At 49.6% G+C, this 143,450-nt stretch overlaps 1 protein-coding gene and 1 long non-coding RNA gene across 3 annotated transcripts; one reads left to right on the top strand and one right to left on the bottom strand.

Annotated features, from left to right (window-relative positions):
- The first annotated feature begins 57,054 nt into the window (after positions 1-57,054).
- Positions 57,055-134,279, top strand: CPLX2 (complexin 2). 2 transcript variants are annotated; one of them, XM_010946224.3, is made up of 5 exons: positions 57,055-57,182; positions 68,096-68,176; positions 132,730-132,851; positions 132,982-133,157; positions 133,893-134,279. In XM_010946224.3, the coding sequence occupies exons 3-5, from the start codon at positions 132,821-132,823 to the stop codon at positions 134,088-134,090; spliced, it is 405 nt and encodes a 134-aa protein (XP_010944526.1). In that variant the 5' UTR covers positions 57,055-57,182; positions 68,096-68,176; positions 132,730-132,820; the 3' UTR covers positions 134,091-134,279. The 2 variants fall into 2 exon arrangements, with proteins under 2 accessions (XP_010944526.1, XP_074206364.1); XM_074350263.1 differs by lacking the exons at positions 57,055-57,182; positions 68,096-68,176 and adding an exon at positions 125,512-125,704.
- Positions 111,522-115,589, bottom strand: LOC141574609 (uncharacterized). Its single transcript, XR_012501495.1, has 3 exons — positions 115,452-115,589; positions 112,809-112,896; positions 111,522-112,031 (listed from the first exon to the last, which is right to left on the bottom strand). It is a non-coding gene; the product is annotated as an uncharacterized LOC141574609 (long non-coding RNA).
- Positions 134,280-143,450: the final 9,171 nt, after the last annotated feature.

Below are 143,450 nucleotides of genomic sequence, written 5' to 3'. Positions count from 1 at the left end.
GGGCAGGAAGTCCTGAGCTGAGGTCATGAGCAGCAGCAGCTACCAAAGGAGGGCTCACAAGGTTGTTTAAATATTTGCCCAACATTTAAATAGAATGTGACTGGCAAAGAATTGGAAAGGATTGAAATCCTTTATTTGGCAAGATCAGATCCATCCTTCTTCTTCTAACCAGTGGTCTGCAAAAGCAGAAGTGACACACCGATTAGAAGGGAATGCAGATGCTGCTCTGTGGGGCATTGCTGAGCGACGCTGCGGGGGTTACGCCTGCTCAGTTTCTTCTTCCGTCTATTTAGTCTGTTTCTCGCCTGGGCGGGCAGCTGTCAGTCACGACGGCGGGCACCCTCTCACTTCTTCGTAGTTTCCTCTATTGCGAATCCCTCCTGCCCAACGTAGAAGGCAAGCATCTGCCTTTGCCAGCCTCCTCCCCTCGGGTGCAGACATGTGACTCCGAATTTCCTGATCAAAGGCAGTAAGCACCTCTGATTTAAAAAGAAGCTCTGTGCACAAAGCGGTGAGCTCTGTCAGGCTGGCGGGTGGGAGGCAGTAACTGCTCCTGCCAGCCAGTCAGCCACGAATCTGTGAGCTTTCTAATAACCCCTGTGCTGATCAATCCCTTCCTGCTTAATACCCGGTTCCTGGCATGTAATAGGTACTCAGTGACTTCTAATTGAATGAGGGACTGTTGAACCAAAACCGCTGCTGGGCACGGCTTTTCAAGAACCCATATGCATGCTTGGGGAGAAGGTCTAGGTTTGCTTCAAGGTATGTCTTCCCTGGTTAACTGGAAAAGCAGAGGCTGTGTCCTTCAAATCCAGGTTGCCAGGGCTTGGCAAGAGCTTGGCACAGAGTGGGCTCCAGTAAATATTGAATCAGGGAGGAGGGGACAGATATGGGGAACCAGCGCTGACCCTGGACTGGGATTTTTTCCACGCCCTCACTCTTTTCCTGCCTCTCGGGGGTGGCTTCTGCTCAGGCATATCACTGGGGACCTCTCACCCACCTGAGAAGTTTGGAACAAGGGGCTCTCCCAGGACCACCCTCAGACCCCAAGCAAGAGCGCCCCCGCCATGATTCCTGTGCTCTGGAAAACCCTTCCTGGGCCCTCCAGCTGCACCTCTTGGGGTCAGGAGTCTGTGAGGCCAAGAGGAGGTGCCCACAGGAGCCCCCTCCTCCCTTGTACAGCACACTTGGAGGAATCAGATCCCTGGATTTCCTCAGCCAGACGGTGCTAAAGCCCAGTTCTGGGGCCTCTTCAGGCCTCTGCCCAGGTCCAGCCTCGGGAGGGCAGACCACGCACCTTGTGCGGAGGGTATGCGCACGGCTGGGCCCCGGGGGGGGCTGTTTGCAGGGGCAGTTGTATGGAGGTGTAGCCCCTGAGCATGAACAAGCTGTGGGGCCCGCAGACATCTGGCAGATTCCTGCTCCAAGGCCTCTCAAGCGGCCAGTTGCTGCCTTTTAAAGATAACAAAGAACATTCCTTTCTTAATATCTACCTGCCTCAGCTGAACTAGCCGCTCTAGACAAAGATCAGCCTCACCGTGCCCAGAAGCCCGGCCACCAGGACTGGTCACAGTCCCCTACCAGAGTCCCTCGCCCTACCCTTTCACCATCCCCTCCCTTCCCTGTCACCTCAGCATCAGCCAATCGGAGAACTGTGCACTAGCGGACCACGCACCTTGTGACCCCTCGGCGCCTGAAGTCACGTCAGCACAAGGAGTTAAAGGTCACCCTCCCTCATTAAAAGACCTCAACAGCAGCTCTTGGGGCACTCGGTCACCTCTAGTCTGCATGGCCCGATGTGGCTATGACACCATACCTCATCAACGCCTTTCCTATTTTCATCCTTTGTCTTTGGTAAATTCTTTCATCACCATGCGCCGCCGGCTCACCGAATCCCACAACACAAGACCTGGGGCATAAGGGAGGGAGCCTGGGTGGGAAGAGAAGGCGGGTGGCCTCCAGCTAAGGTCCAGCTCTCCCCCTCCCACTGTGTTCTGGTTCAAGGAGTCCAAAGATTCCAGGTCTGAACCTGACCTTCCAGGTAGTTGCTAACGCAGACTTCGTCAAGGTCAAAGGAGAGAAGGTATTTGATTGTAATAGTTCCCCTGTGTCCTGGTTACCTACTGCTGTATAATGAATTGCACTCAAACGCAGCAGCTGAAAACAGCACACGTGCATTACCTCCTAGCATCCAGGGGCAGGAATCTGGGACCTGCAAGGTCGTTTCCTGTTTCACAGTCTCAGGAGGCTTCAATCAAGGTGGGTCAGCCCAGGGTCTACGGTCTCATCTGAAGGCCCGACTGGGCTCACTCGGTGGCTGTGGACAGCTTTCTGCTCCTTGCCACCCCCCAACATGGCAGCTGACTTCATCAAACATGCAAACCAGAGGCAAGAGAGTCTGCCAGCAAGCCAGAAGTCACAATCTTTTATATTACAGAAGTGGCAGCCACCACCTTTGTCAAATTCTACTGGTTAGAAAAAGTCACTAGGCCAGCCCACACTCAAGGGGGGAACACAAAGCCCCAAATGTCCACCCGGAGGCTCCAGCAGGACCCAAATGCTTCCCTTTGAGCCAAGCCCTGGGCTGAGCATGCAGGGCTCCCACCACCGAGCCCAGCGCTCCCAGAGCACCACCCTGCACCCTGGACAGATGAGCAGAGTCCAATTCAGAGGGAGCTTCCGTGAAGGACGGAAATTACCACCTCCAGCTCCAATTACCAGCTGAGCTAATTGCAAAAGTAATTGCAATTGAAGGATCTAATTATCAGGCTGGGCCAGAGAAGCGCCTCCTGCCCGCCTTTGGGGAGACTCCTGCTGCCTCCTGGGGGCTCCAGACATGGTGGGAATCCCATTCTTGAGGAAACAGCAGGTCTGGCCTGTGTCCCCGAGACCAGATCTCCAGAGATAAGCTGTCCCCCGGATAAGGCTCCCCAGCCCTGAGAGGAGCCTCTCCCCATGGGTTTCTGCCCCAGCCCTGGATACTTCAGCCTCTTGACCTACTCCTGTGCTGCACACAAGCACCAGCTCTGAGCAGAGGGCGCTTTGTGCTGGCGTCTGGGTCTTGGCCGTCCCTCCCCCATGGGTGTCTACACCAGGCACCCTCAGCCCTGCAGCTCCATCTTCCCTGATGACTTGAAGCTGGTCCTCCCACTGGTGTGCAGCCCCCAGCCTCTGGCTTCCACGGTCCACCTGCAGGACCTATTCTTGGCACCTCCCACCAGCACTTCCCTGGGTTCCTCGGACCCAGGAAGCCCAGCCTGGGCTGGCCCTGGGTGACCCCAGCACAGAGCACAGTGTAGACGCTCATAAATCACTGTGGAGAGGATGAAGATCAACAGAGGTGGTGTCCTCCCCTACCTGACAGCAGCTCTAGCCGCCTGCCACCCTCCATTTGGCCCCTACTGGCTCCCTCTCCACACCCCAAAATAGCCATCCTTGAACCCAGCCATGCACACACTGTCAGCATGGCCCACCTTTTGGAGGCTGGACCTGGGGCAAGGCCTGCACAGATCCCAGACTCGGGACCAGCTCCCCAGGGTTTGTGATCTGGAAGAAGGGTTGGCTGTGAGCCCCCAGGTGGCCACATCCTCCTGAGCCCAGGGACTCCTCACCTGCGGGGAGCGGTCCAGCTGGAGGACCAGGACAGGGTCTTCTAAAGCATAAGTACCATGGCCACCGCCCCCTTGCCTGGGTCTGGGGGTTGCACAGGGAGAGCTTCTGCTTCTGCAGAAAATTTCCCAACTCAGAAACCTTTCCAACTCAGGAGTGGCCTGGCCGTTCTCCTGTTCAAATCTTTTAATGGGGCCCCTTCACTCTCAGGACAGAGTCTGCACTTGTCAGCTAAGCCAACCTGCAGCTCTCGGCCTCTATCACTTTATCCCCTGCCGCTCCCTCCCCACCTTGACTCCTCCAGGTATGGGGGAGCCCCTGATCTCACTCAATTTGGAGCAGGAGAAGGAAGAGAACACAAAATGATGAATGTAGCATGAATTCCAGAGCCCTGGAAAGCAAGATGCCCCGCCCCCACCCCCTCCCGAAGTTTTGGGCCATTGCTTCGCAGTTGACTTGCCTCTTCCTTCTGGACCCCTCTGACCCCAGCTCTCCTACGATGCTCACCCCTCCTGCTACCTTCCTTAACCAGCCTTCCTCTGGCCCCTCCCTCCACTCCCCATTCCTGCCCAGTTTGCAGCTCCCAGGATGCTCTGGGTGTGGCTTCATGGTGCCCACCTCTCCCTGCATCGTGGGTGTCTCTCTGGGGGACCTCCCTTCCCAGGAGGATGGAGGCTCCCTGAGGGCAAGGACTATGCCGAGTCATCACCATTTCAGCCTGAGGCATCCAAGTGTCTCTGGAGACCGATTAAAGAACCTAATGAATGAACACTTCTCCCACAAATAAATACCTGAACATCTGTGATCTGTTCTAGAAGGAATAAGCATTCAGCTGTCCAAAAGCAGGGGCTGCTCCACCAGGAAGATCTGGAACCCACCCACAGCTACAACCAGGCTGAAATTTCCAAGCTCAGGGCTCCCAGATCCCGGAGGCCAGGCATGGGGCGGCCACCAGGGGGCAGTGCGGGAACACAGAAGCCCATCCAGCAGCCCCTGTGAGTAGCTGTCCTTCCCTCAGCCTTCTCCCTGCAGAAACCATCTCTGTGCCGCGCCACCCCATCCTGCAGCTCTGAGTTCCTGCTACTGGTCTGCACTGTTTAACAAGAAAGCCAGGGCTGCAGAGTCAGGGGATGGATCCAGGCTGTGTGAATTTAGGCAAGTTCCTTCCCTCCTCTGAGCTTCTAACATGCAGATCGGTTGCTCTGCCCTAGGGAGTCTCTGGAAGTGGTAAACTGCCAAATGCAGATTGATTCTTGGTGAATTGATCATCAACCAATAGTCTCAGTCCACTGTCTGATTCTCAAATGATGCCACATTAACCCAACTTTAGCTTTACAGGAAAAATGTTGAAAATGCCAACCCCATAACAAGGTTATAAAAAGCTCTGATTTAGTCTCTATTAAAGACACTGTGAACAGTTTATTGATTCTTTTTTAAGGGAAACAAACGGAAACAGAAGCAAACCCTTCTGGGTGCCAATTGAATAAGCAGTTGAGAGTGGATTACACAAGAGACAGCAGGGACAGCAGAGCAACGACCCTGGTCCCTGTCCCTCCTCCATCTCCCTCCCCTGCCCACGAACTGTGGGCTCTCCAGGCTTCAAAGGGGACTGACATCTCTCTGGAGCCCCAGGACCCAGCACGGGAGCTAGCACATAGTCGGTGCTCAATAAATGTGCCCTGTATTGCCTGCTCTGAGGGAGGCTTTGGGAAGTAGCTCCTCTCCCATGACCCGCTAGGGTTGCAGTCTGCAGCAGCAAGAGTGCTTGGCTGCAAGCCCCAAACCCTGACTTGAGGGAACTGAGTCTATTGGAAGGGTGTCAGGTAGCTCACAAAAATGAAGGGAACGCTGGGGGATCGAACTCAGCAAACGCTGGAGTGGCTCTGGGGGACCCAGAAGGAAGGAACTCTTCTCTCTGCCAGGCTGCCCCCACTGTGGTGAATGACCCCTGGGAGTTTCTCCTTATGATTCAAAACCCCTGGAGTAGGGCCACCCCACCCCCCGTCTGGAGAACACACACATCTTGATAGGCAGCCCCAGGACCACCCCACACAGAGCCCGGGAGAGGCCAGCCCTCCAGTGAAGGGGGCAGGGGTGCTACAGACCAGCCAAAGTCCGCAACCAACCTGATACAGCAAGTCTGGGTCCCCGGAGCTCCCCCTCCTGTCCCTGGGCCCAGTCCTGCAGTGCGGAGCCTGGGAAGTTGGGGTGTCGAGGGGAGCAGGCAAGATTCCTCCTTTAGAAAGTCTGAGAGCCGGCTGAGGAGGCAAGGCTCAGAGATGACAGGGCAGAGAGAGAGAGAAGACCTTGGTGCAGACAATCTGAGGTGTTCATTGCAGCTTTCCTGCCATTTGTGGTGCAAAGTCAGGCAAGCCTCTGGCTTCTCTGGGCCTCAGTTGTATCATCAGTAAAAATCTTTCTGGGCAACACTCCTGGGCATATATCTAGAGGAAACTCTAATTTGAAAAGTTACATGCACCCCAGTGTTCACAGCAGCACTGTTTACAATAGCCACAACATGGAAACAACCTAAATGTCCATCAACAGATGACTGGATAAAGAAGCTGTGGTTTATTTATACAACAGAATACTACTCAGCCACAGAAAAGAATGAAATACTGCCATTTGCAGCAACATGGATGGACCTGGAGATTGTCATACCAAGTGAAGTAAGCCAGGAAGAGAAAGACATATATCATATGGTATCATTCATATGTGTAATCTAAAAAAAAAAGACATAAATGAACTTATTTACAAAACAGAAATAGATTCACAGACATAGAAAACAAACTTCTAGTTACCAGGGGGAAAGGGGCTGGGGAGGGACAAATTGGGAGTTTGGGATTTGCAGATATTAACCACTATATATAAAATAAACAGTAAGTTCCTACTGTAGAGCACAGGGAACTATATTCAATATCTTATAATAGCCTATAATGAAAAAGATTATGAAAAGGAATACATATATGTATGTATGTCTAAATGAATCTCTGTGCGGTACACCAGAAATTAACACAACATTGTAAATTGACTATACTTCAATTTAAGAAAAAGATCTTTCCAGGCAAGCATACTGCTCGCCATGGTCCCTCTGTCCAGCAGTGACATGGGGTCACTGAGGTCTACAGAGGTGCAAGGACTCGGTTGTCATCTACCAGCATCGCTCACACACACACACACACACACACACACACACACACAGGCACACTCACCAGGCCCCAGTGAAAAAGAGGTCCCTCCACATCTCAGTCATTAAGCAGCAAATTTCTAGAGACGGGAAACTGGCCTGGAATTAGCCCCCTTGCTCACTAGCTGTCACTAATCTTTAAGCTTCAGTTTCTTCATCTGAAAAATGTGACCAACACCTTACTCAGAGGTTTGGTGGAAGCATCCAATGAGAAACAGATGTGGGAGAATTTCGTAAATCATAGAACTAAGCAAATACAAGACATTCTCCAAGGTGTTCATTTCCATGTTGTTGTTTTTTATGCCTCTGCCTTTGGTGACACGGGAAGCGGTTTTTGTTTTCAGTGGGAAAAGCCCAGGGCCTCTTATTTGGGGGTAAACAGAGCCTTTTTGGTCTCTCTCTGGCTTTTGCGACTGGCTCATTGGTATTCGTGCAGTCATGAGTCCGGCCTCGTGCTTGCAGACCCATGCTGCAGATTCCTGGGCGAGCCACCCAGGGAGAAGGCTGGCTCGGCGTGTCCCGTCCTTACCACCGGAGACTCAGCCGGTGTATGTAGGCCAGGAGTCCCGTTTAGACCCAAAGGGGGTACTCCCCAACGCCACGTGTGTAGTCAGGGTCATGCTAGCAGCAAAAATAGAACCAGAGGCACAGGAAGACTCAGACACAGCAGAAGTTTATTTCTCATTCTCAACGTCCAAGTCAGAAAAATCCAACCATCTCAGAGAAGCCTTGTATTTCTGAACACTACATCCTTTCATTTTGGTTTACAGGCTGGACAATTCTTGCCTGAGCTCACGTCTCCCTTGTGATACCTTGTGATGCGCAGCAGGAAGAAACGAATTCTCGCTAGCTGTCAGGCTCTTTGCCCCGTCCCCTCGAACACCCCATCCACGGCCCGTTTTAGGCAATGGTTCTTCAGTTGTCTTCAACTACAGGACACGAGTCCCCAGCCTTCCTGCCCGTGACCTCTGTGTCCTCCCCACCCACAGTCACCACAAGTGCCACAGATTTTCGCTTTGTTGTTATGGCAACACCCTCACTTCAGGGTACCAATTTGTGTATTAATTAGAGCAATTCAAGCTGCTGAAACATAGATCCAAATAAAAAAGGGCTCAGCACATCAGAATGCGGTTTCCCCTTCTGCAGGGCAGTCCTGCGCCTGTATTCCTGGCCAGTAGGAGTTTCCTCTGATCAGGGAGCAGGTTTCACTTGCAGCCACATCCCCTTAAAAACAAGGACCTTGTCCCCATGTCTTTCCAGCTTGAGGAAGGAGAGAAAAGGAGGCTGTTCCTTAAAAGCTTTGGCCCCCAAAGGGAGCCCATCATTTCTGCCTGCATTTCATGGGCCAGAACTCAGAACTCAGCCCACGGTCACATCTAACCACAAGGGAGGCAAGAACCAGGAATGAGAGAGAGTGGATTTGGGGGACGGCAGGCAGCGGTCAAGTCCAACCCCATCTCTGGGGGAATTCCACTCCGACCCACCCCACGTGCCTAGTGGTGCTGCATTCATTCATTCATTCATTCATTCAACAAATATTTTCTTAGCACCTACTATGTGCAGGCCCTGTGAAGGGAATCAGCAATGCCTTGATGAATCGGATAACATCCGTGTCCTCAGTGAGCTCGCAGCTCAATGGAGAGGCTGCGAGAACATGCAGTCACACCCCAGTGTGATCGAGCTGATGGAGCGTGTGCCAGGGAAGGGCTGATAACGTATTGAAGCAGCACCTGGACGACCTCTCGGGGGAGATGACATTTCAGCTGGGACCTGCGAGTTGTGTGGCAGATGTCCCGATGGAGGATGACAGATCAGAGCACGGTCCAGCCTGCCGGGTGGGGTGGGGCTGGTTGAGAAGAACCGACCTGAATCTTAACTTTTCCTTCCGTGCTGAGCCTCTGGGAGATGGTTCTACCTTTGGGTGATGGCAGGAAACCAGTGCGGAGTATGAGATCCAAAACGTGAGATGCCAGGTACCAAGGGGCATATTGATTCTCTGTGAGTGCTGTAACAAGGAACCACAAGCTCAATGGCTTGTTTTGTGTTGTGTTAACACAAATGTATTATCTGACCGTTCTGGGGAGGTCAGAAGTCCAAAATGGGTCTCAAGGAGGCTCCAGAGCAGGGTCTGTTCCCCTGCTTTTCCAGCTTCTAGAGACAGCCTACATTTCATGGCCCACAGCCCTCAGCCTGCAATCATACCCCTCCCATCTCCGCTTCCACCCTCAGAGCCTCCACTCCTCCCGCCCTCTCCTGCTTCCTTTTTCCACGTATAAGCACACTGACGTGATCGTGTGATTACGTGGAGCCCACCCAGATAATCCAGGATCACCTCCTCGTCTCAAGATCCTTGACTCCATCACATCTGCCAAGTCCCTTTCACCACATACGGTCCCAGGGATTAGGATGCAGGCATCTTTGCGGGGCGTGATGATCACCAAGAGGATGCTCAGACAGGAAAAAAGGAGCGTCCGTGCAGGGGGCCAAAGCTCAGGAGCACTCAGAAGTCAGGAGGGAAGGTGGCAGGTGCTGGCAGCAGGAAGCCCACGGGCAGGATCACATTCCCCCCTTCCCCACCCCCGAAGGTCATCTGTTTTTGCCTTGCCTACATCCACTCTCCCCCTTCTGGTAACTGCATCCTAGCTGTCCTGACGGAAATGCCTCTGCACATTCTTAACGCAGGGGTTGGGCCATGAGCCAGCCGAAGCCAGCCAGAGCCTTCCATGCCTGCTTCAGGGGCAGGGATGGCCAAGGTGGGACAATGAGACCTTTCTTGTAAGTTATTCCAGAGTGACTGGGGGGTAAATTGCTGCTGACGACCACCTTTGGCCAACTCTCTGAGACAATATATGGAGAAAGAAGACTTGAGTAATGGAAAGAGACCACAGCATTGTTTGAGAATCTGGAACTAGCTATGCCTGAAGCCAGCTCTGAAATTCTCAATTGTGTGAACAATAACAACCACCGAAAAACCTCATCTGGGTTTAATTCCATGTCTAGCAATGGCAGCCAAATTGATGTCTCTGGTCAAGTCCAGCCTCTGGCACCGGTCCCATGGAAGGTCTTGTTCCAGGGGCTGCATGCAGTGTCTCTCCCCTTCTCTCCAGTCTTCCCCGTCCTCCAAGATTGTGTTTCATGCCACCTTTCCAAGGAAGCCGTCCCTGATTCTCTACACTCCCTGCTTGCCTGGTCCTGCCTAGAATGCTTCCCATAAGATCTCGACCTCTCCAGGTGGCGCCCTTACCCAAGGGCCTTCCCAGAGCCCCCTTGACCTTCCTTGTCCTTTCGCCCTTAGGTAATGAGCTGCCCGTCTGCTCTCTGGCCACTTGCAGTTCTGGGAACATGAACTTCCATGAATCTGTCAGAACCAGATGCCAAGCCGCAGGAGAGTCAGCAGCTGCCATCCTTGGGATCAGGGAAAGGGAAGCACTCTGGCCCCTCGCCAAGGGTGGCTGAGCCTCTTCCTTGACGGGGCCCCAAAAGCCAGCGCAGGGCTTCTCGCCCTGGGATCTTCTCTGCAAGGCCAAGGTCACCCAGCAGAGGAGCAGTCAGGTTATCTGGCATCCCCTAGACAGAGACTCAGGAAGGGTCCTTGAGGTTCCTGGAGCCCTGGCCCTTCCGTGGCTCTGCCCGATGGTCATGGGTACTACTTCAATGCCTCCAGAGACAGGGAGCTTACCACTTCTCTGCAAATCATCCTCTTGCTGGACAATGGGTCCAAGTCTGCCATTAAGCTTACTTTCCCTCCAGTCCTCTGGGAAGGTCTGACTGGGTACCTCCCTCCGCTGCCCCTCCACTCCCTAGTGCTGGCCCTAGCCCCAGTCCTCGCTGGCTGTGCGCTGGGACTGTCTCTCAAGTTCCCCACCATTGCTGCCTCCCCGTATTTCCATTGCCCCTCCCTCTTACTCTCAGTATCACCAGCTCTTCCCCGATGGGTCCCTGACATGTCACACAGCTCTGAACGCAGGAAATAGCTTCCAGAACCTCCAGAGTTCCCAAGCTCACCCGTCTAAGTGCATGGCCAAGCCAGGAGAGAGATTGACGGTCCCCACCCTCAGACCTCCTTCTTTCCTTGAGTCCTAAGAGATTCCCATCCAGGGGACAAAGGAGGCAGACGGTCCCTCGTCTGGGGCCTCCAGGCTGAGGGAGACCAGGACAGTGCATTTCCTGGCAAGAGACATATTTTATATCCAGAGAAGGACACTGAGTCTGGGAGAGGTGAGCTCATATTAGAATCAGCATTGATCCTCGCATCCAGCTCCAAACACCGCGGCTCTCCCAGGCTTCTGAAGAACTTACGGTCCCTCTGCTGCACGTGGTTCCTGGCAGGCGCTCAGTAAACGTCTCAGGAAGGAAAGGGGGTGGGAGGAAGAAAGAAAACACATCTCTGAGCATCTACTGTGTGCTGGGGCTTTTTACTGATACCTCATTGACCTCACCCATCCAAACAGGGTGGTCCTTCTCCCACCCTCAGAGAGGAACTGTGACAAGGCCAAGGTCTCACAGCCAGTGAATGTCAGATCTGAGCCCCGCCGCTCAGTGCCGAGCCACCCCACGCTGCCCCCCCCCCCCGCGCCCTTCCTTCCTTGACGGGAGCGCGCACTATAAACAGTCCAGCAATGTCAGAGTCTGCTCCCCGAAGAACACATGCGGCCGCTCAGCTCTTCCTGCCACGAAGAGGAAGATGTCAGGAAAATCTGGGATGGAGGAGGGGCCGCAGCGATTTCTCCAGATCAGAACGTCAGATTTTGTGAGCCCAGTAGCTTGTCAGGGCTGGCTGGGCAGGGCCTCCGCTCTGCCCCAAACCACCCTCCTTCCAGAAGCTGCCCCCAGCCTGGTGTGCAGAGCCGTGCCACAGCCCAGCCACAGCCCAGGGTCCTGCCCCAGGTGAGCCTGGTATTTAACAAGGGCCAAGGGGCCGCCGGTGGCAGGGGAGGCGGTGTGGAGCGCCTCCGCTCAGTCACTCCATGAACATTTATCATCATTATAGAGCGCGCTCACCGAGTTCCCTGCGTGCGTGTTGCAGGTTCCAGCAGTGCGACTCCGGGCAAATCAGTTCTCCTCTCTCGGGCTCTCTCTTGTCTACAAAATATGCATGAATCTAGCATCTGCCTGAAAAGATTGTTGGATGAAACAGAATGAGCAATCCCTCAAATAATGCTGGTTCCTACTATTATGCTACTTCTATCCGGGCAGCAGCACAACTAAGAAGGTCCTGTCGTTCCCATTTCACAGAAGAGAAAAGTGAGGCTCAGTGAGGTTCAGGACCCTGCACAAGGTCCAACAGGGAGAGCTGGTGTGGTGCCAGAAGCTCTCTTTTTACCAGCTCCATCTTCACTCCCAGCAGCACACCAAGGGCCAGGGGCTCCCAGGCACATCAGGCCTGACTCCTGGTCCAGTGGCAGAAGACAGACACCTAAGTAGACAGTTACAGCACCAGGGAGTAAGAGCTGTGATGAATCCAGGGGAAGAGGGTGAGGGGGAACAGAGGAGAGCTCTTAGCCCAGCTGGGAGCCCCAGGGGGACCCCGTGAGAGGTGATCTCTCAGCCAGGCCCTGAGGGGTGAGCACTATATTCAGGAAGCAACTGGAACAGCAGGAAGGACATGGGCTCAAAGCCTGGCTCTGCCCCACTGTGTGATCCTAGAGAAGTAAGTTTACCTCTCTGAGCCTCGGCTTCCTCACCTAAATAGCTTAGTGACGGAGAAATGGTGTTGATAAAAACACCTGGTACCTGGTAAACCTTATCATTTACAAAGTTCTCTCTCCCCCCAGTCTCCTGTTGTTTACTGAGTGCCTCCCACACGCCTCGTCCTGGATGCAGGGTTATTGTGATCTCATTCTATGGGCAAGGATGCTCAGCAACCTGAAGTGACTTGCCTGAGGTCACGTAGATTCAAGGTCAACCCTGCATTCACAGAGCACTTACTAAGAGCTCATCACCTCAGTGAAGCCTCCAAACATCTATGGGAGGATAAAGTGCTTTGCTTCCGTTTCACAAACAAGGGAATGAAGACGCAGGACGGGGGTTCTGCACAAGATTGTTAAAAAGGCTGTATAATGGAATACTACTTAGCCATAAAAAAGAATGAAATCATGCTATTTGCAGCAACACGAATGTTCCTGGAGAATGTCATTCTAAGTGAAGTAAGCCAAAAAGAGAAAGAAAAATACCATATGATATCACTCATATGTGGAATCTAAAAAGAAAAAGAAAAAGAAAAAGAAAGGACACTAGACGCTCATCTACAAAACAGAAATAGACTCGCAGACATAGAAAACAATCTTATGGTTACCGGGGAAAGAGGGTGGAAAGGGATAGATTTGGGAGTTTGAGATTTGCAAATGTTAGCCACTATATATAAAAATAGGTTTTAAAAAAGTGTTTCTTCTGTCAGCACAGGGAACTATATTCAATATCTTGTAATAACCTTTAATGAAAAAGAATATGAAAATGGATATATGCATGCACATGCATGACTGGGACATTATGCTGTGCACCAGAAATTGACACACTGCAACTGACTGTACTTCAATTTTAAAAAGTTGGGGGTCATATCAGTTGACTCTTTGATACTCAGCACCCATTTTTTGGAAGACATAAGCTTATCAGATGGGGTTGAGTTAGCTGCTAATGGACACAGGTTATTTCTTCACTTGGAAAATAGAAATTAAAATAATCCTACTTCTGTCCCCACTGCCCCAGAGCACAGAGCCCTGCCCTGATTTCCCTCTGGGACCCACCACATGCCTCTCACAGCCCATGAGGTTTGGAGAAGGCTGAGTCCCCACCCGCAGCTGCAGGCACGGGACCCAGCAGGGCTGGCCAGCATGTCACGGTCCCCCAGCTGCAGGGTTTGGACCCAAGACCCAAGACTCTTGGTGCCTCTAATGGGAAAGGAAAACTCCTTCAATGGAGTTGCTGAGAAAAGAGGATGGAAGCAAATGCTGCTCCACCCAAGAGTGAGGGCAACACAGGAGAGTGGAGCCAAGAACCAGAGCCTGCTTCCTGGGCTGCTGTCTGGTTGGACGCAGCCTTGTCTTTGGCTAAAGCGACCCTCTAGGAGGCGGGGCTTCAAGATGGAGGAATAGAAGGACGCGGAGCTCACCCCCTCCCACAAATACATCAGAAATACATGTACGTGCGGAGTAATTCTCACAGAATACCCACCAAACTCTGACGGAAGATCTTGTGCAACTGGAACTACAAGGAAAATCTTCATGAAACCAGATAAACCACAAGGTCCTACTGTCTAGCCCAGGGAACTACATTCAATACTTTGTATAGCCTGTAATGAAAAGAAACATGAAAAGGAATATATATATATATATATATATATATATATATATATACAACTGAATCACTATGTTGTACACCAGAAACTAACAAAACACAACATTGTAGACCGACTATACTTCAATAAAAAATAAAATAAAGCAATAATTTAATAAATATTAAATGGAATATTTAATTACAGAGACCAATAATGTCTCCTTTTCCTTAAGCCACATTGAATCAAGTTTCTGATACGAGCAACAGCAGAAACTTGACAAATAAAGCAACCCAAAGAGCTAAAATATCACATTTGCCATGAAAAAAAAATACAAGAAAGCACTAACGTCTTAATGTTAGTAATTAAACAAAGAGGGAAACAATCAAATTAAATAAGAGAGTTTTCTTTATCTAGAAGGCAGTACTTAAGGAGAAAATTATTTAGGGAAAAAAAATGGAGACTTCTGAAATTCTGAAGAAGACAACAGGGCACTGAGAGGGAGGAACCATCACGGACTGAGTGCTAACTACGTATCTGGTGCTTCTCCAACTGTGATCGCATTCCATCCTCACGCACCCAGCACAGATGGTAGTTCTACACCCATGTTCACAAATGAAGAAAGAAATTGATGTTCAGAGGGAATAGACACTTAGCCAAGCACACATCAGATTTGCACCAAGCTCCATCTTGCCCCAAGACCAAGGCTGTTTCCTCATCCAATAAAGCTTTCAGCAATACTTTGGTAAGGACCTGTGGAATGGCTCAGCGACCACAGTCTCTGTGGGTCATCATATGAGCATCACAAAAAGTACCCCAAAGTGGACGTTCGTGGTGGAAATCAGGGCCAGCACCCACGGGGACAGGGCCCCAGAGGCTGCCTCCATTCCCAACCATTCCTGGCGTCTCCAAAGGACAAGGTGAAGGCTCAAGACTGTCTCACTACAGAGCCTAATCACGCCCTACGGGCCAGCATGCCCCCAGCCCAAGGACCAGCACGACGCCTGTCTTTGAAACTGACCTTCTCTCTGCTCTTGAGAAAAGCACTGACGGACGCTCTTGCCTGAAAACCCCTGGACTCTTCCTTCCACAAACAAGAAGGAACCCCTTGCAGATAATGATACAACCTCTACCCACTGGTTCAAATGAAAAGTTAATCTTTCCAAAACCACGATCCAGAAACCCTGCACTGATGGGATGCTCAGAGAACTCAGAGCCCTGCAGAGTCAAGCCGGACCAGCTGAGCCAGGACAGAGCATGAGTCTCCCGTCGAATGCACGTCTGTCTGCTCTTGCGAGCCCACAGAGGTTACTGCTTTCCTGAACGCCCCAGTCCTCTGACAGTCCATTGCACAGATGAGAAAATGGTAACCCAAAAAGAAGCAAGCACGCCAGTGACCCAGGGCAGAGCAAGACTTGAACTCAGACCCCTTTTCCTCCAGAGACCATCCTACCCTCACCTCACCACCTTTGCCAGCACAGTGAGAAACAGTAGCCCGGTGCAAGCAGAACTGAGCTCCAAGAAAGACAGTTCTTCATTGCTTCAAAAAGAAGCTAAGTTGCTCCTCTTTCCTGGCATCTGCAAAGTAGGATGGCAGGGACGCTAAGGAACAAAGTCACTTACATTCTGCCCTGAAACCCTCAGAATATACTGCAGCTCTCTGGGAACGCGTCTCCTTAGCCACATAAATAATTGAGAGCCCGTGCGTCCCGTGGCATTTCTGCTGAGATCATCACTCACCCACACTGTCTGTGCTTCCTGCAGAGCCTAAGAAATTCTTTCTGATTTTTTTTTTTTTTTTTTTGTAATGCAGCCTTTTGTTGAAAGCAACGTTTGAATTCAGCATCCACGGAGCACCTGCTCAGTGCCATGCCCTGTCGTAAGCGGTGGAGACGCAGAGATGGGTTTGGACACAGCCCTGCCCTCCGGGAGCTCAGATCCTGCGGAGAAGAGAGAATTCAACAGACTGTTAGAATGTCCACCCTGTAAATTATTTACCAGATTGAGGAGGAGGGGCCAGCAGGGAAGGAGGGAGCAGTGGTAGGTAAGTGCAGACTGGACTGGCAGGTCTGCACCTCTCAGGAGGGCAGGAGTAGTCAAGGCTAGGCCCAGGGGTGAGCCACACTGGGGAGAAAGGTGTTCTCAGAAGGGGGCAGGAGGAGCGGGGAGCCAGCCCAACAGCAGAAGGCTCTGCTAGGAGCCATGGGATTCCTCTGTAACATTTAGTTCTTCTGTCATTAAACTCACACAATCACAGGTGTGATGGGTTTTTTGTGGAGAGGAAGTGTGTACCAACGTGTGTACACCAGCAGTTGATCTGAGGGGATGTGCACAGATGCAGGAGTGGAGGACCACGTGGGAGGAAAGCCAGGGGCATGCAGAAATCAGGGAAGATGTGAACTCTGAAGCTGACCAGTTAGTGCACTCCAGCTCCCATAGCCATTGGCTTAATTAATAATGGACACGTGACCCCAATCAGCCAATGAGAGCCAGCCCTGGGACTTTTGCTGGAATGTCTAGAAAAGAGACTTTTGTCTTCCCCTGGAGCTGCTGCTGATCACTGTGAGGGGAGTACCTGCCTGAGAATGAAACCACACAGGTGAAAACATATTCCAAAAGGCGTTATTTAAGCACCTCTGCACGACTGAATCTCCCTCCACCATGGGCTATCCAATGACCCAAGCCAAGAATTTCTCCTTTTTTGTTTAAAAGTATTTGAGATGGTCTATCACACTGGTGACCTCCAGGGTTGTGACAGTGGGTGCAAAGACGTAGAGGTGGAAGATGGCCAGTGTGTCCAGATGCTCACAGTCAGCAGGTTGTGGAAGGGAAGGTGGGTGGTGGCCAGGTCCCAGGGGGCCATGCTGTAAAGCCAAACGTGAGCTGTGGGAACCAGGAAAGGGCTTTAAGCAGGAGAGTGATATACGCACATATATATTTATGGACTCTCTCTGTTTATTCAAATCTGTTTAAAACCTAGAAAGAATTCCCCAAGTAGAATGCAAGCCAGACATTTTTCTTCTCCAGTTTTTCAGCACGAAGGTGCTATTCAAGGTACTAAGATCCCCAAGAGGACTCTTCCAGGAAAGGGAGCTTGCTGAGTCTTGTGGGAGGAGAGTGGCATGCCAGCTCATACAGTCGAAATGCCGGCGAGTTCTAGTCCCTTGTTTCTGCACAAATGGAGTCAGCCCTGTGCTCTCTGTCTTCCTGCTCCCACAGACGGGGAAGACAGTCTCCTTGCATATGACTGCTCGCTGAAATCGACCTCAGGATACACACAGATCTTTTGTCCTTGCCTCCGCCTGGGCTGATGGAGCAGGAGACTAATAAAACTCACAGCCAAGGGGCCCAGGTAATGAGGTCTTTGATACTGGGGGTATGCAAACAGCCAGAATGATCAACACACTCGTCTAGGGTTGGTGGTAGGTGGCATTATTGGCCCCAGTTCTTCAATTCTCCCTGCATGCAAGCCCTTTGTCATGTGATGAGTCCCTCTCATTAAAAGAACACGGTGTATTTTCCCCTTCTTTGACTTTGGGCTTCACCGTATGACTTGCTTTGGCCAAAAATAGGTGAACAGAAGTGATAATGAGCTTGTTCCAGGCTTAGACATGAACAGAACCAGACATTTCCGCTTAGCTTCTTGTAATGCTGCCATCACCATGAAAAGAGTGTGCACCAGTGAGGCCATGGTTGGGGAATAATTCTTCATGTCTCTACACATCTTGCGAGCAGAGTCATGACTGCCTACATAATTTGCAGGTCTCACTGCAAAATGGAAATGCAGGGTCTTTTATTCAAAAAGTATTGATAATTTCAAGATCTGTGATTTTATGTGCATGGCCCTGTGCAATTTCACAGGTCACACACCCAGGAAGCCAGCCCTGGCAGATGCAGTGATAGTTTTTGTTTTAGACCAGGGGCGAACAAACTCCGGTCTCCAGGTCAAATTCAGTCCATCATTTGTTTTGATTTTCCCCTGGAGCTCAGTGGTAGAGCAGGTGCTTAGCCCGCACAAGGTCCATGGTTCAATCCCCAGTACCTTATTCATTAAAAAAAAAAAAAAAGTTTTAAATAACTGATTAAAAAAAGAATGTTTTTACATTTTTAAACAGTTGAAAAAATCAAAAGAATACTGTTTTGTGACATGTGAAAATTTTATGAAATTCAAATGTCAGTGTTCATAAACAAAGTTTTATTGAAACATACCCCCAGACATTCATTTACGTTGAGTCTGTTGCTTTCATGCCATGATGGCAGTGCTGAGTCATGGCAACAGAGATTGTGTGGTCCACAAAATCTAGAATGTTTACTTTTTAAAATAAGTAATTAACTTTTTATTGTCATACAGTCAGTTACAATGTGTCAATTTCTGGTGTACAACATAATGTCCCAGTCATGCATATACATACATACAATCATTTTCATATTCTTTTCCATTAAATGTTATTACAAGACATTGAATATAGTTCCCTGGGCTATACAGAAGAAATTTGTTTTTTATCTTTTTCTTTATATAGTGGTTAACATTTGCAAATCTCAAACTCCCATATGTATCCCTTCCCACCCGCTTTCCCCCAGTGGCCAAGGCTGTTTACTATGTCTGTGAGTTTGTTTCTGTTTTGTAGATGAGTTCATATGTCCTCTTTTTTCTTTCCTTTTTTCTTTTTATTTCTTTCTTTTCTTTTTTTTTTTTTTTAAGATTCCACATATGAGTGACATCATATGATATTTTTCTTTCTCTTTCTGGTTTACTTCTCTTAGAATGATGATCTCCAGTTCCATCCATGTTGCTGCAAATGGCATTATTTTATTCTTTTCTTTTTTACTACTGAATAGTATTCCATTGTATAAATATACCACAATTTCTTTATTCAGTCATCTGTCAATGGACACTTAGGTTGCTTCCATGTCTTGGCTATTGTAAATAGTGCTGTTATGAACACTGGGGTGCATGTATCTTTTTGAATTAAGAGTTACCTCTAGAGATTCCTCAAAAGACTAGGACTAGACTTACCATATGACCCAGTCATCCCACTCCTGGGCATATATCCAGAAGGAACCCTACTTCAAAAAGACACCTGCACCCCAATGTTCATAGCAGCACTATTTACAATAGCCAAGACATGGAAATAGCCTAAATGTCCATCAACAGATGACTGGATAAAGAAGATGTGGTATATTTATATGATGGAATCCTATTCAGCCATAAAAACCGACAACATAACGCCATTTGCAGCAACATGGATGTTCCTGGAGAATGTCATTCTAAGTGAATTAAGCCAGAAAGAGAAAGAAAAATACCATATGAGATCGCTCATATGTGGAATCTGAAAAAAAAAAAAAAAGAACTTAAACACAAAACAGAAACAGACTCACAGACATAGAATACAAACTTGTGGTTGCCAAGGGAGTGGGCACTGGGAAGCAACAGACTGGGATTTCAAAATGTAGAATAGATAAACAAGATTATGCTGTATAGCACAGGGAAACACATACAAGATCTTGTGGTAGCTCACAGAGAAAAAAATGTGACAATGAATATATGTATGTTCATGTGTGACTGAAAAATTTTGCTCTACACTGGAATTTGACACAACATTGTAAAATGACTATAACTCAATAAAAAAAAGTTAAAAAAAAAAAAAAAAGAAAAGAGTTCCCTCCAGATATATACCCAGGAGTGGGATCTGACTTGTTATAAAAATTAAAAAAAGTTTGCCTACCCTGCTCCCAACTAGACAGAAGAGTCACCTTCTCACTGCCTGCTTGGATCGGCTGAGTGCCAGCTGGACCACAGATCTCTGAGAATGGAAACTATTGCTGTATGCCCCCTGAGAGCTTGTCGTCCTGTGTAATGCAGCCGTCGCTAACCCATCAGGCTTCAATCTAAGGTTTCTAAAAGGATGGTATGTGGGATGATTTCACAAGTACGTGGAGGAGCCTTACATAGCATTGAGTTGCTTCATAAGAAAGCACTGCTGTTTCCCATTCTCTTTACATCCTTATTTCCTCAAGGAGGGAGCCTCAGCTTGGTGATGCTAAGTCTTTAATTCTGTTCTCACTCCTGATCATTCTTCAGAGCAGGGATCCAGCAGACCTTGAGCTCAGTCCCTCTATCAGGTAAGGCATCTCTAGAACAGACAAGACTGCTGTTTTCACTGTATTTCTTTCTAGGATTTACCTTCTATTTCTGGCAAGCAGTACTCGCCTTCTATTTATGTCGGTATGTTAGCTTCCTTTTTAAATGCAATTGTTGGTGTAAAAATTGTGAGTTTACTTGAACAAGAATTATAAAGGTGATACTATTTAAATAAAACTACTAAGTAAATCATGGTGCAGATATAAAATAGCAGAAAAACATCGCAGAGTGATGGTGATGGACACATGGTTGAAGCTTGGGAAGCATGGATAGAGATGGCTTCTGAGGTCCCCTTTCTTCTCTGGTTGCAGAGCATGACGCTAAGCATGTTAAATCTGGGACCACTCTCCCTGGTTCAGGCTCTATCTCTGCTGCTCATTGGCTGTTTAACCTCAAACAAGTTACTTCACCTCTCTGAGCCTCTATCCCACTACTGCCGCAAGGAGATGAAGCTCTTGCCTCCGAGCTGTAGTGAACACTGGTGGCTGCCTCCCAGCATGCTTCTTCTTTTGGACTCTGCGAGCAGAACCCCAGTTTTGTTCAGGTACCCCTCCAGCAACCACACACTTCAGGGAAGCTGAGCCCAGCTCTACGTGGGGCCTGATTGCCCTTCTCCTTTGCCAGTGGTTTGCCCAGAGGTAGGTTATGCTCCAATGCTGGCACTGAGGCACGGGAGACTTTTGAGAGCGTCTCACAGCTCCTAAGAGAGAGTCACCGGAAATAATGTTCTCTTATCTTTGCCTGGATATTATTGGGTCTGGATGTGATTCCTGGAGCCAGTGTAGCCAGTGTAGCCAGTTGCCTCTGATGAAGCCAACACCAGCACAAGAGAACAAATGGGTGGACAGACCCCAGGCTTGGTGATACCATTAGGTTGCTGCACCAGCCAACCCTGAAGCTAATCCTACCTCTGGAAGTATAAGATGTGGGCTTATAAATGTCCTTATTGTTTAAGTTGGATTGGGGTTTCTCTTACAACCAAAGGAATCCTAACTGACACAAACATTGGTGTTTTATATTCCAGGTTCAAATTGCTACATTCACACATCCTCCAAATGGTCTACTTGGTCTGTAATTATACAGATAGTCCTTTCACGAAGGCATTTGTAGCAGAAACTCCAGTTTTCCAGCCAGTGTTCCTTACGAACAGAATCCACATTTTACTCAGGGTAGCAACGTGCCCAGTTAAAAGACTACATTTCCCATCCTCCCCATGCAGGTAGTTATGACCACATGACTGAGTTCTGGCCAATGGCATGCAAATAGAAGTGAATTATGTGCATTCCAGGAAGACTGCCTAAAAGGAGCTGATTCAGCTGGAAGTATACCTTTCTGCCCACCGTCTCCTGCTCTTCCTTCTGCCTCCGGTGAAGCTGTGATGGTTGGAGCTCCAGAGCCTTCTTGGAGCACGTGGTGACCTTGAGGATGGAAGTTTTGTGCATCAGAGTGCAAAGATGGAAGGAACCTGGGTCCTTGATGAATTTCTGGAGCTTCCATAACAACGCTACACTGTAACTTTCTATTTTATGTAATAAAGTAAACCCTTGCCTGTTTAAGCCCCTGTTACTTTGGGATTTCTGTTACACACAGCAGCACCCAATCCTAACTGATACATATCTAATTGGAAATTCCTTGTTCTTTTTTAAGATGCTGATGTCTGCAAATATGTAGTAGTGTGGCTGGAATAATTTTCAGATACACAAAAGATCAAAGATTTAATATGATCTTTATTGACACTCAGAGTCTCCAAATCAACTTAAGAGTTGTTGGGAGAGTGAAAACGAATCATTTATGTAATACACTTAACTCAGAGTTCAGTGCACACAAACCACCCAAGCAAAGACGACTTCTAGATTATTATTGTTGTCAGCTAGTCCAACCATCTGATTTGATATGTGAGGCAATGGATGTCCAGAAAGAGGAAGCATCTTGTCCAAATCATGTAACCACTCAGCAGTGCAGGCAAGACTAGGACTCGTATTCCTTCACTCTTGCTTCAGAGGTCTTTCCCTTCTGCTGAGCACTTTTGCAAAGCAATGAGCTCCACCACCAAAGAAGGATGCAAGGGGACCTGTAGGCCCACATCCCTCCAGGGACCCTTCTTGTAGTGATCTCAGTCCATTAAACCTGCTATAACAAAATGCCACAGACTGAGTGGCTTATGAACAGCAGAAATGTATTTCCCACAGTACCTGAGGCTGGAAGTCTGAGATCAGGGTGCCTGCATGGTCAGGTGAGGGGCCTCTTCCAGGTCATAGACTTCTCATTGTGTCCTCACATGGCAGAAGGGAAGGGAGCTCTCTGGGGCTTCTTTTATAAGGGCACTAGTCTCAATCATCAGGGCTCCACCCTCACGACCTAATCACCTCCCAAAGACCCCATCTCCAATACTATCATCTTAGGGATTAGGATTTAAACAGAAGAAGTTAAGGGGGAAGCACACTCAAACCAGAGCACCCCCCTCTTAGGGAGCCAGCTCAGTTGCATGGTCTCTTAGTTTCTTCCAAGTACAGGATTCCACAACTTGTTCAGGACCAGAATGAAAGGGAAGGATGGAGAGTCCTTTCCGCTCCCATCCGTGTGCTCCCCTCTCTCTGTTTCCATAATGCCTGTGAGTGAGTATAACAACGTGTTATGGAAATGAGAACAACAGTGGGGAAAGTAAATAGTCTAAACCTCAAATTTGATCCAAACCTGGAAACAAGTGGGGTGGGTTTAAGGCCAACTTTCTTCTTTCTCTGGGGTCTTTGCTTGCCTTCTTCTCAATTGCCCTGTCTTCTGTAGGGAAGGTGGGAGCCACATGACATCGGGGTGGCTCACACAACCGTGGAAGAGGGTCTAGAGATGTCGGACCCACTCCGAGACCTAAAGGGAAGCCTGGAAATCTCCGGAGGCTGTTTTGATGCTGTCTTCCTGCCAGAGGAGTAGCTGTTATTGGCAGAACTTTATCAACATTTCCTTCGTGCTGTTATTAAGGCAGGCAGCTTGCCCCAAGCTGATGAATTTTAAAAGGAGCATAAAATAATTTTTTTGAAAAAAAAAAAAAAACCTCGAAGCTGAAAGAGCAATGAATGTTTAAAAGCTTTTGGTGCATTGGAAGCATCGCTCTGGAGCAGACAAACCCACTGGAAGCATCGCTCTGCAGCAGACGAACCCACTGGAGGCATCGCTCTGGAGCAGACGAACCCACTGGAAGCATCTCTCTGGAGCAGACTAACCCATTCAGCGATTATGAGCTCCCCCCCAAAATGATTATTAGCAGATTTCAAAAACCGTGTTCAACATTAAAACATCTACAACCGTTTAATTCTTAGAAGAACCCGATGAGGCAGGGAACTGTTCTCACAGTGCCCCCCCACCCAACTCAGTCATAACTAAGGGAGTTGGACTCACTCCTGGGCCCACACTCTGGTCTCCACCCTGGGCTGTGCCCCTGTTCTGGTCCTCCACCGGTGACCAGTCCACCCTGGGATTCAGCCAGGACAGATGGCCACTTAGCCTGCCCAAGGACAAGCTCTCGTATTTGCCTGCCAGCTCTCAGACCTTCTAGCATGGCCAACAAGGTCAGAAAGCTCTTCGGGGACGGGGGAGGCAAGAGAAGGGGATGCCGTGTAGCGTCTGTTTGGACCCTCCTCCTCCACTCTCGTTGGCTCGGAGAAGCAGAATGCCAACTCCCCAAGAGAGTGGAGGGAGAGCCGGTCTCGGTATCCCCAAGGGCAGAGCTAGAGAGTTCAGAGAGGAGGCCCACACAGAGGCAGTGGACCGCCAGCTTCCAGCAGAGCTGTCCAGCCAGACAGGATGGAGCTTCCCGTCACTAGAGGTATGCAAGCAGGGCCATGCTGCCACCTTCCAGGAATGCAGTAGGAGGAATCCCGGCCTTGGGTGATCTTGGCACTCAATGACATCAAAATAACGCTTGTTCCAGGAGAACTTAGGACAATCAGCATCACGCTAGTGTGTACCGAGCCCCTGCCCTGCCAGGCTCTGCTCCAGGTGCACAGCCCATCCCCACGGCTCCGCAGGTGGGGATCATTGGCCCCATTTTACAGAAGATAGATGGCTTGTCCGAGGTCACACAGTTCAACCCACATCCTCCTGTCTCCCTCACCTGTGCTTTGGCCTCTCTGCATCCTGCCTGAGGCCAGTCCCATTGGCAGAAAGCAACCATTCTACAGGGGAGAGAGATCTTGTCCTCATAATATTGAAAACCACTACTATTTATTGAAAGCCTGCTCCGTGCCAGGCACACTTCCATGCACAACGCAGATATTATGTAGCTTAATCCATCCGCTAAATCATCTTTCTCCTTTGATATATGAAGGAACTGACTTCCCAAGTTGAAGTCACTTGTCCAAGGCTACAGCCAGCTAGTCAGTGGCAGAGCGAGCCTGACTGTGAGCTTGGGCTCTGCTTTGTTTTGATACTCACTGTTCAGGCAGAGGGCAGACTCAGCTGCAAGGCGTGTGAAACAAGAAGAGGGCACTGAGAAAGAGGAGGAAACAAGGACGGTCTGGGGCCATAGGAGGCTGGGGAGGACCTTCCACACAGGCGCCTGGCTGCGGGATGAGGGAGGCTGCCCAGGCTCCAGTGGCTAATGCGGTCAGCTGTGCAGCCTTAGTCAAGTCACTGCCCCTCTCTGGGCTTGGGATGGCCCCATGGTTTAAAGCAGAGCTCCAAGCCCAGCAGGGGTAAGAGGACAATTTAGGAAACTGAAGCAATTAGGCAGTTACAAAAAGCTAGATGTCCACAAGCCCAGAGCCTCCCAGGTCCCCTTGCCAGCTCCCCAGCCGGGAGTGCCCACTTACTCTCCCCGTCCTGGGGGCGCTTGGGAATGGAGACCCCTCCACTTGCAAAGCACTGGGTCCCAGATATTCAGAGAAGGAACTGGGGTGGCCCTTGGAAGATGCCATCTCAGCCTCCCGTACTCTCAGATCCTGGATGTTCACACACTTTGCCTTTTTCCAATAAGGACCTGCAAGGGGCACCATTTCCAACCATCTTCTAGGGAGTTGATCCTCTGGGTCTCTTTTATCCTTTTGTTTATTCACTCAACAAACGTTTACTGGGCACCAACAATGTACCCATTTCAGAGCCAGGTATGTTCAGGCCCATTCCTTTGCTGCTCTGAGGTGAGGCTAATTATCCCCCATGGTCATGTGACTAGAAGGGGCAGGGTCCGAACTTGAACCCATGACCTCGCTGTCACAAGGGCCAGCCCTGACTCCCTGTGTCTGAGATAAACCCACAACCAGGGGCCTGCTGCCGGAGCCATGTGCCTGCGTGTCTGAAGGTCCCGGATTTCCCACAGTCCTGGCACCTGTCACAGTTTAGCAGGTTACCATGGTATCGCTCCCCAGCACCCCGGGCAGCAGGGACCACCATCTGTTTACACGGCTGTCAGAGGAATTGATGTCATACGAAATTGTCAGCTCAGCAGGATGGAAGGAGGAAGAGTGGGCGGCTCTGAGAGCTTCCAAGCCATCAACACTCATCTCAATCAAATCCATGGGCAAGTTGCTGCTCCCCTGGGGGTGGGGGGAGGAGAGGAGAAGGGGTTAGGCAGAGAAAAAAATGTTCCCGAGAGGAAGAAGCAGTAACGCTAGTAATGGTGAGTATTATTCTTTCCATTTTTATACTGGTTTACAAATTGCAAGCTCATGTCAGCTTCTCACAGCCCCGGGAGGTGAGCATCACCATGAGCTCCATTTTACAGATGTTCCGAAATACACAACTGAGACTCAGAGACTCAGTGAATAGCCTGCTCAAGGTCGTAGCAAACCGCATGGCAGGTCCAGGAGGAAACAGCTCCCTGATCCTCGGACTCAGAGGCTAGGAGTTGCTTTTGGCCAAGAAGAGAGGCAGGTGGCCCTGCCCAGGGATGCACAGGGTGGCTTTTCTGTTGACCACACCTGCAGAAACTGGGAGGGAACAGACGTGAAGAGCGTGGGCTGGGAGCCGGGAGTCCCGGGCTCTAATTACAGCTCTGACGCAGCCGATGCTGCAGTCAGGGACAGAGCAGCTGGTGGTTGCCCAGGGCTCAATTAAGACACATTCAATATCCCTGGAAATATAACTGGAGAGTGGAAATCCGTTACTTGCTGCTCACCATCCACCCCTCTTCCTCAGTAACAGCTTACTGATTCTCCCCTGGGAACCAAAGCTCCTCTAGTCTCGCTCCACTGGGGATTGGGGAGGCTGAGCCACCTCCAGACCACCCTGATCTAACCTAGCTGGTGTATCTCAACTCCAGGCCATGGTGATTGGCTCAGGCACAGGCCAATGAGAGCCAGGAAAGAGAATCTCTCCCTTCCCCTGAGCTGATAAAATGAGATGGTGTAGGACAGAACTGGGTCACCATCTTGCACCAGAGGGCGGAGGCTACCTGAGAACACAGCCAACATCAGGTAAAGCAAGGCCAGAAAGGAGAGGATGACAGATTTCCCCTGGATCCAACCAATCCTGAAGGAGAATCTGTTGGATTTACATCAACTGATACATTTCCTCTTTGGCTGAGATAACTGAGTTGGGTTTTCTGTCACTTGCCTCGCCCCTACTCATCTCAGCGAGAGAACCCTGTGGGGTTGGGAGGAATCATGGAAGAGGCTGCGGTAAGAGTGAGGCCTCAGGGAAAACAGTAACAGGTGGTCACTAAACTGCCTTCAAAGGAGTACGAGCAGGGTAACCACAGGGTTTGGTTCTGCTGGGTGGGCTGTGAAAGTTGGGACCAGAATGGGATTGCTAGAGTGAATGACAGGCTGAGGCAGCCACCAGCGACTCCTGTCCTCACCCTTCTCTGTAAAGCACCCAGCCTCACCTCTAAATAAACATTGACCAAGTATTTAGAAAATATTGATTTGAAGGAACCCAAAGTATTAAGCTGCTTATGTGACCCGCTTGTCTCCAGCTAGCCCAAATGCCGTAACACTTGGTAACCTTGGAAAGCTCCTGTTCCCTCCCTCAGTTTTTTCATCTGTAAAGTGGGGACTCTCATTTGCATCATTCTGATGGGGGAGGGGAAGCAATGAGGAGACAGGATTCGACTGACCTGCATCGTGGAAGGGTCGGGAAGCGCTTGGAATCTCTCATCACTTACTGGGGATCACGGCCTTCCAGTTTCAAATAAGCAAAGATTTTCAGCTGGGAAGTTTATCTTCCTTTAAAAATATATCTCCCCTGTTGCTTATTTATTTTATATATCTAAAACTAATATAATATTGTAAATCAACTATACTTCAATTAAAAATGTGTACGTGTACTGTCACCTCCTAAAGTAACAAACTGAAATACTTATGGGTGAAATGATACAATGTCTAGGATTTGCTCCAAGATCATGTGGAGGAGAGAATGCAGGCAGAGGTAGAGATTAACCAAGAATGACCAGGAGCTACTGAAGCTGCCATGATGGATACATGAGGATTTATTATGCTATGTTTCTACTTCTGTATAAGTTTGAAATGGCCATTATAAAATGTTAAAAAATAAAAATAAACTCCCTGACCATCTATTGGGCTGCTCTGACATGTTTCAACATGCTCCACCCAGAACCTGGGACAGGCCCAGCCCAAGGGAGGTGAAAGGAAGTGTTCCAGGGTCTTTGATGGAGATAGTCATTTGAGCTTTTTGCTTCTTGTAGTTCTTCTCTTCCTGCGTCTAAAGCAAGTTGGTGACTTTGTGCTCCCAGACTCACGACTCACAGGGAGGCCAAGGCAGAAAGTCAAGGCTATTTGGGTCTTCAGTGACGGGCAGGGAGAATTTTCCTGAAGTTGGCAAGAGAGGAGTGGGAGAGGCTTCCCCAGCCCAGACAAGGTCCCACCTTGACAAAGCTCTTTGTGTCCCAAGAGCAGCAAAGAAAACACAGAACCACCAACGGTGACTAGTGGGCACTGCCAATGCCCATTGACAGAGGGGACCCCTGGGAAGTGCTGGCAAGGTTGAAGAATGTGTGGCCTTCACCTTGAGCCAGGGGTCAGGCTGCTCCCTGAACGGCTGACACTGACCTTCTGGTCTGTCTAATGGGTTGAGGGGTTGGGTTTTAATTTAAGCCAATTTAAAGAAAATAGAGGAATATAGAATGGTGGGCACATGCCAAGAACAGGAAAATAAAGCAAGAGGCTCTGAAGAGCAGAGAGTAGGATTCTGATCCTGGTTCTACTGCTTACAGGCTATGAGACTCTGGACAAGTCATTTCCCCTCCCGATACTCAGATTCTCCACCTGTAACAAGCTGACGATGGCAGACTGGACACCATGGGCTTGCTGGAAAAAGGAAGATGAGGGGATGCTCTGAACAGTGCAAGACACTTTCCATGCCTTCTTTCTCCCCTATCCTACCCCTCCCCCTGCCACTAGGAAGAAACTGTTTAAAATGGAACTGTAATCCATATGCAGTCAGCAGAGCCTAATTTGGAATTTATTTTTACTCCTGGATTAAATGATGTTTTAAAGTCTGGTATCTCATTTTCTTGGTTGGCTACACAGAGTCCTCTGGAGCCTTCTGTACATGGTGAGGAAGACCCAGTGAAATCCACACCCAATAATAGGTCATGTCTAGAGCTGACAGCTCAGTTTAGAATCATCTTGCCCTCCAGTACCCGTGCAGCAAGGAGGGTGAAACTCACACTGACAACCCTTGATTTCCTCCAAACTCGCTCCTCTCCTGGACTACCCCATCTCAGGAAATGGAACCCCATCCCCTCCAACCCTGAATCATCCTTGATCATCTCCATTCTTCACATGTTCCCATCCTACCCCTCACCAAGGCTGCTGGCTTCGTACCCCCACCCCCACCACCTGCTCACTTCGCTGCATTTCCACGCCACCTCCCAAGGCAAGCACCATCTCCTATGGTCCAGAGCCTCCTCATTGGTCTCCCTGCCTCCCATGCCCCCTCCTTCCTCCCTCCATGTGACAGCCCGAATTTTTCCAAATATAAATCAGAGTACTTAAAATATTAATCAAAACCCTCCAATGGCTTTGTACTGGGCTTGAAATAGAAATCCACTCCTTATCTCAGCAGATCAGTGTCTCCTAGCCTCTGCCTGTCTTCCCACCTTATATGTCATTGATCATGGCCCATCTTTTCTCACTCAAGTCCAGCCCCTCTGGCCTTGTTCTGTCTCTTGAACACACATGCTAAGCTGTTTCCTGCTTCCAAGGCCTTCGTATCTTCTCACAGCTGCCTTCTTTTCATTTCACAGATGTCAGCTCAAATGTCACCTCTTCCGAGAAGCTTTCCCTGACTGTCCCCTCACCTCTATAACTCTTTGTTATATAAATGAGCCAAAGGTGGCACTGTGTAGTGGCCCCTGGGTTATTTCTTCACAGTGGGCTGGGATCTGTTGACTCAAAAGCCCATCAGACTCAAAGTTTTATACACCTACTTGTTTTTAAAAAACCAACCAGCAGATGTCTAGTTATTTAGGGCCTTCCTGCTTTGCATACTCCACAAAGCTGCACCCAACATTTGCTGGCCATTGATAAGTTCGAGCCTGTGGTTATAAGACCCCAAGATACTATTTCTCTTCAGAGTTCTCTGACCCAGGGTCTCCCAAGTGTCCTGCCATCACCATGAGTGACACCACCTAGACATGCAAACCTCACCTCTGGCCCCCCAGGAGTCCCCTTCTGGATGCGGCCTCCTCGCCACAAGCCTCTGGACGGACTCCTGCAACGAGGGACATCCCCCTCCTCATGCAATCCTGTCCAAGTACCACCCGTTAAACCTTGTCATGTGTTATCAGCTCTCACGGTCTCTCTTTTTCCTCGATGAGGCCCAAATTTCTTGAACCCCCTGAACTCTCATCCACTACAGTGTTTTATTTTCTTTATAATACTTTTCACTCTCTGAAATTGCTTGGTTACGCTGCTTGCTTATTAGGATGTAAAAATCCATGTAATCGGTCAATAAGTCTATGAGAAGGAGATTTGCCCTAACTAGTCATCAAATAAATCACAGAGTAAAGTCATGAGGTGTTATTTTTTTCACATGAGTTGGTAAAATTTCTAAAGTTTGACAACAGTGCATATTGCAAGAATATGGGGGGAAAGGGGCAGCTGCCTACACTGCTAGTGGGAGTGCAAATGAGCACAGCGTGGAAACTTAAAACCCACACAGCTCTGAGCAAGGAATCCCACTTCTCAGTAGGTAGCTACCCTTAAAAAAAATCCTTAAGTCCGCGTAAGGAAGAACGTTAAGTAATAAATCAATAAAAGAAAGATGGAGCAGATGTAATTTCCCTATTCCTCCTGCTAAGGACAACTAAAAACCCCAGGCGTTATATATAAAGCAAACATTAAAAGACACTGAAAGGTGAGAGAAAAAGGTGAATTAGCTAGAAACCTCAGAATCCAATGATGAGCTCCCTGTTGTGTGTGTTTGTTTGTGTGTTTTGGGTTTTTTGGTTTTTGATTTTTTTTTTTTTTTTTTTTTTTGGTCTCATACATTCCAGACTTAGAGCTGAAGATGCCAGCAACCAAGAAATGTCAAGCAAAACCCTGCTTTCTCTGACCAAAGGACAAGGCAAGGGGCAACCTAGAAACAAACCTTTTAGGTGATAACCACTCTACTCTAGAAAAACCATAGTCCCACCCTCACCCATAAGAGCAAAGGCAAAGTGGGGAGCCCAGAGCTCCATCCTCACCAGGCTATGAGAAGATGCCCCAAGCCCCACCTCACCAACCCCAGCTGATGTCAAAGAAAACCAAGCAGGGAGCACGAATGAGCCCCTCTTCCACCCACGGTGTCATGGAGGCCATGTGAGGAGCTGGGGGTCCCACACCCAGTCAGTGGTAATGAGGAGCTCCCCCCTACCTTGGGCATCAAAGGGGGTCAGATGGGAAATATGGACTTGCATCCCCATCTGGCAACAACACAGTAGCACCGACCTTCCCTTGCCAGAGAAGTTTCAAAAGAAGCCAGTTCAAATAGAAAAAAAATAAGATACAGGGTCTCCTAACATAATACCCAAAATGTCTAGGTTTCAACCAAATCATTTGTCAAACCAAGAACCAGAAAGATCTCAAACTCAATGAGAAAAGCCATCAACAGACATGCCAACACTAACACGATACAGATGTTAGAGATACATGACCAGGACCTTAAAGTATTCATCCTAAAATTGCTTCCAAAAGCAATCATGAGTAAACTTGAAGCAAGTGAAAAAATATATAAAAAGGTGAGCAAAGAAATAGGAAGCCTCAGCAAAGAGGTAGATAAGTATAAAAAAGAATCGAATGGAAATTTCATAACTGAAAAATACAACAACTGAAATCAAAAAAAAAAAAAAAAAAAAAAAACTCGGAATGGGCTCAGCAGTAGAATCAGAGAACAGAACAAAGAATCAGAGAAAACCTGATGAGGGGGGAAGGTATACCTCAGCGGTAGAGCACGTGCTTAGCGTGCACAAGGTCTTGGGTTCAATCCCCAGTACCTCCATTTAAAAAAAAAAAAAGAAGAAGAAGAAGAAGTAGAAGAACCAGAAGAGAACCTGAGAATAAAACAATAGAAATTACCAATCTGAATGACAGACAGAAAATATGAAAAATAATTAAAGGAACCTTGGGGACATACGGGAATATAACAAAGATCTAACATTCCCATCATTGGAGCACCAGAAAAAGATGAAAAAGAGGGCAGGGCTGAAAAGGTACTAGAAGAAATAATGGCGAGAAGCTACCTAAAGTTGGCAAGAGACATGAGCCCACAGACTCAAGAAGATGAGCCGACCCCAAGCACCGGAACAAAACCGAGGATATCACGTTACCTCCTTCAGGCATGAGAAGGAAATCAACGTTCTCAGATTAAGGGGAACTAGGAGAAACCACTACCAGCACAGCTACCCTGAAAAATAAAGGCTGACAGGTTTTCTAAACAGATAGAAAATGATAAAAGAAAAAAGTCTTGAAAAGTCAGCAAGGGAGAACATGGTAAAGCAAAAACGTGGGTAAATACAATGTATTTTCCTCTCCTCTTGAGTTTTCAAAATTAATCAGGACTGGTGATAGTAATATCAGATACAGTGACTTCCAAACAAAGAAGACTACCAGAGATAGAAAGGGACATTATATAATGATAAAGGAGTCTGTCCACCCAGAAGACAGCAATTTTAAATGTGCATGCACAAAAAAAAAAAAAAGAAAGAAAGAAAACCCACACAGCTGCAAAATACATGAAGCAAATCCTGACAGCACTGAAAGGGGAAGCAAAAAAAGACAAATCCAAATATATATTTAGAGGCTTCAACATCCTCTCTCAATAACTGAGAAAACTATTGGACGTAACAATTAGACAGAAAACCAGCAAGGGTACTGACGAGCTTACCAACAACACCACACAGGATCTCACTGACATTTACAGAACTCTCTTCCCCACAGCAGCAGAGCACACGTTCTATGCAAGGGCCCACAGGACGTAGGCTAAGGTAGACCATATCCTGGGCCGTTAAAAGCAAAACAAAGCAAGCAAACAAGCAGAAACGAATCTCAACAGATTTAAAACAGTTGAAATCACAGAGCATGCTCTTCAAACACAATGGAGTGAAACTAGGAATCAGTAACAGGAAGATAAAAGAAGAATATCTAAACATTTGGAAACTAAACAACATGCTTCCAAATAATTCATGAGTCAAAGAGGCAGTCATGGGGATATCAAAACGTGCACTGAGCTGAGTGAAGAGGGAATAGGGTATGTCAAAATCTGTGGCAGAACCAAGGCGGTGCTAAGAGAGGAAGTTGTAGCACTCAGTGCGTACATCAGGAAGGAAGAATAGTCTCGAATCAGTCATCCAAGCTTCCACCTCAAGGACTTAGAAAAAAGAAGCAGAGAAAGGGAAATCATAAAGAGGGGAAATAAATGAAATTGAAAGCAGCAGAACAATAGAGAAGAATCAGTGAAACAAAGAGCTGGGTCCTTGAAAAGACCAATGAAACTGACAAACCTCGGCATGGCTGAAAAGGAAAGAAGAGTGAATGAGGAAGGAAACCAGGGATGTCACTGCAGACCCTGCAGACGTTGGAAAGACAATAAAAGGACAGGACAGCAACTCTGCACACAGAAATCGACAATGCAGATAGAATGGATCAATTCCTTGAAAAAGACACACTACCCCCAACTCACCAGATATTAAAAAGAGCATTTGAATAGCCCTAAAACTATTCAGGTTATTAACTATATGATTCAATTTTAGAACTTCTGAAAAAGGAATCTCCAGGCCTGGATCGCTGGAGAAATTCGACTAAACTTTTAAAGAATTAACATTAATCTTCACAATCCCTTCCAGAAAATAGAAAAAGAGTAAAGATATCTTAATTCATTTTATGAAACTACTAGTACCCTTATACCAAAATCAGATAAAGACAATATTTTTAAAAAGGAAAAAAAAAAAAAGAACCTGCTTACCAATATTCCTCATGAATGTAGACACAGAAAACTTAACAAAATATTAGCAAATAGAAGTTGCAGTACCTCAAAAGAAGTGTACACCATAACCAAACACTGGCCAATACTTGAAAAACAATTAATGAATGCATACTAACAGGCTAACGAAAAAAAATCACAGGTCACATCAATCGAGGCATGAAAGATATTTGACAAAATTCAACACCCATTCATGATCAGATCTCCCAGAAAAATAGGAATGTGGGGGGAACTTCCTCAATTTGATAAAAGTGTCTACACAAAATCTGCAGCCAACATTACACTTGATGATGAAAGGCCAGGGTATGTCTTCTCCCTAAGACCAGGACCAAGGCAAGAATGTCTGATCTCAACACTTTTCATATTCAGCACAGTGCTGTGAGTTCTAGCCAGTGCGATAAGGCAAGATAAGGGAATAAAAGGCATACAGGCCAGAAAGTAATAAATAAAACTGTCAGTACTTGCAGATGACATGATTATGATTTTATATGTAAAAAATTCCAAGGAATCTAAAACAAACAAAAAACTCACACCCAAAAAAAACCCTATACCTTATCGAGTATAGATGAGTTCAGCAAGATCATAGGATACAAGATAAATATACAAAAATCAATTGTATTTCTATCTACTAGCAATGCACACCTGGATGCAAAAATTAAAAACACAATACCATTTAGAAACACTCAAAAAATGAGAAATACTTAGGTAGAAATCTTATAAAACATGCATGGGACTTGTAATGCTGATGAAAGAAATCGAAGTAGATCTAAATAAATGGAAAGACATATTCTGTTCATGAACTGGAAGACTCAACATGATAAAGAGGTCAGTTTTTTCCCAAATTAATATACAGGTTTAACAAAATTACTAAAATCTAAGTGATGGTTTTTTTGTAGCTACAGATTAGATTATTCTAAAACTTATGTGGAAAGGCAGGGGAACTGAAATAGCTAATGTAATTTTTAAAAAGAAGAATAAAGTAGGAGAAATTATTCTACCTGATTTGAAGATTTAGAACTACAGTAATCAAGACTGTGTGGTATTGGTGGAGGCACAGACAATGGAGCAAAATACAGAACCCAGAATAAACCCACACAAGTACACCCAACTGATTTTTGACAAAGGTGCAAAAGCAATTCAATGGATTTCAACAAATGGTACTGAAGAAATGGGACATCCATGGGGGGGGAGGGGGACCCTTAATTAGACCTCACATCTTACATAAAAATTAACTCAAAATGGATCATGGAATTAAATCTTAACTGTAGAACTATATAACTTTTTGAAAAAAAAAATAGGAGAAAATCTTCAGGGTCTAGAGCCAAGCAAAAAGTTCTTAGATTTGATGTCAAAAGTCAAATCCATAAAAGAAAAATTGGTAAATTGGATGGATAGCATTAAAATTTTAAAAGTGTTTATGAAAGACCCTGTTAATAGGATGAAAAGACAAGATGCACAATAGGAGAAAATATTGCAAACTGTGTATCCAACAAGAACTAGTATCTAAAAAAAAAATATATATATATATACACACATATATTATATGTATTATATACTGAGAAGTTCTGAGAGTGTGTATATTACATATAATACCATTATATATGCCATTATAATATTATACAACATATATACACATCACCCTATGGTGATGGAATGTTTTGTATCTCAGTTGTATCAATGTTAACATCCTGGCCTTTGGTGCTAAAATTTTGCAGAATGTTGCCATGGGGGAACCTGGGTAAAGGGTACACGGGATCTCTTCGTATTGTTTCTTACAAGTGTATGTCAAGCTACAATTATCTCAAAATCAACAGTTTAATTTAAAAATAATTGTTGGCAGCACTGCCTGTATTCAGGGGGGAGAATTGGAAACAGCCTACATGTTCTTATAGAGGGGGAATGGTTGTTGTATAACATCAGCTCCATAAAGTAGAATATTGTACAGAACCAAAAGGAAAAAGGAAAAAAAAGTACGTCTGACCTGAAAAGCTGTGTTGCAGAACTTTTTATATAGCTTGGTACCATTCGTATTAAAATGCACACACACGCGGACACTGTAGCTGCTGTGTGAATGCCCACACCCTGCGTTCTCAGTGATGGCAACAGTACCACCGAAGGGTGGAAAGTTAACTTTGGGGAGGCTCAGAATTCTTACCCTTCTTGTGTATAAAGCACAGACACACAGAGTACGTTGCAGATAAACAATCTCTCTACTGTATTAAAATACTTCATGGGGGAGGAGAGATGTTTTTAGCACAAAATAAAAATGCTTAGAAAAAAGAGAGAGAGAGAGAGAGAGAGACTTTAGGAGAGGAGTCGTGAAAGAACAAAGAGCTCCTAGCCTGGACCAGAATTTCTCAGCCTCAGCCCTAGTGACATTTTTTTTTGCCAGATAACTCTTCACTGCGCAGGGCTGTCCTGCCTTTGCAGGATGTTTAGCGGCATCCTCTACCCGCCAGATGCCAGGAGCTCCAACTCCCAGTTGTGACAATCAAAAATGTCTCCAGACGTTGCCAAATGTCCCTGGAAAGTGAAGTTGCCCCCGGTTGAGCCCTGCTAGACCAAGGGCTGGAAGTCACACACCAAACCCCAGCCGTGGGGCAGGCAGTACTTCCAGAGTGACAGATCCAATGCTTTCATTTTTGACAAGGAGACTATATTCAGGGCTTCCTTGTGTCATTAAAAATTAATTTTTCAAAAATTGCTCTGGCTGGGGAATGCAGGCCTGGAGGGGGGAAGAGACCTGGGCAGCCCCTGGGACTTGGATCTCATTCCAGCCCTTCCCCTCCCCACTCTAGGACCACCAGCAAGTGTCCCCCACCCCCTGGGGGCCTCTGTTTGTTCCCCCTCCTCTTGCACACATACCCCCATGCTGACACACCCCACCATGCCCTCCACTCTCCATGATTTGTGCCCAAACCTCCATGCTCAGGCAGCACTCAGTCAGGAACACTGTCTGCCTCTCTTCTGCCTGGAAGACTGTTACTCATCCCTAGAACCCCGCGCCGGTCCTCCAGGAAGCCCTCATCACCTCTCACCAGCATTTAAGGGGCTCCCTGCTGTGATCCTACAGAATCATCCCTCCGTGCAAGACACACACCCCACACCTGGCTGTTTACAGAGCCTGGGGGATATTCCACACTGACTGCCCCTCCCCATCCACCCCTTTCCATCTTGCTTTCAGCTGGGCTCCTTCGCCCCCTGAATCTGCTTGGCTCAGTGAATGTCAGGCACCAGCAAGTGGTGGAGTCGGGGAGGTGAGTGAGGAGGAGGTTGAGTCTGCAGCCTCCTCCCTGCTGGGCGCCCCTTCGGCAGTGCCTCAGTTTCTCTTCCTAGGGCCACAGCTCTGCCAGGGCTCCAGTACCCGCTCCTTCCTCTTGTCCTCTGTCCCCTGAGGGTGGTAATGACTTCCCTGGTGCCATCCCATCCCTTGTTAGCACCTTGACCAGGTCCCCACCCTGTAAATGCTCCCTTCACTGAGCCCTCTTCAGATGTCCTTCTCGAATTGTTCCTGACAGGGTCCTGATCTGATACACCCATCCATCCTCCACAACTCAAATAAGAGCTCCTGGGCCACAAAACCTGTGTGTTTTTATTCTGTTTTTGTTTTTGTTTTGTTTTTAATCTCAGAACCCCAGTGGTCAGCGTTGCTAAGACCTAGAACATGGACAGAGCTCAATGAAAGCTCACTGAATAAATGGATGAAAGAATGAATAGATGGATAGGAATTACCAATGGATGGAAAGACGGATGGGCGGATGGACAGATAAGCCAGCAGATGGACTCTACGTTTGCAAACCTTAATAACAGCTGAGATTCCTCGAGCGCTCACTGCTTGTCAGGCATGGCACCAAGTCTTTTATGAATATTCACCCAACCTCCGGGGCCAGAACACCTGCTCCCCGTGGGTTTGGAGCACCAGCTTTGGAGGCACGAGGTGTGGCCCACGACCCCAGTTCTGGGACTCTGCACTGGACCCTTCCCCCTGAGCCTCGGAAAACCGGGACTCCCAGTGCTCCCTGGCTGGACCACGGAGAGGAGCAGATGGAAGTTCATGTAACAAAACTGCGCAGGTAGTGAGCAGCCATCAGCCGCTTCACCTGCTCACATTTTCCCAAACGTTCCTGCAGAGCTGTTTGACTTGGCCGTCTCTGTGAGGATTGCCGAGAAGCCTTTCCTCCCCATTTGGCAAATTAGGAAATTGAAGCGCAGAGAGCTTAAGAGAACTGTCAGAGATCACGCAGCTGGACGGAGGCAGAGCGGGGCTCAAACCCCAGGGAATTTCTGAGACCTTCCAGCACCCGGCGTCCCCCACCGCGCCCGGCCCGGGGCTCAGCTCTGTGGTGGAAGCAGCAGGAATTGTTTATTCCCTTCATTATTTATGCACGGCACATTTGGAACAGGGCCCTTGGTGATTATAGCGCCTCGGGACAGAAGAGCCGAGCTGAAACATGAGTGAAAATATTAAAAGGAAAACAAAAACACGTCGCATCAACAGGGATATCTCCAGGCAGAAGCGCAGGAGTGCCGCCGAGGACATGACCTCACCCCAGGCGCCCTGGAGGGGCTTCACCTTGGTTCCCCCTTCCGGATTCCAGGCTTCCCAGGACCAGGTCAACCACCAACACCGTCTACAACAGTAACATCATCCCTGGAGTTCTGGGGTCAGACGCACCTGGTTTCCATCCCAGCTCTGCCAGATCTGGCTGTGTGACCTTGGACAGGTGAACTGGCCTCTCTGAGCCACAGCATGCTGGGCCCTGACTCCCAGGGCAGTTGGGGAGTATGTGAAAGGATGCAGGTGAAGCCGGAAGCAGAAGACCTGCTACATCATAGCCTTAATGAGTCATAGGGTTCTGTTTTTTTCCATTCAAAAAAAGCCCTTTCACGTACATTTTAGGGAAGGGCGGGCGTGCAGGCTCTGCAGCAGGCAGTCTGCGATGCGGCCTGGCTCCAACCCTGACTAACTCTGGGACTGGGGAGAAGGTTACATAACGTTCCAAAGCCTCGTTTTCCACGTTTTTCAGATGGAATTAACAGTAACTTCTACCTCTAGGTTTGCGTGCCGTTTAAATGGGATAATGCATGCAGGGACTTGTCACAGTGCCTGACGCAGGACAAGCACTCCGTAACTGTTATTAATATTTTCCATCTTCCCAACGTGCCTGCTTGGTACTCAGGCTACGTCTCATTGTCCCTTTTTGCAGGCGATGGAAATGAGGCTCAGGGAGGTGAGATGGCTCGACCAGGTCACAAAGCCAGGAAGCAGCAGGGACCTCTGCACGGGGCCCCTGACTCTTAAGTCAGTGCTCGTTCCGTGACAAGACTCCTAAGGTGGTTTACTTCACCCACCCTGTGTTCTTGGTCAGCTCTGCTGAACAGAATGGACTGGAAGACACCTTGTAAAAAAGAAAACCGTAGTCCCCAGCTTCAGGCGAATCTGGTTTCGAATCCTCTTCCTAGCTGTGTGACCTTGGCTGGTACACTGAGACTCTCCAGGCTTCAGTTTCTCGTATTTAACTTGGCAATATAATTATTGCCTTACTCCTTGGGGCTGACATGAGCCATGAGAAATGAGGATGGGTGTAAAAGTGCCCAGCACTGTGCCAAAGACACAATGAGGTCTCAGAATATGCCATCCTTCCCTCCCCTGCTCCCATCAGTGCATCTGTCATTGCCTCCCCTGGGGCTCCTGGCACCAGCTTCATCTTCTGCCAGAGGGACCTGAGTGACTGAAGGAATCTGACGTTCTGGCTGACGGAGCAGCTTCATCTCCATCAGCCTGCCCCAGCATCCCAGGCATCTGCCACAGCATTGTCCTTCCACCTGGACCCCAGGAACTAATACAGCTACGAGGAGGGTGGGGCCAGCCAGCTCAGACGAGCCAGGTCCTGCCTCTCTCTCTCCCCCTGTCCTCCTCCCAACTCTGATTCTTCTCTCCTTCCCCTCAGCCCCTTTGAAACTTTCAAGCAAGCAGCCCCAAGGCCTCTGATGATGACCCCAAAATTATTAGCATCAAAGAAGTACAAGATGATTGAATTCTACAAACTCAGTGCATTCTCACGCGGATCGAGGGGCACTGAGAACACAAGGTTGAATAGGACACCATCCTGCCCTTTGGGATCTCCAGAGAAAACAGATGATTCAGCCGAAATGTACAAAACAAGAGGACGTCCCATAAGAAATAAGAATTGTAACAACGGCTATGTATTTATTTAGCACTTCATACGTGTTCCCGTTGAAGGTCACGGCTCAGGTTCAGAGGGGTCGTGAGTACTGCTCCAAGTCACACAGCCAGGAAGGGATAGCACTGACATTCAAACCCAGGTTTGCCTGGTCTCAAAACGTGGGCTCCTTCTACTTCATTAAGTTTATCTCCGAATGTCCCAAACACAATGTGGAACGTGAAATGGGACACCGATGACAGAGTGAGCGACTTTGCCTGGGGAGGGGGCAGGAAACACTTCACAGAGACTTCTGACGAGCTGGCTATGGAAGGATGGTGGTTGCGTGTGAATTTCTCTATACCAATGTCTTTAATTCCACTTTGCTATCTCTTTATCTATGCCTGTATCTATAATCTGATCTCCCAACTGCTAGGCTCCCTGAACAAAATTGTGACCTCACTCTACGCTATGTATGGTGGCTATAACCGAATTCACGCAGCCAGGGCTGGGAGCTGACTGGTTCATCAGAAAGGTCTATTAAAGCAGAAAGTAATTCCATAACAAAATGTATGCTGCCTATCTCAGTCTGTTCAGGTTGGTATAGCAAAACACCCCAAATCGGGCAGCTTATGAACAACGAAAACTTATTTCTCACGGTTCTGGAGGCTGGGAAGTCCAAGATCATGGTGTCAGCATGGTCATGTTCTGGTGAAGACTCCCTTCCTAGATCACAACGGCGCCTTCTCACTGTGTCCTTACCTGGCGGAAGGGGCTGGGGAGCTCTCTGGGGTCGCTTTTATAAGAACACTAATCCCATTTATAAAGACTCCACACTCATGACCTCATCACTGCCCCACGGCCCCACCTCCTAATACCATCACATTGGGCATTTAGATTTCAACATATGAATTAGGCGAGGGAGGGGGAAACAGACATTCAGACCACAGTACTACCTAAATATCTTATTTTAATTTAAAGCATATAAATGTACATGTATCTGAACAATATTTAGATGGCGGCCTCTGTGGCCTTTAAGAGCAGGACTGTTGATGGATTTCTGCGTCTCTTTTCTCCATAAACCATAGCCATAACATGCCTAACATTTACACTTCAGGCAGCCTCAAAATGAAACAAGGAAAAGCAGGCGGGGCGCAGAATCCTTCTGGATTGTCACGCTTATTTTCCTAGTACTTTACCGGTCTCTCACCCACACATAATTGGACAGAATTTTTTTTTTTTTAGCAGCTGACCTTTACAGAGTGTTTCCAAAGCATTCAACTTAGTTCTCAGAGAAATAGAACTTTCTTTCCTCTATTTTACTTGTATTGAACCCCTTATGGTAATCATGTAGTTAAATATGATGGGAACTGATAAAATCTGAGCACAAAAGGAAAAAGGAAAGAAAGGAGAAGGTGGTTGTTCCGATAAAAGCTAAATTGAATGCTTCGGGAACACTCCATAAAAATGAGTTATTTCAACTCATTCAAGTTATAACAAGTACGGCTTATTCCTGCTTCACTGCAACTCACCTGGCAGAGCGTAAAGACACGCCACGCACTGGCCTTAGTTTTCGGCCACTGGCTTCAGGGACCAGGGAAGAGTCATTTATCGAGGCAGACAGTTAAGTGAAAGCCAGATGGGGCCTATTTTATATTTCTGAGTCCCCTGCTCACAGTGTCCATGTGGGGTGGGGACCTGTCCTGGACAGGTCCATCATCCCCCTTCTGCTCCTCCCTAAAGGGAGGAATGAACTAAGTAGCCAGGTCCTGCAACACTGGACAGCCTAGTGGGCAGGGTCACAGTGCCAGAAAGGGACCACTCGTTGTCATCGCCATCTCCTCTTCTCTCACTTCCTGTCTCCCAGCTCTTGTCTCCTGTCTCACACTTGGTGACAGGAAGTCGTAAAAGCATATGTCATGAGAGGATGGCAAGAGAGGAGGACCTGGTGGAAGATGAGGCTGGGAGGTGGGCGGGTATCGCTGTGAAGATCGTGGATACCAGGCTAAGGCATTTGGACTTTATCCCCCAGGCAGTGAGGAGTGATTGAGGTTGGATCTGTGCCAAAGAAAGGTCACTTGAGCAGTTGACATGGACTGGAGAATGGATTGGAGGCAGGGAGGCCATTGGGGAGGCTGCTGCAGTCACCTGGGCAAGAGATGATGAGGTTTAAACTAGTACGGGGAGTCAAGTGGGGATGGGGGAGACCATTCCGGACCTAGCAAAGGATTAGACACGAGGAACGAAAAAGTTTCTGATGATGTCTCGGTCTCTGTCTTGACCAGCTGTGTCCACTCTGCCTCCCATAAAATGGGGAAGACAGGAGGAGGGGCAGGTTTGGGGTCAGGAAGATGAAGCCTTCTGTGTTGGCCATTTAAGAATCTTGAGAGGCAGCCAGAATTCCAGAGACATTCAGACCTACTGAGGAGATGGCGTCTTAGAAACAGAGCCATTCTGGCTGCTTAAACCAAGTGAAAGCCGCCGTCTGCCTTGAGGATATTTGATTGCTCTTGCTCAAGTCAATAACTGGCAGCAGGACAGGTACAGTGGGAAAAGCCACGGTTGTGAGATCATCCTGGTTTGGGTAGAAATTCTGAGCTTTGTTGATACGCATTCGTGAGCCTTTGGATATGTGATTTCATGTCTCTGAGCCCCTGGTTCTTCATCTGTCAAGTAGAAACACATAAAAATACATCTTCAGGGACTACATTGAGAATCAAATGAGATCGTGAATGTAGAGCTCCCAGCTAGTGCCTAGCACATAGTAGGTGTTTAAGAAATGGTGCTAACTATCAATTAATGGTGGTATTTTATTTGTAATCTAGAAAATGTCATCTACTATTTTCGTTAATCCTGCAGAAATCAAAGAGTTGTAATGCTGGTGGGTCTAGTGTAATTCTAGAGTGGTGGGCCTGGTGACTCCAAGGGATTTAAGAAACAGATATTCATTCATTTCATCTCAATGAGATTTTCCTGGCCTCCCCTGAGTGCCCAGACCTACGGCAGGTGCTGGGAATTTAAGGTGAGCTTCCAGAGTTTGCCAAGTTTCTTCCCACTACACACACACATCCAAGGAGGCATTCATGATCCCCAAGGGGGGTTCCCCCCAACTGGGTAAGAGCTCTCAAGGGCTGAGTTAAACAGACATTGCACACTGGGCACTGGGCACATGGAGAAGAGTCGCGCCAAACCTGCACCCTGGGGGCTTAGAGCCCCGTGCTGGGCATCGGTGAGTCTTGAATGAGCTTTTTCTCCAAGAACCAGTGTCCACCCCCGCCTCAGGCTCCCTGCCCAGGCACAAGGCTGCCAGCCCATCTGTGTCCTTGAGAACATGCTGGGCTCCTGACCCAGGCAGCAGCTGGTCCACTACCTGCTGCCCCCGACCCGGCACCTGTCCAACTTGGAGGCAGCAAGGACAGAGAAACAGACTCTGAGAGCGGGGAAAGAATGTGGAACTCATCCAGGGCATGGAATGTGCATCTCACTGAACCTGGAGCCAGAAAAAGTCTTGATTTTCAGTGAACCCGGCCCTTTACCAGCTCTGTGGGCTGAGGCAGGCACCTTTCACTCTGAGCTTCAGTTTCCTTATCTGTAAAAGAGACATGATAAATGGCTCCCTCACAGGGTTGTTGTGAGGATTGTGTAAGAGATACACTGTCAGGACTCTTGTTTGGAAACAACAGACATTCACTGAATTCCAACTTAAGGGGCAAAAATTAGGTGGTATTTAACTGAAAAGTTTAAGAGTAGATTTAACTTCAGAAAACAAGGTTCTCAAAAACCATCAACAGAAATCTTTGTCTCTATCTCTCTCTCTCTCCCCTACTGTCCTCCGAAGTTGCTTTATTTTCAGATACACTTTCCCTTGAAGCAGCCCTATATTCTACCAGCAGAAAGAGAGTGTTTCTTTATCAATGGTCTTAAAATTGACCCTCGTTGGGCTTTGCTTGGCTCTCCTTAGGTTAAATGTTCACTTCTCAGCCAATCACCATCTCCAGGGAGATGCTATATTCCCATTGGCCAAGCTCAGGTCACATGTCCCATTGAATACCTTGAATCCCAGGTTGGCTCAACCCCACTCAGTTAACAAGGACTGAGCACGGAGAAAGATGTAGCCAAAGGAAAACCAGGATGCTATTATAGATAAAAGTGGGACAATACTGGGCATGTCAAAACAACAGACATTGACAAACATGTGTAGGGGTTAATTTTCAACAAATGCTACCGTCCTCATCAACATCATTGTCATTACTATTATCACTGCCACCATTATTAACATCATTGTCATCACCGTCATCCTCACGGGCAAGTAATAAGTCATTCTTGTGTGTTCCTGTGAGCCGCTGCTCCCCGTATGGCTCTTCTGCAACTATTCTGTACCTAGAAGAGGGCTCTTGGCACTCGGAAAGGGCTCCTGAGAGCCTGAGGCTCCCCCGCTTCCCTGGCCCCTGAAACCGTCCAGCCCCTGCCTTCATCCTTTCTCTGTGGACTGAGATGGATCTGCTCTAGGCGTGGTCTCTGCTCTCACCCAGCATCAGACCCCAGACTGTACTGTCCACACATTCTCATCGCTGAAGCCCACTGACCACCTCTCTACGGACCCAGCTCTGCTCCAATTCCGAACAAAACCAGGAAGTTTGAAAGAACCCCAGCCCCACTCCCTAAAGCACATCGAACCCAGTACCACACTTCCGCTCCTGACATTAGGGCCTGTTTTCATCACTGGAATTTATACTTGGCCCCACATCCTGAGTCCCTAACTGGCTATTCTATTACCACTAAGGAGGGGTAAGATTTCTGGCCAACAGTCAAAAGATGTCCACTATTGGATATTTTAAAGAGTCATGCTCAGATTGTATCTGGAGGTGAGCCCAAGTCTTGCCTATATTCTCAAAGATAGGCAGCCTTCTCTTGTCACTTAAACTCTCTTTTGGAGTTGGGAGACAATTCTTCATCTTGAGTTTTAGTAAACAGATAAACAAGTTTATACTGTAGAGCACAGGAAGCTATATTCAATATCTTGTAGTAACTTACGGTGAAAAAGAAGGTGAAAATGAATATATGTATGTTCATGTATGACTGAAGCATTGTGCTGTACGCCAGAAATTGACACAACATTGCAAACTGACTATACTTCAGTAAAAATGTATATTATATATAAAAAGAGAGAAATCACCCACAAGATTGAAAAGGAGTATATTGGGTTCCTTTGTACTCCTCTTGTATTTTTCTATAAGCTGGAAATGATTTCCAAATAAAACTTTAAATAACCAATAGCATATGACTCCTATTCTTTGCCCCCATAGGTAAGATTCATGTAATTTTTATATTTGCTGTACCATTACTGCAGGGATATTAGAAAAAGGGGAGAATTCAACAAAATTGTTCAGAATGTTGAGAGCACTGGTCTGGAAAGAACTTCTGAGATTTGGTTGGCTGGATGTGCATAAAATAACCAAAAAAAAAAAAAACAGCCTTCCAAACAAAGATTAAAGCATGGGACCTCAATATTAAACACCTCCAAAATGGATCCAAATATTACTTTATCAGGATCACATCTCCTGTCTCAATCACCCCATCGCGTCACGTGGGATGTGAGTTGATGAAAAGGGACTGGCTTGCTCTCTCGCTTTCCCAATGGAAGTGTTTATAGCAATTATGCTGTGGTGCCTCGTTGTTCAGGTTGGGAAGAGGAGACATGAAACATGTCTGTTTAGTTCATCTGTCTTTAGGTCAAGAAGAATGACACTCCAGGAGCTGTGCAGAGATCCAGCCGCTGAGGAGCTTCTCCTCACGATGACACGATCCTAAACCTTGAGCCTGCACCTGACGTCACAGTAGATGAGGTCTGGGGGAAGTTCCAGTAGGAGTGAGTGTATTTTGCATGTGGGGAAAACATAAATAATTTCTGATCAGAGGAAGGGACCATGGTGGTTTTAAAACATGACCCCCAAATTCTTTGGCATTCCTCCCATCAAGAGGTCCATTTCCCTTGAATCAGGGCCAGACTTAGGGGCTGGTTAACCAACAAAGTATGGCAAAAGTGACACTATTTGACTTCTTGTGTCTAGGTTAGAAAACACCACACAGCTCCTGCCTGGTTCTCTTGGGGTGCTTGCTTTTGGAATTCAGACAAGAGGAGGGCTGGCCCGCCCGTGGCAAGGCCAAGTGGAGAGAGACTGAGACACCCTCAGTTCTCAGTCCAAGCTGAGCTCCCAGCTGACTGTCAGCACCAACTTGCTAGCCATGTGAGTGAGCAATCTCAGGGGTGAAGCCTCCAGCCCCAGTCAAGAATCCCCCGCTGATGTCACATGAAACAGAGACCAGCCTTCCCCACAAACCCTGTCCAAACTGCAGATTAGGGACCTAAGTGGATGCCTGTTGTCTTATCAAGCCACTAAGTTCTGCAGGGGCTTATTATGTAGCAAACATAACTGGAACACCACACAAATGAATGCCAAGCCACTTCCAAAGAAAATAATTTTGATATCAAAGTATTAAGAGACACCCTTTGCAAAATTTCTTTTTAATCCATGAATATTTGTTCAAAAATTAGCCTCTTGATACATGTACTGCAAAAGTCAAATGGAAGATAGAGTATGTTGTAACGAGCTGTCCGGTTTTACTGAAAAAAAAAAAACAAACACCTTTAAATTCAACAGTTGATTCAATCCTTGTTTGTCCTTAAAATCAACACACAGCTTCAGTTATGACCTATGTTTTGTTAAGTATAGGCTATCATTATTTTATTTCATTTTTTAATTCTTGACAAAGTCCAAGTCAATTCTATTAGCCTACATTTACTACAAAATAATTGTCCCTACTTGAAGTGGTTCATATTGAATGGGATATTTTTTTCTGGTCCTCAGTGTTTGGGAAACCAAGATCCTCTTCTCATTGCTTTGACCATACTATGTTATTGTCGCGTCCTTTGGCTGCCAGACTTGCTTTTTCCTTAGCACTGTAAGAAGAGGCTGTTCCCCAGTCTTCCAGGATATCTTCCACCGCCAGCCTGCCCGCCCTTCAGTATATGCCCAGCCACTCCTCACATCCATTGAGAAAGGGCATCAGAGACAGCTGCCTCCTTCCACTGCCCCACCATGTCCTGCACTATCTCATACCCTACCTCCCACTCTACTTTTCCACTTGTCTCCATCTCCTTGGTTCTTCATCTTTCTTCACCCTCTTCCCTGTGCTGTCCTTGGCACTCCTCTTCATTCCAGATGTATACTTGGATAATACCAGCCTCTTCCAGGAAATAACCCAGACCAATTCTATCTAGTCCCCAACGCCAGTTCTCAATGCTGACATTCCTGCCAGATTGTCCACATTTGTCACCAAGAGAAAGAAGTAGCAATTAACCATGTATTTTCAAGAAAAACTGAAGTTGACAAACTTCACACTGCCTTGGGGTTGGGTCTTGAGGCAGAAAGCTTGTGGATGGGAATTCACATGAGGAAATTCCAAATCCAACCTTTTTTCCTCAAACTTTGGGGCCTCAGAACCCATTATATAGTGATTAGAAATCTTTATGTTGAAAGTATCAAAACACTCAACTGAAACTGGTTTAAACAATGAAGCAAAATTTTTGCCTCATATAACTGAAAAAGGCAGAGATAGGACTAGCTTCAGGTGAGGCTTGGTCCAGACTCTCACATGATGCCACCAAGTCTCAGAAATAAGTCTTTGTCGTTATATTAATTCAGCTCCATCAGAGAGACCGTAATCCTTCCTCCAACACTCTCCCTGTCCCCCTAATCCTCAACACACACATGTACACACACACACACACACCCTGAAAAGCATAAAGGGATGTAAAGCAAAAAATAAACACTTGTCCCACCACTCAGATAATCCTGGACATAGTAGTATATGTTTATTCAGCTTTTTAAAATATCTATATATTTATATCTACATATGCTAGATACAGAGAGAGATTTCATGTATACATACATATATATGTTTGTATGTAACAAAAATGTTACACATAGTTTATGCTTTACAAAACAAGATGAGTGTTCTATATACACTCATCCTGAACTTTTCCCCATGTTAATTAATATTTTTTTACAATATGATTTCTAATGGTGGCATCTAATCCTGTCCCCAGTATCAGCGTTTCTTCGCAGGCTTCCTAACCACCAGTGTTTTTATTTGGAATCCCTAGCCAATGTTTCAGCTTGCTATTATTAGAAAAACTTTTATAAAATTATTGTTAATTTTATTAGTTGTGATAATGACATTATGGTTATTTTTAAAAGGAAGAAAAAATTCTTATTGGTAAAAGGTTCATACTAAGTTAAATGATAAGATTTGGGACTTGTTTTAAAATATTCCAGGAATAAATAAAAGTGGGGGTGGGGGAGGGGTGGAGGTTGCTGGACAAGAGGAAAAAAATTGATTCTTACTGGCCCGGTTGGCTGACTTTGATTATTTCATTGGCTGATCCTCATGTAATCTCTGTGACCAGGGAGATGAGAGACACTGATGAGAGATAAGAGGAGAAATGAAACCTACTCTTAGGAAGGGGGAAATGGATGTTGGAAGGCTAGAAATTGACTCCAGACGACAAGTCCCACATACTTCCCATGTCAAGGTACTTAACAATCCCCAAGAGAGCGATAACAGTCTGTGTCCTGCACACCTTTTCACATTTTACCAAGTTCCTTTTCATCCATTACTTCCCTGGAGCTTCATACTTTCTCTGAAAGGTAAGTACCAGTAACCCCATTGTCCAGATGAGCAAACTTGTATTCATGCCAAGAACACAACTGGTCAGCAGTGGAGTGGAGATAAGACTTGAACTTCTGAATTCTCTATTTCTTCATGACAATGCCACTGACTTTTTATGAGGTGAGTTTCTAGAAAACCAAATTCAAACCTGCCCTCAAATAGCAAAACATGGTTGGAGCCTAAGTTCTTGGTCCCCCACTCAGTACACAAATATACCCACCAGGACAGCCAGTTTTATGTTCATGATTCTGGAAACCCTGAATTCCACCAACTGTGACTCTAGGGGATGGTGTGGCCCACCCTGAGGCCCCCTGACAGCACTGTTGTTTCCCATTGGGCAGATTCCCTGCTTGTGTCCAAACCAGCTCCATCAGACTCCAAGTCCCTTCTTCTGTCCTTGCTTTTCTTCATCCCAGGTCTATCAAATATCTACTAAAACCCAAAGTCTGCACCATAGCAATCAAGCTTCCCCACCTCTATTTCTCTGACATCCCTTCCAGCGACTTTCCCCTTGCTCACCCCAGTTCAGCCAGCTGGCCTCTTCTCAATTCATCAGATATGCCAGGCACACTCCTTTGTTCTCTGCCCACATGGCTTGTTCCCTTGCTTTCTTCAGGCTTTTGTTTAAATATCATCTTATCAGCAAGGCCTTCCCTGATCCATCAGAAAAAAATGTCAACGTCCCCAGCACTCCTCAGTTCCATCTCTGTTTAAAATTTTTCCATAACAATTGTCACAAGTGTCTTACTCACTAAAAGGTTTATTGTGTGTCTCCCCGCCCATGAGGAGGTGAGCACCTCAGAGGCAAGAATTGTATCTATTTTGTTCTTGGATGAATTCTGAATATTTGGAACTGTTCTTGGCACATAGTAGGTGTTCAGTAAATATTTGTTGAAATAATGAATGTTATCGACACAGCCATCTAGCCTTTTTTTTTTTTTTTTTTTTTGCCTTTAGGGTTTTCCAGACATGGATGATACCAGCCTAAGTGCCTCCCAACATCAGAAGACCCAGATGAGGCTCTCCAGGGGAATCTCTGTAGAGCTCTTCTCACTGAGAAGGTGCTCCTCTCTCTCCCTCATGACAGTGGGAGGATGGGGTGCTACCCAGAACACCACTAACTCCAAAGAAACCCTCTCTCTTCTTTTATGCCCTTAAGGTTGGCCAAACTGGCTTCAAAATCGATTCGCATACCCTTTGTGGGTGGACTGGCACTTCACTTTGCCTAGGATTGCTTGGCACCTGTTTTTTATTTCTGGTCTTTGTGGCTTCAGCTGATACTGAGCTAGAAATGGGCTATTTTAACACCTCGTCACATACACAACATACCATTGAATTTCCACAAGGACCGTCAAAACAAATGTCTTTATCTCAATCTTCTCTGATCTCTCTGATCTCTGAGACTGGATAAATGCTCATCAAGTTCTTGTCTCTCAGTTGCCCCACAAAGCGGTGGATAAGGCTGTCCTCAGCTCCTGGAAGCCACCCCTACACAGTGAGTCAGGATCTAATTATCTGCTGTTTTCTCTGTAGGACTCTGCCTCCCACCTAGTCATTAGAACATTCTCTACTTCCAATCAGGCAGTGCCAGAAGAGCTGCTGACCCTGATCAGCTGGACCGCTTGTCCACTGCTGCAATAAGCAGCTTGGTGGGAAGATAAATGGAAGTGATTATTAGCCTCAAATGAGGCTTAGGGATTATCTCTGGATTTTCTCTATCCTCGTGGCAGACACAATGGAGAGGGGAGGGGCTGTGATTTCAGAAGCCAGGGGAGGGGACCAAGTACCTTTGTGACTTGAATTGTACCAAAGCTTGAGAGTCAAAAGGGTTTGGTTTGGATCCAAGCTCTGTGACCTTGGACAAGTCACTTCACCTCTCTGAGCCTCTTGCAGTTCTCTGTACAAGGAAGTGGAGACATGCTCAGATTGTTCTTCCGCATCAGAAGAGGATCGCTGTCAAAGTTCTGGTTTGAAGGAGTTTATATTCAACGGTGAAGTTCTAAATTAATTACCTCTAAGTATCTCACCTCCTACTGCAGCTCCTCAACAGCATCCTGAGAGAGCAAACTGAATTAGTGCACAAAGCAACAACCGTAGCAACACCGGCCGTTTAATCCTCTCAACACCCAAAAAACCAGATTCTATTCTGTTCTCACTTTACGTACGAGGAAATTTGGTTTCACGTGACTTGCCCACTGTCACAAATTTGACAAGGGGTAAGACTAGGCCTAGAACCCAAGTTTGATTCCCCAAAACTGATATTTCAACCCTCTGCTAAATGCCTCATTTGCATTTTCCATGAATCCTGTGGAGTATTCTGATCTGAGCTCGAACTGGCTTCATTAGAATAACCCTTATGCAGTCTGGTTGAACGGTTGTTATGAGCACTCACTCCACTTGCCTCTCTGAATCCCTGTTTCCTCAAACTGGAGGTGATAACACTTCCTTTCAGGTGGCTGTTTGGGATTGAATGAGATATAATGAATGTTCAAGAAATATCATTTTTCCTTCTTTTCCCCTCAAAAATTAGTATAAGTCGATTTGCTGAAATAATGATGGCTAGGATTTTAAGAACATCAGAAAAATAGGAATATAAGTCAGATGTGAAGTGGATAATGTCGGAAATTTTCAACCTACCTATTCAGTGTGTCACACAATGCTACAGCTTTTGAGATGCTGTACGTTGCACTGAAACAAGAGCTAGATGACATAGAAATAGAGCAGAGAATGTGTCACTCCCACTGAGTCAACACACATTCATTGATCCACTTTTCCCAGTATTGTGGGTTCAGATATAAACACAATGTACAAAGTCCTTGCTCTCATGGAGATTACATTCTGGTGAGAAAAACAGTGTGTCGGGGGGATGTTTTGAAGAGTAACAAATGTTACCAAAAACAAAACAAGATGATCGTATAGGGGGTAACTTGGCATGAGAAGGGGCTGTTTCTCATCCCATGAGAACGCAGGCAGGTAAACCGTCTCAGAGAAGACATTTGTACAAAGGCCTGAATATTGAGGAATAGTCAGCCATGAAAAGAGCTGAGGCCCTAAGCTCTGAATGAAAGGTGTGTATTCAAGGAATGTAAAGAAACTGTGTAGCTGGTGTGGAGTGAGCAACAGGGTAGGTGGTGGAACAATAGGATTTGAAAGTCAGGTGAGGCCAGATCATGTGAAAACTTAAAGGTCACGACAGGAAGTTTGGGTTTTATTCTGAGTTCAGTAGGAAATATGCATTAGAGGTGTAGGAGGCTAGTAACTTGGTCTGTTTCATACTGTTAAAAGCCACATTGGACCCAAACAAATATGAACACTCAATTTATGACAAAGATGTAGACATCAATAAATTGTGCCATATCAATAGGGTAGCCATACAGTCAAGAAAAATTAATCTTAACCCCTGCTTCATACCACACGTTAAAATCAATTCCATGTGGATTGTAAATCTAAATGTAAAAGGTAAACCAATAAAGATTCTGAAAGATAACAAGGAGAATGTTTTGATGAACTTGCATAGACAAAAATTTCTTGAACAGAACACAAAAAGCACTAACTATAAAGGGAAAAATTTGATACATTGAACTATGATAAAGTTAGCAACTTTTGTTCATCGAAAGACACCATCAACAGAGGAAAAAGGGCAAGCCACAGGCTGGAAGGAGATATTTACAATACATTTTGCAAGGATTCTTATCCAGAATATATAAAGAATTCCTACAAATCAATAATAAAATGACAGATATCACAGTAGAAAATTTGACAAAATATACAAACAAGCACTTCCCAAAAGATGTTTTCTAAATAGCTATTAAACCTGTGGATAAGTACGTCCCTGACCATCAGGTGAATTCAAAATAAGACCACTACATGCTCACTACATACACAGAATGGCTGAAAGTAAAAGTAGATTGACAATGCCGAGCGTGGTGGGGATGTGGAGCAACCAGAACTCTCATACACAGCTTGTGAGAGTGTCAATTGGTATTCCCACTTTAAAGAATTGTTTGGCAATATCTACTAAAGTTGAATATTTGCACACCATACCCATTTACTTCATTCATGGGAACATACCCCCCCCCAAAAAAAAATTACGTATATGTATGAAAAGATCTATACAAAATTTGGAAACAATCCCAAAATCCATCAACAAGCTGAGATACAGTCCTACAGTGGAATACTCCACAGTAATGAAAAGTAACCCATTGCTGACAAAGGCAACAGCATGAGTGAATCTCACAAACGTGATATTGAGCAGAAGATGCCAAACACAAGACCCATACTGCATGTTTTCATAAGTCAGTAACACTCCTCTATAGCGTCAGAAATCAGAACTGTGGTGACTTTTGAGGAGGAGTAAGGGGGTAATAACTTGGGTGCCACGAAGGGGACATGCTCTGTTTAACTCTCTGGGTGCTGGTTGCACAGTTGTGCTCACTTTGGAATAATTAATCAAACTGTTTCATGATTTGTGTTTTAAGTATGCTTTAAAATCACTTTGAGGAGCAAGAGAGGCTCCAGAGAGACCAGTTAAGAAGATGCCATCGTAGTCCAGGCAGAAGATTATGATGGTGTGGATGAGATAGGGTGCGGTAGAGAAGGAGAGAAGGAGACTAAATTTAGGGTGTATTTTGGTGGAAGAGCTTAAATGATTTGCTGATGGATTGAGTGCTATGGGAAAGGACAGTGGCCCCTAGGTTTGGAACCCAAGCAGCTGGAAAAATACGGAAACACTGGTCCAGACGAGGAAGACCAGGAAGGGAATGAACACCATTTAGATGCCTTCATATGTTACTTCATTTATTTCCCCCAGAAAATTTCCTTAGTAGTTACCTTTATCCCCATTTTACAGAAGATGAAGCTGAGGCTCTCAGAGATACACAGGTCTAGGAGAAACAGAGTGAGAAAATTTGTATCTGGGAGGGAGTCAGACAAAGTGTTGGAGCCTACAGACTCAAGTTTGCCTCTGTCAGGATGCAACGTTGGGCAAGTCTCTCGACTTCTTGTTTCTTCATCTGTAAAGTGAGGGTGTCATATCTAACTCACAGGGTTAAGATATGTCAAGGGCTTTAAAGGGACCTGTTACAAGTCGGTCATCTGTAAGTTAGCCATTATTAGGGTCCATATGGACTTCCCAGAGGTGTGGAGAAACAGAAGGTAGATTTTAGTTATTGAGCCAAAACTGAGTTTCATTAGCATGGTGATTTCTCTTTTAAAACACTGAAACAAATGATGGCATGTAATTTTACTGCCACATAATAGAGACCATCAGGACCAAAATCCAGGAGCCAAAAGACATAAAATGCATACAACAGAGAAAATCCTGGTTTGGCTAGGTGTTGGCCGCCTAGGTGCCAATATGCTTTTCTGCATGTTAGAGAGGAAACTTGTTGCAATTATTTTGGACAACTACATTCCAGCCTCTTCAAGGTGTTTGTAGGCAGGAGGCCATAGATTTTACTTTCCAGAATCAGCAACTCAAAAAATTCTGCACTCTTGGATTAAGTGATGCTTCTCATCACTTCTCTCTTACTTGAATTATTGCAGCAGCCTCTAAACCAGATTCCTCCAATTTCTTCTTCTTCAGCAAACAATGAGCTCCTACATTGTACCAGGTTCTCTGCTAGGTGCCAGGGAACAAAAAGAAAAACTCCGAAGTTATGGTGTCCTCATGGAGCTTCAGGTCCACATCACTCTAGAGCAATATTTCTGTTAGTAGAAAGATCTTTGCACGTTGTAAAGGACTGATCCAATGTTGCTACTGTGAGATGATGGCAGGTGTTAAAGCAGGGCTCTTGACTTTCAATGGCTCTCCCCTGCCTGCATGATAAAGGCGTACAGCCAAGTCCAAACTGAATTCCAGTCTCATTCCCCACACCTCATCCCTTACCCCAGCCTTACTCTCCATCCACACCAAACCACTAACAGTCGCTTAATTTCCATACCCCATACCCCAAGGCTGTTGAATATTTGTTTCCTCTGCCTGAAATTCTCTTACCTTCTGTCTGCCTGGAAACTCCTACTGAACCTTTCAAGATCCAATTTCCACCTCCTGTAACTCCTCCCCACAGATAGCATTCATCCCTCCTTCCTTTTCTTCTGCAGCACTCTCTACATGAGAGCTTCTCAAAGAGGTTAGGATGTAATAGAATGACCTAAGAATCATCTTCAAATCCCAGGCCCATCCCTGCTCACCAGACATTCAGATTCAGTAGGTCTGGGTGAACATAATGGTTAAGAACTCAGGCTTTGAGTCAAAAAAAAAACTCAGGTTAAATCCCAGCTCAGCTGTTTACAAGCTTCGTGACCTTGGCCAATTACTTAACCTCCCTAAGGTTCTGTTCACTCTGAAAGATGGGGATAGGAATAGGCAGGAATGATTGGTTGAGACAACATGTTATAAAGCATTTAGTACAGTGTCTGACACCTGAGAATGGTTGAAAAAATTGAAATTGTTATTAAAAAGAATTTCAGTTTATTCTGACCCTGGCAGCCTATCCTTTTCTTTTCCAGCACTTTCCTGCCCAGGCTGAGAACCACTGCTGAGTATTTGTAAAATTGCATTATGGTCCATTGTTCCTGTGCCATGTCTCTTACTAATGTGAAATCCCGGGAGGCAGGAGCCGTGTCTTAGTTCTAGATCCCTAGCACATAGCCCAGTACCAGGAATAGCATCTTCGCTTACAAGCTCTGTGATCTTGGTCAAGTCAGTCTTGCCCTTCTGGCCTCAGATCTTTTTGATGTTGGGGAGAGCAATACCTACCAGATAAGGTTGTTATGAATATTGAGTGAGACTCTGGATGTGGAAGTGCTTTCTATGGTGTGGAGAAGTGAGTTGCTATGGTGAAAGGGGGTTATGTCATCTCACAGCCACATATCCCATCCACTTCCTCTTCTTCCCCACCCCATGGAATATCAACGTGACCCCCTTTCCTTAAACATTCTCAGTTAATTTACACCTAATGGAAGATTGCACAATGACCTGCACAGTAGCTCAAACCTTTCCAGGGAATGACCTACACTGGTGTGATGTAAGAACCCATCAGAATGCTGGCCACTGAGAATACTGCACAGCATAAGACAGACATGATCTTTGCCCTAGCAGAGTCTCAGTTCCAGTTGAGGGAAAGCCAATGAGAAGCAAGAAAACATATAAATAAAATAATTTCAAAGAGTAATAATTACTAAGAAATACAAAGTAGACAATGGTAGAAAGTAATTCAGGAAGCAAGCACTAGAGTGGTCAGAAAAGGCCTCTTTAGGAGGTGACGTTTGAGCAGAAACCCAAAGGACAAGACGGATTCAGACATGTGAAGATCAAGGTTATGAGGGTCCCAAGTAGAGAAAACAGAAACACTTTTTTTTTTTTTTAAAGCACCTTGGTGCAAAATGAAAGTCACTGTAGGTGCAATTACTGAGCCAAGGGAGAGTTGGTGGTGATGAGGCAAGAAGGTTAGATGGGGATGCTGCCATGTTGGGCTTTTTTGTTAAGTATAGATATAGATCTTCCTTTACTTTATCCTTTATGTGATTGCTCATTTGAATATATATGTTGAAAGAATGATACATTGAATATATATTGAACATATGTATTCAAATGAGCAATCACATGAAGGAAAGGAAGTTACTTTGACCTCTGTTTCTCACATGTACATTCATTCAGCAGATATAGTTCAACAAGTCTCTTGTATGTCAGTTACCAGGCTAGGAGATGGAGACACAGAGAAAAATAAAACAGGGAACCAGTTCTTATGAGCCTGGTAGCAGGGGATATAAATACATAAGCAACTACAATGCAGTGGGACAAGGAGTCTGGAAGAGGGAAGTAAGGGCTGAGGGAGGTTAGAGAAGAGAGTGATTGTGCCATAGGGATCGGGGAAATTTTCATTGAGAATGAGGACACTTTAACTTGCAGATAAAGCATTAAGTAGCGAGGGGGAAGAACGTTCCAGCCAAAGGGAGCAGTAGGTGCTAAGGCACTGGGGTTAACCAGATCAGAAGGGGTGGTCATCTGTCCTGGTGGGAACACAGCTGGAGAGTAGGCCCTGGGTCTTCCTGATAAAGGATCTTAAATGCCATACCAAAAAGGGTGCGTTTATTATAGATGCACTATATATATGGAAGGTTTAGAAAGCTCTCTCTAGGGAATGGTAGATGATGAACTAAAGTGAGGTATTACAGGCAGTTGGACCTGTAAGTGGAGTTTGCAACAGAGCACTGCCCAGAGAAATGGAGAGGGAAGGAGAGCGATTTCCAAAGCAGAATACCCTTTGTCCCCTAAGTAACAGGACACTGTTAGTCCCCAACTTCAGGGCAGAAATGACTATTTAGGGAACTCCCCCATGTCTCCCTCTCGGTTTCAAACACCTCTGCTGGCGCCCTCTCTCGTCCCTGTCGCCAGCCCCCGCCTCCTTTCTCAGGAAGCTTGGGTCTCCCTGGGAGCGGGTCTGCCCTTGGGGGAGGCCTCTCGGCTCTGTGCCCTGCAGCTCGGCTGACATTCGGGGCGGACCGGAGAGGGGCTCGGCGCGCCCCGCGTGCACATGTGCTAGCCCGGGCAGGGGGGAGAGCCTCGGCGGAGGAGTCCAGGAAGAGGGGGAGGGAGAGGCGCGCCAGAATCTCGGTCCCGGGCGCCCTGGTCGGCCGCGGAGGAGCTGCAGCCTCCAACAGGTTCGTAGAACGCGCGCTCGTCTCTGCTGCTGAGCAGCCACCTCCTCCGCTGGAGCAGGTTCGCCAGAGAGACCCTAGCTATAGGCCCCGCGCCGCGGAGCTCCCTGAGGGCGGCTTCCTCCGCCCTCCTTCCTTCTCCCGGTAGCTCTCAGCTGCCACCGGCTCTTCCGGGGCGAGGCGGAGGGCGCCACGGGCTCCATCTCGCTTCAGCACCACCTCAGGGACAGCTCCCGCGCCCGGCAGGGTCCTCTCCCCGGGGCAGCACTTGCACAGGAGGCCAGTGGGCGCCCGGTCGGCTCCTCTCCTCGTTCGGCTCGGGTTCAGTACCACGGCCGCGGAGGACAGTCCCTCGCGCCCGCGGGCTCCGCTCCCCGCGTCAGCACCGTGGCGGCGGACAGCTCTTGCCGGGCGCCCGCTACTTAACCAGCAGCAAACAAAGACGAGGGGCTGGGGCCTCCCGCGTTCCTTGGGAATGGGTGGTTGCATCGATGGGGGATCTCGGCTTCCCCCAGAGCAGTGCCAGGGGCGAGCTGGGGAGGGGGGCCTAGTCACAGTCGCGCGTATCTGGTTTGGGTCTGCAGTTCGCCAAGGCCTGGCTGTGCAATGGCGGGTCCCAGCTGGAAGTCAGAAAGAGAGTGGGAGGGGAGACGGGTACTGAAGAGTCCCGGGCTGCAGCTGGGCTGGCCGGGCCTAGGCTAGGAGGAAGGAGTGCGCCGCCCCCTCTTTCCTCCAAATCCCCTACCTCCGCCCTAGCTCAGAACCTCGGACTTCCTTCGGAGAGCCTAACACAGATGCCTGAGGCTGGCAGCTGCGATCACTGACTCTGGCTGTCCCCGGAACATCCCTAGAAAGTGTGAGGCTGAGTTTCCGCGGGGGGAGGGGGCCGAGAAACAGCGGGGAAGACTCAAGAAGCTGGCGGCTGCATGTTCCCCCACCCTCCTGCCTAGGGTTCCGCCCCCACCTCCAGAGTGAAGCCTGCAAGGAAGGGTGAGGGACGAGGGGGGTCTGGGCTGCAGGTTGGGAACCCATCCTGGCTCTGGGAGGTTGCAATTAGCAAGAAAAGAGGTTGAGAAACTGGGAGGTTCCTATGCAGGGAAGCCAGTTCATCGGCAGGAGACCAAATGTGGAAGAGGAAATCTTTTCTCTGTTAGCTGAAGCTGGGAGGGCCCTTGAATCACGTGATCCTTTTGCTCACAGATAGTCTCACCGGGAGATGGGGAGACTTGGCTTAGGGGACAGAGGTGATTTGCCCAAGGTCACAGCAATTTTGTAGCAGAATTGAGCCTACAGCCCAGCCTCCCCAAATCCTAGGTCTGTTGTTTAAGGTTCATAGAGAAGTCTTAAAATCCCAGACGCAGGGAGAAGGGAAGAGTAGTTTCAGTTCTAAGTTTAAATCTCAGGTCTGTCATTTAGTGGCATGTGACCTTGGGACAGTGACCTTCTGAGAAGACAGGTCAATAGTACCCACTTGTAGTGAGGATTTAGTGAAGTACCTATACAGTGAGATTAGGGCAGTGCCTGGCACATAATAAGTGCTCAAAAAATGGCAGCTACCACTCCTGTTATTATTCCCTCTGTAAACATGTGCTGAGGACTCTTATGTGCACTGACTGTAAGGTGGGGTGGGTAGAGAAGTGTTCTGAGGAAGACACAGACCAGGACGGGAACCAGAAAGGAACGCAAGTGCAATATGATATGATACGTGCTGTAACCAAGGTGGGTATACAGGGCTGTGGGACCACAGAGGCAAGAGTGGTGAGCTGTGGGAAAGTACCCTGGACAGATGGAACTGTGCGTAAAGGCTTTGAAGTGTGAAGTCCCAGCCACTAGATTGATGTCACTGCACCAGTGGTTCCTCGGGATGGAGATTGTGAAGTAAGAGTGGAGAGAAAGGCTGGAATCAGTCTTCAAAGGGTGCTTTATGATGAACTATTTCAAACATATTTTTTTAAATAGAAAGGAAATTACAATAAACCCCCACATACCCATTATCCAAATTCAACAGTTGGCCAATTTTGTTTCATCTATAATCACACCCACTCTTATCACAATACATAGTACACACGCACACACGCACACACACACACACACACACTCACAGACTTATTTTGAAGCAAATCCAAGACATCATATCATTTCATGCAAAAGGATTTTAAGATTAATGACAACTTCCATCATTTGAATGTCGTTTCACCTTGGAAGTCACTAACTCAAATCATGACATTCTGTTCTCTGGGTGTTCTGAACATTCCTGTCCTTAGCAGAAAGTTATGAGAGAGGCCACACTATAGTGAAAAGACACATGCATTAGAGAAACTATTTCAGAAAAAGCAAGGGGGTACATCAACCCTCAACAGATTTTACCAAGCCAGAATGATCTCCATACCTACACTGTGGCCAGAGGCCAGTGACCACTGGCAAGGCTGGCTGACCAAAAGACAAATTGAACCCCTATAGAAAAAGAAAAGAGTGAGAGCTTCCCTTTCAAAGTAATCTGAACTGTAAGCTCATCAAAATAGAAGGCTTGAGGTCAGGGAAATCATTGATTTGGAAATCATTACACCCACCAACCACATTTTACACCGGAGGAAGGCAAGGGTCAGAGATGGGGAGGAATTTATGCAAATTTCCAAAGGGCTGAGACCAGACCCAAGACTTCTGAACCCATAATCAAGAGTTCTATTCAGTTCACCTGGAAGATCAGGCCTTAGACTTTCTCAGCCCCTAACCTTGGGGTGCCATTTCCTTCCCCATCTCAAAGAAGCCAGAAGGAAGAGGCAGAAGTGAGGCAAGAAAGGTCCTTTCTGGTTTTCAAGAGGATGACAGTGTATGGCAGTCAGTCTCTGAGATGTCTTGACATATTTCCCTTCTATATCCTTCTGAAGAAAGTTGAGGATGGTGGTACCTATATTTTGGCTGCTGCACACCAGCAATGGCCCTGCAGTCAGACATCCAGACCTTATTTCTGTACATTTTTGCCCATCCTGCTTACTTAAGCCTCTTCTCTCCCATTTGCCCTGAATTTGGCTGCACACCCCTCTCGGCTGCAGACCGCCACTCCTTTGAGGTGTTAAGTGAGTAGTGTTTGGCCCAGGCCCCAGCAGGACTCAGAGCTCTTTCCCCTTCCTGGAGCATGATGTCTCTCCCATGACTGAAGAAATGTGATGGCCGTGATGGGTGTGCGCGCTCTCACTGGGCCCTGGGCACTTCTCAAATCAGCATTTTCGCTTTTCAGGGATGTCCCTCCCTTCAAAATGGTGAGGGCAATCTCTCACGAGTTTCCTTGAGTCTTAGGTGGACAAACTAAAATACATGTAAGAAATTCTAAGCACCCCTGGTGAAGGGAAGTCAGCAGAGAATAGTCAATAAAATTGCCTTACTTCTGGGAGTATGATGGCAGGTAAGACGTAGGGAGGTGAAAAAGATAGTGAATTCAGCCTGTGAAATTAATCCAGCTTTTAGCCTGAGATGAGACCAACTTAGATATATTATATTATATTATCTGGGCCTAGTTGAACTGTAGCATCCCACAGGGACCTTGGTGAGCATCTACTCTTCCTTCAACATGTACTCACTGAGTGGCTATTTTGTGTCAGGCACTGTTCCAGGTACTGAAAAAGACATCCCAGATCCCTGCTCTCATGGGGCTTACAGACTTGCAGTAGACGCAGTCATTAATAACAATTAAAAGGTAAATATGAAAACATTTAAGCGTACAAACAAATGATAAGGGAGGTCTGTCTGCAATGGTGATGTGGAACTGAGGCCCAAATAATAAGTCAGTCATGTGAGGATGCAGGACAGAACATTCCAGGCGGAGGAAATAGCTCTGCCAGGGAGGCCCCACTGTGATCCTGGACTGTTTGGGGACAGGCAGGAGACCAGTGTAGAGGGAGCAGAGTAAGCAAGGGAGAGAGGGGCAGGGGACGAGGGTGGGGAGGAGGGCCGGGACCAGACCACGCGGAGCCTTCTAAATGCAATGCAGTGTCACTAGACGGTTTAAGCAGGGGCTTGATGAAGACTGGTTTTGTTTTTAAAAGCTGCCTCTGGTTGCTGCATGGAGAATGGATGATATAGGGACACTGGGCTGGGCAAGACGGGGCAGAGAGGGTGAGACACAAACTCCCAGGCTGATAAGCTCCGCATCCAGCAAAGGAGATAATACACAAACCAAAACAACAGTATTCCATGGGAAGGGCTGCTGTGGGGCAGGGTATGCAAGGCATTGTGGGAATAAAAAGACAAGAATTCATTCAGCCTGGGAGGCACCAGGGAAGGCTTCCTGGAAGTGGGCAATGGCTTTTGAGTTATATCTAGAAAAGGAGAGTGTAGTAGGGCTGGTGTCCAGGACAGAGAGACAGGCAATGCAACAGCAGAGGAGTGCGGGAAGCAGAAGCCAGGCTGCCTGGGTCCAAATCCCAGCCGTACCATTTAGCAGCTGTGTGCACTTAAGCAAGTTACCTACCTCTCTGTGTCTCAGTGCCCTCATTTTTAAAGTGGAGTTGCTGAGAATCACCACACTTATTTCAAGGGGTTTCTGTGAGGATCAAACAAGTTAAAATTTGTGAAGCATTTAGACAGTGCCTGGCACTTAGAAAGTGACAAATGAGTGTTGGTTAAATAAAAACGGAGCAAAATGGGGGTGGGAGGACAGGGAACATGGGCTGAAAAAGGTGGGCTAGAGCCCAACTCTGAGGGACCTCGAATATCAGGCCAGCACTACCCATCTTGCTCTATATGCAACAACGGACCATCAAAGGCTTTTAAGCAGGGGGTCTAGGGGTAGAGTATAAGCTAGAACCCAAAGGCCCAGAGAAGGAAAGGGTCTTACTCACAGTCACACAGCCAGTTCCTGGACCTGTCATCTGTCTCCCCCACTGATCCAATATTGTAGGGGAGCAAGGGAGTACATATATATTTTTCCCCCATTCAGCCTCAGGGTTAGAAGAATGCCTAGGAGATTCTCAATAAATATTTGTGGAGATGTTGCTGAATCAATGACCAAGTAGGGCAGAGAAAGTCAAAACTCTTGAATCCTCAAGAAGGTCAGTGCATTTTGGGAAGTGGCGAAACTATTCTCAAAAAAAATAGATCAAACTCCTAGAGATGTTGATTCGGGGGCTTCAAGCCCTTCCGAACCCCAGCTTCTCCTGTGACAGAGACACTGCCGCCCACACTCCTCCAGACACCCCCTCAAGCAGCTACAGGAGATGCTGCACAGGGTTCAGAAGTTAATCTTGGTAAAGTGCCTGGAAGATGAAAACCGTTCCCCAGGCATTCAGCATGGTAATTGCCAATGCGGAGAATATGCGTCTCTCCATTGGCAAGAGGCAGGCCTTTGTGTTCCACAAAAACCAGCCATTAGAATTCCTGTCTCTGACTCGTCAGGAAGCTGTGACAGCCGGGCGGGCGGGCAAGCAGGGTCTTGCAGTTCAAGGAGCAGATGGTAAGAGACTCAGAGGAACTCGGATCCAGCTCGCACATTGCTGACCCCCTACTCAGAGCCAAGCATGGCACTGGGCGCTTCTCCAAATGGGAGAGAACCCCAGCCCCAGGGCTTCCCAGCCAGGTCATCTTGGGCAAGTCCCGTCGTTTCTCTGAGCTTCAAATTCATCGGCTATAAAATGAGGATGACACTGCTGGCCCACCTGGGTCATTTTGCTTTTGATTCTGACAGTGTGGGATTCGGGTTGTTACCTCATTTCACAAATGTGGCAACTGAAACCCAGAGTATGGCTTGTTGAGTCCTCAGTGCTCACTGAGCACACATGATGGGCCAGAAACTATCGCGGGAGCTGGAGAGATGATGAGAAATAAGACAGACAAGACAGTGCAAGCTCTTTTAGAGTTCACATTCTGGTGGGGAGACAGGCAATGAGCAAGTAAACAAATATAATTCCAAGTTACGTAAGTGCTAGGAAGGAAATAAAAGAGGAGGTGTGCCAAGGAGGTGGGAGCTGTTTACATGAGGCAGGCAGGGGAGACATGGAAGGAAGAGGCATTGAAGCTGACATTTGGATGGAGAGAAGCAGCTGGCCATGAAATAAGTGTCCAGGCAGAAAGTGCAAAGGTCCTGGGGTAGGAATAAGCCTGACAATGTTACAGGACAGAAACCTAGTGAGCGAGGGGGAGGGTGGTAGAGAAGAGGGCAGAGAGGTTGACCGGCCAGAGCAGGCAGTGCTCTGAAGACTGGTTGAGGCAGAGTGGTGGCAAAAATCTCAAATCAGAGTCATTTCCCTCCACCACCCCACAGATAAGGGGCCTGATGTAGCAAAGCCCACGTCAGAGTGATCCTCTGGAGCCCCTTCAGGCTCACAGTCCCTGCTGCCATCTCTATAACAGGTCAGCCAAAGGGCAAGCAAAGTGATGGATTCCCCTGCTGGGAAATAAATCCATCAGCTGGCTGGCTGCCGGGTGGGCCCTGCAGTGCCTCACAGGCAGCATCCTAATGCCATGAGGCGGGAGAGGGACAGAGAAGACACAGGGCCAGCCTGGACTGGGGTGAGGCAGGGAAGAGAGGCACCTACCCCAGGTGCAAAATGCAAGGAGATGCTGAAAACTTCAGTCATCAAGACAAATAATGTTCTGTCTAACAAATAAGATTAATGCAAAAAAATCCATGATGATAAAATACAACATTTTTCAAATAAAGACAGGATTCCAAAAGAGTCAGCTTGAAGGATGAGTCATATGTGTGCAGCATTCTGTCCTGACCCTGAGATGTTCACTCAGCTGCAGGGACACTTCCTGGGCCAGGGCCCTGTTCCCACTGGGAGCCAGCATCCAGGGGTAGTCTGCGCGTGACAAGCTGAAAGAAACAGTTCTAAGCAAGGGCCTCAGAGATCTCTGGCCACCTCGACTGCGGAGGCACACAAGTCCAAGCAAGGACCACGCCGCCAGGAGGCGACGCTTGGGCTGCACCCCGGGCCCTGTGTAATGTCAGGCAGTTCAGACGCACCCCTTGTATGTGGTGGGGCACATTGCTTCTCAAGCCTCTGTTTCCCCATCTGTAACCCTGCGGCTAATAAGACCTGGTCCCCAGGTTTCAAGAAGATAATATGTAAAGCCCTCTAGCAAAGTGTGGCCCCCAGACCAGTCATACCAGCATCTCCTGGGAGCTTGCTAGAAATGGAGACTCTCCGTTGCTTCCCAGACCCACTGAATCATAATCTGCATTTTAACAAGGCCCCCGGGGGATGGGTATATTCTTGAAAGCCTGAGAAGCTGGTCAACTCTTGGTATATTGAAGATGCTCAGTAAATGATAGGACAGCCCCTCTACCCACCAAACCCTGAGTTCCATCCTGACCTCAGACAAGAGGAAAAACTCAAGATGGAGAAAAGAGACCCAAGGTGGCCACCTCATTAAGTTTTAAATGGTCACTTTTTTTGTGGTGGGGGGTAGGTAATTGGGTTTATTTATCTATTTTGTTGTTCTTGCTGGTGGAGGAGGGTGTGATTTAATACATCATTAATTAATTTATAATTAATGCGCTGGGTTGCAGCACAGCCCATGTGACCAAATAGGGGACATTTGGGTAGCTCTTTGCCACTCATAAAGCACTTTTGTTCAGACCAGTTCATCTGACTCTCAGCCTTCTGGATGAGATAGCAAAGGATTTGTTTGCTTTACAGAGGAAAATGATCTAGGCTCAGAAACGTGGAATGACTTGGCCAAGCAAACCAGGATTTAAATCCCTGGAGCCTGACAATAAAATCCATGCCAGCAAAAGAGCTTCTGACCAATCACCATGGAAAAGATGGGGGGAAAAATGGAATAAGACAATATTAGACTCTGGAGATGGTGTTGTCCAGCCTCTTTGTTTTACAGAAGGGAAAACTGAGCCCTGCGGAGGGGAAGAGACTTGTCCGAGGTCACTCAAACAGAGCACCAGCCCTGAGGTCAGAACCCAGCTCACGAGGTCCCCGGTGGAATGTCATGTCCAGTATCCAGACCCACGTCCTTCATCTGACAGACCAGCCTCCACCTGATGGGCCCAGAGGCGCAGGCTGCAGGCGGCCGGGGCCAGTTCCCCGGGTGGGTCTAGTGGGCAGCAGGCACCCCAGTTCCTCTTTCCATTCCAGACCGATCTAAGGAGCTCAGAGGCTGGAGTTGCCAAGGTGAGGCCTGCGAGGCTGCTAGGACACAGTCAGGTGGCAGAGGAGGGCTAGGCTGGGGCTGGAACGGGAGCAGAGACCAGGACCTGCCGCTGTGAGCTTCTTGGGAGCTGGGGGAGGGGCTCTAACTCCATAGTGGGGGTCAGCAAACAGGGAGGTTCACTGTCACAGACCCCCACCCCCGACCATCTCCACCCTCCATGTATCACCCAAGCCAGGAGGCTGTCGATCCTCCCTTGACCCCCCACCTCATCAAGCACAAGTTCTGCCACTGACTCCTCCCACCCCCCTCACCCAGCCAACCTTGCCCCCAGAAGGAGCTCTCTGGAGCACCAAGCCAAGCCCTGCAGTGCCCTCCATCACTCTCGGGGTGACGCGGACTCAATTTCGCCCCTCCTAACTGGCCTCAGCCACCTCCCTGCCTCAGCCTTCTCCCCAAGGCTTTGACCGAACCAAATTCCTCCAGGTGCCTGGGTGGACCATGCTCCCTCCACGCCTTTGCAGATGCTGTTCCTCCTGCCTGGAAAGCCCTTCATGTTCCACTGTCCTCTAAGCCTCAGTGCCCAACTCACCCTCTCAGAGAAGCCCTCCCTGCTGCCTCCTGGCAGTGAGTCACCTCTGACAAACCTGCCTTTGGGTGGACTTCACATCACGTCTTAATGATCAGCTTTCCCGTCTGTGTCCCCGTTAGGCTGTGAGCTTTTTACATCTCACTCCTAGAGGAAACCCGGGCTCCCACCGTGCAAGAGCAAGACTTCTCTGAGCCTCCATGCGGGTGATGGGGAGGATGGCCTTGGCCTCGCCAGGCTATTGAGAGTACCAGGGATTGTGGATGCGAAGGGCTTGACACAACGCAGGTACTGAAACTGCTGGTGTCGCCCTGCTGTTTCCGTCAGCACCACTGGCGCCCCGCACCGAGGGCTCACAGGTCAATGTGTCCTGAACGGGTCCCTCACCTGCTCAGTGAGAGTAACCACCACGATGTGAAGGGGCTTCTGTAGACAGCGAAGCCCCATTCGAGTGTAAGTCATAATAATTCTGATGGTTAACACTCCGTATGCCCACAAGCCCTTAGACTTGTGTCATCTCAACATACCCTGCCCGCCGTTCATCCACTGAACAAAACTTATTAAGTACCAAGTTCGTGCCAGGCAACAGCTAGGTCTTTGGGACTCAGCAGTAGGTAGACAGGGAAGAGTTAGTTGCGCCGCCTACCTGTCTTTCCCGGTCTTCTTAAAGGTCAGCTTCCAACCCAGCACACAGGTGGCCCTGCCTGAGGCCAGCGAGGCTGTCATTTGCTCAGAGATGTCAGCAGGCTCCACCCGCATCCCCTCCCCCCGCATTTCCCTACTTCACCAGTCAGAAAACTCTGCCCTGTTTCCAACCCAGCTGCTAGTTTAAAATTCAAATACTGTCAGCGCTCTGAGAGCAGGGAGCAGGCCTGCCCTTTCACTGTCGTGTCACCAGCGTTTAGAACATGGCCCGGCATAGCCGTTCGGCCTCTTATTTACTCGTTCATTCACTTGCTCGCTCTGCAGTTATTTATCAAGTCCTGCTAAGTGCCAGGCTCTGGGGGAGCAGCGGCAGGGGCCTGCCCCTCTGAGCTCCTAGCCCAGTAGAGGGATCCAGAGGGGGAGGCAATTGTGTTCGGAGGTGGCGGTGCGGGGGAGCAAGGTTAGGTGCTGTGGTACCCAGGGTGGTCCCGGAGACCCCCAGTCACACAAAGGGCCTCGAGTCAGCTGATCTGCTGGAATGCCCGCTCTGCTTTGCCGCATACCATCTCCGTGATCCGGGGCAAATCCCCGTCCCCACCTCTGTGGGTGAGACCGGAATCCCCGCTTCCTGGGTCACAGTGAGCAGGACCATGGTTAGGGGAGAAAGAGAAGACATTCCAGGAGGAGGTGCTCAGGCCCCCGGAGCGAACACTGCAGGTCCCCGCCCGTTGCGAGGCCTTGGCGCCCAGCCCGGGGAGGAGCGGACTGCAGCAGCGTGGAGGCAGCGAGGCTTATGGGCTCTCACCGGGCTCCACACTCGCTGTGTGAACGGAACAGATCGTTTCCTCTCTGGGCACCTGTGTCCTGATCTATAAGATGCGAGTGGGACAGCGACCTCATTGCTCCTGACTGTGGGAAAGCAAGTCTAGCAAGAGTGTTGAGCGATGCTCAGTCAGTGAACAATTACGGGGTATCCTTGGCCTTTTCAGGAGTGCTTGGTGCCTCCTAGGAGAAAGCAGAGGACGGTAACTAGGACCGGAGAGACTGCCATGTAGAAGATGACGTCCGTTATCTTACTTAACACCACCACCGATCATAACGACAAGCACTTATCAGCACTTGGTGTGTGAGGCTGGTGCTATTAGTAGCCCCACTTTATACATGAGGAAACTGAGGCTCAGAGAGATATAATGGATGTCCCTAAAGCCAGAACTCAAACCCAGGTGTGACTGGCAATAAATCCCGCCCACTGACTTCGGTCAGAAATCACAGCTAAGCCAGAAAGCAGTGCAGTCAGTCAGTGGTGCCACACAAGTGTTGCCTGACCCCATGATCGAGATGCGCAATTGCCGTCACGGGTAGGTGAGGTGCGGTCGGGGGGGATCTGTTGCCAGGCAGCGCCCCATCCCGCCCTGCGCCTTGCTGGAACCCAGAGGATTAGCGCGGCCTCAGCAGAGGCAAGGGCGTGCCCTCGGAGGTGTCCGGGGTCTGATGCCCGTCCGGGGTCCGATGCCCATCCGGGAAGCCAACTCCCCCTGAAGCTCTCTCCCCCCAGCTCTTAATACCCTCTCTCCTCCTCCAGGAAGTTGTGCACCCCTGGGATGCTACCTGCTCTGCTCGGTGACTGAAAGCTTCTGCACCACAGCTTGGCCAGGAAGCAAAGGTAAGGGTGCTGCCCAGGGTCACACTCACGGGCGGCGTTCAGAGTGCGCCACCCCCCTGCTGCTGAAGGGGGTCATGATGTCACTTCCCCTGTGCAGTCGCTGAGAGCACTCCTAACTGGGCATGAGATGGATCGATCTGGCAGTGTGTTAGAATGGTGTTAGCTCGTGTTACAACAGAGAAGCACTTCCTCACGTGCGCTACCGTATTCAATGATGCTCCCCAAAAACCTTAGGGCGGTATTATCCCCAGTTTACAGAGGAGACAACTGAAGAACAGAGAGAGAAAAGGGCTTGCCTGAAGTCATACAGTTAAACCTGAACTCCAACCCACTTATTCTTGTCTGTATCCCCACGTGGTCTCTGCACCTTATAGGCGGTTGGTACTTGTTTGATGAATGAATGAGTGAATTTTTGAATTGCCCAAGATCGACGGCCGGGCAGAGCAGGGCTGGAAGCTGCTCTCCTCTCATTCCCAGCTCCTGTGCTTTTCTGCTGATCTGTGGTTTTCTGCACTGAGGAACCAGCCCAGCACTCCTCTCACACCCCTACCCCGGGATCCAAGCATCTCGTGCGTGATGTTAGTTACCCTTTCCCCTGTGGCAGACAAAAAGATGAAAGGTGGACCAGTCAGCCTTGGTTCCTCTTCCAGGTGTCCCCCAAGCTTGGGTCATACCCAGCATCCTTTCATCCACATCGCCTCTTCCCCACCACCCACTACCAGTAATCCAACGTGCATAGTTGTAAACTCGTTTCTTTAAATAAACAGTCTTGAGTTTCATACCAAATAGTCTTTTAAGAGGAGGAACGTCTCCAGGCCACCTCGTATTTAGCATACAGTGAGCCACATATTTGCACAGAGAGAGAGTGTGTGGATACAGAGATCGCTCGATCGCTATAGATATCGCTGCTCATCCAGATGGGAGCTATTTACGACGCTGAGTCACTCGCAGAGAATGCCACAGAGGGATTCCAGGCTGGGCTCCCAGCCCCAGCATCACAGACCTCATGGCTCTTTGCCTCATCCTCACTGTTCACAAGTGAGAGAGACAGAGAGAGTGGTCTCCTTGCACAGCACAGGGACAGAAGGAGACATGGTGGCCACAATGTATGGAGACTTTCTCATAACCATAACTAATCCTATATCAAGTCATTGTCCTCCATCCAGAACACCACACCCTTAAAAATCATCCAGTCCAATTTTTTCATTGTATAGGAATAAAAACTGAGACCCAGAGAGGGAAGGGGCTTGCCCAGTGTCACACAGCAAGTCAGCGACAGCGCTGGTCCCAGAACTCAAATTTTCTGATTGCTGTCTGGGGCACTCTGCCATCCTGCAGCAACCTTCTTCAGTTTCTCTCCAATGTCCTGCCATTTCAGCCCTCAGGAGCGTCCTGTTCTCTGTAAACTTAAAGTTGTCACTGAGCACTTCCTTCCTTGGGATCCTCCGGTGGGGGTGGGGCTGACTCTGGCTTGTTTGGGCATCCCTCACGTTTACTGCAGGACCCGCACACACTGGGTGCTCACGCACGTGCACTGAGTGTTATGTAAGACCAAACTCAGTCCCAATTCCTGGGGAACACTAGTTCTCCGTTTGAAAAAGCACCCATTTATCTCCACCCTCCCTTTCTTGTCTCTAAGCCCGTTGTCTATCCGTGCAAAAATAGACTCCCTCCCACTCCCCACCCACCTCTGCCCAATTCTATAATGAATCAATTTTATTAATAGGCTTTGGGATGGAAACTCGACAAAGGCATTTTGTGAAAGTCGCCCTTTATCTCCGTATATAGTCCATTTCTCGAAGCAGTCTACTAAACTGGTCAAGTGGGATTTCGCCTTTCATAAAATACTCATGAATCCACTCTTTCCCTCCATACAGCATGTGTTTGTTTAAGCATTCGGTGATCTCTATCCTTCATTATGGATTCCATTCAATTGTTCTAAGAGACAGTGGGATGAGGCGGGAAGAGCATGAGCTGTGGGATTTGGACTGGGTTACAACCTAGCTGACCTCTTAATAGTTCTTCACCCAAACTGATTGCTGAGAACTAGATGATATAATGTCTATAAGGTGTCTTTCCCATATGAGCGCTCAATGAGGTTTGTGAATGAAAAAATGAATGAAGATGCTCAGGACCCATAAGAACCAGATCCTAAAGGGTGAGGGACCAACTGACTCTACATTCTGAAGTTTTGAAGTCATGCAAATCCAGGAGGGTCATTTGAGAAGCCTTGTGGGATTAAGGGCTTGGAAATGAAGCCAGGCTTTGGGATTAAGCCGCTGGTTGGGCTGTCTCCGGGCCAGAAAGAGAAGCTCTTCCTGTGGCCCCTGTGGAAGGGATTCCCTCAGCTCAAGGAAATTTTGAGTGTTGAATCTAGGCTCAGAGTAGGAAACACCTTGAGAGTAAAGGGTGCATCTTGCTGTCAGATTCCAACTTTCCCCCAACCAGAGCCTGGCTCGGAGTGGCAAGGAATAGACAGAAAGACAGGCAGTAAGCGTGCATCGAGTTGAGTTGAGTTGAGTAGAACTGACCTGAGTTGACTTGGCTTGTGTCACCTTGTGTTGTTTTGAGTTTGTGGGTGGACCTGACTCTAGGTCCTGGCAAGGGAGGAGCTTTCCGGAACCCAAGCTTAGCTTAGACCTGGTCCCAAAGCACAGGGGTGACTCCAAGCGTGATGTGCTGGGGACATTCAGAGCTTTCCGAAAATGGAGTCATCTCAGAGAGGACCAGAGCCATAGGAAGGAAAAGGGTGGCCTATTGGCTTGGTTAGGGAGCACCACAAGGCTGAACGTCCTTTAGGAGTCTCTAAAACTAACTGGAACTCTGTCAGGATTTTTCCATATTTTTACGTGAACAGATTCCTTTCTTCCTGACAGAGGAAGGCCCTTTGGTAGCATGCACTTCAGTGGGTCAAACAGACTTCCCCATGAGGGGAGAAGGCAGGCAAAGGCCAGGAGTTAGGCAGGGCCCCATATAGCAGATGCTGGCAAGGCTGTAAACTGGTCCTCCTGTTGGGATGAGGGTTTGGGGGCCTGAGTGAGGTATGAGTCTAACTCTAGACTTCCATCAGGCAGTGGTTGCTAAAGGGAACAGTGACCCAGGAATCACAGTGCAGAATCAGACAAGACCTCTGGCATCGCAATATGGAGGTCAGCCAGCACCACGGGGGTCCCCTTTTGCTGGCCCCATCTCAGGCACTACCCATCACAGGCTGCAACCAGGCCTCTGAGGGAGGGAGGCGCTGAGACAACAAAACAGATTCCTGTGAGTTGTGGCTTCTCAAAACCTTATCGTATTCAGCTGTGTCTGTGCGTATCCGTCTCCCACACTGGCTTGAGAAGCCATCAGAAACGCTACATCAATTCTGCTCAGTCCCTGCCTTGTGCCATCTAAAACTCTGGGTGCAGGTTAGACATCAGTGTTCAATGCATGAGTAATTAGGCCAGAGTGAGACTTACAATGCCAGTGGAAGATTTCAAGAGGGAAAGATGGAAATTTTCAGGATTTCAAGATGGCAAAAGTTCAGGGTAGAGACGTCCAGCCAGAAAGGGCAGCATAGACTCCAAGTTGCCCCTCAGGAGTATGGCTTACAGGAAAAATTGGACTAAATGGAATTAAGAGACACGGTGGTACAGCGTAGGTTAAAAATAATGTTCCTCAGAGTCCTGGACTTCTGAGACAGGCGCTCGTGGGGCATTGTAAGATGAGTTTGAGAAAGGGAAGTTCCCCCAAAACTTCCCCCAAAATCCCATTTAAATTTTAAAAAGCTCCAATATTATCTTCTTTATACATTGGATGTCCACACACATTTTCATGTTTAAAAGATTCTTTGGATGTAAAAAAAAAAAAAATGCATTTATAAAGCACTAGTGTTGAAATAGCCTAGGCATTTTAAGTGAGGTGGTCTGGATTCAGATCTCAGCCCCAAGCCTTCCCACCTGTAGGATTCAGGGACTCCCTGAGCCTCCACATTCTTATGTGTAAACCCTCCTTGCAGGGATGTGTGAACATGAACTGAGATGCTGCAGTATTTCCCAGAGGCTGGCACGCGTGTGATTGATGGTGTGCACAGTGGTTTCAGGTGGGATATGGATGAACATTTATTATTTTAATAGCTCACAATTGATGCACGTTAGCAAAACATAAGCAGCGCGCTAGACTCCATGATTTATGGAAAGAATGTAGCATTTCCTTTTAAAATAAAATGCCGTGCTTTTTGAAAGGCAAATCGATTTAAAGGAAAATACTAAATGAATGAACAGTCGCAACACAGCAGAAATCATGAAGGTGGAACAAAAGTGACTGAAACGCAGGGAACATTGAGATAACCTATGAAAAACACCCATCGCCATATCTGTCATTTAGGAAGGGCTCCGTCTGGAATACAGCGCATGCTGGGCATGCGGCAGGCGGGCAGCAGGAATCCGTTTCAGGCAGACAGTAGGGACGAAGTCCAGGCAAACGGCAGAGATTGGGTCCCGGCAGCCAGCTGGCCACAGGCTCCTGAGGCAGGCAGGCTCCTGAGGCAGTGTCCACAAAGTGGGAGGCAACCATCAGTGGCCCATGAGATCACCTGAAGTGTCGTTCAGGCACAGTTAAATACCACCGGCGGGAGTTACCTCCTTTCCGGTTGATCCATTGGAGATCAGCATCTCCTTCAAGCCTCTCTCACAATTGTTTTTTGGTTTTTTTTTTTAATTTTCTTTCTCTTTTTTTTTTTAACATTTTTTATTGAGTTATAGTCATTTTACAGTGTTGTGTCAATTTCCAGGGCAGAGCACAATTTTTCAGTTATACATGGACATACATATATTCATTGTCACTTTTTTTTTTGCTGTGAGCTACCACAAGATCTTGTATATATTTCCCTGTGCTACACAGTATAGTCTTGTTTATCTATTCTGCATATGCCTGTCAGTATCTGCAAATTTTGAACTTCCAGTCTGTCCCTTCCCACCCGCCTCCCTCACACTTGTTGATCTTCCTTTTCAACACAGAGGCTCAGCCTTCAGCTGGTAACAGTATCCAACTGAAAATGAATAACAGTATTGTATTTCCCATGTATATATTTTTTACCATTACCTTCCATTTATAGAACACAATGCGGTGTCCTGTTTCTGAGAATGAACTCGTGTTCCCTTTTCACATACATGAATTAAAGATTAAAAAGCGAGTGTGTTACTTTTGTTCAGTGTGAAGTGAAGAGCGGGTCAAGCAGGATGTATGCACAGAAGTAAGATAAAGGTGGTCCTTGACCAAGAGAAAACCCAGAGGTCCTGCAAGGAGTCCCTCAACTCCAGAGGCCATAATGAGCCCACAAGGTGGATGTCTCCCAACCCAGCCACAGACTTTGGGGCAAGCTTTGTCCTGGGGAGGGCAAAGGAGCCCCCAGACAGAGCCAGGGGTCCAGGGACCAGGGCAGCGGCAGCCAGCAGTCAGTACAGTGAGGGCTGCCCCTAGAGAGTGGTCTGGAAGGGATCTCTGCAGCTAGGTGCTCAGGGGAGTCTGATGACCCCAAACCATTCAAGCCAGCCTTTGAAGGGGGCTGTTTATGAGTTACGGTGTGTTGGTAGCAAGCAACAGAAACCAAATCTGCCTCACTCAAACAGAAGCAGGGGTCCTTAAGAGATGACCAGAGAGCACCCAGAACGAAAGGGCAGGCTGGTGGTCTGGGTCAGGAAAGGACAGGGACCAGCGTAGACAAGGGGCCTGGGAGCAGGAGCTGAGGCCATATTTTTCTAAAGTTCCTTTTTGGGACGCATCAGCCACAAGTGTTTTTACTTCCTTTCATCAGTCTGCTCGTGATTCCCAGCCCCTGGAGGGACACCAGCTGGTCTGGCATGTGTCCTTTGTCCTCCTCTTGGCCAGCAGAGAGCTTGGAGGCTTGGTTAGACTCCCTCCAAGGCTGAACACTAAGGAGGGGATGGTTCCCCAAAAGAAAATCAAGGAGCTGTTACTAGAAGGAGGAGGAATGGGTTCTGGGCAGCAAATGTCTACTACAAGGATTCAAGGGGGGCCAGGCTATGTGGGACCATCACTGGGGCTTCCTTTCTCCCACCATGGCTGGGCCAGGGTCCACCCCATCTGGGGCCAGTGGTTGGCCAGGCAGGGGTCTCGCATGCTTACCATGAAGGGCTCTTGGATCCTCTGATGGTCTGGAGAGGGAGGTGGCTGGACAAGCCTGGCCCTGGGCCCCATGGCTGAAAAGGATCCACTGAGCTGAGGAAGTCTAACAAGAATTACTCACTCAGGGGTTGCAAACCCAACTGTCTGCTGGCTGGCAAGGAGAAAATGCATAAAGATTAACAGCAGTGGCATGCCTGTTGAAAGGGGCCACCCTTATTAGCCCCGGCCACCTGTTATCATACAAGCCCATGGACCCACCCAGGGTTAATATCCTGATTTTTTAAGTGAAGCCTCAAGTCCAGATCTTTGTGACACTCCTCATTTGTAAATATTGTGAACTACCAGGAAAAAAATTAAATATTGTGCTGACCAAACAGTACAAGCCATCAGTTTGTGGCCATTGGACTAACTTCTATTCATCCACTGCAACTCAACTGAGAAATCACCTCCTCCAGGAAGCCTTCTGTGACTTGCCCCTCTTTCTACCTTGTTACCCTTTCTTTGGACTCCCACAGACCCTGGATGTCGTCCTATCACAGCACTGACGCTCTGCATTAGAGAAACTCTTTCATTTTCATCCACCGTCTCCTCGAGAGTCAGGGTACCCACCACATCTTATGTCTATGCCCAGCACAATACCTGACACATATGAGGGGCTGCGGCATTGCAAAAAGGGCAGGGGAGCTAAGGGACTGTATTTGTCAGGTTATTCAATGGTAACAAATTAATCCTGAAATCTCTGCAAATTTAATTAAATTAAGTAATCCTGAAATCTCTTAATATAGCAAAGGTTTGGTTCTCTCTCAAGTGAAGTCTGCTGTGGGGCCAGCCACTCTTCAGGCAGCTTCCTTCCAAGAAGTGGCTCAGGGATTCAGGGTAGCCCCATCATTAGGGGGCAGGGCAAGAGGGCCAGCAGAGAACTCACACCCACTCTTAAATACAAGTGACATCCACTGGCTCTTTCCAGAAGTAGTCCCGTGATCTTTCTCACTATAAGGGCTTGGAAATACAGGTGGAATGCATGGGGATTCAGAGTCCTTGTCTCTGTTGCACAGACCCTGGGCTGCAGCTCACGGTGTTGGAAAGACTCGGGGTCTAAGAGGTGGACTCAGGTTGCCGGTGGGGCTGCCAGGGCCTGTCATTCACAGGAAGCAATGGAAATCTTAAGGTCAGTGCATGGAGGTGCCTCCTAATTTGTGAGTTTAACTCAAGACATTCAGAAAAGTAGGGGAGGGAGAGAATTTCATTAGCTTGAGCTTTCCACCTTTCCTCATTTGTCCAATCAGTAAACACCAAGAAATGAAAATCAAATTGATGGAAAATAGAGGGCAAATGCCAATGAGTAAACTGTTTATAGTGAAATCACACTTAGCCCCTTGGCCTTTCGTTTGCAGTCCACGATGTACTGGGAGTGATTGCAGCTGCTCAGAGGGGCTCTCTTCCGTGATCAAATGCTGATGCGTTCAGGCTTCCTGGTCCTCGCCATCACCCTTGGCCCAAAACATGGCTGATGGTGGGTCAGTGGGCACCCCCAGGGACTCAGAGGCACACACCATGACTTCGACAGGCTGGGTACAATGCAACAGCAGGTGTTTCCTTGGAATGGAATCAAAAGGTCTTAGACATGCTCTAGAAAGAGGACATCCCTAGGAATCAGAAAGACCTGGGTTCAAACTCTAGGTCTTTCTTAATATGTCAAATTCCTAGCAAGACTCTTCGCTTCTCTGAGCCTCAGTTTCGTCATCTTTAAAATGGGGACAATGATAACACTTTCCTCCCAGAACAATGGCGCAAAGTCTACGAGGTGACGCATGGAAAGGGCTTGGTGCACAGCAGTACCTCAATTGACATTATTTTTCTTCCTTTACTCCACTGAATTGGAGGGACCAAATTGAACCTCCCACCAATAGCACTCCTGACTGCGTCAGCCAGTTCCTGTTTGCATGCCTCTGGTGACAAAAAGCTCCCCACAAACCCCCAAGCATCCTGTTCTGTTTTTGAACCACTCCCATGGTGTCTGTGATGGGAGGATCTGATGTCCTCAGGGACTGAGTTTGAGGGAAAGGTGCCTGGCCAAACTCCCCTCTCTGGACAACTAATCCGTACCTTGGCTCCCAGGAGCCATCTAGGGGAAGTGAGTGTGGTGAGAATGAAGGAGGGGAGGGGTCCAGAGTAGGGGAATCTGCGTCCATTTCCAGTTGACAGAGAGGAGACAGAGAAACCCATCACATGGGAGATAGGATCCCAGAGAAGAGAAATCTCTGGAAGACTGTTGCAGGACAATGATGGGGATCCAGCTTGGGATGAAATGAGAGAAGCTACAGAGGAGTGAATAGGAGCTCAAAATAAGAAGGAGCATGCCTTCATTCATTTTGCAAACATTCACTGTTTGTCCACCGTGCCAGGCTTCATGCTGAGGACTAGGGTCAGAGATATGAATCCACTGCAGGTCCTGATCTTGGGGGAGTGGGACAGGCATATGATAAAGATATTAAAAACCATATGGGAATTGCTGAGATGAAAGGAAGTGTGGGATGGGGATGGTGAGACCTCAGAGGAGGGGTACCTGGCCCCGCTGGGCATGTGGTGTTCAGGAAAGGATGAGGAGGTGGACAAAAATGGGGAGAAAAGATGACAGACGGAGGAACCACAAGGGCAAAGACACAAAGATGAAAAACAGCCTGGCCTGTGGGAAGACCTGCCCACCGTCCTCTGTGGCTTAAGGTAGGGAGTGATGACAAGGGGACCAGAGCAGGCAGCGGAGGACCTTGAATGACAGCCACAGAGCTGGGACCTTGTCCCAGGCTAGGAGGGTGCCATGGAAGGGTGGGGCACTTTGCAGAAAATTTTTATTGAAATGCAATCTGCATTCATAAAAATGGTTGTATAATATGTTTACAGCTCAATAAATTTTCACAAAGCGAACATACCCTTGTAACCAACCAAGAACCAGGAACTTACCAGCATCGCACAAAGCCCCCTTTGCTCTCCTCCCCAGTCACCATCCTCCCAAAGGAACCACTGTCTTGACTTCTAACCCCAATGATTAGCTGGTTTGTTTTTGAACTTCATGTAAATGAAATCATGCAGTGGTTTGTATCTGACTTCTTTCACTCAACATTGTGTTTGAGATTCTTTCTTATTGTTATCATGTTGCATTCATTCACATTCACAGAGTTTGATCTCATTGCTAAATTGTATTCCATTGTGCAATTGTACCAAAATCTATTCATCATTCTAGTGCTGATAAACACTTGGTTTGTGTTCAGCTTGGACCTCTTATGAAAAGTGCTGCCATGTAGATTCTTGCATGTGTCTTTGGATGAACATCTATCTACATTTCTGTCGGGTTTATGCCAAGGAGTAGAATCAGTGCATCACGGGGGATGCAGATTCCCCATGGAGTACCAGTGTTTTTTCCAAAATGGGAGTCCCAATGTATACTCCCCATTGTACTGCATGAAAGTTCCAGTAGCTCCATATCCTGACCGGTATTTGACATTTTCTGGCTTTTCCATTTTAACCACTCTAGTAAGCACGTGGTAGTTGTAATTTGCACTTCCCTGATGACTAGCGAGGTTGAATACCTTTTCATATGCTTACTGGCCATTTGGACATCATCTTTCCTGAAGTGCTTGTTCAAGTCCCTGGAAGGGGAGAGACAAGGTCTACCTTTCATTTCAGAGAGTCATCTTGGGTGGCCAAGGGGGGTGACTGGGATTGTGGAAATAGGTTCTCTGGATCCTCTGGCTAATACAGTGGCATCTCACTTAGGTGCCAGGCTTCCTCTACTTCCTCTGTCTCTTTAAGTGCTCACAGCCTCCCTGAGAGGTCAGAAATGTTACCAGCATCTCACGGAGGAAGTGTCTGGACCTACAGAGGGGAATGACTTGCCCAAGGTCTCATGGTTGGAGCTGGGAGTAGAGCCCAAGGGAGGGGGCCACAGACCCTGAGTTCATTTCCTCATCAATCTCAAACCACAGTGGGAAGATGTAAGAAGGGACAGAACAGAAAGAAACAGAAAGAAAAGTGAATAAACATTTACCAAGACATCTCTCTCATTCCTTATTTCACACAAGAGAAAATTCTCCTCTTCCTTCCTCTTCCCTCCCCCAAAGTCTAGCATCTCCCCAAAAGTCCAGCAGATGTGAGCAGGCATCAGAAGCCTAGTGCCTGACAACCCCAATATTTTGTTGGATGGCCAGTGATGTGAACGGAAGAACCGGGCCAACCCGAGCTGGATCCTGGCCTGCCAACACTCACTGCATGGCCCTGGATCAGTCACTTTACCTCCCTGGGCCTTAGGCTCTTCATCTGGTTCAATGATCCCTTCCGCAGAGCCTGGTGAAGAGGAGCCAGCTCTGTGCCTGGAATAAGGCGGCCCCTGGTTTAGGCGACACACGCTCATTCCTTCCCTCAACTGGCCCAGGACTGGAGGGGCTCCCCACCTTGCCCAGGGCCCAGTCCTCTGGCTCCCACCACCCTAAGTAGCATCCTTTTGTCTCTTGCAGCTATAACAGGTCCCTGGCAGTTTTCCTCACTGCTGGAGAGCAGGTGTGGCTGGGGCAGGAGGAGCATCCATCCCCCCGGGGCACCCTCTCCCCTCAGCAGCCCACACTCAGGCTGACAGCCACACAATTAGCCTCAGAAGGGCCTTTCTCTTCTCAAGGGCTCTCATCTCAGAGCCCAGACACCTTTACTTTAGGAGCCTTGCCTTGGTAAAGTGCTTTGTCAATGCCACCGCCAAACAAACCTCCCACCCCCGTCACACACAAACACACACACACACACACACACAGAGACACACCCGCACAGTGCCATCCTGCTGTCCTTCCATTCATTAATCCACTCAGCATTTAGTGAGCATTCAAGACACCATTTTAGGCACCAGGACACCCCCATGGTCTCTGTCTCCATGGACTTTCCCCTGCAGGGGGAGAGATGGCTAATAAACAAGTAGGTTGGCACAGTAAACCGGCTCACTTCAGAAGGTGCTCAGGGCCATGGAGATGGGGAGGGGGAAAACTGTGACGCAGAGGGGCAGCTGGGCAACCACTGGGTCTCAGAGCAGAGCGGGGCAAGTCACAGGCCCGCTGCCCGCGAGGGTATGTCATGGCCTTCTCTGGTTTGGGCTCCAAACTCAGCTCCTGGAGGGGGGAGTCACGCAGCAGCCACCACTTGGGGGACGACCTAGGATGTGGCACTGGAAGGTCCTGGCTGCTGCTGACCTCCACAACTTTGCCTCCTTCCCTCCCTCATTGACAAGTCCGACCATCCCCTCTAAGGTCTGTCTGTTCCTCAAGATAACCTGGCTCTCCTGCCCCCAGGGACAGGGAGGGGGTCACAGGGGTTCTTCCTTGATCTGCCAGCTTCCTCTCCATCCATCACATAGCTTTATCCCTCCCACTCCACTGCATTCAGAGCAACCTGAGCCCTTTCCGGGTGGTTCCCCCAGCAAAGCTCCAGGAGCAAGGCCAACTGAGCCCCAGCCGAGACCAGCAGACCCTCCTGAACCACCACACCCAGGACTCTCTCTGTCTTTCCTTCTCGGCACCCCCACCCCCGTCTTTTACCCTCCTGCTGACTCATTCTTTCTCTGTGTGTCTGTCTCTGTGTCTCATTTCAATTTTGGCCTCTATCTCCCTGTCACTCTAATTCACATCCTAAATGTACTTCTTATCTGGACTTTCATTTGCTTCAAATACTGATTTTTTTTTTTATTGCATTGAGCCCCTACTAGGTGCCAGGCGTGGGGCTAGGAGTTTGAATCTAATCAAAGATGAGTAAATCCTGGACTTCCTTGGAAGGGAGCTGAGTCATGGACTTAAAAAAGTAAAATGGGAGGTGCTAAAAGTGACTGATGTTATACCAGGAGACACCGATGGGGGCTGAGGAGCATCAAGGAGGGGGGTCCAGGTGATTTCTTGGAGGAGGTGACTTTTTAGTCAGATTTTGAAACATGGTCATGTTGTGGAATGTGGGCTGACTGCGGGGAGGAGGGTCATCTCCTGTGGGCTAGCTGCTTAGCTCCCTCTCCTCTCAGATCTAAGTCCTAGTCTCCAGCATCCTCCTTACTTAATCTCTAAGGTGTCCTGAATAAAGCATGGACTTCGTGTCCAAAAGACCTGGGTCTGAGTTGCACGGACTCAACATCCTGAGCTTCATTTCATCATCTGTAAACAGCCTCCTAGGGCTGTTGTGAAAAACAAACAAGACAGAGGATGTGAAAATGCTTTCCTGCTGTTAACGAGACTCTTTACTGTTAATGAGGGCCCTTTTGACTGCAAGTGATGGAAACCCAACTCAAAATGGCTCAAAGTGAAAAAAAAGAAAAATCTGACATGGCTAGCGTCAGGCACACCTGGATCCAGGGGTTCAAGTGGTGACCCTGAGACTCTTCCAACATCTTTCAGTTCTGTCTCCCATGCGTTGGCCTCACTCTGAAGCAGGCATTCCCTCTCGGAGTGACAACCACCCACCACCAGCTGAGTGACTCCAGTAGAAATAGGATATCCCATTCCTGGTGGTTCCAGCAAAGCTCCAAGATTGGAGCTCAATGAACTGACTCCAAACCCATCCCTATAGCCAGGGCTGGGTCACACACTTACCTCTGGAGCTAGTGATGACATGATCTTCCCACCCAGTTCAGAAGGACCACCAGTGGGAAGGGAGGTAAGTCCTCCCAAAGAGGTGCTGTTACATTGTTGTAAGAAGGAAGGCTAATGGGTGCTGGGTGCTAATCCACTTGGATAATGGAGACAAGGAACACAGAGGAAAAGGAGATTCATTCAGGTCTCAGCCTCGCTGTCATCTCCTCCAAAAAGTCCTCTCTAATCCCCCAGGGCTGTATTGGGTACCACTCACCCCCATGCTCCTTTAGCACCTTACGCTGCCCTTATTGTCACACTCATCACATTTATTAGAACTTCCTGTTTACTTGTCTGTCTCCTTCACAGTAATCTAAGTATTGGGAGGAAAAACATGATGCCTGTCTTGTGTTTTGCTGTAGCCCTCATGGTGACAAATGCTAGACACTTAGTAAATGGTGGGTGGATGGGTGGATGGATGGATGGATGGATGGTTGAATGTAGGGATGATGGATGGATGATTAGGTGGTTAGATGAATGGGTAATGAATGGGTGGTTGAAATGAATGAATGAGTGGTCGGATGAATGGATGGGTGGATGGATGGGTGGATGGATGAGTGGTTAGATGGATAGATGAAAGGTTTGGGAGAAAACCGGTGAGACTAGTTTGATATGTGCTAAGCCTACGCTGCCTGTGAGCACAATGAGATGTCCCTCAAGCTGGTAACAGATGAACTTGGAATTCAGGAGAGGAGTCTGGGCTGGAAACAAGTATTTGAGAGCTATTATCATGGAGGCCATGGGAGAGGATCAGCATTACGAAGGAGTAGGCAAGTGGTGCACTCAAGGTCACACGTCACATAAGTGACACTTGAACCTGGGGCTGTGTGATATGTCTGCTCTCATTCCTTCTGTCCAAGGCAGCTTGGCCCCTACTTGAAGTGGCAGCACAGAGTTAACATCTCTCCCTTCTCCCCTCCCTCCCCCTCCTCAAACCACTCAGCCAGAAGGGAGCAGCTGCCTGGGAGGACAGAGAGACAGATTATGTAAACTGTGATTGCCACCCACAGGAGGAGGAGGAGAGAGAATAGGTATTGAAATGCGCTTTCAATAATGCATGTCCTCCTCTGCAGAGGCCTGGGGCTTAGTGGAGGGGAGAAGAGCCTTAAAGGGACCAAGCCTCTGGTCCCTAAGCGGCAGCGCCCACAGATCCCAGCCATGCAGGTCCTCTGTCCAAAGCTGGAGGGTTCCATGGACGTCCACCCCGGGGCTTCTCAACCTTTCACAGTCAAGGACACTTGCTCCCCTCCTGTCCCCAGTATATTTGAGTTTTTAAAAGATTCTGTTTCCCAAACACACTGCATTTAAGTCATGATTAATTCATTTCCCCTATTTTTTTTTATTAATCAAAGACACTTAACTGCCAGTCAGAGCTTTGTTCAGCAAGAGGTAAGTCACTGGATGATATCACTCCAACCCAAAGCTGAGAAATATGCCAACATTGTTAGCCCAGCCTACCCTGATGCTTGGAACTGCCCTCCCTCCCCATCCCCCATTCATTACTGTCTTTGGAAAACCCCAGGTTGGGGTACAGGGAACCTGCCAAGCACTCCTATTTCACAGAGGAGAAAACTGAGACCCGAAAAGGTGAATGGACTTGCCTAAGGTCAGAGGATCGGTGGGGACTGAAGGCTGAGGCCTGACCTCTCCAGTTTCAGCTGACTTAGAACTTGGCAATGAGATAGATTGTCCAAGGGATCTGAAAATAAAGAGAATGTAGCCGGCACCTTCACTGCACCCCTACTATGCGCCTGCCCAGGAGATGTATTCTCCCACCTAGACCTCACACAGTGGCCCTGACAGAAGGGCTTACCACGCCCCATTGTGCATATGAGGAAATCGAGCCTCAAAGAGGCTCTGTGGGTTACATAATCCACTTGGCTGCAAAGAGCAAGATCAGGATTCCAGCAGGTTTGCCCACTGACTGTGAAACTCACGCTCTCTCCACCTCACTGGCCTAGCTGGGATGAAGGCGAGGCAGCCATGCCAACTAGATAGGAAGTTCTGCTCACCACTTACCAGCTGGGTGAATTTGACTAATGATCTTCCCTCTCTGAGCCTCCAATCCTTCACCTTCAGCATCTTGCTCCTTGAGTGATGGTGGAAGGTAAGCAGAGACAATGGGGATTCAAGCCCCCAGCACGGAGCTTGGGGCACAGAACTTGGAGGTGGGATCCCCTCCCTCCCTTCTCTTTTCTTGTTGAAGCCGGGCTGAGCGATCTGACTGCCTATGTCTTTGGGGACCTCCTGGGCTGGAGATTAGCAAAGCATTACCCTGTTCTCCCTCTGTTATCAATTCAACACACTGTCCTCCTCTGGTCCAATAATTCTCAGATGAGCCAAGGGTGGGTTGAGGCTCTCTCCCTCCCGTGTGAATGCCCTCCTGGTCATCACCATTTGCTTCCACGTCTGGTTTTGTTGGCATTGGGTCAAGATGGTTTGAAAATTCCCCCCACCCTCCTGGAAACCCCATTTATTTCCCCAAGGCAGCCTAATGAGTGTGAACTGGAAATCTCAGATCCCAGCAGCTGGAGAGGGTGACCTCCTGAGCCTGCCACAGTTGCTCCCCTGAGCAAGGTGGAGGTTGAATCATTGACTCTCTGGTCCCCCACTCCCTCAGAAATGGTTTAAATGATTAAGTTCAATAAACATAGTAAGTGGAATGAAGCACTAACAATTCCTTGGGCATTACGCAATGTATCAGAGGTCGGTAAGGCTCCTCTCTGTGCCAGCTATGAGCTGGGTGTCGAAGACTTGGGGATGAATGAGGCCTGGCTCTGCCCCAGAGGAGCTCCCAGCCTGGGGGGAGAGACAGACAGAAAGATAAGCTAGGACCACAGGGCAGCTTAGGGACTGAGATAAAAGAATGGGCACGATGCCGTGGGAGCCCGAGGATGGTGGGGCTGACTGAGTCAGGAGAGAAACATGGGGAAGCTTCACAAAAGATCAACCTGTATGCTGAACCTGGTGTGGAAGGCAATTTCAGACAGAGGGACAGTTGGAAAGACAGGACCACGTGCGAGCATTTAAAGGAGGATTCTATGTTGTCCGAAAGGAAGGGAATGGACTAAAGGAAAGGCTAGGTTGGGTCACATGGTGAAAGGACTTGAATGCCATTGCCAATGGTAATGGACTCCAGGCTTTGGAGAGCTGTGGCACAAGAGTTTCCCTGGTCGGACTGGCATTTAAGAAAGATCTCTCTGCTTGTAGAAAAAAGAGTCACAAGGGCATAACTGGAGGCAAATGTTCCAAAGCATGAGTGACAGTTCATGAGAAAACCAGAGGGGCCCTGAACTGAGCTGGAGAGATTTTGTGAAGAATGAATGGATTGAACTTGGTGGCTGATTGGATGTGGGGATGAGAGGCAGGGTGGCTTCCTGGCTTTTGGGCCTTACCCTCCCCTCTGTTCTGTTTGGCCAACCGACGTTTAGGCCAACTCGGATTCCCAGGGAAGCTTGGAGAGCGGTGGCTTCTCACCCGCTTCCTCAAAACTGAAGCGGAAGTTTACCTCTTGTACTCTCCTCCTGGTCAACACACTTCCAGCTGCAAGTGGAAGAAACTCAGTTCAAAGTTAGCAAAAAGGACATTTATCGGCACGGTGATGAGAAGTTCAAGGGATGACCGGTTCGCACCATGGCTGGATCAGGCAACTTAAATGATGAGAGCAGATCTCGGTTCTCCACGTCTTGGCTCTGCTTTCCTCTGTGTTCGCTTCATGCTCAGGCAAACTCTGGCCCCTGCAGCTCCAGACTCCGGTCCCACTAGCTTAGCAACCCACCACCAAAGGGGGCTCTCCAACAGCCCCAGCAAAAGCAGCAGAACTGAGTCTCGTTGGCCTCTCATGGGTCACGTGCCCATCCCTGAACCAATCACCGTAGCCCAGAGGGATGGGCCGCACTGATTGGCCAAACCCTGGTCACCTGCCATCTCCTGGAGCCTCAGGCTGGGGGCTCAGCCCACCTAAACCACAGGGGAGGAGCCTGGGGGAAGAGCAGCTTCCCCAAAGGAAGTGGGGGGTGCCTCACCGAAAGAAAGGGAAATCAATGCTTAGAATGCAAAACCACCAGTTATGCTCTTGATTTCCTTGCCCCAGCAGCCTGGAGCTATCCAGGAGGGCGCCCTACCTTCCAGAGTTTGGCATCCGTGTTGTGGTCTTGCTCCCAGGCTGTTCAACACATCTCTAAGGTCCAGGAGATGAATGAGCGGGGAGATGCACTTGACCTTTTCACATTCAAAATAACAACAAACTGAAACCATTCATTCATGTAATCATTGCCCACCTTTGTGCCCTGGCCAGCTCTGGCTGCCATGCATGATGGAAAGACCCAGACTCTTCCCCAAGGAGCTCCCAGTCTATTTTAGGTATAAGTCTCTGATCACTTAGTGGAGTCAGATTTACCCTCCAAAATATTACATTTCACTGCATATTTTTTTCTGGCACTTGGATGCTTTTATTTGCTTTTGGATTAACTGCCTCACCTGGAAATCACAAATTGAAAAGGCCTTTAAAATTTCCCTTCTACTTCTGAGTCAACTTTGTCTTCACTAATAAAAGCATCTAATTGTTCATGCATTTATTGAACATCCTTACTGAGGCAGCCTTTGGTGTTTCCATGATTTATTCTTTGAAAATCTGGACCTGAGCCCTGAGAAGGTGTGGTGGTCCCATCACAGCCTGTCCTACCAGGAAAGGAGCAAAACTGGAGTCCAGACCACAGAAGACTGGTGGCCTGTGGTCTCTATTGTCAAGCAATGCATGTTGATCCTGAGGGAAGAGGTTGGAGTGACTGGGAATAAATTTTTAGCTCAATGTGAATGAGAAAATATCTAAGGACCAGAGCTATTACAAAATGTATAAGCTCCCTTATAAGGCAGTGAGCTCCTCGTCCCTGGAGACTTGTAAGTAGGACTCTCGGATGGGAAGCTGGACAGAGTGATCTCAGCCTCTTCCGGCCAGGAGATTCCTGAACCATGGGTTGAGTTCTGCCTCAGTCATTGTCTTGCTGTGTGGCCTTGGGTGAGGCCTAGCCCCTCTCTGAGCCTCAGTGACTTAGATAACCCAGCAGCTTCTTCCTCTTCTAAATGTCTCACCTCAGGCATTCACACCTGCCTCTGCAGACTCACGTGATTTCCATCCGATGCATATTCCAAGGCCCCTAGTGCCTGCAAAAAGCAGCCCAGCAACCCTACAGGTGTGAGGCCCCTCCTGTTCCTAGAGATGCTGTGGTTCACAGTCATGGGGACCAGCAGGTCTTGGGGAGCGGACTAGCCACTGGCGGGATGCGTCCCCTACACGCCTGACTTTGCCTCTGTACCACATCGTCTCTCTGCCCCAGGACTGGCTGTCAATCCACAGAGTCTTGGGAATTGGCCTCGCCCTATGAGGGCGGGTGAAGGGCAGCAGAAGCTGATGCAGAAACCAGCACCAGGGAGGTGAGAAGTTCATTCCACCTCTTCACGAGTGGCCTTAAGGCTTCTCTCATTTGATGTTCACAACAGCTCCGCAAGGGAGGCATTACCATTCCCAGCTTGTTGGGGATCTGAAGCTTAGAGAAGCTGGTGATTATCAGAGGCCAGCAGAGAAGCAGTGGAGACGGCATGGGATGAGGCCCAGCTGCCCCACACCATGCTGCCTCCCCAGGGGTGCTCATAGCTCACCTTCTGGAAGGAAGCCTCAGCCCCTCCTAGCAAGATGCCCCTTTGCCAGGAGAGTTGGCCAGAGCCAGACCAGAGCCTCAAATCCCTCTGTCAGCATTGGCCATTAAGTGGGCCTGGAGCAACACCTGCCCTCTGAATTCTGCTGGGCCTTTTGGAGAGGCCACTTGCCTTCTCTGGGCCAACTCAGTCCCTCCAGCACTAACATTCTAGGACTCCACTGCCCAAAGTCTCCTCGCTCCTGGGTCTCCATCTGAGTGGGGATGATACCTTCTGGCCGTATACAGGCTGACAAGTATTTTCCACAGCCTGAGACGTGGACAATAGAGGTCTTCCTGTAAACCAGAGGCTGTACCTCGTACCCAGGGGCACACAGTCAGGGAGGCACAGAGCCGGGGATGAGGCCCAGACCCTTAACACTCTGATGGAGACCACCCAGCTCTCACAGAGACTTAGCCCAGGGCCAGCCACTACCAGGTTTCCAGGTTCGGCAGGTGGCCAGCTTATCAGCCCTGGGCACCACCAGCCACCAGCTTCCCTTCCCCAGGGACACACTGAAGCCTGATTTCTGCACCATCTAACTACTGAGCCAGTCCCAGGTCACTGCCTAGTGGTGCCTGTGACCCCCTGACATGGCCGTATCCCCCACCGTGCTCTCTGGGGTTCTGTAGGCAGAAATGTGTGATGCCCTGTTATCTGGAGAGAAGCAACGTAAGCAGAGGAGACTGGGAAGAGGGACAAGAAGGGGGAGCAGGCCTGGGGATGCCCAAATGAACCAGACCTATCCCCCAACCCCGGGAGGGAAGCAGCCAAGCAGGGGAGAGATGACTGGACCTATGTTCTGTGGCTTAATTTTGAGACAGAGAGGTGATTCGCCCAATTTTCCTGTTGAAAACACTGCCACTCAGGGAACATTAAGCAATTTGCCCCAGGCTACAAAACCAGGGAGCGGGCAGAGCCCGGGTACAGACAGCAACATCACGCCGCCTGCAGCAGGTGCATGATGTCCCCACCCAGGGTCGCTGAGTCAGCAGCCTTTCTCCAGGAGGGGACGGTTTAGCGCTGAAGCACACCCCGCCCCTGCCAGCCAGACACCCTCAGCCTCGGCCCCTTTGCCAAGGCCGCTGTGCATGACCAGGGAGACTGGGCGGCATGCTGGTGGGTGGTCTCTTGGGGGCACCCTTGCACACAGCACCACAGGCAGGCGGAGAACAAGTCATATCTAATCTCTAGAGTCCTCATTCCCCCGAGTTTTCCTGGAAACAGCAGGCAGCTATTTTTAAAAACTGCATCCGCAGGCAGTAACCCAGGAGATGCGTCCCCAGCCCCATCCTCACCCCTTGGGTGGAGGGCGGCGTTGGCTCTGCTCACCGCTCAGCCAAGAGGCCAGCAGCCCCCCCACCTGGGAGAGAGGGCAGGAGGACATGTCCCCCAACAGAGGGGAGATGTATGTCAAATTCAAAGCATCCCCCCCATCAGTTGGAAGGGGCCTCCGATCCCCAGAGGGAATGTGTGTGCCCATACTCACACCCTGGTGGGTGTCGGTGAGGCCGTGTATCTGCTGAGTATTGTAAAGTCGAGCCTTGTGTATCTGGGAGCAATACGTGTCTGCAGCAACGCAAGTGGCTCCGTATCCCGTGCAAGTGTGACATTTAGGTACGTGGGTTTCTTTGTGCTTCTTAAAGTCAGTATGTTGAAGTGAACCTGTGTGTGTGTGTGTGTGTCTGGGTAGGCTGTGTCTGTTTCTGTGTGTAGGTGTGTATACACATGAGTGTTTATGTGTGTCTGTCAGTCTCCAGGAAGCCCAGGAGATAAATGTACACGGTTTTAGACGCAGGAAGAACATCAGTTATCTCTAGAGCTCAGTCCCTTCACTTTCCATTCCTCATGTCACAGAAGGAGACATTGAAGCCCAGAAAGGGGAAAGAACTTTGCCTAAGGTTAGGCAGCAGCAGAGAAGATTAGAACTCGGTTTGCTTCTTGGTGCCAAAGCCCGTCTACCCAGTCACCCTATACAAGCCCCATTTCCAAGGTCAACAGCTGCTCCCTCGCTGCTCCCTGCAAGTAATGGCCAGATCAGCCCATCATCCCCACTAGGCGTTGAGTTGGCCGCCGAGAAGGAGGAGGGGTCCAGGCATAAGTGCATCCGTTCTAGGCTCTGAGTAGAACACTCACCAGTACAACACACCTTTGCTGGTGGGGAAGGAGCACAGGCTGGGCCTGCTGGCTCCTGACCCCTGGACTCACAGAGATCCAGAGAGAGGGAACGGATGGTGCCTGCCCTCAAAGGGTCTAGAGGAGGTCAGGCAGGTAAACCAAAAGCTATGACCTAGGGGTAAATGTGCCTACTTGAGGTATGAACAGATTTCTGAAGGATTCTGCACAGAAAGAGCAGCAATTGATTCAGCCCAGAGGGTTGAACAAACCTAGTGAGGAGTGACATTTAAGTTGGGATTTAAGAGAGGCAATGTGGTGTGTCAGTAAGTATGTCATACACTGAAGAGAAAGGGCATTCCAACTGGGTGCACAGATTATGCAAAAGCATCTTATCCACTTCCTGATTCTTCGTTCTAGCAAGATCCGGCTCCTTCCTGGTCTACCCTGACCCTCTGCTTAGTCTTCCTTCTGTGTCTCTTATCTGTGCTCCTGTTAGTCCTACCATCTGGAATTTTCTCATGCCTTCAGCAAATGTGTCCTCGGCACCAAAAAGGTACCCGGCCCCGAAAGTAGTACAGGAGATACAGATGGGAACTGAGCATAGTTTCAGTCTCTAAGAGCAAAAGATGGGAGTAGTTAGCACTCAACCAACCACAGCTCTTTATCTTCTTCCTGCCTGGTCCTGTGCTCAGCGTAGTGAAGGATGAGAAAATACGGGAAGAGGAAGAAAGCTCATTGAGGGCCTCGCTATGTGGGGTGTGGGTGCCCACAACCACACAGAAAGTTAGGTCCAGATGGCCCCATTTCTGGACAAGACAGTTGAGGCTCAGAGAGATGAACTGACTTATTTGAGGTTGCACACAGCGTGGAGTTACGCCAGGTGTGTGGGGCTCTGGAGTCTGGGTTCTTTCTGCCAGGCCCCGCTGATGGCCTGCACAACCAGGAACATGGGTTTGGGAACTGCTGTTTCTGCTGGTCTTTTGCCTACAGCCCATCTCTTTACTGGCTTTCAGTTATGCTCCTTTTGGAAATGCCAGCTAAGTGGGCAGTAGGGCCCTAGGCAGTAGGGGGCTTATTTACCTTTGGGCGCAAAGAAAGTGGGAGCGAACATCCCCTCTCTAAGGAGCCAATGTGGGCCCAGCAGGTTTGAGGTCAGAGCTGTGAGGGAGGACTCAGGGACACAGCTGCACCCTCTAGTCTTCCATGCCTTCCAAGAAAGCATCTCTGCCCTGAAATCACATCTGCTCAGACCAAAAGAAGGAAACATGGGAGGACCCAGTGAGGCTACACACACGAAACCCTCAGCATCTGCTTGCCCACAGTAAGCCCTCCATCACATTAGCTAAGAAAAAAATGACTAGTCCACGTTGCATGTCACCCATAGGCATTTTGGAGGCTTTCAAAAATCTCATTTCTGACCAAATCCTCACAATCCTCCCTGTGATTAGGAGCTGCCACTTTCATTTTACCGATGAGAGACATTGCCTATTAAGGATGTGGAGATGAACAGCACACAGTCCTCACCCTCAAAGAATCATAGACAAGAAACACAAACACACTGTGAGCCTCTAGGGTGCTCAATTCTATAAAAAAAAAAAAGAAGCATGGAGGAGGGAAGTGGTAGGGACACATGAGAGATGCCATGATGGAAAAAACATGGAGAATGAGGGAAGGCTTCCTGGCGGAGGGGACATCTCAGCTGAGACCTGAAGATAAGTCAAAGTTAGGCAGACAAACGGGAATAGGGAGGGATGGTAAGTGATAGAATAAGGCTTCTAGCCCAAAGCCCAGATTCTACCCCGTGGTCCCTAGAAGACTTGGTTTAACATTCATTACATGGGTTTGTCTGGAAAGGTTTGGCAACAGGGATCTAGGGTGGGAATGGGAGGCTGAGAAGAGGATAGCTGATCCCACACCCAAAGTCAGCTGGTCCCCAGACTGGAGGGGACTGTCTCTACCCTGCCCCGTCATAGCCAGCCCCTTCTAGGGAAGCCCCCCGCCCCCAGACCCCGGGCTGGGCTGCTGCGTGCCCTCTACTGCCTGCTCCTGTTTTCCTTGCAGCTGGTTCCCCTTCCTGGTGAGTTGTGGACTCATCACACCTGGAAGCCCAGGCGTCTGCAGGGCACTTGGCTCCAGGTTCCATCATGGACCACTTCTCCCTGAAGTACCCTTGTTGGCCACAGTTTCAGCACGAGATTTCGCTTAGGGGTAAATCCTAGAACACTTTCCAAACCAACAGCATCTTGGCATGTGATTGAGATGGAGGGAACTCGGTGGACCTGGAGTCAGGAAGACCTGCTTCTGAATGCCAGCTTTGTCACTCCCATATCTTGGCAAGTTCTCTGAGCCTCAGTGTCCATGCAAATATAAAATCCAGCAATGAGATTGACTACAGAGAAATACTGGGAAGACACAGATGTGACAACGCACATTAACACTGCTTATAAATTGTTCAGAGGCTGACACATGGAGGTGGGGTTTTTTTTTGCCGTGGTTGTGGTCATGAATAGCAATAAATGTTCATTCACTCAGCAAGTGTTTATCAAGGGCTCACGTGCCAAGCTCTGTGCTCAGAGCTGGAATCTGACAATGAACTGAGGAGACGTGGGGTCTGCCCTCAAGGACTTCACAGTCTGGGACAGGGACAGACATAGGCAAGTTCAACATAATATGATTCGTGCCTGGGTCAGGGGAAGCACAGGGGTTGAGGGTAGCCAGGACGGTCAGCTAGCTCAGCCTGGGAAGTCAAAAAAAGGTTTGCAGAAGTGAGATCCCGGTGGAGTGAGCTAGGGCAAGGTCAGGGGAGAGAGTTCCAAGTAGGGTCAACAACACCGGCAAAGAACAGGAGGCAGGACCTTGGGGTCGATTTGGGACACCATGGACGGAGAGAAGTTGAAAATTAAGCAGGCGTATCAACTTTAAGGTAAACTCAAAGTTAACTGTATTATGTTAATGTCTTCCAAGCAGATTGCAGACAATTTGTTGGGTTTTTTTAAGTGGAAACACAAAACTGTAGCACATAAATTTAAATTGTACTACAGTTGTCAGAGCCTGGTGCAGCCAAAACAAGAATTCAGGTCCCGAGATGTAGCCACTGACACCAAGTGTTTGTCCATCAGCTCCAAGTCAACTGGAAAGGCAGGACCTCCCTCCTCTTAGCACCCACAAACATCCTAGGCTTCGCTGGGATAGGCTTGGTTTAGGTCACATGGCCTTCCTAAACTAGAAGGTAATGCAGTGGTCCGATGGGCTAGACTCAGGTGGACAGCAGGGCTATGGCAGCTCTCCAGACAAGATAGTAAGGGGTTGTTATCCGAAGAGGCATGGAAAATAGGGAGGTAAAAACAGTGGTAGGTCAAGACAAGGTACCAAGTTGGAAGTTCTTTCCCTTTCTATTCTGCTTTGAGAAAGCTCGCAGTCATCCTAGGAGGCATTCTGGCATTGGGTTCCATATTTTCTCTCATTTAACTTGATCCTTGCTGTGACCCTTCTATCTGGAAGAGAGGGGAGGTAATTAGGTTTATTCATTTAAAAAAATTTATGGAGGTACTGGGGATTGAACCCAGGACCTTATGAATGCTAAGCATGCGCTCTACCACTTGATCTATACCCTCCCCCTCTAGGAGGGTATTGTCATCCCCATTTTACAGATCAGGAAATGGAGGCTTAGACAGGTAAAAGCCCGGCCCCAGGGCCCCAGAGTTAAGATGCAGATTCTAGATTTGAACCCTGGTCTGCTTGACTCCAAAGTCCATTCTCATCACCAGGCTGCCCCGTTGGTCCCTCCGCTGACCAGCCCCGAGGAGAGCTTGACTGACACAGCTTTCTTGGCTGCACTGGTTTTCTTGTTCAGGTCACGCCTCTGCAACTAGGAATCCAGAGCCCACTTGTGATCACTTATGTTCTGGGTTCTGGTCTTTTAACTGAATAGGGGCAGGTGGAGAGGCAAGGGTGGAGCCCAGAATTGGGGTTCAGCCAGAGTGGTGACACACAGATTTTGTCCAAGCATCTTACCTCCTATTACTGTCCTCCAGAGCCCAAAAGACAGAGATCTGGGGCAGAAAACAGGAAGCAAATGGTAGCAATCATTCCCATCTATACTACCTTTTAGAGTTTACAAAGCCATCATCTCAGTTGATCTCCACCCTGCAAGGCAGTAGAGCGGGTGCCAGCATCCTGTGCATTTCACAGATAAGGAACATAAAGTCCAGGCTGGAGGAGATCACAGAAGTGGTGGAACCATGGCTTGTGTTCAGGTTTACAAGATTCTACGTCCCTGGGTTTTTCAATTCTCAGAAAACCTCTCCAGGGGAAACCAGGCTGAAGCTTAGGGTCCTAAAGGAGTCGAGGGGACGGGGCCCATGGTTCACTGAGTGCCTACATGGCCCCGGGTGCTGAGGCCAGCTCTTTCTCACATTGGGTCTCATTTACTCCCCACTCCAAACCTGATCTGACGTTTTGAGAGGGGCGTTGATCTGGTCAACGTCACACAGCTAGGAAGGGGAATTCAGACCCCAAGCCCTGCTTTCTCCTGACCTTCACTTGGCTTCTACAAGAAAGACCTCTCCACCACCCGCAGCACATGGCCCGGGGCTCCCGCATCAGGCAGGGGCTAATTGGAAGGCAGAGCGCTGAGAACTTCCAGCTTGGTGCAGAGCAGCCCCGCCCTCCCCCTCTCCACCTGGAGCCAGGGCCATCTGTTCCCTTTTGTCGGGATGCAAGGGAAGATGAAACTAAATTTAAATACTAATAATACTTAACATTTGTCTGGAAAATGTTTTGCACACTAATTGCTGATTAGTCCTCCCCAGGCCCCAGAGAGATTGTGTCTTTGTGTCCCCATTCAGCAGACAGACTGATGGGACCTAGACCAGGAGGCTGGAAGGTGGATTTGTGGCTTACTGGTCTACCTCCATCTCGACTCAGCAGGACGAGGGTGGGTGGATAAATTCATCCAATTCATTGTTGCTCCACAGCTAACAATAAAGCTGGATCCAAATTGGCTTGGCTGTCTATGGACAGCCCCTTAACCCCTCTGAGCCTTGGTTCCCTTCTCTATAAAATGGGAATAATGTTCACTTTTGTTTCAGTCACTCACCAGTGTTTACATAGAGCATCCACTCTGTGCCAGCCATGGGACCAGGCCCTGAGAGCCCACACTGACCATGACAGAAAAGGTTCCTGACCCCTTATGCCTCACGGTCTGGGAACGGGGACAGAGCAAGCAAAATAATTACAGCCAGTGACAGCGAACTTGCTGGGAAGCAGTTTGTGAACATGCTTTTTAGACACACCTCAGTTCTTCCAGGTGATCAAGTGACTCCTCTTCCTCTTGCTCCTCCTACTTTTCATTCATCTAGAAATCAGAACAATGGTCTCAAACCGGAGGACGAGACCACAGTGGACTGAATCACGGGCCCAGAAATTTTGCTGGGGTTGGGGACACCCTGACATCTCCTGGCAAATCCATTTTCCACATCTCCCCTCTTTTGTCACCCACCTTCACGCTTCCCAGGGCTTCCAGGCTGGTCTACCCCTCCAGGCTGCCAAGCCAGGCCTTTCTTCTGGAGGCAGTGGCTGGGGCCACGTGGTTTTCCAGCTGTGTTCTTTGAAACCCCAATATTCCACAAGACAGCTTGGGGCCACCTCAGGGGTGCAGGGCTCTCTAGGCCCACCACTTCCCCAGCCAGTATGGCTCCATTCTAACCTCTGGATCCATTTGCCTTCCACATCAAATTCATCTGAAAATAGGATTCCATTTCTTTAAAAGAGGGAGTCAGGAGACTGCAACTTAAGTCTGGATGCAATCAGTTAATAGGAAGTGACCCCGAGCAGGCTGGATGCTTCACCTATAAAATAGGGTTGTCATCTGACCAGAGGGATGAGACCAATGGAGACAAACCCAATGCAATGCTTGGCTCAGTGGCAGCTCTCGAAAAGCACATTTTTTTCCATTTTTTTAAATTGAAGTATAGTTTACAATGTGTCAATTTCTAGTGTACATCATGTATCAATCATACATACACATACATATATTTCTTTTCATATTTATTCCCATTATAGGTCACAAGATACTGGATATAGTTCCCTGTGCTTTACAATAGAAACTTGTTGTTTATCTATTTTATATATAGTAGTTAGTATCTGCAACTCTCAAACTCACAATTCACCCCTCCCAACCCTCTTTCCCCCCATATCAATGTTTGTTTTCTATGTCTGTGAGTCTGTTTCTGTTTTGTAAGTAAGTTCATTTATGTCTTTTGTAAATAAGTTTGTCTTTCTTTTTAGATTCCACATATAAGCGATATCATATGGTATTTTTCTTTCTCTTTCTGACTTACTTCACATAGAATGACAGTCTCTGGGTCTATCCATGTTGCTGCAAGTGGTATTATTTCATTCCTTTTTATGGCTGTGTAGTTTTCCATTGTATAAATATACCATCACTTCTTTATCCAGTCATCTGTCAATGGACATTTAGGTTGTTTCCATGTCTTGGCTATTGTAAATAGTGCTGCTATGAACATTGGGGTGCATGTGTCTTTTCGAATTAGAGTTCCCTCTGGATATATGCTGGGGAGTGGGATTATTGGATCATATGTTAAGTCTATTTTTAGCTTCTTGAGGAATCTCCATACTGTTTTCCATAGTGGCTGCACCAAAGTGCATTCCCACCAACAGTGTAGGAGGGTTTCCTTTTCTTCACAGCCTCTCCAGCATTTATCATTTGTGGACTTTTTAATGATGGCCATTCTGACTGGTGTAAGGTGATACCTCATTGTAGTTTTTATATGCATTTCTCTGATAATTAGTGACACTGAGCAGTTTTTCATGTGCCTATTGGCCACTTGTATGTCTTCATTGGAGAACTGCTTGTCTAGGTCTCCTGCCTGTTTTTGGATTGGGTTGGTTTTTGTTGTTGTTATTAAGTTGTATGAGCTGTTTATATATTCTGGAAATCAAGCCCTTGTCAGTTGCACCATTTGCAAATATTTTCTCCCATTCTGTAGATTGTCTTTTCGTTTTGTTTATGGTTTCCTTTGCTGTGCAAAAGCTTGTAAGTTTAATTAGGTCCCATTTGTTTATTTTTGCTTTTATTTCTATTGTCTGGGTAGACTGCCCTAGGAGAACATTGCTAAGATTTATTTCAGAAAAGGTTTTGCCTATGCCTTCTTCTAGGAGGCTTATAGTGTTTTGTTTTGTGCTTTCAAAAATCATATTTTAATCTAAATCTTTTTCCCTGGGGATTTAACAGGCTCCAATAGAGCTGGGTTGCAATGTCCAACTTCACCACCAGGTGGCCCCTGCCTGAGACGGTCATAAGATCTGCAAAACAAACCCACACCTTAGTTTATCAAACCTGTAGCTTCCACAATTCTATGTGTCCCATTCATTTTAAAATAGGAGATACTTCTCTCTTCAGTTTAAGAGCATCATGTCTGGCCTTCCATGGCGGGTGAAAAATTGGCACAATTCATGGCAGGGCTAAGTCAAGAAAGGCCACACAAGCCGCATTGTCCCAACGCCAAGGTGGGCAGCTATTCTGAGACAGCAGGTCTGAGGCGGTCTTGCCTTTTCTGCATTCGTTGGTGCCAGAGAAAAGGATAAGCATGGCCAGGAAGCAAGGAGACTGCCTTGCAAAGATGTGGCGGAAATATTCCCTGCCTCCACGCACGTGGGGAAGCAAGAGGGATTACATGTGGTGTGACAAGACTTCTTTCTATAGCACGTTCAGTTCAAAGAGCCGCCTCTGCACTGGGCACACAGGTGTCATCTCCGGTCGTCACATCACCACAGTCTGACAGAGGAAACCGGGGCCTGAGAAAGTAGGTAACTCACCAGCCTCCCGCACAGCAGATGGTAGAGCAGGGATTCGAACCCAAGAACTCTCTAACTAGAGAGGCCGTGCCAGGACTGTTTGAAGGGAGAGACGAGGAATGTATTGCATTTCATTAAGTCGATTTAAGAAGCAGGGTGCTTGAGGGAGAAGGTGGGGGTGCTCACACAGTGGCTGCTGGGAGTCCCTGTCCCTCTGGCAGCCTCCTCCCCTACATCCCACCCCCCCACATGGCTGAACAACCCACACACACACAAAATGCAAACTGGTACATGGATACAAACACTCAGATGCTCGGTCAGAACCCACAACGGCACAGGTGCGCTTTGTGCAAACACCCACACGTGCTTATGTGGGTACAAACACAGTGATGCCCAGAGGCCCACCCAGGGAGCAGCAACCCGCCTGCAGACGGCACGTCCACACCGGAGACACATGCCAGGAACACACAGCCTGAACCTACAGGTGGAGACCACCCAAGAAGGGAACCACTGCATGTCTGCTCGTGCTGCAGGCAACACCTCGACTTCTGATCTGCAGATTCCAGGGTCCCCAAGCCTCCTCCTCCCCACCCACCCCACCAGTCCCCTGCAGCACCAGAGGATTGAGGTCCTGGCTCAGCAGGGACACACGGGCACTTCAACTGCAGAGATGGCTCTCCAGCAGGTCCGAGGGCTCAGTTGCCTCTGGGGGTAGGGAAGGAGGAGGGCAAGGGGGGTCTTCCTTCTTTGCCTTAGACTAGAATGGCTCAGTGATTACAAACACAGAGTGTGAGTTCAGATCCCCTCCTGTTCAGCTGTGTGTGACTCCAGATTCATCTCCCTTCTGTCTCAGCCTCAACTTTCTCATCAACAAAATGGGGATATGATACCTACCTTGCAAGGCTTTGGTGAGAAATGAGATGAAGTATGCAGAATACCTGGTAGAAACTGAACACATGTGTATTACCTTCCTCTTGACCTTGCCCTTCCTATGCTCACCGCTCGATGCAGCAGACTAATACCCCTCCACCAGCTCTCCTCCCCATCCCCCTCCTCCAGGAGCTCTGAGAACTGTGGGGAAGGCAGACATGCAAACTGATGGCAATTGTCTAACAGGAGGTGCTGGGAACGAGGGGACAGAGGGCACTTGGGTGCCTGGAGGAGGAAGTGCCCAGAGAAGGGGAGGCTGGGGCTGCCTTGCAGGATGGGGCCATGGGGCCATATTATAATCAAGACTTCCTAGTGCCCCTCAGAATCCTTTCCTTGGCTCCACCCAATGTGTATGCTACTGAGCACCTACTATGTGCTGGACACTTTGAATACATGTTCCTGTTCAACGAATCAATGCTCCCAACAATATAGCCAAGAAGCTTTTTTTTTAACATTAAAAAAATTTTCCCCCTTAATGAAGGCACTGGGGATTGAACCCAGGACCTCCTGGGCACCAAGCAAGCACTCTACCACTGTGCTGCACACCCTGCCCCTCCCCAGGGAGCTATTACTATCTCATCTTACAGAAAAGGAAACCAAGAGAAGGGGCATGACCTTCTAAAGGTCACAGAGACCTGGGCCAAGCCTGACTCCAAACGCCATGCTCTTTCCCTACGTTCCCCTCTCTCAGCTGCTGTCACAAAGGGCTGCCTACAGCCTGGCTGTCTTCCTCCCCGAGTTCACGGGAAGCCACACAGCATCCTCCTGACCCAGCATCTCCCCAGATGCTCAGCGCGTGTGGAAGGATGGTCATGGATGGGGTGGGTGCTTCCCGGCTCCCCGGCCCTGCTCCTCCGGCCCCGCCTGGCCTCTGCCTTGGTGGCCCACCTGCAATTGCAAGATGGCTCTTCAGTGTCCCCAGCATGGGCCTGGCCCTCCGGGGGCTGAGACAGCCTTTCCGAGCCAGGGCATCTGCTGGCTCTGCCCTTCTTAGACTCTCTCCCTGCACATCTGACTTGTGACAACCATTTCACAGAGGAGGAAAGTAGGACCAGAGGCCCCAGAGATGAGAGCCAGAGGCCCTGGGAAAATGGCGAGTCTGAGGGTTTTAAAGACCCTTCTCTTTACCACAACCAGGGAACCAGCAGTCAGAGCTCTAAACAGTGAATAGCCCACATGCTAAACTAGGGCTGACGCGGGCTTTCCAGAGAACAGGCTGCTGAGAGAGGCGGGCCTCCCAGCCCAGCAGGGTCAGCCAGCCAGCGACCCGGAGGGCCAGTGGGCCGGGCAGGCGGCATCGGTGACCGCTGTCTGGCAGGCAGTCTCTGAGTCAGCGGGGGCAGGGGCAGCTGGTCAGATTACAAGCCTGCCCTGGCTCTCACCCTCCTCCAAGTCTCCCTCTCCGTCTCCGCCTTCCCAGGAGCCTCAGGAGAACTTGCCAGGCTTGGGTGCATCGCTGTGACGACCTGACCTTCCTCAGCTCCTGATGAGGCCTCAGAATACCAGGCAGAGAGCCCCAAGCTGTGAACAGCGGCCCCCAGGAACACACACTGTGTTCTCTCTCCCTCCCTCCCTCCCTCCCTCCCTCTCTCTCTCTCTCTCTCACACACACACACACACACACACACACACACACACACACACGTGTGCTTGCTGTGTAATGTCACACACATGCACTCATTCACAGACAGCCAAGAAGCTTCTGTTTCTTCAGCAGGAAAGTGAGTGTCTAGCTTGCAGAATCGGTCATTTATTCATTCAGCAAACCTTTATTGAGCTGCTATTGTGTACTAGGCAGTGGAGTTACAGCGCCACATAAGGGCTAGCCTGGGGGCTTCTGTCTAGTGGGAGAAGACCATCCACAAGCAGGCAGATGATGACCCCATGGAAAATAAGTGCTCAGAAATAATAAAATAGAGAAATTATCACCCATGACCAAGGAGGTGGGAAAAATCAGAAAAGGCCTCTTTGAGGAGGTGGCCTAAAATTGTCTTGCTGGCTCAATAAGAAGCCACCAGCCAGGTGAAGAAAAAGGAGAAGAACAGCCCAGGCAGGGAAAACAGTGAATGCAAAGGCCCTGAGGCAGGAATGAACTTGTTAGGCCTGGAGGAACAGATTGAAACCCCATGAGGCTGAAATATGAACATATTTCAGGGGGGACTAGAAAGTGCATTTGCAGAGTTGGGGACGGGACCAGATTATGTAGGACATGCCTTACACCCAAGTCTTTGATCTTCTAAGGCCAGAGATCTTCTCAGGGCTCCTGGACTGTACGAGCCCTTGGGATGAGTTGTCCCCATCACAGGAGAGGGGAGTCACTTGTGACTTCACCCTCAACAGGCAGGAGTGGCCCAGCACCCTGCCTCCCTATCCACCCCTGCCCCTCCTGGAAGCACTGAGACCAGACCTTAGCCGGGGACGGGGACGAGCAATCCTCCTGCCACGTGGCCCCTGTGGCTCTCTCCTGCCTTTACTTTGAGACTTGCCTTGCCTGGTGCCTGGCCAGTCCTCCCCAGGGCCGCGCACAGGGCCCAGCACTAGCCATTCCATGTCCCCAGAATCCCAATCCACGACTCCACAAGCACAACATGCCAATTCTGCAGGCCTGTGGGCTCCCAGGAGCCCCACGGCACACCTGGTCAGCAGCGCAGTGGGTAACGAGGCCCCGGGGCTGGTTCAGGAGCCCAGGGACCCAGGCTCCAGGCTTCTCTGACCCCTCTAGCTGCGTGACCTTGGGCGGGTCGTTCCCACCCCTGAAGCGCAACTCCCTCACCTGCAGAAGGAGAACAGGGTGGATTTAGTGATCTCTGAGGGATCTGCCAGCTCCAAAGAGAAAGAAAGCGCAAATGAAGTGGGTTCACCTCTCTGAGCCCTGGCTGGGGAGGAGACTTCTCCTCTAGGGGGACATCGAGATGAATCAAGGCGGCAGTGACGCCAAGGACACAGAAGGGAGACTCCAGACCCATGAGAATATAAACAGAGGGACGCAGGCTGCAGGGGGATTTGGCTGCGGCGGAGGAGGTGGGCTCATCCAAGGCGATGTGGGGCCACTGTAGGAAGCTTCTGAGCAGGGGAGGGATGTGATGTGAGGAGTATTTTAGGAAGATTCTTCTGGCAACCCAGCACAGGTTGGATTGGAAGAGCTGTGTGGAGGAGTGAGAGCCGCATTTATGCCTGGAAAACGCTTGGAAATGAGGCCCCTGTCTCTCCCCAGCCCTCCGGCATCTGAGGCAATTTGAGAAGCAGGGTTTGGGGCGGGGGGCTTCCTCTTCCCCCACCCAGATTGCGCCTATGACCCCAGGGCTGAAGGCACGCTCCAGGGAAACTCCAACTGGCTCCTTTTCTTTTGTTTTTTTTTAATTGAAGCACAGTTGAATTTACAACGTTGTGTCAGTTTCAGGTGTACAGCAGAGTGATTCAGTCATACACGTACATATATATTCTTTTTCATATTCTTTTCCATTAGAGGCTATTCCAAGATATTTGATGTAGTTCCCTGTGCTGTACAGTAGGATCTTGTTCTTTATCTATTTCATATACAGTAGCTTGTATCTGCAAATCCCAAACTCCTAATTTATCCCTCTTTTTACACCCCTTTTCCCTTTCCCCTTTGGTAACCATGAGTTTGCTTTCTATGTGAGTCTGTTTCTGGTTTGTAAATAAGTTCATTTGCATTATTTTTTAGGGTCTACATATAAGTGATATCATATGACATTTGTCTTTTACTTCACTTAGTATGAGAATCCCTAGGTCTATCCGTGTTGCTGCAGGTGGCATTAATTTATTCTTTTCTGTGGCTGAGTAGTATTCCATTGTATAAATACATCACAACTTCTTTATCCAGTCCTCTGCTGATGGACATTTAGGTTACTTCCATGCCTTGGCTCTTGTAAATAGTGCTGCTGTGAACACTGGGGTGCAGGTGTCTTTTCAAATCAGAGTGTTCTCTGGATAGATGCCCAGGAATGGGACTGCTGGATCATATGGCAACTCTGTTTTAGTCTCTAAGGGATCTCCATACTGTTTTCTATAGTGGCTGCACCTCTTCTGAGCTGCATTAGCCCCTTTGCAATGATAAAGCGTTTTCTCACACCCCGCCTCTCGCCACACACGTCCAGCTCAGCACTGCAGCTGCAGCTGGGGAGCCAGGATTTGAACCCAGGTCTATAGGACACCAAGTCCAGTGACCTTCCCCTTAGAGTCGCAGAGACTCTGGGAAGCTAGTCCCCAGCGCCCCCTGAGCCTCAGATAGGCGTCCTCTGCCCTCACCTCGGTCCAGGGCAGGATTAGACAGAGTGGGAAGCCATGCTCAGCCTTAGACCCTCCACCCCAGGAGGGGCATGAGCCGGGGGCTGCACAACTTACCCAGATGCAGACAGGCTCCAATCACTCAGTACCAATCACTACAGAGGTAACCCCAGCGTCCCAAAGCCCAGCAAGTCAGCAGGGGAAAGAGAGGGTCGTGGGCAACGGCCGTGGAGGACGGGGTGCCTCCAGCCCTGCCTGGGACCCCCAGCCCCCTGGCTGGCAGTGCCCCACGAGGCTGGGCCATCTCACGGTCAGCGAGCTTTTCTGGCCACTGCTGCCAGCAGTGCTGCTCCCAATCTCTACCTGGCAACTGCCTTGCAGGGTTGATGATTACCGCTTATTCATTCAACAACCATCTTCAGTGCTTGCTTAGTGCCAGGTCCTGGGGCCAAAGAGACATTCAGGCAGGGCCCGCCCTCAAACAATCCACAGGCTGGCTGGGGCGGGGGCTTCGGGGAGTGAGACTCTAGAGGGCCGCAGGCACTGGACTTGCAGGGATCCTTGCCCCCGTGTGGAGGAGGTGGGACTTCACCTGGAAAGCTGGGAGAAGCTCTTGAGAGCTTCTGTGCAGTGAGGTGACACAGATCAGAGCCGAGGCTGGAGAGGGTGGGGGGAGGTACCAGAGGGACCAAAGTCCTGTTAGGGAGCTGGGACCACGTGGTGCAGATTCTGGTCCCCTGGGGGTGGGCTGGCGACATGTCCGATGGTGAGTAAAGGAGGCAGTGACTCAAGGGGGCTGCAGGCAGCAGGGTGAGGACATGGGCTTCAAACTCCCCAGGTCACCAGCTTCTACCCCAGTGCTGTCCAGGCCCCCCCAGCTAATGGGGCCTGAGACCCCAGGGCCACCTGAGTGCTTTGTGTGCCCCTGAGCAGTTACTTAACCTTCTCGTGACTCAGTTTCCTCATCTGTAAAGTGGGGGTGTAACATTCCAGTAAGTGGCAGGGCTGGGATTTGAACCCTGGCCGTCACCCCCAGAGCCTGAATTCTAAACCACCCTCTGACTGGTCTCCTTTTGCTGGCTGTGGCTGTTACGAGGACAGAACACAGCACTAAACAGAACCAAGGAGGTTCCTGCCCTCACAGAGATTTTATTCTAGTTGAAGAGACAAACCATACACCCGTGAACAAACATATATAAACAGAAAAAAGATAAAATCATTTCAGACCGTGGCGGGTGCTATGATGACCATTAAACCAAAATGTCTCATTAAATGAGATAGGGAATGACATCCTCATTTAATTAATTTTTTATTTATTTGTCTTTCTTTTAGAGGAGATACTGGGGATTGAACCCGGTACCTTGTGCATGCTAAGCATGCACGGTACCACTGAGATAGTCCCTCCCTTCTGACATCCTCATTTAAACAGAACTGAGATAGGGGGAAAGAGGGGCGGTCTCCTCGAGGAGGGGATGTTTGAGGTAGACATGAACACCAGGAAGGAGCTGGTCAGGTAAGGACGGCGGGGAAAGGTGTTTCAGGCAGAGGGAATGGCAAATGCAAAAGTCCTGGGGCAGCAACAAAGTTGGCAGCTCAAGGACAATGAGTCCGCATGGCCAGTGAGGGGAGAGTGGTGGGCAAGAGGGCAGAGGGAGGAGGGCCCGGTTCATGTGGGGCCTGGGAGCCCAGGAAACGATTGTGCACTCTATCTTAAGTGAGGTGGTTCTATTCCAAGCTACTGGGAGGTTTTAAACAGAGCTGTGCAATGATCTAATCTGCATTTTCTCGGGATTCCTCCGCATGCCAGGGAGACCATGCTGGTGTGTTTTCACACCAACTGATACTGCTGTGCAGAGTGTAAGCACATTCACCTTTCCGCAGGTATCAACAGAGAACGGCAGTTAGTCAGTGTGCTTGTTTCCGTAGGGCTGACCTGTCCGTTGTCACCAGCCACCCCCAGTTGGCTGTTTGCGGCTCGAAGTGGTGCCCTTAGTCATCTGGCCGGCCAGCCACCCTTGAACCAGGAAGAGAGGGATGGACTTGCTCATTCCATAGTAATGCACGATGGTGGGTGGGTTTCAGAGCACTGGACCTCAGCCTGCATCTTCCTAGGATATTCCCGCAAAAGCCCAGAATCTTCCTTGGCCCTCAAAATATTTATCCCTCACCTCATGCACACGACCCGCTGCATGCAGCCAAACTCTATGCTAGTGCGAAGACAAATAAAGCTTGACCTGGAGGGGCTCCCTGTCTTGGGGAGGAGGGGGTCTGGCTGAGTGTGGGAAGCCTCCTCCGAGAGATGAAGGGAGGCTCCCGGAAGAGAAGCCCATTGATGTGAATCGTGATCAGGGACCTTATCAGAGAAGCCAGGCGTTGGCACTGCCCTCGGCTGGGTTCACGTCTCCGAGTTGTCACTTTCTGCCTGTGTGAGCTCCGGCTGGTCCCTCAAACACTCCACGCCTCCGCTCCTCCAGGGAGCTCCCTCCTGGCACCATTCTGGCCATCAGGTGACATGACATGTGTAAAGCAGCAAAGACAGTGCCCTGCACCCAGTGGGCTCTCAGTAAACGGGAGTCCCCTCCTGGAATGTTAAATTCATCCCTTTAGGGAGAATGGATATGTGACTGAGCATCAGAAGCGAGGCTCTGCCTGCCTTCCATCTGCCGCATGAATCAAGGGCTCCCAGTGCCCCATGTACACGCATGTCGCCCTTGGGGGACGCGCTGTCTGCACGGCGGCCACAACCACCACAGCAAGCTGTGTCAGACACGCATCCTGAGTGAGGGGCGTGCACTACAGCTGATCCAAATACTCGAGTTTGCAAATGATTTTTCAGCAAAATTAGGGTGGCTTCAAAGATTCTCTTATAATCACGTCACACTCAGAATGACCCAAGGGCAGTGAGATTTCTGGGCCATGGGGTGAGAGGAGGGCCGGAGGTCTTCATGCTCCAGGCATTCGGGAAGGCTTGAGGAGAGCTGACATTCTGGCTGGGCCTTGAAGAAGAGGCAGCTCTGGACGGACAGAAAGAGTGAGCTAGCAGGAGGATGCGTGGGTGGCAGACAGAGGCAGGAAAGCCGCAGCAGGCACGGGGAGCATCTGGGGGTTCTCTTTGGCCAGGACTTTCTGGGTGTTAGTGGACTGGCCAGAGCAGCAGTTGGAAAGGTACACTTGGGCCATGCTGTGAAGGACCTTGACCGCCAAGGCAAGGCGCTTCAGCTCTGGTCAACAGACTGGCCTTTCCCGAAGCACATCCCTCAGAACACCCCTTCCCTGGATGGGCCACATCCACAGGTTCCACGATCAAATAAGCTCTAGAGGTGCCACACGTGATGTCGCCTCTCTGAGAGTCACAATCCAAATAGCACATCAAAGGCCCCGAACGTTCCTGTGGGGAAAGATCTGTTTGACTTCAATTAGCCCAGCAATCCCCACTCACTTGACCAGGGGCTCCCTTACTGACAGAACCCCCGTGAATACCTGCATAAACCACTAGAAAAATGCCAGCAGAGAAAGGAGTGAGTTGCTAACTGCTTGGAGCAGGGTCACCGCTGCGTGGTCAGAGCTGAGCTCACAGAGGATCTGTGAGTCAGCCACAATCAAGGGGTGTGAATGAGGATGGCGCCCAGGGAGCCGGGTGGGGGTGGGGGAACATATTAGGAAGCTGGGCTGTGGTGCAGGGGGAGCTGGTGAGGCTTAAGGAATCCACAGGCAGCAGGGAGGGAGGGAGGGAGGCAAGAGATGGCACAGGTTGAGTAGTCTGGACTCCAATCTGGACATCCACCCTGACCAGGGCAGAGCCGACACCTATGACAGATCTGGTGAGAGATGAACGAGTCCAGTTTGGGGCATCTTGTGGGCAGGTGGCTGTACCACTCTGGAGCCATGAGCCAGTTTTCTTGTCTCCCCGAAGCCATCCTCAGGTTAGGGGGCCTCTATCCTCTCTTCCCTAATGGGGCACTCAGTTTGCCCCTGTGGTTTGAGTTGGGGAGCCCTCGATCAAACTCTCCCATGCCATTTATTCATTCAGTAAACAGTGCTGCAGAGATACCTCTGCCCTCTCTGAGACAAGCAGCTGTTTCAAGTCACCAGGCAGGCCACCTCAAAGCCCACACAAAGTCCCAACGAGGCAGGGACCAACTTTGCGCAGAGAAGGAGATGCGTGTCCTGAGTTGTGAACCATTGTAAGAGGGGGAAGGGCACCCCAGGCAGAGACAGCAGCATCTGGAGGTGCAGGGGAAGGCTTAGAGATGAGGATACAGGGGGCTGGAGTGAGATCTCATCACCAGAAGTCACTTCATGGCTGGGGCCTCAGCCTTCCCACCTGCAAAATGGGTATATCAATCCCCATTGCAGCCTCCTCTGTAAGGTCCACAGAAGAAGGGCTGTGGACACTCCCTCATCCAATTCCCAGGCCCTGCCAGGTCCTTTCCCAGCCCCAGGGACCACTGAGATAAATAAACCTTGAGACCCAGGTGGGTTCCTTCACGCCGCTGGCAGAAGAGATCTATTTTTTGTCCTCCAGTGCTTGGGAGGTGGTTATTGTTGGAAACAAAGCCAGGCCTGTCCCCAGCTCCCAGGGGCCTGGTTCCAGATGTACACGTCTGGCAGCCACGCTCTGGTCCTGGCGTGAGTCTGGGGATCTGTGGGCCGCTCAGGAAGAGGCAGATGTATTTTGACAAGCCTGCCACAGCTTCTACAGCATCCTGAGTCAAAATAAGCCCTTCTCATGGGCAGCCCCTGGGACGGGCTATTTCTGCCCCACGTTTCTTTTTTCCACATGGGGTTGGGGGGTGGGGACTCAGAGGCAACGGTTCCAGCTAAAAACAGAAGCCGCTTCAGCTGGAGCCCATGACATTCCCCTCAACAGAGACATCAGCTCACAGCCTGTGGTGAACTTAGGAAGTCTTTCATGTGCGCTCAACTCAGATCATTTCCCCTGAGGGTGTGGGCAGTTCAATCCCAGGAACATGCCAATAACCCTCCCATCCCAGAGGGTTACAAGTCATAAAACTCAATCTTTGCACGTGGACAAAACTTTACCAGAGACAGTGTTTTCTTGCCCATTCAGTAATTTGATGAGGTGGCCGCTACTGTTGCCATTTTAAAGACCAGCAAACTGAGGCTCAGAGAGGCGATCTGACCCTGGAGGGGATGAAGGAGAGAAGATCTGAGTCCAAGGCTGTCAGGGTTTCTAGGTGAAAAGAAAGAGCCTGCAAGAGAGGAAATGAAATTCAGGCAAAACTGAGGCAGAGTTCCTAATTTTGATTGGATCCGGATCCAAGGGCAGGAAGGGATGTTGGCTGCGTCCCTGCTCATTGTGCCGGGCACAATGCAAAGTCATCCTGACACAGAGCATCTCATTTTAATCTCCCAAACAGCCCCAGAAATAGGAATTGTTATCCCCATTTTCTAGATAGGGACACTGAGAGTCAAAGAGACAAAGTGCCTTCCCACTTGGCTACAAGGAAAGCCATTTCAACCTGGGGTCTTGTGTCCTGCAACCTTGCTGCAAGGTCTTTGCTTCCTTGGTGCTGGAGGAGCTGAGGCCAAAGGGAGCTGAGGACAGAGGGGAAGTGAGAGTGGCCCCAGAGAAGACAGGGTGGGCAGTTAAGGTGTCTGCTGGCATCTTCCTGGGCACAGAAGCCTGGGGCCCATGGTGTCTGCAGGTGGTGTGGTGGGTACCACCTTAAAGAGTAAATCATGGGCATATGGGAGTTCATGATACTGTTCTCTCTAATTTTGTGTACGTTTAAATCTGTCATAGTTTTCATAAATGAATGCTGTATTTTCTCAATTTTATTATTTCCTAGAAAACAAGTTCAAAATGAACTTGACTGGTTTTGTGATCTTTGAGATAAAAATTAAAACTTCAAAAAAATCCAAAAGAATTAAAAAAGAACAAGTTGTTCGCTGAGGAGTTTACTCCTCCTTTTCGGTTCTCTTTCAATGTTTCAGTTGGCGTCTATGAGTAAGTCTCAGGCTGGGTGTCTAACAGTAGCTCCCTCCCTTTCATTGATGAGAGATTCAAGCCCCAGACTCAGGGCAGCGCCAAAGCCCCAGAGCACGGAGCTGGACGGAGCTGGACATCCGCATGCGTTTCCTTTCCATCACGTGCATGGGCACCTTTACCCTCCATTACAGCCAGTGACACTGGGATTCCGTTGTGAAGTGGCAAGATGAGGTTTCCTTTTTAAATAAATGCAATGAAGGGTTTTATGTTTGCAAGTGAGTGGAATTAGAGGGTGATGTTACGTAAACAGCAGAGGTGGTATGTAGCTGAGACAAGCCCATGGAGGTGCCACTCCAGCGAGCGAGGCTGGCACAGGCGGGCTCCTCACCTCTGGGCTATGCCTGGCACCAGCCCCACGTGGTGTCACCGGAAGTCACTGGTGGCACCCCTGAGAAACCAGGCCCAGCACCCCTCCTCCTGCTGAATGGGCTGGGCGCGGGGTCCTGCTTGTCTCTGGGCCCCAGCAGCAGCACAGGCCACCGCAGTTTTGCAGACGGATGTCTGTCTACTGCCCCTGAGACGCGCCAGGGAGAAGGAGAGTCAGAATCTTGAGGGTAAAAACCACGAAAACGGAAACTCAGAACCCCAAGGAGGCTACACTTCAAAGCAAACAACTGCCCACCTGACCCAACTCCCACCTCCCACTGATACCTAAGCTCAAACTCCTTGAGAAGAGCGGGGTGGTGTCTGGGGCCACACAGCCAGAGCTCAGATCCAGCTGCATCACACGTGCTGGGTGACCCCGAGCAAGTGGCTGCCCTGCCCACCCAGGCCCCTCCTCTGCAGAGCGAGGTCACCCTGGGCCCACTTCCCGGGGCTCGTGGGTGGGTCACTGAATTGACACAGATGAAGAGCTTACAGCAGCCCCGGTGCGTGGCTGGCACCCCATACCCGGTGCCTGCTACTCCATGTCAGGCCCTCGCTAGGCAAGTTCCAGGGTTACGTCAAGGTTGGCATCAGCCCTGCAGTGTGGGCTCAGAAAAGGGCAGTGCCTTGCCCCAGGCCACGCAGCCAGGCAGCGCTGGGGCCGGTGGGGAGGAACCCAGGCTCTCCAGCGTCATGCCTGGCGCCCTTTCTCCAACATCGCTAAGCTCTTCCCTCCAAGCCCTGCTCCTCTGCCCTTCACAGTGAAGACTCTCCCTTGCAGCGGAGTACAGCCAGGCCTCTGTCTGCTGGGTCGGCCTTTTAGTGCCCCTTCAGCCTCTGCTCCTCCTGCCGCCTTACAACCCAGCCCGCATTCCCCCATTAAAGTCAAGAGCAAGTTCTCTTTTGATTGCGTGAGACAGAACCTCAGCTCAAACTGGAGAAGCAAAAGAGGCCACACAACCTCTCTGAGCCTTAGTTTGCCCTTAAGTATAATGGGATCATAACAGTTCACACGCATTCAGTCGACATAAGGATGAAATGGGGCAATGCATGTGTGAACCTCAGCACTGTGCCTAGCAGATAGTAAGTGCTCATTATTATTCCTTATGCTGTTGTTGTTGTTATTACTACTATTCAAGGGATGATGGTTGGAGACCCTACCGCAGAATTCAAGGAAGTCACTGTCTAGTATGTACACAAAGGTACATAAACATCTGAGATCACAGGTGCCCTACAGCAGAGCAGAGCACAAGCAAACTTTGCAGGGTCGCAGTGATACAACACTGGAGTCAAACAGGTGCACAGCGATCTCCGGTCACAGTGGGAGTGAAAAACTGCACGATTCATGTCTTCAGCAAACATTCACCAGGGGCCCACCACGGGCCAGGCACCGTGCCAGGCATCGGCGCTGCAGCAATGGCCAAGCAGACGTCATCTCTGCCCCCGTGGGACTCCCACCCAGTGGAGGAGATAAACCAGGAACAAATCATTACTGAAGTTCGGTGGAGCTAAGAAGAAAAAGTACATCGTGCCATAAAAATGCCCACCAGGAAACAGAGCTTAGTCTGAGGGTGTAGCCGGGGAAGGCTTCTTTCCCGGAGGAAGTGGGGATTAAAGGGAATCAGAGAAGAAGCAGGGAGAGCAGTTGGATGAGATCTGGGGAACAGAGATTACAGGAGATATTTAGGGGGTAAAACCAGTCTTCCACCATATGGCAGAGGGATCAGGGTGCAGTCTAGAGTCGAAATGCCTGAGGTCTAATCCCACGTACCAGCTAACACCTCAGCCAATATAATAAATCTCTCTGCGCCTCGGTTCCCTCATCTGCATAATGGACACCATGTCAGCAATCTCATGGACTGGATGCAATGACATACATAGAGTAGTTGGCACAGTGCCAGTCAATCCTATTTTAGATGCAAGGGATAGAAAAATTCCTCAGAATGGCTTAAGGACCAAAAAGGGCTGTATGAGTTTGTGTAACTGAAAAATTCAAGGGCAGATTTCAGATTTCAGGAAGGGCTTGATCTAGGAATCAGGCACTCAGTCATGAGGCTGTCTCTCTCTCTCTCTCTCTCTCTGTCTATCAGTTCTGTTTTTCTCTGGCTTGGCTTCCCCCTTAGGCAAGCTCTTTCCGCAGCATGACCCTGCAGCTCCAGGCTCACACTTTTTCAGCCCAGTAACTCCAACGGAAGGAGCATTTTCCTAATATTTCCAAAACAAGCTGCAGGACTGAGTGTCCCCGGACCATCTTGAGTCGCAAATCCATCCCTAAATCCCAGGCCTGGGTTACATACCAATCCCTAGAGCTTGAGGGAAAGAAGACTGGAGGACTCCACTCAAACCACACTGCCAGAGAACAATGGAAGGGTGGTGGGTCCTCAAAGGAATACTCGGATGCTGTACAGGACAAAACAAGACAGATTCTGTCTACTGTAGCAACTACACAGAGACACGGGGCGACTGAGCCGCAGCAGTCAGTGACACGCTGGCCATGTGAATAATCACTCAGTGTCTCCTCAGCCGGCACCCAGCCCTGGCGTGAGCCCCATCTCCCGTGCAGACATCCTGGTGTCATAAGAGCAGAGGGATGAGTGCAGACTCCAGGACCAGACAGCCCGGATGCAAATCCTTAATGGCATCTTCTTGCTGTGTGACCTTGACAAATCTCCTGTCCTCTCTCTGCCTCTTTCCTCATCTGTGAGATGGGCATAACGGTAACATCCCATAAGGTGGCTGTGCAGCTTGAACAAGGTCATACATATAAATCTCACGGAACAGCAGCTGGCACGCAGTAGCTCAGCAAAGTCAGTGTCTGTTAGTGCCATCATCCCACAGACTCTGCACCTCAGGGGTCGTGCTGATTCCTCCCTTCCCACAGGTAAGGTCCCTTCCTGCTTCTTTCCAAACATCCACCGAAAGCCAGTGAAAGGTCACGTTTGACTTAGCCCTTCCACTTGGTGAAATTAGATGTAAATTTGCAAATTTGGGGTGGCAGGAAATCTAAGTAAGTAGATCCTGCAATCTAGGGGACGTGTGGTCAGCTGAGTTGGAGGGGGCTCTTAGGAGAGGGCATTAGAGACCCCTGGACCACCCAGGTCACGTCCTCCTGGTGACCAGCTCCCCCCAGGGGAAAGGCTCTGTGCAGGTTTGATCAGGAGGCCGGCTTCTTTCCAGGCCATTCCCAAGGAGCCCAGCAGCGCCCCCTGTCTGTCACCTGCCTGGCCCTGCAGGCGTTGGACACTGCCCTCCCCCCACCCCAACCCCAAAGCATCTAGGAGGAGAACTGACGAAAGAGGAAACTCGCTTTTATGAAGCGCCCTGAGTGTGTCCCACACTCAGCCAGGCCCTTATTTACAGGTCCTCATTTAATCTCCATCACGATATTAGTTACCGTCCCTGCCCCAGCTTCAGGTGGGGAAACTGAGGCTCAGAGAGGTGGCGCAACCTGCCCAAGGTCACCCAGCCAGTGAAGGAAGGAGCCGGGGCCCCGTCCCAGGCCTTCAGAGGCAACACTGTAGCTCCCGCCACACTCAGCAGTGAGCCACACTGGGAATCTAACAACCGGAGTCCAAAGAGAGAGCAGGTTTCCAAGGAGAAGGAGGAGAGGTGTCGGGAACATGCAGTTATTTACAGGATGTCGTGTGGGTTGTTGCAGGAGAGCGGGAGACATCCTGAGGTGAGGAGGGAGCGGGAGACGCTGGGTCCTCAGTTTCCTCATCTACAGATCAGAGATGATCTCAACAGGCTCTCTGGGAGATGGAGCCAGGAAAGGGAGTCACACTCGCGCAAGGCCGTACCGGTGCACAGCAGGCTCGTGGGGCTGGAGTCGGGCAGCGGTGACCTCCCTCTGGGGGACCAGGGCCTGGCCCAGGGACCATGGCCTTCAGTTTCCCTAGAAGTGAGGGAGGCATGTGCTTAGATCCTTAACAGAGGCCCTCAGTTTGTTAAAGAAATTGCCCGGACTAATGAGATCAGAAAACTTGGTACTGGGGACAGAAAAAAACCCACCAAAGACTCACTGTGGGTTTGATCTGCTGTTTGAAACCTCCCAGTGAATGGAGCCGTCCCAGTTCAGTATCATCCAGGCCCCTCAGTGTGGCTGACAAGGACCCAAAAGACTGGGACAGCCCATCTCTCTGACCTCAGGTCCTACTGCTCTGCCCCTCGCTCCCCACTCTCCCCTCCACATGGGCTCCATTCTGTCCGAGGAACAGACCACTTTCACACCATCTTGGGCTCTATCTTCTGCCCCAGATCTTTACACGTTCAGGTCAAGCTCCAGTGTCATCCCCAGAAGGCTTTCCCAGACACCCCCCACCCCATCTTTTTTTCCTCACATCGCCCAGTTTTGTTTCTTCAGAGCACTCACCACTCTCTGAATTATCTGTTTTCCCATGTACTTGTTAATTGCCTGTCCACTCCCACCAGAAACCCACGAAGCAGGGACCTTCTTCTGTTTTGTCCACCCCTATTCCAGCACCGAGATGTTCCCAGCCCTGAGCAGGTGCTCAAGAAACGGTGTTAAATGAGTGCATAGATGCTGATCTTTCCAAGGCAGGGGTGTGATGGTGAATTCTCGCTGTCATTTCCTGCATCCCTCCCTGGGCCAGGGCCATGTATGCACTATCTCAGCTCTGCAGTATGTCCGCAGAAAGAGGCACTACCCCACCTTGCAAATGAGGAAACGTAGGATCCGAGAGGGAGGCTGACTTGCCCGAAGTCCACGGTCAGGACAGCTCTTTCCATTCTGCTGTGCCCTGGGAGAGAAGATTTGAAAGAGCTGAGAAAGGTGATACACCCTAAGACGTGCGGGAACTCATCTGGAAAGACCTTACCAGGATCCCAGGGTGCTCGTGCCAAGGACTGGGAGCCATGTGCCTGAGGGGGGGATGGCCAGAGCACACCCACATCCTGCTTACTTTTCTCCTTAAGGGCAAGTAATCAGTGAGTCCAAGTGTACTAGGTCTGGCCAATGAGTGGTGAGCAGCAGTGTCGATTATCAGTGAGAATCTGGCAGGACACATGGAACCCTTCCTGTGGGCCATTGGAGGAGAGCTTCATGAAGGTGCAGGCAGAACAGGCAGGTCCCACAGGGACAGTGCAGCTCCCCAGGGCCAGGATTGGTGGGGAGCCACCACCACCTCTAAGCCCAAAGGGCAAGGAGGGAGTGGTTGCCAAGCTTGGAGAGGTTACAGAGATGGGAAGGACCACTTGACAGGAGCAGTGGCTTTCAGCCAAGGAACACTCTCATCTTGCTCTTCACCTGCCTCCAATCCTCCAGTTCTTGCCAGTAACTCCCAATGATAAAACCCAACCAGAAGCCCAGGGGCAAAGAGAGCCTGTCAGTTGGTCCATATAGATGGGCCTTCTGGGCCCAGAGCTGGGTGGGGAGTGGGGGGAGTGGATCTGGAGAAGCAAACAGAAGCTTGCCCACGAGATCACCTCCCAGCAGGGGCCATGGGGACCTGTGTGACATTCCAGGTCTCCCTTTCCGCCACAGTCACCCTGGAAGCCACGTGTTGAGGTGTCGGCATCGAGATGGTGGAGCCTTCTATGAGCCCCATCAACCTTGCACAGAACCTCCCTCCTCCAACCATAGCCCAGTGTGGTCTGACCATGGTGATGAGAAACAAAACAAGACAAAATCAAACAGCAAGCTGAAGAGGGATGTCCTGGGGGCTGTTGCAAGGAAAAGAACATCTTTCAGAAAACCCTTGAAAACTGGTGACTTAGAATCAGGAAGCTTACTTGGGGCAGTGAGGCCTTGAAATGATACAGTCCAAAGACATCCCAAAAGTCACCTTGAGAAGCACCGTGGGGCCAAGAGCCAGAGGTCTTTCAAACCCATCAAATGGAACGAGGTCAGACAAAGGACCGGCAAGACGCTCGACGAGCACCGCTCTGGGAGAGAGCTCAGAGATGAAAAGGAGGTGCCCGGAACGTCTGAGGCAGCCTCAGCCTCAGCCTCAGCCTTGACTGAGGAGGACCGCAGGGAAAGTCTTGCTCCCAAATTGCTCTTTAGAATTAGGGGCGCCAGAGGCACCGCTCTGACGGGCAAATGTTCCAACTCCAATTGACAAACGAGCTGCAGACAAATCGCCAGAAAGGGATGGCACCGGCCCAAGAATGCAGATGCCACTCAAGGGTGAGACTGCAGAGATCCTGGCCAAAAATATGTACATTTTTGAGGGGGTATGGATATATGAACTGGGATCTGTGGCTATGAAGTTTGAGCTTTGGCAAAGCTTTGAGCAAGGACCCACGATGTGAGCTCATTCTCTCACTTAAGTCAACATGACCACGGGGACCACGTTGCACAGATGAGAAGAGACAGGAAGACACATCAAGACAGAAAACTGGGACCAGGATGATCAGCTCCTTCTTGGAATGTGACAGTATTAAGCAGAGGGTCCTTTCAGCCCAGAGCCTGTGTGGTTAGAAGTTCACTGAAGGGGAGCCATACAGCCCCAGTGTCACAGATGTCAGCAGGTCCCTCACAGGTGACAAAGGCAGAAACCTCATTAAAGCCGCTTAAATAGAAAGACGGCATTTACTGGTCACATAATGGAAAAGTACACGAGCCGATGATGCTTAAAGGCACATCAGGATCTGGACACTCAAACGCTGTCATCAGGAATTTGCCTCCCTCCCTTCTCTTGGCTCTGCTCTTCTCTGTGTTGGCATCACTCTCAGGCAGGCTCTCTCTGGGTGGTGGCAAAAAGGTCCAGCTGCTCAGGCCCACATTCTGCCAGCCTTGCAAATCCCATAGAAATAAAAAGCCTCTTTCTTACTGGTTCCAGCTAAAGTCCCAGAGCTGACTCTCATTGGCTTAGTTTGTATCCCTTGCCAACCCTCAGCCAATCATGGTGGCCAGAGCTAACAGTGTGCTGATTGGCTGGCTGGGAGTCTAATGCCCACCCACCCATGGAAGTGGGGCATGGAGTCAGCCCCACCCAGACCATAAGGCCTGAAAGTAGGGGGAAACAAGATGCCAAAGAGACACCAAACAGGCCAAAATGTGTGTCACCATAGCAAATAACACCAAAAACATCCCCATGACAAAATACCATAGTGATGGGGCCAAAGTGTGGAAGGAACTCTTGGGGTTTGGTGTTTGGACTAAGAAATGCAAAAAAGGGGGCAAGCACAAGATTAAAATGAGACTGCCCGCACTGTTATTGTCATCTGTGGCCCAGCAAGGAGCCGAGGTCTGCAAGTCCCCCCACCTGCGATGGGGCCCTGACGGCCCATGTGCCAAGGACAAGCCATTTCAACCCCCAGGAGGCAGGGCAATGCCATGCACAGATTTTACCTCTGGAAATAGTTGTTGGACGTTCACAATGAGGAAGTCCTCGGGTTTGATGCTGGGGATTCAGGAATGAGGAAGACAAAGTCCTTGCTCTCAAACAGCTTACAATCCCAGTGGGAGGAGACAGCCAAGGATGCCTAAATTAATAGAGGAAGAAAATGAAGATCAGCGATGTTGAGGGCGCTACAGCGGGGAGCACCACATAGGAGACGAATCATGGTAAACAGGCTGGCAAAGGAGGCAGAAGGCAGAGCAAGGGGGGCCCTCGCAGGTCTGGACTTGACGCTGTCGGCCATAGTGAGTCATCGAAGGCCTTTGAGCATGGGAGTGACACAAGCAGGAAGAAGTGTCATCATCTTAATGGAGCCAGATAAAGCCCAGAGGAGAGTCACAGAGATGATCAAAGGGCTGGCGACAGGCCTGGGGAGGGAGATGGAAGAGTGAGGACTGGGAAGATCAAAGTCGGGCAGAGGAGCACACCGCTTCTTGAGGCTGGACCGAGACGGGGATGGAGCCGCACCGGGAAGTCAAAGAGAGTCTTGCTTTGTTCAGCTTCCATCGGGAAAGGTAAGCGTCTCACACATATACAAATATCATTTACGTAACAGTGACTCCGCCCCCCCAGGAGGGGGTGCAGGCTGGAAATGGGGACTAAATCACTAACAAAGAGGTTCTGGTAGCGTTTTGAGTGATAGTCACAAAGGAAGGCTGAGGGGCACCAGGGTGTCTGGGGATGTTCCCTGTTCATTCATGAAAAAGACACTTTCTGAGGGTCTGCCTTGAGCCTGGACCTTCTCTAGGCTCAGCCCAGAGGCAGGAGCAAGCTTCCCCAGGTCTTACTACACCACGGCCCCACCACCTTCTGAAATGATTGGGCCCACGTGTGTGTTTACTCGAGCAGCATCTGCTTCCCCATCAGACAAGATGGGAATTTGTGGAGTTATTTTTCTCTCTGTTGTGTCCCCAGGACCTAGTGGAGGCCCCAGCCTGTAGTAGACACTCAGTCCATATTTGCTGAGTGAATGAATCCCTCAGGCTCAATGACACCCTCCTCCCCAAAGAGTGCAAAATCTAGGGAGAAAGTCGGACGAGAAAACCAACGCCAAGCGTAAAGTTTCGTTTCGGGGATGCTGCAATGAAGCAGTCCATGTGGCAGTACACAGGACAGCCCTGACTCAGCCTTGCTTCCCAGAGGGGCTCCTCTCTGCTCCAGCTGAGCCATGATGGTCAAAATAAAAGTATGCCAACTGAACGGAGCAGACAAGGCCCCTCTGGGAGCAAACGGCGTGGGCAAAGGCACAGACACGCCAGGTGGCAGCGTATCCAGGGAGCATAGGTGGCTATTAATGGAATAGGAGAGCGTGGTTCAGATCATGCACAGCCTTAAGGGCCAATTTAAAGGATTTGTACCTTCTCCTGAAGGCAACCAGAAGACGCTAAAGGATTTTTGTGTCAGTTAGGAATCTTTAGGTTGCAAGGAAAAGAAAAAAACTAAAGCCACTTAAAGCGGCTTTAAGGAGAACAAAAAGGAAGGGGCGGTTATTGGCTAATAAAAAACGACAAGACCCGGGGGAGCTGTAGGCACAGCTTGATCCAAGGTGGAAACAATGTTACCAGGCTAGAGTTTCTCCCTCTCCTTTTCTTGGCTCTACCTGCTCTGAGCTGATCCCCATTCTGAGGCTCCATGTGGTTAACTCCCGAGAAGCCCAATTCATACCTCAGTAAAGCTTAAAAGAGAGTCCATTTCCCTTAGCTCAAGCAGAAGTCCCAGAGGTGAGTGTCTCTGGCCCGGACTGGTCCGATTTCGGTCGTGTGACTATCCCTGCACTGATCTGGAGGGGCCGGGGAGACCTACGCGCTGATTGGCTTAGCCCAGTCACGTGATCCGTCCGTGGCTCCAAGTGAAATACACAGGTTGGCTCCTCCAAAGCTGATGCCACGCGAGGGAGGAGTGGGTGCTAGCTGGCAAAATAAGCTGTGACCACCATGTGCTTTAAGGAGGGGGATGATGCAATCAGGCCCATGTTTTAGAAAGCTATGATTCTCCTGCGGATCTGGAAGCCAGTTAGAAAGTCAATCTGAAGGCAAGAGTAGAGGCAGGAGCGATGGTTAGACGGCTGGCGTTAAGAGCCAGGCTGAGCTGAACTGAGCAGAAGCGAGCAAAGGACAGCCACAGAGGGGTTTGCTGTGTTTTGGTTTTTTTTTAACTTTAAGTTCTTAGGGCAGAAGTCCAGGGCCCTGACCTACAGCCCCCATCACTTTTGATCACCTTCAGACTTGGAACACTCAGCCCATTAAGGACCAGTTTATGACAAGGTCCCCATAGAGGTGCCCTGACAGGGTCACTCACACTTTGGACCAGTTGCCCTGCAGACCCCGGCTTGGCTGCCAGAAAGCCACCTAGTTCCCCTCTGAAAATGTGGCCCCCTGTAGAGACATACCAAGTTCCAGTACTGCTGATGCCGCCACCTCTCAGCTGTGTTACCCTGAACAAGGCGCTTAACCTCTCTGAGTGTGAGTATCGTGATCTGAATATAAAGTAAAGGTGAGGACATTTGAGGTAACAGAGGCACTGGGGTGGGGATTCAATCACATACCACAGTGAGAGACTCAGTACATGAAAATTCCTTCCTTGTCAACCCTTTCAGCTTTTCACTGGCTTCATCTTCCCAAGACCTCTCCAACCCCTTGTTTATTTGCCAAATGACATGTGGTTTTGTTTCATTTTGTTCTTCTGCCAGAAAAAAACAACTGGAGATGGAGTGGCCCAGAGCAGCCATTTTTAGATTTGCGGGTGGAAAATTCCTCCTGTCCTTGAGCTTGAACTCTAAGCCCCCTCTGGACATCATTCAGGGAATTCCCATTTAAGGACATGATACTCCTGGTCGTTGTGAGTCGGAGAAGAAGGGAGGAGGTAAAGAAGTAGAGGCAACATCTCTCTCATTTTCCTCTAAGCTTCGAAGTCTTTCTTCCCACTCCAACTTAAACCCAGGGGACTCATGAGGCAGAGTTCTCTGACCAAGAGATCATAAAAGGAGGCTTTGTTTAATGGTTGCATTGCCCCAAACTCCAGAAATCCTGCCTTGCTCGGCTGTCAAAAAGAAAGAGGATTAACACTTGCTGAAACTGTGCAGCTGTTTCCCAAACACTGTTTTATCTCTGCCTCACAATCGCCCTGGGAGGTGGGGATCATTCCCCCATTTCACTGAGGAGGAAACTGAGTCTCAGAGAGACGCCACACTATCTGGAAGGGGCCGAGAGCTGCTGAGATTTCATTCCTCTCTCTACGTGACCAGAGCCCGTCACTCTGTCCTCCATGGTGCCTCTGAGTTGACTCGGACAGCCCCGGAGCCAGCCACCCTGTCCGCCCCCCCCCCCCCCCCCCCCGCTTTGGGCTTCCAGTCCCATCTGCCCTGCAAGCTGTGTGTTTTTGGTTCTCCTCCTCGGAGCTGCCTCTTCACTAGGACAGCACTTAGCGTGCTGTATTATCATTGACTGTCAGTGGGCTCGCTCCTGAGTGCTTCACATCAGAGGCTCTGATCTGAAAGGATCTTGAGCGTGTGAATTGGTCCGTGTGTTTTCTCTCTGTGGAGTATTTGCATCTCTCGCCGTGGAATAAAGAGAGGGAAGAGAAACGCCTAAAGTTCTTATATATTATTGCCTAGGAGAGTACCTGGTGAGTCCCAGACCCTCCATACAAGTTTGATAAATGAATAACTGAGTGAAAAAAGACTTACTACATGGGGTTGGCATGAGCTGAAAGGGCTGATGTCTGTACCATCCCTAGAATGGTGCTTCGCTTGCTGGAGGGTTTTAAGAAGTGTAGAGCTGTAATACTGAGTCACATCTGGGACCCAATACTTTATCTAGGAATTAGGAGTTTCATGAACTTGCTGTGTGGCATTGAGAAAGTTCCTTCCCTTTCTGGACCTCTGTTTCTCCAACTGTAAACTGAAGACACTGGGTCAGATGACCAGAAAAGTACCTTTTCAGTGCTGACTTTTTATGCGTGATTCATCTCCTGGACCAGAAGCTCCATGAGCTTATTAATGTCCCTGTTCCTCGGCTATGCCTGCTTTATTACAACAGCAATAATGTCCCCTCAGATTCATTTTATCAAAGAGCAAAATCTGCCTTATGGGCCAGGGTGTGCCAGTCCTAAATGGAAAGCAGAAGTCATCTCCAGCTCACTCACTCTGTAAATGCAGGGGTTCCACCAGTGGCCTTTGCACCAGGATGGAGAGAACATTTATCTTCACAAATACAGGCAAGACTGAGGAGGCAGCTCTGCAAGGGACGGGGGAAAAGGAGCGGCAAGGCTGAAAAGGAAAAATTCCTCCTGGAACAGGAACAAAATCACACTGCAGGATCACTTCCAGCTCCACGATTCTAGATGTTAAGATTCATAGATTTAAGATTTTAAAGCTGTGCGTGAATGTGTGTACTTTGTTGAATCTAAGCCTCTATTAATCCTAAAATAGCCTATGGTTCCATGATTCAATATTTTTTTCCTATAAGACTAGGACTCAGGATCATATGATTCTCAGATTCTCTTGACCCAAGGCAAGGGTTTTTCAACTAGTGGGTGTATCCAAAACACCTGGGGTCTCGGTGACCCGTGCAAATCCCTGGGCTCCCAGCTCCAAGATTTTTGATTCAGCCCACGTGAGAAAAGCCCCCCAAGAATCTGCAGTGTTTTTAACAGGTCCCCTCACCCCAGGGGATCTAAGTAGGAGGGGGCCACCCTTGGACAACAGTGTTTAGAGGGCTTGTCATTCTAGATTCTGTGATTCCAAATGTGATTCTAAAATGACCTTTTGCATATGATTCTAGTATTCTGGAACTCTTGTTCTGTTTCTGTGTGCCTAAGGACGAGATTCTAAGGTGTAAAGACTGTCTTTCTGAGCACGGATTTCACACGGGGGAAGGGAAAAGGGACCAAGTGTCATGAGGGTGGAGGGACGTTCTGGAAGGGGGAACTCCTGAAGGCACAGAGCAAACGGTGATGCTGAACTGATTGTGTCTGAGCAAGTCCAATGCTAGGACTCAAGTGAAGAGGCGTGACAGAGTGCACTGGCTGGCTCTGTGGTGACACAAGTATCTGGGGTCGTCAGGAGGAATCCCTGATGAACCGGGAGGTCCAACCATGTCCCAGAGTGCTGGAAGGGCTGAGGTTGGAGGAGGGGAGGCAAAAGCCATGGCAGAGAACTTGAAAAAGAACCAGTGGCAAGGGAGGAAGGATTTATCACCAAAATATCCTCCCTGTGCCTGTGCCGGATGGTGGGGGAGCTGCAGACTGGTGAGGCAGACATGAAAATGTGAGGTTTCAGGGAACCTCAGGATGAGAGGGAGCTAACTGTGTGGGGATATCCCAGGGTACAACGTGTGGGCTGGAAGAGGACTGCCTTGACATGCTAATGAGAGCCTGGATCTGGGAGGGTGGAAATGGGCTGAAGGGGAGCAGGGGACGTCTCAGGAGCTGGTGGGCAGATGCTGGGCTGTGGGAAGGGGCTCTGAGTTGGGGGCAGGCTCTGAAATAGAGAGGGGCTCCTCAAGGTGTACCCACACATACCCCCTGCACCACCAGTGAGTCAGGATTCAGAAGGGAAACCTGGGACCCTCTTTCCGAGAAACGAAAGTGGAGAATGGAGGATCCAAAGGTTTCTGCAGCTTCCCAGGTGGGGCAGGAGCTGCCAGGTTGGGTTACCAAGGGCTTCTCTGCTGGCAGGGAGAACGGAAGAGAAAGGATCAGTCACTCTCGGTGACACATTTAGCCTATATGTCTGCACAGTGATGATGACACCCTCCTGGCTGCACATACAAACGCCTCCTGGCCCACACAATGACAGTGACACATGTGCCAGCTCATTGTGACACACTTACACCTGCACCCTTGCCACCAATGGTGGCACCATCTCATACTAATGGTAACACTATCACCTGTGTCGTCTCCCATGGACAGCAACACTCAGGACATACACCATTACACAGAAATGGTGACATGTGCCCAGAACCTTCGCATCTGGCACAGTCTATGCACAACCACTGTGGCTGTGCACTGCACAAGCTGAATAGCTGTGTGTGGTGCCCATGCCTTCACCCACACCATCACACTATGCTGTTGACATATTCCACTGTAAAACCACTTACTTAGCTCTACACCTGATAACACTGTCACACCAGAGTCACTTCAAATCAGGATGGATACACCACCATACTCTGAAAGTCTCATAGTGACAGACCCACACCTGCCCTCCTAGCATCTGTATCCCTCCACACGGAGGCTGCCCACTCTCACCTGCACGGTCCCCGGAGGTGGGCACACACACAAGTGCACCTTTGCACACCAGTGGGTTTACCTTCACACCACGTCACTCCGTGTTGAAGGAGGCAGACCGGGATCCTGACCTCACAACCTGACAGTGACAGCACCCTAGCCACTAGCCATTCCCTGTTCACCATCCTCATCGTTCTGTTTCTGCCTCTGCCACATGGCCACCCCCTCAAAGCAAGACCAACTCTGCCCCTCCAGGCTCAAGTTAGAATGACAGGTTGTGAAGTCAGCATCCAGGGGCATTCGGATGTCTCCCTGCAGCAACCAGCTTACCTCCTAGGTGAGGTCAGCCCCAGCCAGCAAGCTCTTCCTCATCTCTTGCATGGCATCCAGAGTGCCCTTTGGACTGAGGCGCGGAAGAAATGAGCTGACCTTTGGACGAGCGCCATTCTCACTGATCACATTTATAGTCTGCGACAGTTGTCATCCCTCACACACTGTTCCTCAGTCCTCACGCAGAGTACTGACATTAGCTCTCCTGATTGGCTTCTCGGTGAGCATTCAAGGCATGTACACATCATTTTAAAAATCTGTTCAAATCTGGCCCCCTGCCCCAGCCCACAGGGCTCATAAATAAAAGTGGAAATTCAGTACCAGCCAGGCTAAGACACCTTAAGCCCAGCCACATTTGTATTTCTCCAGGTGACTCTTAGAAACTGTCTACAGAGCGGGCTCTGCAAGGGCCGAGGCTGGAGTGGGGGCAGGGACTTGCAGCAGACTGGATTAGAGATGCAGGAGATGAAGGAAATGCTGACAAACCACATGACACGAAGACCCCAATCTGAGTGTGAATTCATGGCAGGTTTTTTTTTAAAGTGCGAAGCTGGAGAACAGGGAAGATGATAAATGTCAATGTAAAAAATATATATATCGGCAGAGCAAAAGTTACATTTCCATAGGCTGTGGGATGTGTCAGAAGAGAAGCAGCCCAGCCTGGTGGAAAGACCTCGGAGCTCAGTGTCAGGCAGGCATGGGCTGGAATCCTGGCTCCAAAGACTCACTGTATGTCCCTGGGCCTTGCCCTCCTCATCTTGAGAATAAGGGGTTTATGTGAATTACAGGAGAAAATGGGGTTTATGCAAAGCACCAAAGTGAGCTCCTGAAACATAATGGGGGTCCGATGGTTGTATGATTAGTTATATTATGATCATTAAGAAAAGCTTACAATATTTAGTGGCATTTCCACAGTTATAAAAGAGTATTTGGAAACCATGTCCAGGCTGGTAACACTGAACAGGATCAAGTACTCCTCCCTCTACCATCTTCTTTTGACAGGAAGCATCGGTGGCTAAAGTGACATGATTTGCCCCCAGTCTTTCAAAGGATGAAGCCACCAAAACTTGGCTGAGCTGTCCTTTAATTCACCAGTAAGATTTTCTGCAGCTAAATATGATCCATGTCAGCTCATGCAGTTTTTAATAGGCTCATAGGAGCTGAAGATCTAAGGGGACTTTATCTGTCACCTGCCACCCAATTGCCATCTTCCAGGGATGGGGGACTCACCCCCTCACATGAGCAGTCCATACTATGGCTGGGCAGCTGCAATTGGTGGAAATGTTTTCCTCTTAGAGCTTCTGTCTGCCTTCCTTTACCTTTCCCCCATTGCCCCAGTTCTGTCTTGAGCACCAGTAAAAACGATAGTACTCCTCTTTCCCTGCAATGGTCATTTATTCATTCAACAAGCATTCTTTAGCCCCTGCTTTGCTAGGCACTGTGCTAAGTGCTGGAATTACAGATTGAGCAATACTTGTCCATCTTTCAAGGGCTAATCACTCTTCAGCATTCTCTCCTCCAGGTAAAACATGCTCAAATCCTTCAACCTTCCCTCATTTGACTGGACTTCCAGAACCCCACCACCAAACCACTCCCTTCTTTTCCAACCATACTCAAACCTACTACAGCCCATCTTAGAGTGTTGTGTCCAGAACTAAGCTTAGTATTATTCTAAAGGCTAAGTTGGATTTTTAGCCCAGCTTAGTCAAAGTCCATGTCAAAGGCAATGCCCATTGTGGAAAAACCCCAATGGTAATGAGAGTCCTGCCAGCCAGGTCCCATTCACTAAGCTTCTGTTCTAGGAGAACAGGGAAGGAGGGAGGAGGAGACAGGAGAACTAGGACTCTTGAAATGACAGGCTGTCAGCTCTCCCTTCCCAGATCTTCCCTCCAGCATTAGGGGTAGGTCTAAGTCACTCTACTCAAAAGCACCTCCCCCAACCCTGCGCCCCCTCCATTAGTATCTGCCTCTGGAAAGAGAAGAAAGATTTAAAGTGAGCCTGCTAATGGGTCAACCCAGAATGAAACAGAAAACTCAGCCGTAAATGAAGGGACTTCACTATACGCAGCCCCACAGCCTGTAAGGGGAAACCAGAGAAAAGCTTCAGAAAGTGACTCTCCAGGTGAGGAAGGTGGGTCCACCAATGGCTTCTGATTTGGGCGGGGTCCCCATTTTGAGGCCTCTGCTGTGAACATGTGTAAAGGAATAGTCCCCCCTTTTTAGAATAAAATCACGCCTCCTTCCTCTCCCAGATCCTGTCCTTCTGCAACTCTTGCTGCTCCCTTCTTGGAAGGAAGCCATCCCCTTACAGAAGCAGGAGTCATCTCCACTCTGACATAACACTGATTGATGCATAAACTCCTGCAAATCTTTCAGAGGCTTGGTGCAAGGCCCCTCCTCTCTGAAGCCATTTTCCTACACATCAAGATGGATTAAAGGAAGCATTTTAGGGCCAAAAGATGGTGAGCAGAATGGAGAGGCTCATTAGGAGTGAGTAATAAAAGGAAAAAATGAGTGTGAGGAAAGGGGGAGAGGATGGGGATGGGGACATATGTTGTCCTGCCTCTTGGTCATGCCTTTTCTTCCCTGGGCAAAGGAGAGCGTTCTACAAAATGGCCTTCTAGAATAAAGTTTGCAAAAAATTCCTAATTCTTCACAGCATATCAGATCTAGAATGGACTGGCAAGTGACCTGCCCAAGGTCCACTGCAATTTTGCAAGTCTTCTCCCTCTGGGTCCACGGGGAAGATTCTTTACCCTTTATGGGGGCCTTACCCACGTTATCCATCAATGTTTTCTGAGTGTTCGTGTGGCAGGACAGCACGCTGAGGGGCTGCAAAGATGATCCGACAGTGGTCCTGTCATAGGAGCTCACAGGCCAGAGGTTTGCAAACAGAGGAGCAACAGAAGCCTCTGAAACAGGGGTGTGCCTAGGGGTGGTGGGAGATCTGAAGAAAGTGTAACCAGTTCCGCCTGGAGGAATCGGAGGGTTTTCCTGGGCAGGCGACCTTGGAGTTCTGCCTTAAAAAGCCCTCCCCTGACCCGCACTGCCCCCTTATAATATTGAAGAAGCAAGCTTGCGGTCCTAAGAGCTGTGGCCAGCATAGGTGGCTGCAGGGAGGATCGCTGGGGTGTCTGGAGGAGAAGGTGGAAGGAAAAGTGGAGGAGGAAGGGGAATGGAGATTTTTAAAAAGAGAGGTGGAGGGAAAGGAGGGAGAATGGGAAAGGGAGACTGAGGGGGAGGAGGAAGAGGGAAAGCTGGGGGAAAGGGAATGAGATGGGGGGAAAGAGGGAGAAAAAGAGCGAGGGGGAGGGAGGGGAGAAAAGGAGAGAGAGAGAGAGAGAGAGAGAGAGAGAGAGAGAGAGAGAGAGAGAGAGAGAGAGAGAGAGAGAGAGAGAGAGAGAGAGAGATAGAGAGAGAGAGAGATTTGAATTTCCCATCTGGAAGGGGAGCGGTAGCACGTCAGGGCCGGGCTGACGGGTGTGATTGGAGGGCGCCTCCGGCAGCCGCCCGCGGCAGTAGCCACGGCCCCAGCTCGCCGGGCGGAGTTGCACGAGGCGGCGGCGGGAGCTGAAACAGCAGAAGGAACCGCCTCGCTGAGTTCGGGCCGGAGCCCTGCAGTGGCTCAGACGGTTGCGGGGACCGCCAGGTCGGTGCTGGCCACAGGCCGGGAGGGCGGAGCCGGGCTGTGGGCAACAGGGTCCGGGCTGTCGTCTCGAAGCCGCAGCGCAGCCACGGAAGCTGCGGAGTTCGGCTTTCGGAGGGTTAGCTCCCCAAGTCCGCCCCGGCGCCAGGATGGGAGGCTGCGCGGCGGCAGCGGGGACCCTCCCGGGAGCGCTCGCCGTGGTGCTGAAAGGACAGCTCCCTGCGAGGGCGAAGCGAGCAGGCGGAGGGAAGGGAGGGAAACAGGCGCAAACTGGGAGGGTGAGGTGGGCCCCCGAGCCAGAGACCCCCGGGCAGAAGCCTGAAACTGCCCAGCTCCCGGGGAGCCAAGACCGCCCCGAGGACGGCGGGAGACTCAAGTGTGAACCTAGAGAACAACTTCGAGCTCTTGGGGTAGGGGTGGGGGACGTCGATCTAAGCTACTTCAGGCTCCGGTTAACCAGGAGCTGGCCAGGGTCTTCCTTCGCCCGGGAGGAGGGAGCCGCCCCCGAGGGGGTTCAGTTCGGGGTCCCGAAGTGAGTCAGAGGGCGGCGGGGGTGGGGCGGACAGACCGAAGGTGGAGTGGAGGAGAACCTAAACGTCGATTGGGAGTGGGGGGATCAAGAGGACTATTTGTCATGGAAGGAGGAGGAGGCGAGGTTTGGAGAGCAATTGTCCACTGCCTGGGGTCATTAGGGACGATCTGTTCTACGCCTTCGCCGGTCCCACTCTGCCCCCTCCCTCAGCAAAGTTTGAGACCCGGCAGGGTCTTGGGGTTGGAGCCCTGAGTGTTGGAGGAGGGGCACTCTCAGGAGCCAACCGTGAGCTCGGGGCAGAGCTGCTGGCTACATCGATCTATGCGGGGGTCCCGATAGGGGCGCCAGAATTCCTGTCCCCTCTTCTTCGGAGGGGATGCGAAGCCCCCGCCACTTCCGCTTTTCTGCAGGAGCCAGTTCCCTACCCCCTCCCATCCTCCACTGCTCCTTCCCCTCCCCCCGTGCTTCTAGGGGCGTGGGGTAGGGAATAGAGGGACATCCCCAGTCTCTGCCACCGCCATTAGCTTAGAGTCCCCCGCAAAAAAGCAAATGAGTGTTGAACTCAGTTGCGGTGAAAATGGCCCGGACTTAAGCCATTTAAACACACACACACACACACACACACACACACACACAGAAAAACAGCCACAAGGACAAACACTGCAGGTGCCCCAGTCTGCTTATCAGATGGCGGGCCCAGTCCCGAAAACCGCCTGGGGCTCAGAGGGCCGAACCTGAGGAAGTGCCTCAGCTGCCTTCGGGCCGGGATGGTTTGGAAGGGAGCCGGGGAGGGGAAGCTGAAGACGCGCCCTGGATCCCGGGCGCGCTAAAGGCACGGAAACCTGGTGCTGCAGCAGCATCCCTGCCCCACCCCCTCCCCGTTTTCCCTCCCCCTAGCCTAGCATCCCCACTACCACCACCACCGTCACCCTTCCCGCGCAGGGATAGACCGAGGCCTCCCGCAGACCCGCTGAGGAGCGCCTCCTGGCGGTCTGGCCAAAATCCTCAACTGCACACAACCTGCTGGACTTCAGCACTCCTACAGGCATATGACAAAATATCTCCACACACACACGCCTGCACACACGCTCACGCAGAATCACAATGCTGCCCAAGTTCAGAGTCAGACACGCAGGATCATACCTTGAACGAGTACACTCTCACACACTTTGCTGGCCCACATTAAATTCAATCCAGCAAACATGTCCTGAAGATATACCAAGAACCAGGAGATGCTGCAGATTCTGGGACAGGAGAAATGTGCAAGATACAGGTCCTGGCTTGGGAGGAGTTCAGAGTGACTGGGAAGGGAAAGACACAAAGTTGGACAGGGTGTATGAGCTGGAGACAGGTAAGGCTGCCCTTAGAAAGTGCCACGGGTCTCAAAAGAGAGTGATACCATCACATCTCACCCAGGAGATCTGGGAAGTTTTATGTGATGTATGACAGGGTCTTGAAAATTAATGCTGGTGCTGCTGCTAATGATGGAGATGATGGTGATAGCTAATATATACTGAGAATCTACTACGTGCCAAACACTGGGCTGAGCACTTTATTTGCATTATTTCATTTAATGCTCACAACATGCCTTGGGCATAAGTGTTATTGTCTCCACTTTACAGATAAGAAAAGATGAAGTCATTTGTTCAAGGTCACTTAGTAAGTAGTGGAGCCAGGATTTGAACTGGCAGAGATGAGGTTAAGAGATTCCAAGACTGTGGAAATAGCATAAACAGATGCCCAGGAGTTTTTGGAAAGAATGTGTGTGGAGGTATAGCTGACACAGAGCCACACGCAACGGACGGGAAGTGAATGGCGAGGTAGGCGGGTGCTAGACTATGCAGGACGTGAAGGTCAGCACAAGGACTCTACTTGTTTTAACGAGGCCGTGGGGAGCCGTTGCAGGGTGTGTTTGCATGAGCAGATCTGCCCTTTAGGAAGATTAATCGGACAGCCCTGCAGAGGATGGATAAGAGGAGGGATCCAGTTAGAGGTTATACACAAATTCAGAACCTCGAGGCCCTGAACCAAGGCATTAGCAGCTGTAGAAGAGGGGGCGTGTGGATGCAGGAAACACTGTGAAGTTATAGTCTCGAGACTTTTCCCTCAGCACCCTCTCCCAATTATAACTTGCCAATTCCTTGTGTGATTTCTTGTCCAATGTCTACCTCCCCAGCGGACTGACTGCTAGGAGAATAAATGCTGGGACTCCTTTGTTCCTTGCCATAACCCTAGCAGCCAGAACATTGCCTGGCAGAGAGTAGATGTCCAAAGAATAGTGTGCGAGTAGTGTGTGAGTGAATGAATGAATGAAGAATTCTCTGACTCTGGAGTTTTCTATTGAGGCAGTTGGAACAAGGCATGCTGGAGGAAAAGACAGTTGGGTGGGAGAGGCAAGGATGAGACTGATCTTTGGACAGATTGAATTTGAGACTATCCAGTACAGAGTTAAACGTGCAGGTTTGGGGAAAGAGAGATCTGTAGCTGAAGAAGGGCATAAGCCAAAAGGGTTAGGTGAGATTTCCAAGGGAGACAGAGTAGGGGGTGGAAGGGCAGTGGGAGGGGGAGTCAGCAAAAGAGAGAGAGAAGACAGTCTGAGAAGCAGGGTGATGACCACAGGAGTGCTGTGTCACAGATTCAGGAGATTCAAGAAGAAAGCTGAAAAAAAAAAAAAAAAGCAGGGCAGGTGGAAGAGGGGTAAGAGGTCTTTATCAGCATCTGATGTTACAGAGGGAGAGGAGGGCTGTGGAAACACCCCTGGGTCTGCGGATTAAGAGGCCTCTGGCAGTTTCTTGGCAGCAGTGCAGGGGCTGCAGACTTCTGATCTCACAGAGCTGTAGGGTTTGACTGGGTGGCACCAAGTGGAGACCACTTGATCATGAAGTAAGAGGGCAGAGATTCAGAGAAGCGTGGGTTCACAGCAGGAGCTGGAGAAGGAAGGGGATAAAAGACACCTAAGGAGTAAAGATTGAAGATGTGAGGAAGAGGGAGTGATGAATGGATCAAGGAGGAGGTCTAAAGAGAGAAAAACTGGAGCTCAGACAGATGGACTGGCTTCAGTGGGACAGAGGGAGACCTCTTCCTTAAGAGCTACGAGGGGAGGTTGCAGGAGCTCACACCAGCTGGCATTAATTGTTTTGGTAATGATAGAAGCCACTATTGACTGAGCCCCCATCATATACAAAACACATTCCATAGATTATTTCTAACCCTTCAAAGTGGTATTATAATGTTCACTCTATAAAGAAAACGGAGACTCAGAGAGGTTAAGTCAATTACTCACTATCACGTAGCTAAAAAGTAGCAGATTCAGGATCCGAGTCAGATGTGCCTGACCTCAGCATTTGTGAGCCTTCAAGTGAACCACACAAGGAGTGGGAAGGAAATCACCTGCTGAGATGGATGGATGGGAGTAGGTTGGACCTGGAGAAACTGGTTAGGGGAGTCTCGACAGGGTGACAAAAAAATTGCTTAACAGCTGAAAGGACCACGCTGGGAGTCACCTAGAGTGACAGTGATGTAAGCACAGAGAGGGCTCAGCCCTTGAGTAGATGTACTCTGCTTGTCGCGAGTGGGGCTGGTAATCGATGTTTTCTGAGTGAACGCAGGAAACAGAGGAGTCTGGAGAAGAAGATGGTTTGGCGATACAGAGGTAGCATGTTGAGTTTGAGTGGTGCCCTGGGACATCCAAGGGGAGGCGGGCAAATGGGAGGCAAGTGTATTTCTTGACTTATTTATTGCCTATTTCCATATCTCTTTCTCTCTCTCTCTCTCTCTCTCACTCACTCACACACACACAATACATACCCCAGAATGTAGTCTGCACGAGGACAGGACTTTGTCTCACTCACTGTTACATCCCTAGTGCCTAACACAGTGCTGGACACATAGTAGATGCTCAACTAACACTTAATGGACAAATGAAGATAGAGGTCTAGTGCCCAGGTAAGATGTCTAGGTGTCATCAGTGTTAGCAGTCATTAAAAGTCCCTGGGAAGGATGAGTTCCCCCGGGGAAAGGTTAGAGATGAAAAAAAGACAGGGGCTGAGGTCAGAGTCCTGGAGAACACACTTCTGAAGAGACAAGAGGAAGAAGAGGAGCCACAAAGGAAGGTAGGGGAGAAAGAACAGTAGGAGGGGAGGGAGAGTAGTGAAGATGGGGGAGAGGAAAGAACTGAGTCACAGAAACAAGAGAAGAGACGGGTTTGAGGACACAGTGGGATGGCCAGCAGTTCAACTGCTGCAGAACTGCTTCAACAGAAGCACTGGGAAAAGGGCCCAGAAGATCATCTGGTCCAGGAGAGAGACTTGCCAGGCAGCAAGTTAAGGATAAGGCTGGAACTGAAGCACAGGTGCCCTGTGGACCAATTTGAAACATCTCAGATTAGAGTCCTGCATCCTCCACCGCCACCTGGCAATTCCTTGAGCTGCATGTAAACACAGAGGGGGAACCCAAGGGTTCCTGAAATCGTTTGATTATTAAATTGTTCATTTCCTGTTCTTAGAAATGCAGTCTCTTTACAACGTTTCGAGTCAAATGAAAACACCGTAATTGACTGAGCCGAGCTGCCTTTAAACTCAGAATTCTGGGTCAGGGTGGGTTCTCCTGCATTTCCTGGGAATCCTGTTCTTTTTTGACGTGTCCTCATAAACATGCAGTCAGAGTGGCTGACGTCACGACTGTAGTGCCTGCTACACGCCAGGCAACTGACCAGTAGCTTGCCTTCCCTTTCAAACATCAGTACAAGGGGGACTTAATACTCCCCGGATTTGCAGGGAACAAGCCAAAACTCTCCCAGGGAACCACAGCCAGTGAGTTTGGGGACCAGATTTCAAACTAGATGTGTCTGATACCAAAGTCCCTGGGGTTGGTTTTCTACACCATCATGACTTTCCTTTCTCGAAACAACCTATCAGGTGATCTGATCAGGCAGAAGCCCTCAAATGAACTCTCAGGGCCCATTTTGTGAAAAGATCTCAGTCTAGTGATATGTTTTCTCATCTTGAAAGAAATGAGGAAAATCCAACATCAACAAACAGCTGGTGACCTTGAACTCAACTTGGTTGCAATATTCAGTCTGACTTCCCAGCCACCATTTCCCAGGACCCCTTTTTTCTCCAAGCAAATCATAAAGACCCCAAGGTTTTGGGGGGTAGGGCTGGCTTCAGCTGACCATCAGGACACATGACACTTTGGAGAGCTCACGGATGTGCCCCTCCACACCTGAAAATGTGTTTGTGGTGGCTTTGCCTGTGAAAGCACCAGTGACACTGAATGGTTAAAACAAAAAGGAAATCTCCGGGGGAGGGTATAGCTCAGTGTTAGAGTGCATGCTTAGCACACATGAGATCATGGGCTCAATTCCCAGTACTTCCATTAAATAAAAATAATAATAAAATATATATATATAAACCTAAATACCTCTCCTCAGAAAAAAAATTTTTAAGTTAAAAAGAAAGAAAGAAAGAAATCTCTAAGAGTTAAAACATCCAGGTTCAAATTCTTAGGGAGGTTCGAAAAACAGGGTAAGAAGTAGGCCAAGGGTGGAGGGAGGCTCCAGACCCTTTCCCCCTCCCCCCACCACCATTGGAATAGTTGCATTTTTGTGCATTTTGCATAATGAGATTCCCATGAAGATTTTATTTGGAGAAAATCTTCTGAGGCTAAAAAAAAAAAAAACAATGAAAATATAATAAAAACTGAAAGTCGGTGATTTAAGGAGAGGGAAAGGGGGGCTAACATAAGCTGAGTGCTTATGAGGCCCAGTGCTTGGTACTTGAAAGGCCCTAAGCCCCAAGAAGATTATCATGTCTCCAACTCCCTATGTGTAGTTCAAAATCAAAATCGATATTAAGCTATAAAACACGAAACTTACGTGTATGCTGCAATAAAAATAACTTATTTCTCCACTTACCTAATTTCAGAAGTCTGGATACGTTCAGCCAAGCTAGCTGGTCTCATTTTTCCACCCATCTCTGATTTGCTGGAGCCCTGAAGGCAAGCTCACGCCTCCTAGGGGTTGATTCAGTGGCCCAGGCTGGAATTCTCTCCAGTCTCCACAATAGCCCTGAGCAAGGAGGCACTGCCATCTCTCAGAGAAGGAAACCGGGGTTCCAGGAGGTTGAATAACCTGCATGAAAGTCACATGAAATTCACATGACAAGAGTTAGGGTGGCATTAGAACCCAGCTCTGCCTGAATCCAAATTCCAGATTCTTTCCAACGCTCCTGGCTTCAATCAAATTAAAGCAATAAGGTCAAGATGAAAGTTTTAAAATAGGGTTCAGAAGCCATTGGCAGCACATATGTGCCTGGAACATAGCGAGTGCTCAGGAAATAGCCCCTTTCCATCTCCTATCCCCACGGTACCCGGCACTGGTTCTTGGCCTCAGACTGATGGTGCCAGATGCCTGAACCAGGGTGAGGCCCTTGTCTCACTCCACCGCCCTGCGTGTGCAGAAGGCTCTCCCATCTGACCCCCAGATCCTCTTTTGCAGGTTGCCACATCTCCCAGAGCCAGGCCTGCCTGGAGCGCTGCATGCAAATTCGGCTGCTGGCTAGGGCACACTAACCGCAGCAGTCGTAGGCATGGACTTCGTCATGAAGCAGGCCCTCGGAGGTGAGGCCCCGGCCCTGCACCCCTCACCCAGTCCAGACCCAGGTGGGAGGGGCCACAGCGCATCACGGCCCCCATCCCCATCCTTACCCCCATGACCCCGCCCTCTTCCTCTCCAACCCATTCCCCGCAGGGGCCACCAAGGACATGGGGAAGATGCTGGGGGGAGAGGAGGAGAAAGACCCCGACGCGCAGAAGAAGGAGGAGGAGCGGCAGGAGGCACTTCGGCAGCAGGAGGAGGAGCGCAAGGCCAAGCATGCGCGCATGGAGGCGGAGCGCGAGAAGGTCCGGCAGCAGATCCGGGACAAGGTCAGCACCGCCCTCCTGCCCACCCTGGAGCGTAGGGGTTAAAGGGTCCCCCCAAACCCCGGCTTCAACTTCGGGCTTCCCTGAATTCCAGCCATCGCCTTACACCTAGCTCTCTCTGAACCCGACTCATTGGAAAAATGCATGTCACAGGAACACCTCCCTCAAGGGCCGTTATGGGGATTAAATAAGATGATGCCCACGGTAGGTCCCCCATAATGTGTGCTGCTCCAGGTCCACGACCGTGTCCCCGAAATCCTGGAGACCAAACAAGTCTGGAACCCAGAATGTGGGGATATTTGGAAAGTGCCATAGTGAGCACTGTTATGTGTCACTCCCAGCGAGTCTGTAGCTGCCACCCTATGCCAGCAGTTCAATACTTGTCTGCTCACACTGCAGTAAATCAAGGCTATATGTAGCCTTCCATCAGTTCCAGTCAAGTTTTGTCACCAAAATTTGGCTCCAAGTGTATGTTCAGTTTTCAGATCTTGGAGGATTTAGGAAGAATAGAGGAATTATGTGGGTGGGCAGGACTTGATTTTAGAGGAAACCCTAGGCACCATCTCTCTTCCTCTTACTGAGCATCGCTGAGGAAGGTGTCCTTACCCTCATTTTATAGACGAGAGGACCAAGGCTGAGGGGTTTTCACGAGCTGCCCCGGCCACGTGTGCATGACCTTGAGACCCAGCTCTCTCTTTGCCCTGCGCTCATGTTGCTCTCCAACCTTCCCCTCTCCAGTACGGGCTGAAGAAGAAGGAGGAGAAGGAGGCTGAGGAGAAGGCAGCCCTGGAGCAGCCCTGCGAGGGGAGCCTGACCCGGCCCAAGAAGGCCATCCCGGCGGGCTGCGGGGACGAGGAGGAGGAGGAGGAGGAGAGCATCCTGGACACGGTGCTCAAATATCTGCCCGGGCCCCTGCAGGACATGTTCAAGAAGTAACCACCCCCCACCCCGCCCCCACTCCACTTGTTACTTTTTTTTCTTTTTTTTTTTTTGGTTCTTTCTTTTCTTTTTATTCAGTTAAGTCTCAGTTCTGAAGGGGAAAACCTCAGCTGGCCTCTGCCCTCCTTCCTTGGCCAGGGGCTCCTCCCCCTCGGCACTCCCTCACACCTCCTTCATCCCAGGGGATCCAGCCTCCACCTCACTCCCAAGTTGCTCGAAGAAGAAAGGACATCGTTTCTCCAGCAGGGGGCACTGACCCCAGTGCAGAAGGCACTGGCCCCCCCACCCCCTCTGGAATCCTAAGGTCTATGCTTACTGTGTTAATCCCCATACATTCCTTCAGGCACCCCACTGCCAGGAGGACCACTGTCCCCAGCCAGCCAAAGTAATGACACATTCCAGCCCTGCCCAGCATGCTGACCTTTGGCCTCTAATCCCCAGTGGACCTCCAGGTCACGGCAGGGACGTCAAGGGGCCTGGCTCTGAGGAAGGGAGTCAGGGTAACCTGCCCTGAGAGGGCCCAGCCTGAGGCTGGCCAATCCTGGTCTGGCCAGGCCTGGGTCTGGGCAGGAGGCTGGGGCTCTCCTTCTTCCCTCCCTCCGATGACACCCAGTCCAGAAGCACCCTCCCTCAGTCCCTACCCACAAAGACATAACCCCTGCCAAGCCAGTCCCTCCAAATGGATCCTCTGTGGACTTTAACTCATCTGTGGAGGGGCCCCAGGGTAGGGCAGCTCCTTTTTCCTCCCTCAACTCTACTTAGGTCCTGGGGCCCCACTGCCAGGCTGGGCCCAACTTACCCAGCCAAGGGGCTGCCCAGGCCTTCCAGAAAACACTCGGAGCCATCGGGCAGTGATGGTGTGTGCCACGGGAGCCCCCCATTGGTACAGCCAAGCTGCCCCCATTCCTATCCACCCCTCTTCCCCACCCTGTCCTATTCATGTGCTTCCAGGGCCGTGTGGTCCCCAGGTGGACCCTTCCTGGTCAAAGCCCCAAGTTTTGGGGGAGAATCCAGTCCCCACTTGACAGAAGACATCTGTCCATTTGTCTCATTGGCCAAGAACAGACTCTCCTCTGGGATGTGTGAGACTGGCACTGGTTTCCCCCATCCCATGTTGTCAAGGCCTCCTGCTCAGGCAGTTGCATGAGAACTGAGGAGCAAGCCACGGAGAAAATGAGAGAGGAAAGTGTGTGTCCAAGGCCTGCATGAGTGTGCATGGCAGAGACTGCATCAGCAGTTGTGTGTCCAGACATTGTACATATAAGTCTATGGTTAGAGTGTTTGCATGTCTTGAGATTGTGCGTGTGTGTGTTGGTCATCATCCCCATGTTGGAGACCATGTATGTTAGCCTTGTGTGTGTATGCTCGTTTAAGGTGGTGTGTGTGAGTTGACATTGTGTCTTGTGTGTGTGCTAGCCATCTCATATGTGTGTTAGTGCTTGCATATGTTAGGTTGTATCTGCACTGGTTTTCAAAAAGAGCACGTATGTCAGGAGTGATGGGTATGTGTTAGGTGTTGAAGAAGTGTGTCTTTAAGAGAGTTGTGTGAGAATGCTGAGAATGTTGTGTGCATGTGAGTGGCTCTGAAAAGGCAGTTGTGTGCAGGACATGTGCTTGGGGAGAAGGAACATAGGTAAAACGCCCTCTCTTGGCCTCCAAATCATTAGTTACAAGTGGCCACATCCAACAGGAGGCTTTGTCCTTGGCCTAGAGTTGTCCCACCCTTGGGGGGTTCCTGCCTGAAATTCTCAGAAGTCCACTGGGATGGACGCAGGCAGAGCCTCAAGAAGCCATGCTGGGCCCCTACCAGGGCCTACCCTAAAAGCAGGGGCCAGGGAGGGGGCGACTTGCCTGCCCCGAAGCCCCTGCCCCATTGACCCCCTTTTGCATTCTGCAGGTTTTCCATTTTAGTGAATTTATGCTTTTATTTCAGAGAGAGACATGTGTCTTCTCTGTCTGTTTCCAATAGTTAAAGCCATATCAGTTAGACTGCAATACTTTAAAGACGAGACAAAACAATCCATATGTTTAGGGAACCAGAAAAATCCCCTGGTCTGTCCCTTCTCTGGGGAGCAGGGCTTCAGCAGCTCCAGCTCCCTGGACTTGCCCTTCTCCCCAACCCCAGCCCCCTCCCCCGTGCCCCTGTGTTCTGCCCCCCAGGGGGCCTGTGTCTGTGTCTGTGCCTGTGATGGGGAGCCACCTCGCACCCCTGTCATCTGCTTGTCTGTTTGTGTCTATTATCCTGGGCAGGATGGTCATTCTCAGGAGCCCCAGGGTCCTAGGGCTGAGACAGGCAGAGTCTAGTCCAGGGACCCCTGACTTCCCCAGACCCTGTGTGGGCCCCACCTGGACACAGGGGTGGACCCCATGTGTTCAGAAAGTTCTCCATCTTGACAGGGACCCCCAGACATCAAAGGTGGTGCCAGGGAACAGAAAGTGCCAGATGGGCAGCAGAGAATGAAGCTGGGGGATCTTCAGATGAGCAGGGGAACCCAGCCATGCAAGACATCCCAGGCAGACCTGAGGAACCCCAGACCCTCAGAGGGCATCCCTCAAGGTCTCCACAGCTCTTTGCACCCCCGGAGCAGGCTCAGAGCTTTTCCCACATGAGAATGCCTTCCAGACTGGCTGGCTTAGTCTGGTGCACATCCTGGGCTCCCCCAGACTCCTCCAGCCTGCTTTGAAGCAGCAGGATAGAGTTCTTCCTGGAGGTAGGGTTAGGGGGAGAATTTCTGTCTGGGGCATACCTGGCTCCAACCACTGTCAGGTGATCACTCTTGGGTCCAGGGAAACACGAAGACCATCATTCCTGACACAGACCTCACTGCAGAGAGAGGCTAAGTAGCCCAGAGAGGATGTCACATGCAACACACTGGGGCAGGCACAAAATATTTGTGGGGTGCTCTAGCAGGGAAGGGATGTTCACGTGAAGCACCTGGAGTGGGAGATATCTGTGCCCATGGATGGGAAGGGGAAGTGTGTCACACACGAGGGGCAGTGTGCATGTGACACACTTAGGAGGCGGGGACAGGGAGGGAGAGGTCCCAGAATTCAGCGCACACACGTACAACATACAAGAGAGACATCCCCCAGTTAGGGAAGTAGGAAGGAGCACTCATCACACATGAGTAAAGACAGAACAAAATACCCGCTTGCCAGGGAAGGCCCCTGCCAGGCTGTGTGCCTGGGAGCTGAGCGCCGGAGAGAAGGGAAGGGCCTCCCTGGATCTCCTGTGCTGGGCACCGGTGATGGCCAGAGTTTCCACGCCTGGATATCCTCTGCTCCAGATCCAGAAGGTCCTGGGAGGTGTCCTTAACTACAAAGGGGTCTCTTCCAAAGGCAAGCAGGAGGTCAAGAGACCCTCCCAGGGGTGTGTGAGAGAGAGAGAAGGGGAAAGGGAGGCAGAACAGAAGCACTTCAGCCCAGACGGCTCTCAGGTGGGACAGCTGGTGGGCAAAGCAGCCACCCCAAAGGCTCCTGGCTAGAGTAATATGGAGCAGACTACTAGCCCAAAGAGCCCCTGGCACCCAGCCGGCAGCGTGGTGCAGGCCCACCATCCACCTGCTCCATCCGGATCCCTCAGGACCTTGACGGCACAGGGGGCTGGGGGTCAGACTGACTCAGGTGACGGGATGTCTCTCAGGCCCGAGGACGAGCTCCCCACACATGTCCCCTGCTCCCTTCCCACTCCTATGTCCCACCCTCTTCACTGGGGGGAGAATGGGAGGTGCTCCTTCTGGCCTTCGGGCTGGGGTAAGGGTCCTAGTGAGACCCAGGTGAGGACGACCATCCTGCTCGCACGGGGGAATCCCTTTCCCACATGTGTGCTGTGTCCTTGTTGCTCTGCCTCCTTTAAATGTGTCAGTGCCTGGGGGGAGGGGAGGGGCGCCCTCCCAAGCCCCCCTGAACCTGACCAAAAGCCATGGCTGTTGCTCCCCCTTTGTATGACGCAGATGCTAAGATGTACCAAACCAATCATGACAACAAAGACCTTGTAGAGCAGCTCTCGGTCTGTCGTCTTCCGTCCATGGGCGCCGCCAGGGCTACATGGGGCACCGGCTGAAACGACGGGGGCCGACCCACAGCACGCAAGAGGCTCAGTTTTACCCTGTCTCCTGGCCAGGACACCATCAGCGCCCCAGAAACCAACCCCGGCTAGAGTGGTGACTGGCCCCAGAGTTTCAGGGCCACTCACCTCCTGCCCTTCTAAACCCACTGACAACCCCAAGAGCTGGTGGTCCAACCTGATTGCAACACCCCACACCCCATCTCTGGCCACCCTTCCCCCAAATCTCCTTGGGTGTGGCATCTTGGCACAGAATCAAGTCACATGGCAGTGCAAAGTCTGTCACTGGTCATCCTACCAACATTGATGGAGTTCCTACCTCAGCCAGGCGTGTGCAGGAGGTTGGGGATACAGAGAGGGTGCCGCTCAGCATTGCTCCTGGACACAGATACATCCCAGGTCTTACTGAGGAGTCAGGACCAGACCACACTCAGCTGCCCCCCACCATTACCCTGCCTTAAGCTAGGCCCCTTCTCTCTGCTTGGATAGGCACCTCCCATCCCCCACCCACTGGTCCCCTAGCCTCTACCTCTTCCCTTCCACCCATCCTCTCCCCACCACCCTGCCCCACCTAAAAGACTTACCTAAAACTCAAACTTAGCCTTGTCACTCCCCTGCCCAGCACCCTTCAATGGCCTACAGGACAACATCAAAATTGTCAAACAGCCTCTGTGATATGACCCCAGCTGGCTGGGTCAGACCCACACCCAACTCCACTCCAAGCTCCCCACACATGCTGTGTGCTGTTTCACATGTGCCTATTCTGACCCCTCTGCCTGGAGTGAATGGTTCCTTTCGCCTCCCTGGTGAACTCCTAACTTCTCAAGATCCAGCTCTGATGTCACCTCCTGTGTGAAGCCCCCTCTGATGCAGCCCCATCCCCCCATCCACAGCAGAGTTTGTCGCTGTGTTCACACAACGCAGAGCATCATGGCTGAGTGCTCAGACAGTGCTGGCTTTGCTGGTGGGTTCTGTCACCCAGCAGAGTGAGCTTGAGGAATCCACTTAACCCTTGAGAGTGTTTGCTCGCAAGTCAGGAATTGCAAGTCAGGATAATAAGAATTGCTCTGACCTCAGCAGTTGTCGTAGGAAGTGAATGGGGTGCTGCCCACACGCTCTTAGCACCGTGTACCAGGCATCCAACGAATGGCACTGTGCAAATTCTCTAATTGAGGTCACTGTACATCTGTCTCATTAACTCATGAGCTTTGTAAGGACAGGGCTGGCTGGTACCCCAGTGCCCGCACCCACCACAGAATCTAACCTACGACAGGTGCGCAGGAACCCTAGTGCTGACTCAGCCAAGGGGTCAGTCTCCATCTCCTCTATCTGGTGGCCACAGTCACTTTTCCCTTAATTCTCTGCTCTTACTAGAAGTGCAGGGAGAGGAAATCCTGACCCCTCCCTCTTGTAGCACTAACATCACCCCTCCTGCCTGTTCTCCCCCAGGAGCCTTGGCTAGTGCACGATGGGTAGCAGGCCCCCTGGACTCTTGGAGTTGGGGGAGCTCCGTGCAATGGGAGGCTGGATTAGTTATCTATTGCTGCATAACAACAGACCACAAACTGAATGGCTTAAAGCAATGCGTGATTATTACCTCAGTTTCATGGGTTTTGTCCAGGAATAGCTGGGCTGAGTTTTCTGCTTCAAGATCTCTCACCAGGCTGCAGTCAAGGCTCAGGCCAGGGCTGGGTCTCATCTGAAGGTTCAGAGTGGCAGACCAAGCTCACATGTTTGTTGGCAAGATTTGGTTCCTGTGGGACTGAGGGCCTCAGCTCCTGGCTGGCTGTTGTCCGGAGACTGCTCTCCATTCCCATGGGTCCCTCCATTAGGGCAGCTCACAGCACAGCACCTTGCTTCATCGAAGCATGTAAGCCGAGAGAGCAATAGAGAGCACTGGCTAGTAAGATAGAAGCCACGACGTTATGTAACCTGACCCTGGAAGTGACATCCCGTCACTTTTGCCATATTCTATTGGTTAGAAGTCACCACACTTACAGGGAGAGGATGACACAAGTGTGCAAACACCAGGACAGGGATCACTGGGGACATCTTAGTGTCTGCCCCCACAGAGGCTGAGGCAACTCCCCCTTCCCTACAAGGAAGCAGGAGTTGAGCAGAGCTTCAGAGGAGCCAGACCCCAAACCTCTTCAGTCACAAGGTGGAGGGGAGTGTCTCAGAGCAGGTCAGGGGCCAACAGCAGGTTCCCTAAGTGCTTCTGCAAGACTGAGGCCATTCCCAGAGCTGGAGGCTGAGCTCCAAGGACCTTCCAAGCCCGAGGATTGGAGTTAAAGAGAACACAGGGCATTGGGCTTCCCTGGGAGTCCATATGTGTGCTCCACCAGCATGCCAGCTACTGTCCTCCCACGGCCCACGGCCCTTCTCAGCAAACAGCCCACCCCCAGGCACTCAGATGTTTCTCCTCTCCCCACTCTCCTCTCCTTCACACTCAGTGGCTCCCCCAAAGTCAGTGAATCGCTGGTGGGGAAATGCCAGCATCCTCTCACTTTTGGTCCTGAATGTCTTAAGAGTCTTAATGCTCTCAGTTAAATGGTACTTTCTGAGCTCCTACCACTCACTAGGCACTCTACTAAGTGTATGAACACCAGTCAACAGCCCTTACCATCCAGGAATCTACCGGATAATAGAAAAGACAGGCAGCAAAACAGACCAATGACCCACTGCAACATGAGCAGCGATATAGGCAAACCTGGGCACTTGAGGAAGGCTCCCTGGAGGAGGTGACATCTGAGATGAGTCGTAAATGCAGAGGAGTCAGCTTGGTGGAGAAAGAGGACACTCCAGGCAGAGGCGCTGGCAGAGTTTAACATGGGTGGTGGGAATGAGGGAGGAGGAAGTAGGGGAATGAGAAAAGCTGAGAGCCTGGGGACATCAACCAGGGTGGGACGCCGTGCAATGGAACATGGGCTCTGCCTGCAGGCAATGGAGAGCCACTGAAGGATGCTGAGCAGAGCTGTGACATGATCAAGTATGCACACTGAGGAAGATCATTAGGGCTGTGAGGAGGGTGAACTGGGAGCCCAAGGAAGACTGGTGCAACATCAGGTTTAGAGATGGTGAGAACCGACCTCAGGCATGGCGAAGGAGTGATGGGGAGTAGGCAGATCCGAAGGCCATAGAGGAGGACAAATTGGCAGGACTTGAGAATTGGATGTGAGGGGCATGGAGGAGGGAGGCGTGTAGGCCAATGCCTGTGTCTCCATCTTGGATGGTTCCATTCTCCAAGATCTGGAACATTGGTAGGAGACAAATATGAGTTTGGTTTGGGGCTTCTGGGCCTGAGGTGCTTAAGGAGAATCCAACAGGGAGTCTGGAGGGCAGGAGGAGCACAAACCACCTGTTTAGTGGGCTAGCCCTCAAGTGGAGTGACGTCTTGACCATTTACTTCACCATAGAGATCAAAGCACATGAAATCATGAAACTTGGAATGAGAAGAGGATTTAAAGTTGAATCCATCCTTCCATGCAACTCAGGTGTCCCCCCTGTGTCATCTTTGGTAGAGGGCCCTCTGCTTGCCTTCCCCGCGGTGTGGGAGAGCTTCTTACTGTTGGACAGTTCCCTTCTTTCTCCTAAACCGAAAGCTGCCAGGAGGCAGGGGGTTAATGAAGCTTCTACCAGCATCCCTTTAATTGACTGCAAAATCCTGCTTCCAGACCACTCACTTAGCACTTGTAATTAATTGGGGCTGCTTGCCTGATCTGAGAGATGATTCGATACCCCCCAAGGACAATGTTTTCTCAGCTGGGATCCTCCAGCTGGAGCCGTCCCTACACACTGGCCTCTCCCTGGGTACTGCCTTGGCTACAAATGCAGACTCCTGCCCTTCCTTCCTCTCTGCGTGAGCTCGGGCAAGACACTAACCCACACTGGGCACAGAGCTGAGTGGGACAGGACTTGGTACAGGCTGAGTGGGTGGGGCCAGGGCTGGTATTATCATCTCTTTGGACTCCAGGCCTAGGGCATCCACCCTGTCCTGGCGCAGGCCCAGTGGTCTCCAGCTCTGGGCCGCATTAACTCCCCAGTGCCCTCATAGTAAGCGGCACTTGCCATGACCTTGTCTATAAGAGGGTCAAGACAGCCCATCTTAAAGTACATGAGGCAGGGGGAGGGAGCCCCTGCTACGTGCCATCCACAGGGCCAGTTGCTTTAAATGCACCACCTCTGATCATCCTGATGAGAATCTCTGAAGTCAGGATTATGCCCATTTTACTTATGAAAACACTGAGGCCCAGAAATAGAGGTGTATAATGGGAATAAAGACCTGGCTTTAAATCCTGTTTCCCTCTGTCTGATCTTAGGCAGATGACTCAATTTCTCGGAACCTTGGTTTCCTTATATTTAAAAAAAATAATGAGTATAATAATGCTTAACCTCACTACCACCACCAGGGTTTCTGAGGGAATTGATTGTCTCTAAATCCCATAGCACAGTGCCTGGCACATAGCAGGTTCTTTGAAAGTGACAGCCATTGCTACAAAACACCACTGTCACAGACTGATGGAGACAAATAAGAAGAGGAGGAGAGCAAAAGGGGAAGAAGATGCGAAAAGGATAAGGAGAAGAATTAATTTCCGTAAAAAGCCTCAAGTCATCCAAACAGTAAATGGGGAAGCCTGGATTTAAAGCCAAATCTGTCTCATGTCTTTTCACTGTAACACAATACAAGCTGAGCGGCAAGGGTCACAGGTGAGAAGGGTGGCAGAATGGAGTAAGCCAGGAAGCTCTCTTCAACTCAAAAGAGACTTAGCAATGTGTATTAGTTACTCATCACTGCATAACAAATTGCTCCAAAACTTAGTGGCTTAAAACAATGAACATTTATTTTCTCTCAGTTTCTGTGGGTCAGGAATTCCGGAGTAGCTTGACTGGGTAGTTCTGGATTGAGGTCTCTTGTGAAGTTGCAATCAAATTGGCAACTGGGGCTGTGGTCTCATCGGAAGGTTTAACAGGGGCTCCACCTCCAAGATGGCTCAGGCACATTGCCGGCAAGCTGGTGCCGGCTGCTGGCAGAAGGCTCCCTTTCCAGGAAGGCCTCTCCTGAGGGCTTTCTGAGTATCCTCACAATATGGCAGCTAGCTTCCCCCAGAGTGAGGGATCCAGGAGAGCAAGGTGGAAATTGCAACATCTTCATGACCCAGCCTCAGAAGTCACCCACCATCCCTTCGGCAGTATTCTGTTGCTCACCCACACTAGCACTGATTCAATGTGGGAGGATGCTACACGGGACACAAGTACCAGGAGGAAATGTCATTGGAGGCTGGGGAGCATCC

Source organism: Camelus bactrianus, chromosome 22 (assembly GCF_048773025.1).
Source record: "Camelus bactrianus isolate YW-2024 breed Bactrian camel chromosome 22, ASM4877302v1, whole genome shotgun sequence".
Taxonomy (NCBI): domain Eukaryota; kingdom Metazoa; phylum Chordata; class Mammalia; order Artiodactyla; family Camelidae; genus Camelus; species Camelus bactrianus.
This window is presented reverse-complemented; position numbering and strand designations above follow the sequence as displayed.

Excerpts from the sequence above, each read along its gene's own strand:
- CPLX2 (XM_010946224.3), top strand. The coding sequence starts at position 132,821 with ATGGACTTCGTCATGAAGCAGGCCCTCGGAG. Across the intron at positions 132,852-132,981 it reads CATGAAGCAGGCCCTCGGAG|GGGCCACCAAGGACATGGGG; the intron begins GTGAGGCCCCGG and ends CATTCCCCGCAG. Across the intron at positions 133,158-133,892 it reads GGCAGCAGATCCGGGACAAG|TACGGGCTGAAGAAGAAGGA; the intron begins GTCAGCACCGCC and ends TCCCCTCTCCAG.